At 37.4% G+C, this 143,266-nt stretch overlaps 11 protein-coding genes and 2 non-coding genes across 14 annotated transcripts; 5 read left to right on the top strand and 8 right to left on the bottom strand.

Annotated features, from left to right (window-relative positions):
• The first annotated feature begins 41,642 nt into the window (after positions 1–41,642).
• Positions 41,643–43,337, top strand: LOC121997330 (transcription factor MYB106-like). The gene is made up of 3 exons (XM_042551683.1): positions 41,643–41,952; positions 42,030–42,159; positions 42,235–43,337. The coding sequence occupies exons 1-3, from the start codon at positions 41,820–41,822 to the stop codon at positions 43,073–43,075; spliced, it is 1,104 nt and encodes a 367-aa protein (XP_042407617.1). The 5' UTR covers positions 41,643–41,819; the 3' UTR covers positions 43,076–43,337.
• An 8,778-nt stretch (positions 43,338–52,115) lies between these two features.
• Positions 52,116–53,153, bottom strand: LOC121994287. The gene is made up of 4 exons (XM_042548377.1): positions 52,977–53,153; positions 52,789–52,903; positions 52,626–52,698; positions 52,116–52,534 (listed from the first exon to the last, which is right to left on the bottom strand). The coding sequence occupies exons 1-4, from the start codon at positions 52,996–52,998 to the stop codon at positions 52,277–52,279; spliced, it is 468 nt and encodes a 155-aa protein (XP_042404311.1). The 5' UTR covers positions 52,999–53,153; the 3' UTR covers positions 52,116–52,276.
• A 3,371-nt stretch (positions 53,154–56,524) lies between these two features.
• LOC121997328 lies at positions 56,525–58,773 on the bottom strand. The gene is made up of 6 exons (XM_042551681.1): positions 58,635–58,773; positions 58,498–58,561; positions 58,089–58,424; positions 57,286–57,394; positions 57,118–57,190; positions 56,525–56,922 (listed from the first exon to the last, which is right to left on the bottom strand). Exons 2-6 carry the CDS (start codon positions 58,523–58,525, stop codon positions 56,659–56,661), a joined length of 810 nt encoding a protein of 269 aa, XP_042407615.1. The 5' UTR covers positions 58,526–58,561; positions 58,635–58,773; the 3' UTR covers positions 56,525–56,658.
• A 3-nt stretch (positions 58,774–58,776) lies between these two features.
• On the bottom strand, positions 58,777–60,409 carry LOC121997329. Its single transcript, XM_042551682.1, has 2 exons — positions 60,252–60,409; positions 58,777–59,531 (listed from the first exon to the last, which is right to left on the bottom strand). The coding sequence occupies exons 1-2, from the start codon at positions 60,337–60,339 to the stop codon at positions 58,954–58,956; spliced, it is 666 nt and encodes a 221-aa protein (XP_042407616.1). The 5' UTR covers positions 60,340–60,409; the 3' UTR covers positions 58,777–58,953.
• A 10,227-nt stretch (positions 60,410–70,636) lies between these two features.
• On the top strand, positions 70,637–73,546 carry LOC121997327 (probable small nuclear ribonucleoprotein G). Its single transcript, XM_042551680.1, has 4 exons — positions 70,637–70,773; positions 70,859–70,881; positions 73,066–73,187; positions 73,274–73,546. The coding sequence occupies exons 1-4, from the start codon at positions 70,739–70,741 to the stop codon at positions 73,331–73,333; spliced, it is 240 nt and encodes a 79-aa protein (XP_042407614.1). The 5' UTR covers positions 70,637–70,738; the 3' UTR covers positions 73,334–73,546.
• A 5,399-nt stretch (positions 73,547–78,945) lies between these two features.
• LOC121997326 (40S ribosomal protein S3-3-like) lies at positions 78,946–82,944 on the top strand. Its single transcript, XM_042551679.1, has 6 exons — positions 78,946–79,081; positions 79,188–79,335; positions 79,422–79,593; positions 80,968–81,022; positions 81,096–81,227; positions 82,618–82,944. The coding sequence occupies exons 1-6, from the start codon at positions 79,052–79,054 to the stop codon at positions 82,780–82,782; spliced, it is 702 nt and encodes a 233-aa protein (XP_042407613.1). The 5' UTR covers positions 78,946–79,051; the 3' UTR covers positions 82,783–82,944.
• A 1,128-nt stretch (positions 82,945–84,072) lies between these two features.
• Positions 84,073–84,154, bottom strand: TRNAS-GCU. The gene has a single exon. It is a non-coding gene; the product is annotated as a tRNA-Ser (tRNA).
• Positions 84,155–84,652: 498 nt separating this feature from the next.
• Positions 84,653–107,534, bottom strand: LOC121997323 (probable cyclic nucleotide-gated ion channel 20, chloroplastic). Of its 2 annotated transcripts, XM_042551674.1 has the most exons (13): positions 107,373–107,534; positions 107,110–107,292; positions 106,476–106,664; positions 100,069–100,167; positions 99,335–99,472; positions 92,095–92,343; positions 90,599–90,850; positions 87,603–87,748; positions 86,935–87,012; positions 86,560–86,689; positions 85,786–86,032; positions 85,416–85,578; positions 84,653–85,051 (listed from the first exon to the last, which is right to left on the bottom strand). In XM_042551674.1, the coding sequence occupies exons 1-13, from the start codon at positions 107,391–107,393 to the stop codon at positions 84,949–84,951; spliced, it is 1,998 nt and encodes a 665-aa protein (XP_042407608.1). In that variant the 5' UTR covers positions 107,394–107,534; the 3' UTR covers positions 84,653–84,948. The 2 variants fall into 2 exon arrangements, with proteins under 2 accessions (XP_042407608.1, XP_042407609.1); XM_042551675.1 differs by lacking the exon at positions 106,476–106,664 and having other exon boundaries at positions 84,654–85,051.
• A 1,609-nt stretch (positions 107,535–109,143) lies between these two features.
• LOC121997325 (actin-like) lies at positions 109,144–112,460 on the bottom strand. The gene is made up of 5 exons (XM_042551677.1): positions 112,188–112,460; positions 111,709–111,777; positions 111,089–111,482; positions 109,613–110,226; positions 109,144–109,515 (listed from the first exon to the last, which is right to left on the bottom strand). Exons 2-5 carry the CDS (start codon positions 111,766–111,768, stop codon positions 109,450–109,452), a joined length of 1,134 nt encoding a protein of 377 aa, XP_042407611.1. The 5' UTR covers positions 111,769–111,777; positions 112,188–112,460; the 3' UTR covers positions 109,144–109,449.
• Positions 112,461–113,842: 1,382 nt separating this feature from the next.
• On the top strand, positions 113,843–115,320 carry LOC121997324 (U-box domain-containing protein 21-like). The gene has a single exon (XM_042551676.1). The coding sequence runs from the start codon at positions 113,858–113,860 to the stop codon at positions 115,199–115,201; it is 1,344 nt and encodes a 447-aa protein (XP_042407610.1). The 5' UTR covers positions 113,843–113,857; the 3' UTR covers positions 115,202–115,320.
• Positions 115,321–117,172: 1,852 nt separating this feature from the next.
• TRNAG-CCC lies at positions 117,173–117,243 on the bottom strand. The gene has a single exon. It is a non-coding gene; the product is annotated as a tRNA-Gly (tRNA).
• A 1,285-nt stretch (positions 117,244–118,528) lies between these two features.
• Positions 118,529–132,229, bottom strand: LOC121997321 (mitochondrial metalloendopeptidase OMA1-like). Its single transcript, XM_042551673.1, has 4 exons — positions 131,173–132,229; positions 130,943–131,094; positions 118,990–119,254; positions 118,529–118,885 (listed from the first exon to the last, which is right to left on the bottom strand). The coding sequence occupies exons 1-3, from the start codon at positions 132,052–132,054 to the stop codon at positions 119,005–119,007; spliced, it is 1,284 nt and encodes a 427-aa protein (XP_042407607.1). The 5' UTR covers positions 132,055–132,229; the 3' UTR covers positions 118,529–118,885; positions 118,990–119,004.
• A 526-nt stretch (positions 132,230–132,755) lies between these two features.
• Positions 132,756–133,938, top strand: LOC121997320 (transcription factor MYB20-like). The gene is made up of 3 exons (XM_042551672.1): positions 132,756–133,148; positions 133,222–133,351; positions 133,414–133,938. Exons 1-3 carry the CDS (start codon positions 133,016–133,018, stop codon positions 133,721–133,723), a joined length of 573 nt encoding a protein of 190 aa, XP_042407606.1. The 5' UTR covers positions 132,756–133,015; the 3' UTR covers positions 133,724–133,938.
• The last annotated feature ends 9,328 nt before the right edge of the window (positions 133,939–143,266 follow it).

Below are 143,266 nucleotides of genomic sequence, written 5' to 3'. Positions count from 1 at the left end.
AGGCAATAATTTTGCTTACTGGAAGAGCCACATGGAGCACTATATCATTGTTAGAGTTTATACTAAAAGTCTAGCTTTTGTAAACATTTATTTGTTAAAGTAAAAGAATCACATTGGTCAATATCTGCATTTATTTATTAAATGTAAATGTTCAATTAATTTATATAGCAGATAACATGGAGTGTGGTGTCACACTCAGAAGATCATGTTGTCGGTTCTCTATAAATTATAAACAGTTGCTCACGACTAAGATAGAAAGGAACAAACTATCAGTATAGTCGTAGTGTAATTAAGTATTAGTTTATCTTAACTAATAAATTACACTAATACACTTTAAGTGTATTGAGTAGGATCATTTAGGTATGTTCTTTTTATACTGACTTAGTAAAAGAACTAAACCTTAGTTATTATGGAAGTGCGTGCTCTTAATCCTAATATAATAACAAGCACATATATTTAATATTTATTTCTTTGATTTATCAAAGGGTGAGGTTTAGCTCGATAAATCAATATGCCCGATAAGTTGGGAAATGATATTACTTATAGTGTGTGTTGTTAATTATAGAAGGAATCTGTGTCCTAGTTATCTAGGTTGAGAATGTCCCCAAGAGGAGCTCATAAGGATTGCCATGTTAAACCCTGCAGGTGGACCTAGTCCGACATGACAATAAAGTTGAGTGGTACTATTAATTAAGTGAGTTGTCAGTAACTTACTTAATTAGTGGACATTCATAATCTTAAACACAGGGAGACTAATACACTCATGATAAGAAGGAGCCCATAATGTAATTTGGGATTGGTGCGGTAGTGCGATAATAACTCTCTAGTGGAATGAGTTATTATCGATGAACTTGAGTTGTGTGTTCGGGGTGAACACGGGATACTCAAGCTCATCGGAAGGCCAAAACCAATTTCTCCTCTAGGTCACTGTCGTAGCCTCATTATAGCCTCAAGTCAATCCAAATGTAAGACTCTTCTTGGTGTCCAAGAAGGGGGCCGGACCATTGCTTGGTGACCAAGCAATGGCCGGCCACATCCTCTTGAAAGGGGTCGGCCCTATAGCTTGGTGACCAAGCTTGTAGGGGCCGGCCATAATAATTCAAAAAGGGAGGGTTGTTTTGAATTTTTAAAATCTTCTCTTTGTAGAAAACTATAAGTTTTAAAAGAGAGATTTTAATTTTTAAAACTTTCCTTATTTGAATTAGCTCACATGTTTAAATAGAGAGTTTAAAAGATTTTAAAACTTTCCTTTTTTAACCATCCTTATGGTTTAAGGAAAAAAAAAAGGAAAAGAAGTTTTAAAATTTAAATTTTCTATCACCATGTTAAAAAAAGGAAATTTTATAAGAGAGTTTTTAAATTTTAAAACATGGTTTTAATTTTTAGAAACTTTCCTTTTTTAACTCATACTTTAGGAAAGAGAGCTTGTAAATTTTATAAGAGGATTTCTTCTTGTAAAATTTTTAAAAATTATTTTTCCTTTCCTTTTAATTGTGGCCGGCCACCTTGCTTGGTGCCCAAGCAAGGGCCGGCCAATAGTATTAAACCAAATTCAATCCTAAATCAAATAGGATTGATCATAACCATTGATTGGTGATTGATTCAATCAAGAGGAAAGAAAAGGAAAAATAATAAGGGAAAAGGAAAAACTCTTAGATGATTTTATTTTTTGTAAAAGGTTTTTCCTTATTTGCCTTGGGCAAGTAATATAAAAGAAGGGGTGAGGGGGCTTCATGAGACACAACTCTTATTTTTTTGCTTGGGTGATCTCTTGGTGGCCGGCCCTCTCCCTTCTTCCTCTCCCTTTGCTCTCTTCTCCTTGGTGGTGGTGGTGGCCGGATTTTAGAAGAAGAAGGAGGAAGCTTTTGGGTGGTGTTCATCTTAGAGGATCGTCGCCCACACGACGTCCAAGGCGAGGTGAGGAATACGACAGAAGATCTCTGTTGGAATGTATACTGAAAGCCTAAGCTTTGTAAACATTTATTATGAATAAAGAATCACATTTGGTCTAATTATCTACATTTGTTTGTAGTTGTTCATTTAATTTATATTGTAGATAACATAGTATGTGGTGTCACATACAGAAGATGATGTTATCAGTACCTTATAAATTATAAACAGTAGCTCACGACCAAAATGGAAAAGGAACAAACCATTAGAAGGTCGTAGTGTAATTAGATATTAGTTTATCTTGACTATATAATTACACTAGTACACTCAGAGTGTATTGAGTAGGACCATTTGAGGTCGTTTCTTTTATACTGACTTTATAAAGGAACAAAGACCTCAGTTATTATGGAAGTGTGTGCTCTTAATCCTAATATAATAACAAGCACATATGTTTGATATTTATTTCTTTAATTTATCAATGGGTGAGATTTAGTTCGTTGAATTAATAAACCCGATAAGTTGGGAAATGGTATCACTTATAGTGTGTGTTGTTGATTATAGAAGGAAACTGTGTCCTAGAGATACTAGGTTGATAATGTCCTCAAGAGGAGCTCATAAAGATTGTCATGTTAAACCCTGCAGGTGGACTTAGTCCGACATGACGATAAGGTTGAGTGGTACTACTCTTGGACTTAGATATTAATTAAATGAGTTGTCGGTAACTCACTTAATTAGTGGACATTCGATATCTTAAACACAGGGAGACTAACACACTCATAATAAGAAGGAGCCCAAAAATGTAATTTGGGATTGGTGCGGTAGTTCAATGATAGTTCTCTAGTGGAATGAATTATCATTGATAAAATTAAGTTGTGTGTTTGGGGCGACATGGGATGCTTAATTTTATCGGAGACCAAAACCAATTCCTCCTCTCGGTCCCTATCGTAGCCTCTTATTTATAGAGTTCTATACCCACCTATACCCACCTTCTATACCCACGAATAAGGGCCGGCCAAGCTAGCTTGGGAACAAGCTAGGGCCGGCCTAGGTATAATATTGCGGCCCTAGCTTGAACCCAAGCTAGTAGGGCGGCCAAATAAAATTAAAAAGAAATTTAATTTTAATTTTTATTATTATGTGGAAGATATATTTTAAAGAGAATTAAAATTAAAATATCTCTCTTGTAAAAGATCTACAAAGATTAAAGAAAGAGATTAGATCTCTTTCCTTATTTGTAGATTGAGAGATGTTTTATTTTTCTTTAAAATTATTCACATGTTGATAAAATTAAAATTATAGAAATTTCTTTTATCAACCATGAAGAGATTTTAAAGAAATTTTATTTTTAAAATTTCCGGAAACAAATTAGGAAGTTTTAATTGTTGATTAAAACTTGTCTCTTTGTTTCCAATGATGTGACCGGCCATCTCAAGTTAATTGGGAAATTTTGTTTTATTTTTCTCAATTAATTCATGTCAAGGAAAATTAAGGAAATTTTATTGTAATTAAATTTCCTAATTTGCCTAGGCCAAGGAATATAAAAGAAGGGGTAGGGGTGCCTTCATGAGACACAACCTCTATTATTTTCTCTCCCTCTTTTGTTCCTTGGTGTGGCCGGCCATCCTCTCCCTCTCTTCCTCTTGTGGTGGCCGAACCTCTCTCCCTTCCTTGGAGCTCTTGTGGTGGCCGGATACTACTTGGAGAAGAAGAAGAAGAAGGAGAAAGCTAGCATCTCTTGGAGCTTGGTTAGTATTTTGGTTTTCTTCTTTGGTGAAGTTCTTCCTTTGTGGCCGAACCTTGCTTGGAGGAGAAGAAGGTGGTTGGTGGTTTCTCATCTCGGTAGATCGTTGCCCACACAACGTCCGAGGTTAAAAGAGGAATACGGTAGAAGATCAAGAGGTTTTTCTACAAGGTATAACTAGTAATTTTTATTTCCGCATCATGCTAGTTATTTATGGAAATAATACCAAATACAAGAGGCTTACGTTCTAGAATTTCGAATATGTTTTTCGATGTTGTGTTCTTTTGTTTTTTCTTTTCCTTGTGATTTGATTGTTCTCTTTGGTTAACCTAAAGTTATTTTAGGAAATTAAATATTAGCTTTCTATTAAAGGTTTTGTCTAGTCGGTGGTGGTTGCTCCCATATCCAAGAAGGCCATGTGCCTCGCCACGTCAGTACTGGGAACCAATTATGGAAATTAATATTTAATGGAATTAATAACTTAAGGAGACTTGGGTCGAACGTGTAAAGTTCCGCAGGAGATCCAAGTCAAAACCTAAAAGAACAAATAGATTAAGTTTTGGATCAAACGTGTTAAGTTCCGCAGGCGATCCAAAATTTAATTTAAAAGAACACATGGTAGCTAGGAAAAGGTTCAGACCTTTGTACAAAATTTTTGTACAGTGGAACCTATAGGTTTTCCGAGTAGCAACCAACAATTGGTATCAGAGCTAGGGTTTTGCCTCTGTGTATTTGGTATTTAGTTTAATTATGCACATGTCATACATAATTTAGGCAGGTTAATAGTAGGATGTGCTAACTTTGTGGATGTAGGATCCAACTATTATGGCTTTTAGTTATTATGTGTGTGATTGGACCCTTGGACATGTCAAGGGCATTTAATGTGTGTGCATAATTGTATTAAAATACAGCAGGAGTTGTATTTAGTTTTATTAGGATTTTATTTTTGATCTAGATACATGTACATTCCTTTTATGGAATATAGGATCAAAATGTAAAATTTATTTATGTCATGGATCGAATCTTGCAAAGCGTGGAACCTTCTAAGGACCGGAGGCAGCAGAACTAGGAGCAAGATGGATCGACGGCTAGACCCGATGGCGGTGGCCAAATATGGCGGCAACTTGGGATGACAACACACGGAGGATTAGAGATAAAAGCCATAATAGTTGAAAATTAAATTTTCTATTTATTGCTTTTATATTGTCTGTATGTGCATGTTAGTTTACAAGTTTAAGTAGGCTAGCATAGTTAAAATTCCTCATTTATAAATAACTAAGTGGGAGAGGGATTTTAAATAAATCCCATGGTCTCCATTATTTGGTTTGTAAGTGATGCAAACAAGCTTGCGTTGGCTCTGAGTGCCTTCCTCCATAACGGATGAGCTTGTTTGTGGATCACTAGAACAGACTTCTATTTTTGGATGACTATAGGAAGTTAATTAAGAGCGTGTGATCTTCCCCAACGGAAGGGCATAATCTTATTAATGGACTTAGTGTCAAGTAATGGTATACACTTAGACACATCTAATAGTATCCTCCCCAACGGAGTCACTGCTATTATTTGTGTGACCAAATGATACCAACTATTATTTTTATTTGTCAAAAAGTTAGGTTGACAAGATAATAAAATTAATGGATTAAAACCCTCCTTTTACAAATGTTGAATTTGTATACGTCCACACTAACGTGGCATACAAAATTCACGGTGTTATGAGGTGTTGGTTAATTTAAAATAGTATTGTTTGAGGAATCAATATTATTCTAAATTTAGAGTTCTGACCAAAAGTTATTTGTGATTCTTAGGATGACTTTCAACCCACTGTCCATCATACTTCAACAGAATAGACTTACTGGACCAAATTACATAGATTGGAAAAGAAACCTGGATATTGTTCTGACTGCTGAAAGCTATAAATTTGTACTGACTGAACCTTGTCCTGATGCACCCACTGGTGAATCTACCCAAGAGGAGATTGAATATCATAAGAGATGGGTAAAGGCAGATGAGATGGCGCGGTGTTACATTTTGGCTTCAATGGCAAATGTATTGCAACATCAAGATCAAGATTTACCAACTATGATATTATGAATAATCTCAAGGAACTCTTTGGTCATCAAGATAGGGCTTCTAGGCAAGAAGCCATGAGAAAGATAATGACAGCCACCATGCAAGAGGGTACTCCTGTAAGGGATCATATCCTAAAGATGATGGCTTATCTGAACGAGATACAGATCCTTGGAGGAGAAATTGATGGGGAAACCCAGATCGATATGATCCTCCAAACGCTACCTAGAAGTTTTGAGCAGTTTCGCTTGAACTATAATATGAATAAGAGGGTTTATTCATTAGCGGAACTACTGACAGAACTTCAAGCAGCAGAAGGATTATTTCGTCACAATGCTCAAATTCACTATGCTGAAAATGGTTCTACTTCTAAACCGAAAGGAAAGAAGAAGAAGAAACAAGCTGGTTCAGCAAAGAAAGTGAATAAATCTCAGAGTACGGGATTTAAAGCTGGAATGAAGAAGTCGAAGGGCAAGTGCTTCATCTGTAAGCAGGCAGGACATTGGAAGGCGGACTGTCCTCGTAGGAACCAAAACAAAGGTATATCTCATACTCTAGTTGTTGAAACATGTTTAGCGGTGTTATCTACCAGCACCTGGTGTGTAGATACGGGAGCCACTGATCATGTCTGCAATTCCTTGCAGGGGTTCCAGGAAACCCGACGACTATCTGAAGGAGAGATTACCGTCTACATGGGCAATGCTACTAAGGTGGCAGCTGTTGCAGTGGGAGACGTCTACTTATCTTTTAGTAGAAATAGGAATTTGGTTTTAAGAAATTGTCTTTATGTACTCAGTTTTAGAAAGAATTTAATTTCAGTTTCTAAACTGTTTATAGATGGATATTCAGTTTCTTTCAGTAACGATGTAGTTATTAAAAGAAATAAAGTGATTATCTGTTCTGGTGCATTAGTTGGCAATTTGTATATTTTAAATCCAATTTCTTCCACAAAGCAAAACATGGAAATTTATAACTCATCTTCTAATTCTAATAAGAGAAAAGAACCTTCAGAAATGAACCAAGCATATCTTTGGCATCTAAGGCTTGGTCATATTAACTTAAGTAGGATTCAGAGGCTTATAGCCGATGGACTTTGGTTCATTAGAGTTGGAAAATTTTCCAACTTGGAATCCCGCTGAAGGTAAAATGACCAAGAGGTCGCTCAAGGCCAAGGGGTATAGAGCCAAAGAAGTGTTAGAGTCGGTTCACTCGATTTGTGTGGTCCTATGTCTGTCCGGGCAAGAGGAGGTTTTGAATATTTTGTCTCTTTCATAGATGATTATTCAAGATATGGATACATTTACCTAATGCGCCGCAAGTCCGAGTGCTTTGATAAGTTCAAAGAATACAAGGTCGATGTGGAGAAACGACTAGGTAAAAGTATCAAGACACTACGTCCGATCGTGGTGGCGAATACCTCTTAGGAGAGTTTAGGAATTACTTATCGAGGTCGATTCAATCCCAATTGTTCGCACTTGGAACACCCCAATGTAATGGTGTAGCAGAACGAAGGAATAGGACTCTTATGGAAATGGTTAGATCGATGATGAGTTATTGAATTACTAAATTGTTTTGGGGATATGCTCCGAAAAAAGTATGCTCTGAACTTAGTACCTTCTAAATCAGTTTCTTCTACTCCCATAGAATTGTGGAATGGGCGAAAGCCTAGTCTAAGACATATTCGGATTTGGGGTAGTCCAGCACATGTGCTGAAACCAGATGCTGATAAGTTAGAATCTCGTACAGAAGTTTGCGTGTTTGTAGGATATCCCAAAGGAACGAAAGGTGGTTTATTTTATAGTCCTAAAGACCAGAAGGTCATTGTTAGCACCAATGGCCAGTTTTTAGAAGAAGACTATATAATGGATCACAAGCCCAGTAGTAAAGTTGTTTTAGAAGAACTTAGAGAGGACATGTCTACTCAACAGCACAAGATGAAGTACCACAAGAGACGCAACACGTGTCACACATGATACACAACCACGCATAGGCCTCGTCGTAGTGGGAGGGTTGTGAGGCACTGAAGATTCATGTTTTGGGAGAGTCTTCGGACTTGATCCTGGTAAACATGAACCTGATCCCATAATGAAGCACTCCAAGATATAGATGCAGCATCTTGGCAAAAGGCAATGAATTCAAATAGAGTCCATGTACTCTAATAAGGTCCGAGAGCTTGTAGAACCACCGATGGTGTAAAAGCCGTTGGATGCAAGTGGATCTACAAAAGGAAAAGAGGATGATGGGAAGGTTGAAACCTTCAAAGCTAGGCTTGTTGAAAAGGGTACACTCGTAAAGAGGGAATCGATTATGAGGAAACCTTTTCACCGTAGTCATGCTTAAGTCTATCCGGATACTCTTATCCATTGCTCATATGGATTATGAGATTTGGCAAATGGATGTCAAGATGCCTTTCCTTAATGGAAGTCTTGAAGAGAACATCCATATGAAGCAACGGTTTAGTTCATTGAAAAGGCAAAGAGCATCTAGTATGCAAGCTCAATCGGTCCATTTATGGATCAAGCAAGCTTCAAGGTCTTGGAACATCCGGTTTAATGAAGTAATCCAGTATATGGATTTATTCAAAGTCCGGATGAGTCTTGTATATAAAAGTGTAACAGGAACGTGGTGGTATTTCTTGTACTATCGTAGATGATATTTTGTTAATTGGCAACAATGTCAAGGTATTATCGACGTAAGGGTATGGTTGTCCAAACAATTTGATATGAAGGACTTAGGAGAATGTGCACACATTCTTGGGATCAAAGTTATAAGGGATCGCAAGAAAAGAATGTTGTGTCTATCCCAAGCTTCATATATAGATACAATCCTTGCTCGTTTTAGCATGCAAGACTCCAAGAAAAGTTTCTTACCTTTAGACATGGAGTAGCTCTATCTAAAGAGATGTCTCCAAAGACATCAAAAGAGATAGAGGACATGAAAGCAGTTCCTTATGCTTTTTGTAGGAAGCCTAATGTATGCATGCTATGTACGACCCGATATCTGTTTTGCCGTAGGCATGGTCAGCAGACATCGGAGTAACCCTGGACAAGGACATTGGATCGGTAAAGCATATATTAAAGTACCGAGAAGGACTAGAGATTATATGCTAGTTTACCAGCAGACGATCTGCTCCTGGGTTACAGATTGATTTCCAATCGAGATAGGGATAACGATGAAGTCTACATCGGGCTATGTGTTTACTTTAGGAGGTGGAGCCATTTCATGGAGGAGTGTTAAGCATGCGTTTCGGACTCAACCATGGAAGTCGAGTATGTAGCAGCCTCTGAGGCAGCTAAAGAAGCAGTATGGCTCGGGAACTTTCTAATGGACTTAGATGTGATTCCTGGTTTGCCCAAAATCATCACAATTTATTGTGATAATAGCGGTGCAGTTGCAAACTCGAAGGAACCACGAGCTCATAAGGCAAGTAAACATATAGAGCGCAAGTACCACCTGATACGAGATATTGTGAAGCGAGGAGAAGTTGTCATCGCCAAGATTGCATCAGCGGATAACCTGGCAGATCCTTTCACTAAGGCCCTTCCGACGAAAGCTTTCGATCGGCATGTGGAGGGAATGGGAATCAGATGTATGGTAGAAGATATGGCAGCTTAGTCATTAGTATAAGTGGAAGATTGTTGGAATGTATACTGAAAGCCTAAGCTTTGTAAACATTTATTATGAATAAAGAATCACATTTGGTCTAATTATCTACATTTGTTTGTAGTTGTTCATTTAATTTATATTGTAGATAACATAGTATGTGGTGTCACATACAGAAGATGATGTTATCAGTACCTTATAAATTATAAACAGTAGCTCACGACCAAAATGGAAAAGGAACAAACCATTAGAAGGTCGTAGTGTAATTAGATATTAGTTTATCTTGACTATATAATTACACTAGTACACTCAGAGTGTATTGAGTAGGACCATTTGAGGTCGTTTCTTTTATACTGACTTTATAAAGGAACAAAGACCTCAGTTATTATGGAAGTGTGTGCTCTTAATCCTAATATAATAACAAGCACATATGTTTGATATTTATTTCTTTAATTTATCAATGGGTGAGATTTAGTTCGTTGAATTAATAAACCCGATAAGTTGGGAAATGGTATCACTTATAGTGTGTGTTGTTGATTATAGAAGGAAACTGTGTCCTAGAGATACTAGGTTGATAATGTCCTCAAGAGGAGCTCATAAAGATTGTCATGTTAAACCCTGCAGGTGGACTTAGTCCGACATGACGATAAGGTTGAGTGGTACTACTCTTGGACTTAGATATTAATTAAATGAGTTGTCAGTAACTCACTTAATTAGTGGACATTCGATATCTTAAACACAGGGAGACTAACACACTCATAATAAGAAGGAGCCCAAAAAATGTAATTTGGGATTGGTGCGGTAGTTCAATGATAGTTCTCTAGTGGAATGAATTATCATTGATAAAATTAAGTTGTGTGTTCGGGGCGAACATGGGATGCTTAATTTTATCGGGAGACCAAAACCAATTCCTCCTCTCGGTCCCTATCGTAGCCTCTTATTTATAGAGTTCTATACCCACCTATACCCACCTTCATACCCATGATATAGGGGTCGGCCAAGCTAGCTTGAGGACCAAGCTAGGGCCAGGTATAATTGGGTGGCCGGCCCTAGCTTGAACCCAAGCTAGTAGGGCCGGCCAAATAAATTAAAAAGAAATTTAATTTTAATTTTTATTATTATGTGGAAGATATATTTTAAAGAGAATTAAAATTAAAATATCTCTCTTGTAAAAGATCTATAAAGATTAAAGAAAGAGATTAGATCTCTTTCCTTATTTGTAGATTGGAGAGATGTTTTATTTTTCTTTAAAATTATTCACATGTTGATAAAATTAAAATTATAGAAATTTCCTTTTATCAACCATGAAGAGATTTTAAAGAGAAATTTTATTTTTAAAATTTCGAAACAAATTAGGAAGTTTTAATTGTTGATTAAAACTTGTCCTCTTTGTTTCCAATGATGTGGCCGCCATCTCAAGTTAATTGGGAAATTTTGTTTTATTTTTCTCAATTAATTCATGTCAAGAAAAATTAAGGAAATTTTATTGTAATTAAATTTCCTAATTTGCCTAGGCCAAGGAATATAAAAGAAGGGTAGGGGTGCCTTCATGAGATACAACCTCTATTATTTTCTCTCCTCTTTTGTTCCTTGGTGTGGCCGGCCATCCTCTCCCTCTCTTCCTCTTGTGGTGGCCGAACCTCTCCCTTCCTTGGAGCTCTTGTGGTGGCGGATACTACTTGGAGAAGAAGAAGAAGAAGGAGAGAAAGCTAGCATCTCTTGGAGCTTGGTTAGTATGTTGGTTTTCTTCTTTGGTGAAGTTCTTCCTTTGTGGCGGAACCTTGCTTGGAGGAGAAGAAGGTGGTTGGTGGTTTCTCATCTCGGTAGATCGTTGCCCACACAACGTCCGAGGTTAGAAGAGGAATACGGTAGAAGATCAAGAGGTTTTTCTACAAGGTATAACTAGTAATTTCTATTTCCGCATCATGCTAGTTATTTATGGAAATAATACCAAATACAAGAGGCTTACGTTCTAGAATTTCGAATATGTTTTTTCGAAGTTGTGTTCTTTTGTTTTTTCTTTTCCTTGTGATTTGATTGTTCTCTTTGGTTAACCTAAAGTTATTTTAGGAAATTAAATATTAGCTTTCTATTAAAGGTTTTGTCTAGTCGGTGGTGGTTGCTCCCATATCCAAGAAGGCCATGTGCCTCGCCACGTCAGTACTGGGAACCTTTTATGGAAATTAATATTTAATGAAATTAATAACTTAAGGAGACTTGGGTTGAACGTGTTAAGTTCCGCAGGAGATCCAAGTCAAAACCTAAAAGAACAAATAGATTAAGTTTTGGATCAAACGTGTTAAGTTCCGCAGGCGATCCAAAATTTAATTTAAAAGAACACATGGTAGCTAGGAAAAGGTTCAGACCTTTGTACAAAATTTTTGTACAGTGGAACCTATAGGTTTTCCGAGTAGCAACCAACAATTGGTATCAGAGCTAGGGTTTTGCCTCTGTGTATTTGGTATTTAGTTTAATTATGCACATGTCATACATAATTTAGGCAGGATAATAGTAGGATGTGCTAACTTTGTGGATGCAGGATCCAACTATTATGGCTTTTAGTTATTATGTGTGTGATTGGACCCTTGGACATGTCAAGGGCATTTAATGTGTGCATGATTGTATTAAAATACAGCAGATGTATTTAGTTTTATTAGGATTTTATTTTGATCTAGATACATGTACATTCCTTTTATGGAATATAGGATCAAAAATGTAAAATTCTATTTATGTCGTGGATCGAATCTTGCAAAGCGTGGAACCTTCTAAGGACCAGAGGCGCAGCGGAACTAGGAGCAAGATGGATGCGACAGCTAGACCCGGTGGCGGTGGCCAAATATGGCAGCAGCTTGGGATGACAACACACGGAGGACAATTAGAGATAAAAGCCATAATAGTTGAAAATTAAATTTTCTATTTATTGCTTTTATATTGTGCTGTGTGTGCATGTTAGTTTACAAGTTTAAGTAGGCTAGCATAGTTAAAATTCCTCATTTATAAATAACTAAGTGGGAGAGGGATTTTTAAATAAATCCCATGGTCTCCATTACTGGTTTGTAAGTGATGCAAACAAGCTTGCGCGTTGGCTCTGAGTGCCTTCCTCCATAACGGATGAGCTTGTTTGTGGATCACTAGAGCAGACTTCTATTTTTGGATGACTATAGGAAGTTAATTAAGAGCGTGTGATCTTCCCCAACGGAAGGGCATAATCTTATTAATGGACTTAGTGTCAAGTAATGGTATACACTTAGACACATCTAATAGTATCCTCCCAACGGAGTCATCGCTATTATTTGTGTGACCAAATGATACCAACTATTATTTTTATTTGTCAAAAGTTAGGTTGACAAGATAATAAAATTAATGGATTAAAACCCTCCTTTACAAATGTTGAATTTGTATCGTCCACACTAACGTGGCATACAAAATTCACGGTGTTATGAGGTGTTGGTTAATTTAAAATAGTATTGTTTGAGGAATCAATATTATTCTAAATTTAGAGTTCACCAAAAGTTATTTGTGATTCTTAGGATGTCTTTCAACCCACCGTCCATCATACTTCAATAGAATAGACTTACTGGACCAAACTACATAAATTGAAAAGAAACCCGGATATTGTTCTTAACTGAAAGCTATAAATATGTAATGATGAGCAATGCCTGATGCTCCCATTGGTGAATCTACCCAAGAGGAGATTGAATATCATAGGAAATGGGTAAAAGCAGATGAGATGGCGCGGTGTTACATTTTGGCTTCAATGTCAAATGTATTGCAACATCATCATCAAGATTTACCAACAGCCTATGATATTATGAATAATCTCAAGGAACTCTTTGGTCATCAAGATAGGGCTTCTAGGCAAGAAGCCATGAGAAAGATAATGACAGCCACCATGCAAGAGGGTACTCCTGTAAGGGATCATATCCTAAAGATGATGGCTTATCTGAACGAGATACAGATCCTTGGAGGAGAAATTGATGGGGAAACCCAGATCGATATGATCCTCCAAACGCTACCTAGAAGTTTTGAGCAGTTTCGCCTGAACTATAATATGAATAAGAGGGTTAGCGGAACTACTGACAGAACTTCAAGCAGCAGAAGGATTATTTCGTCACAATGCTCAAATTCACTATGCTAAAAATGGTTCTACTTCTAAACCGAAAGGAAAGAAGAAGAAGAAACAAGCTGGTTCAGCAAAGAAAGTGAATAAATCTCAGAGTACGGGATTTAAAGCTGGAATGAAGAAGCCGAAGGGCAAGTGCTTCATCTGTAAGCAAGCAGGACATTGGAAGGCGGACTGTCCTCGTAGGAACCAAAACAAAGGTATATCTCATACTCTAGTTGTTGAAACATGTTTAGCGGTGTTATCTACCAGCACCTGGTGTGTAGATACGGGAGCCACTGATCATGTCTGCAATTCCTTGCAGGGGTTCCAGGAAACCCGACGACTATCTGAAGGAGAAATTACCGTCTACATGGGCAATGCTACTAAGGTGGCAGCTGTTGCAGGGAGACGTCTACTTATCTTTTAGTAGAAATAGGAATTTGGTTTTAAGAAATTGTCTTTATGTACTCGCTTTAGAAAGAATTTAATTTCAGTTTCTAAACTGCTTATAGATGGATATTCGGTTTCTTTCAAAGAACGATGTAGTTATTAAAAGAAATAAAGTGATTATCTGCTCGGTGCATTAGTTGGCAATTTGTATATTTTAAATCCAATTTCTTCCACAAAGCAAAACATGGAAATTTATAACTCATCTTCTAATTCTAATAAGAGAAAAGAACCTTGAAATGAACCAAGCATATCTTTGGCATCTAAGGCTTGGTCATATTAACTTAAGTAGGATTCGAAGGCTTATAGCCGATGGACTTTGGTTCATTAGAGTTGGAAAATTTTCCAACTTGTGAATCCCGCTGAAGGTAAAATGACCAAGAGGTCGTTCAAGGCCAAGGGGTATAGAGCCAAAGAAGTGTTAGAGCCGGTTCACTCGATTTGTGTGGTCCTATGTCCGTCTGGCAAGAGGAGGTTTTGAATATTTTGTCTCTTTCATAGATGATTATTCAAGATATGGATACATTTACCTAATGCTTGCAAGTCCGAGTGCTTTGATAAGTTCAAAGAATACAAGGCGATGTGGAGAAACGACTAGGTAAAGTATCAAGACACTACGGATCCGATCGTGGTGGCGAATACCTCTTAGGAGAGTTTAGGAATTACTTATCGAAGGTCGATTCAATCCCAATTGTTCGCACTGGAACACCCCAGAATGGTGTAGCAGAGCGAAGGAATAGGACTCTTATGGAAATGGTTAGATCGATGATGAGTTATTGAATTACCAAATTCGTTTTGGGGATATGCTCTGAAACAGCAGATATTCCGAACTTAGTACATTCTAAATCAGTTTCTTCTACTCCCATAGAATTGTGGAATGGGCGAAAACCTAGTCTAAGACATATTCGGATTTGGGGTAGTCCAGCACATGTGCTGAAACCAGATGCTGATAAGTTAGAATCTCGTACAGAAGTTTGCGTGTTTGTAGGATATCCCAAAGGAACGAAAGGTGGTTTATTTTATAGTCCTAAAGACCAGAAGGTCATTGTTAGCACCAATGCCCAGCTTTTAGAAGAAGACTATATAATGGATCACAAGCCCAGAGTAAAGTTGTTTTAGAAGAACTTAGAGAGGACATGTCTACTTACCAACAGGACAAGATGAAGTACCACAAGAGACGCAACACGTGTCACACATGATACACAACCACGCATGCCTCGTCGTAGTGGGAGGGTTGTGAGGCACCGAAAGATTCATGTTTTGGGAGAGTCTTGGACTTGATCCCTGTAAACATGAACCCGATCCCCATATGAAAGCACTCCAAGATATAGATGCAGATCTTGGCAAAAGGCAATGAATTCAAATAGAGTCCATGTACTCTAATAAGGTCTGGGAGCTTGTAGAACCACCGATGGTGTAAAAGTCGTTGGATGCAAGTGGATCTACAAAAGGAAAAGAGGGATGATGGGAAGGTTGAAACCTTCAAAGCTAGGCTTATTGCGAAAGGGTACACTCAGAAAGAGAGAATCGATTATGAGGAGACCTTTTCACCAGTAGCCATGCTTAAGTCTATCTGGATACTCTTATCCATTGCTGCTCATATGGATTATGAGATTTGACAAATGGATGTCAAGACAGCTTTCCTTAATGGAAGTCTTGAAGAGAACATCCATATGAAGCAACCAAAAGGGTTCATTGAAAAAGGCAAAGAGTATCTAGTGTGCAAGCTCAATCGGTCCATTTATGGACTGAAATAAGCTTCAAGGTCTTGGAACATCCGGTTTAATGAAGTAATCCAGTCATATGGATTTATTCAGTGTCCGGATGAGTCTTGTGTAACGGAAACATGGTGGTATTTCTTGTACTATACGTAGATGATATTTTGTTAATTGGCAGCAATGTCAAGGTATTATCGGACGTAAGGGTATGATTGTCCAAACAATTTGATATGAAGGACTTAGGAGATTATGCACACATCCTTGGGATCAAAGTTATAAGGGATCGCAAGAAAAGAATGTTGTGTCTGTCCCCAGCTTCATATATAGTTACAATCCTTGCTCGTTTTAGCATGCAAGATTCCAAGAAAGGTTTCTTACCTTTTAGGCATGGAGTAGCTCTATCTAAAGAGATGTCTCCAAAGACATCAAAAGAGATAGAGGACATGAAAGCGCTTCTGCTTCGGTGTAGGAAGCCTAATGTATGCAATGCTATGTACGAGACCGATATCCGCTTTCTGGTAGGCATGGTCACAGTATATCGAGTAACCTCGACAAGGACATTGGATGCGGTAAAGCATATATTAAAGTACGAGAAGGACTAGAGATTATATGCTAGTTTACCAAGCGAACGATCCGCTTCCTGTGGGTTACACGGATTCATTTCCAATCGATAGGGATAGTAAGTCTACATCAGCTATGTGTTTACTTTAGGAGGTGGAGCCATTTCATGGAGGAGTGTTAGCGAATGCGTTTCGGACTCAACCATGGAAGCGAGTATGTAGCACCTCGAGGCAGCTAAAGAAGCGATATGGCTCGAACTTTCTAATGGACTTAGATGTGATTCTGGTTTGCCCAAGATCATCACAATTTATTGTGATAATAGCGATTGCAAACTCGAAGGAACCACGAGCTCATAAGGCAAGTAAACATATAGAGCGCAAGTACCACGATACGAGATATCGTGAAGCGAGGAGAAGTTGTCATCGCCAAGATTACATCAGGATAACCTGGCATCCTTTCACTAAGGCCCTTCAAAGCTTTCGATCGGCATGTGGAAGGAATGGGAATCGATGTATGGTAGAAGATATGGCAGCTTAGTCATTAGTATAAGTGGAGATTGTTGGAATGTATACTGAAAGCCTAAGCTTTGTAAACATTTCTTATGAATAAAGAATCACATTTGGTCTCATTATCTACATTTGTTTGTCGTTGTTCATTTAATTTATATTGTAGATAACATAGTATGTGGTGTCACATATAGAAGATGATGTTATAAATTATAAATAGTAGCTCACGACCAAAATGGAAAAGGAACAAACCATTAGAAGGTCGTAGTGTAATTAGATATTAGTTTATCTTGACTATATAATTACACTAGTACACCCAGAGTGTATTGAGTAGGACCATTTGAGGTCGTTTCTTTTATACTGACTTTATAAAGGAACAAAGACCTCGCTTATTATGGAAGTGTGCTCTTAATCCTAATATAATAACAAGCACATATGTTTGATATTTATTTCTTTAATTTATCAATGGGTGAGATTTAGTTCGTTGAATTAATAAACCCGATAAGTTGGGAAATGGTATCACTTATAGTGTGTGTTGTTGATTATAGAAGGAAACTGTGTCCTAGAGATACTAGGTTGATAATGTCCTCAAGAGGAGCTCATAAAGATTGTCATGTTAAACCCTGCAGGTGGACTTAGTCCGACATGACGATAAGGTTGAGTGGTACTACTCTTGGACTTAGATATTAATTAAATGAGTTGTCAGTAACTCACTTAATTAGTGGACATTCGATATCTTAAACACAGGGAGACTAACACACTCATAATAAGAAGGAGCCCAAAAATGTAATTTGGGATTGGTGCGGTAGTTCAATGATAGTTCTCTAGTGGAATGAATTATCATTGATAAAATTAAGTTGTGTGTTCGGGGCGAACACGGGATGCTTAATTTTATCGGGAGACCAAAACCAATTCCTCCTCTCGGTCCCTATCGTAGCCTCTTATTTATAGAGTTCTATACCCACCTATACCCACCTTCTATACCCACCAATAAGGGGCCGGCCAAGCTAGCTTGGGAACCAAGCTAGGGCCGGCCTAGGTATATTATTGGGTGGCCGGCCCTAGCTTGAACCCAAGCTAGTAGGGCCGGCCAAATAAAATTAAAAAGAAATTTAATTTTAATTTTTATTATTATGTGGAAGATATATTTTAAAGAGAATTAAAATTAAAATATCTCTCTTGTAAAAGATCTACAAAAGATTAAAGAAAGAGATTAGATCTCTTTCCTTATTTGTAGATTGGAGAGATGTTTTATTTTTTCTTTAAAAATTATTCACATGTTGATAAAATTAAAATTATAGAAATTTCCTTTTATCAACCATGAAGAGATTTTAAAGAGAAATTTTATTTTTTAAAATTTCCGGAAACAAATTAGGAAGTTTTAATTGTTGATTAAAACTTGTCCTCCTTGTTTCCAATGATGACCATCTCAAGTTAATTGGGAAATTTTGTTTTATTTTTCTCAATTAATTCATGTCAAGAAAAATTAAGGAAATTTTATTGTAATTAAATTTCCTAATTTGCCTAGGCCAAGGAATATAAAAGAAGGGTAGGGTGCCTTCATGAGATACAACCTCTATTATTTTCTCTCCCTCTTTTGTTCCTTGGTGTGGCCGGCCATCCTCTCCCTCTCTTCCTCTTGTGGTGGCCGAACCTCTCCCTTCCCTTGGAGCTCTTGTGATGGCCGGATACTACTTGGAGAAGAAGAAGAAGAAGGAGAGAAAGCTAGCATCTCTTGGAGCTTGGTTAGTATTTTGGTTTTCTTCTTTGGTGAAGTTCTTCCTTTGTGGCGAACCTTGCTTGGAGGAGAAGAAGGTGGTTGGTGGTTTCTCATCTCGGTAGATCGCTGCCCACACAACGCCTGAGGTTAGAAGAGGAATACGGTGGAAGATCAAGAGGTTTTTTTACAAGGTATAACTAGTAATTTCTATTTCCGCATCATGCGCGTTAGTTATGGAAATAATACCAAATACAAGAGGCTTACGTTCTAGAATTTGAATATGTTTTTCGAAGTTGTGTTCTTTTGTTTTTCTTTTCCTTGTGATTTGATTGTTCTCTTTGGTTAACCTAAAGTTATTTTAGGAAATTAAATATTAGCTTTCTATTAAAGGTTTTGTCTAGTCGGTGGTGGTTGCTCCCATATCCAAGAAGGCCATGTGCCTCGCCACGTCAGTACTGGGAACCTTTTATGGAAATTAATATTTAATGAAATTAATAACTTAAGGAGACTTGGGTTGAACGTGTTAAGTTCCGCAGGAGATCCAAGTCAAAACCTAAAAGAACAAATAGATTAAGTTTTGGATCAAACGTGTTAAGTTCCGCAGGCGATCCAAAATTTAATTTAAAAGAACACATGGTAGCTAGGAAAAGGTTCAGACCTTTGTACAAAATTTTTGTACAGTGGAACCTATAGGTTTTCCGAGTAGCAACCAACAATCTCGAGGTCATTAGCTTACAAAGAGAAGGTATAACTAGTATTTTTCTTCCGCATCATACTAGTTATTTTTCTTTGTATGAATTCTAAATACAAGAAGCAATTAAATCTAGTTTATCGAATTTATTTTTTGATTTTGTGTTTTCTTCTTTTTCGAATTTGTGATTCGATTGTTCCTTTTGGTTAACCTAGAGTTATTTAAGGAAATAAATATTAGCTTTCCTTAAAAGGCTTTGCCTAGGCGGTGGTGGTTGCTCTCATATCCAAGAAGGTCATGTGCCTCGCCATGCAGTCCTGGAAGCCAATTTTGGAAATTAATATTTATGGAATTAATAACCTAGGTAGATTTGAATCAATAGTGTTAAGTTCCGCTTGCGATTCAAATCTAAACCATTAAGAACAGATAAGTTAAATTTAGAATCAATGATGTTAAGTTCCGTCTGCGATTCCTTATTTAACTTCTAAAGAACACAATAGGTTATTTAAGGAAAGGTTCGACACTTGTACAAAATTTTTTGTACAGTAAAACCGGTACATTTTCCTAGGTTTAACCAACAATCATAACCAAAATTGACATGTAGTTCTCAATCATGGAAGGATTCATGGGGCCAATCGAGGATGGAAAAATATTTGAATCCTCAAAATGGACTATTGAACAAAAAATGAATACTCAAGCTAATGCCAAGGCGATTGTTACTCTTCAATGTGGATTGAGCTTAGAACAACTCAACAAGATTGAACCTTTCAAGAGAGCCAAAGATATATGGGACAAGCTTATTGAGCTAAATCAAGGCACCAAGAATTCAAGAATTGCAAAGAGAGATATTCTAATAAACCAACTGTAGAATTTCATAATGAAGGATGGAGAAACGGTAAGTTCACTATATGGGAGATTCAAGAAACTCCTAAATGGTCTCCATTCAGTTGGTGAAAGTGTGGAGAGCCAAAACCTCATAAAGTATGCACTAAAATCTTTCCCAAGAAACTTATTATGGTCATCAATGGTGGATGCCTATAAGATTTCGAGGGATTCGTCGGTGGTAAAGTTAGATGAATTATTTTGTGAACTTGAATTGTATGAGCAAGCTAATGCAAGTCATAAAGAGAAAGGTAAAACATTGATTGCAGGTGAAAAGAGCAAAAAGAAGCACAAATAAAAGAAGAAGGAGAAGAAAGAAGAGTCCTCTTTCGAATTCGAGCAAGATAGTGATAGTGATAGTGATGAGGAGCTATCTTCAAGTGAAATGATAAATATTATCCAAAAGATGATGAGACGCTCAAGGAAGTTTGACAAGATGAACGTTAAGAAGATCTTCAAAGATGACAAAAGAAAAGGTAAACCTCTTGTGGATTCAAAGTATAAAACTGATGTAATTTGATATAAATGTAAGAAAAAGAGGCACTACAAAATGAAGTATCCAAAATTGAAGAAGCAAGAAGAAAAGATTAAGAAGAAGAAGGCCTTGAAAGCCACATGTGATGAATTATCTTCGAGCTTATCGGAAGAAGATGAAAGGAAGAGCTCAAGGCACATGGCACTCATGGGCTTAAGCCATATGAAAGATAGTAAAGGTGAAGATAGTTATGTTGGTTGCTACTCGGAAAACCTAATGGTTCCACTGTACAAAAATTTTGTACAAAGGTTTGAACCTATTCCTAGCTACCATGTATTCTTTTAAATTAAACTTGGATCGCCTGCGGAACTTAACACATTTGATCCAAAGTTTAATCTATTTGTTCTTTTAGATTAAGACTTGGATCTCCTGCGGAACTTAACACGTTCGATCCAAATCACCTAGGCTATTAATTTCATTAAATATTAGTTTCCAAAATTGGCTTCCAGGACTGCATGGCGAGGCACATGGCCTTCTTGGATATGGGAACAACCATCACTGCCTAGACAAAGCCTTTTAAGAAAAGTTAATATTTAATTTCCTTAAATAACTTTAGGTCAACCGAAAAGAACAATCAAATCACAAGGAAAGAAAACAAAAAAAACACATCATCGAAAACAAATTCGAAATACTAGAATCACATGCCTCTTGTATTTGGTATTTTTACATGAAGATAAAACTAGTATGTAACGCCCGAAAATTCTCAAATTATTTTTAGAAATATTCTATGATTTTTCTGGAATTTTTAGATATTTTTCCGGAATTTTCCGAGTAGCGGAAGCAGCAAAAAATAATTAGAACCGCAAAATAGCTTAGGCGAGAATCGAACCCGAGACCTATGGTTTACGGATAAGTTTAGTAACCGGTGAACCCAGCAGGGCCGTGCTGAAAGAAAGAGGAACCAATTATATTTATATTGGAGTTGGGTTCAATAATCCACTTAATATAAATTACGAACTTAAGATGGGTTTGGTTTAATTTGGTTCGGCAGCCCTATCCTCACAAACCTCACACCACTTTTCTCCAAACCCTCACCAACGCCAACCTCTCTTCCTCCTCTCTCTCTCTCGGCGCCCTAGCCCAAGGTCCATAGGTTCATCTTCCGACGACGACTCCAACACGAAAAAGGTTCTTCTCCGCGAGAGGAACGCGAAGACGCAAGTGCATCGTCGAGAGGATCGTTTCCTACGGAAAACTAGCGATCCAAGTCGTAAGAAACTACGCGCAAGATGTAAGAAACCCCTCACCTGCAGTATAATAGCTTCCGTTTGAGTTTTTATGCTTAGTTAGGATGTATGCAGATTTTTATCGATATCTAGGGTGTATTTAACTCTCTTCGCAGATTAGGGATTTAGTTGAGCACCTCTAGAAGGGCCAGGCATGTTTTCCTTCTTCAGATAGGAGGTTAGACGTTGTCGGGTGCCTAGAGGTGGTCTCCCTAATAGGGAGAGAAGTTAGAGCATCCTAGGTGCTCGATTAAAGGTCTAACTCAGTAGTAGACAGTTTAAATTAACTTATTAAATGCACTAGAAGCATTTAAAACAGCAAATCAGATTTACTTCGACTTATGTAGGACTACGGTCCAATGGGTGGGCTCCCACAGTCGCCTCTAGGTTCAGACAACCTAGCTCTAGGTTCAGATAACCTAGAAAGAGCAATTTAGAACAGTTTAGCTATACTCAGTATTTTACTTTTCAGTTGGCACTGTACTGGATTAGATATCCATTGGGCTGGGCTCCCATAGTCGGTCCCTAGGTTTAGATAACCTAGTAGCTCTACTAAATTCGGGACTTGCAACCCCGAGTCTAGTTAGAGATGCGCGCATAGCACGTACAGTTGCCGGGCCCCTCAGCAGCATGTTTAGTATTTTCACTTATTATTTGTATACGGTTTTCAACCTTTCACAAATTAGTTCGTGAACTCAGTACAGCTCTAGCAGTAGCTCAGTATTCGCGTAGCTCAGTTTCAGTATCATGCGCCAGTTTAGTTTTTCCCTGTGAATATGCATGATGACTTTATGTTCAGCTCTTGATATGCCATGATTGTATGCTTATATGCCATGCCATGCTTAGTTTATTCAGTATATTCAGCATATGTTTTAAACAGCATGATTTTAAATCATATTTGCATCGTTGCATGTTTTTGTGAGGTAGATGGTTTCTTACTAAGCTTTAAGCTTACAGATACTATTTTTCCTTATACTGCAGATAAAGGTAAAGGAAAGATGGACTAGCAGAGGGAGCTGGAGGACAATGCAAAGGATGGTGTGTGTGGCAGGAACTGGAATAAAAGACCTTGGAGAGTTTAGCAAATTAGAAACTAGTTCTTCCTTAAGACATTTTCTTATACTTTGCTTTTTATGCATTCCTAGTAGTTAAAGGTTATGAGTTGATGAACCTTGCTTTAGCTTAAGTTTAGAATTGTTACTACATGTTGTTAGAATAGTTATTATGCATTAGGTAGTTGTTGTATGAGGTTTTGGCACGAAGCCATGCTGAAATCAGAGTTTCTGATTCGAAATCAGAAACCCCTGATCGGTCAGCAGACCGATCAGGGAGTCTCTGATCGGTCGGTAGACCGATCAGGGATCTGGTTTCTGCAACAGAACTTTCTGTTCGCTCCCTGATCGATCCGTGGATCGATCAGGAGCTGGATCGCGGCTCACTGATCGGTCAGCAGACCGATCAGTAAGCCACTGATCGGTCTCACTGACCGATCAGGGACCAGCTGGATCGGTCGGCAGACCGATCCAGCAGCATACAGAAGCGATGCAGCTTCTGGATCGGTCAGCTGACCGATCCAGGGTGTTCATCCGTGCCAGTAGCAGCCGGGATCGATCCGTGGATCGATCCAACGGGAAGCAATCGATCCAGTTCAGTTTGGATCGATTGGGAAGCTCAGTTTCGACCAAGAAACTCAGTAGATCAACTTCTAGTCCATGGGGGATGTAGGATACGCTTTGTGTTCCTCAGATTACATCCTTTAGCACATGTAGAACCAAGAACAGTCATCAATTAGTAGAAAAATTTTAATTAGCCCAGCTTTCCACACAGTATAGTTTAGCATAACTGTAGCGACCGGCCTTACAGCCTAGTACCCAGAAGGCGGGTCGTTACATAGTATGATGCGGAAATTAAATACTAGTATACTTTTTCTTTTGCAAGTAAAAACCTCTAGGTCTTCTACCGTATTCCTCTTCTAACTTCGGGTGTTGTGTGGGCAACGATCTTCCGAGATGAGAAACCACCAAAGCACCTTCTTCTCCTCCTTGCAAGGTTCGGCCACAACAAGAGCTTCTCCAAGGATGAAGAGAAAACACTACCAATACTCCAAGGGATACAAGCTTTCTCTCCTTCTTCTCCAAGCTAGAATCCGGCCACCACTTGATCTCCAAGAAGATGTGAGGTTCGGCCACAAGGATGGAGAGAAGAGAAAGGATGAGGCCGGCCACACCAAAGAAGAAAAGAGGGAGAAGAATAATAAAAGTTGTGTGTGATGAGGGCACCCCAACCCCTTCTTTTATAATTCTTAGCTTTGGTAAATAAGGAAATTTAATTACAATAAAATTTCCTTAATTTTCCTTGACATGAATTAATTAAGAAAAATTAAACAAAATTTCCTAAACCTTCATGTCTTGGTCGACCACATCAATAAGAGCAAACAAGACAATCTCAATTAACAATTAAAATTCCTTATTTGTCTTTGGAAATTTAAAATAAAATAAAATTTCCCTTTAAAATCCCTTCATGGTTGATAAAAAGAAAATTCTATAATTTTAATTTTTCTACATGTGAATAATTTATAAAGAATAAAAATAAAATATCTTTCCAATCTACAAATAAGGAAAGAGATCTAATCTCTTTCTTTAATCTTTTGTAGATCCTTTTTAAAGAGATATTTTAATTTTAAATCTCTGCAATAAATTATATCTTTCACATAAGAAAAAATTAAAATTAAAATTCTTTTTAATTTAATGGGGGTCGGCCACCTAAGCTTGGGTTCAAGCTAGGGCCGGCCACCCATGAACCAAGGCTTGGCCGACCCTAGCTTGATCCACAAGCTAGCTTGGCCGGCCCCTATATCATGGGTATGAAGGTGGGTATAGGTGGGTATAGTACTCTATAAATAAGAGGCTACGATAGGGACCGAGAGGAGAAATTGGTTTTGCTCTCCCAATAAAATTAAGCATCCCGTGTTCGCCCGGAACACACAACTTAATTTTATCAATAATAATTCATTCCACTAGAGAACTATTATTGAACTACCGCACCAATCCTAAATTACATTTTTGGGCTCCTTCTTATTATGAGTGTGTTAGTCTCCCTGTGTTTAAGATGTCGAATGTCCACTAATTAAGTGAGTTACTAACAACTCATTTAATTAATATCTTAGTCCAAGAATAGTACCACTCAACCTTATCATCATGTCGGACTAAGTCCACCTGCAGGGTTTAACATGACAATCCTTATGAGCTCATCTTGGGGACATTATCAACCTAGATCACTAGGACACAGTTTCCTTTTATAATCAACAACACACACTATAAGTGATATCATTTCCCAATTTATCGAGCTTATTGATTTATCGAACTAAATTTCACCCATTGATAAATTAAAGAAATAAATATCAAATATATGTGCTTGTTATTATATTAGGATTAAGAGCACACACTTCCACAATAACTGAGGTCTTTGTTCCTTTATAAAGTCAGTATAAAAGAAACGACCTCTAATGGTCCTACTCAATATACTCTAAATGTACTAGTGTAATTATATAGTTAAGATAAACTAATTCCTAATTACACTACGACCTTCCAATGGTTTGTTCCTTTCCATTTTGATCGTGAGCTACTGTTTATAATTTATAAGGTACTGATAACATCATCTTCTGTATGTGACACCACATACTATGTTATCTTCAATATAAATTAATTGAACAACTACAAACAATTGTAGATAATTTGACCAAATGTGATTCTTTATTCAAAATAAATATTTACAGAAGCTTAGACTTTCAGTATACACTCCAACAAGTTATGATGTAGAATCTTCAAGTGAGTCATCATTTAGTGATGATGAAATAATCTCTCCCAAGCTTGATTTAATGTATGTCACTATTGCATGTTTAACTAATGCTCTAGCAAAATCAAAAGATAAGGTTAAAAAGTTACAAAATGAATTGAAATCATTTAAGAATGAAATTGTGTCATGTAAAACTTGCATGCATCATGAAAATGACATGAATGAATTTGATGAGCTTAAGAATGAGAATACATCTTTGAAATTACAAGTTGATGATCTTAGAAGTGCTTTATAAAAGTTTACTTCAAGCTCTAAATATTTGGACATGATTTTAGGAGCTCAAATGAGTGTTTATAACAAAGCGGATTTAGGGTTTAAATCACAACATAAAAAAGTCAAATTCATGTCTTTAGTTAGTAGAAACTATGCTCCAAGTGTTACAATTATGCAAGCTTGGGTGCCCAAGTAATTTATTGTTGATGCTACCGGACACAAAATTTGGGTACCAAAATATTTAGTTTATCATGTTTGAACAGGCATGTGCTGAGAGGGAGCATCTAACAACATGGTGGCAAAAGGTGAATACGCTCACCCATAGCACCCCCGCCAACCCATCCCAGGGCCAACACGGAGGAGGTAAATCACGGGCGGCTACTAGCCTTTGAAATAGTGACTAGCACATAAGGGAGATATTTACCTCGACTTTGCTGAAATTTGAACCCCAGACCTCATGGTGGCAACACCTCATGTGCTAGCCACTAGACCGTCCCGAGGGGACTTGGGAGCATCTAACAACATGATTTAATAGATAGTGAATGCTCTAGGATCATGATGGGAGACTCATCAAAATTTTCATTATTTAGACACAAAAGTAAAGGTACAATTTCTTTTGGTAATAGTGGTGAATTAAAAGCCATAGGAATATAAGATATTAGAATTCCTAAAAAATTTGTGATAAAAAATATTTTATTAGTGAAATGCATAGTCGTTAGTTGTCTAAGTGTTGTTAACTATGTGATTTGAGTTATAGAGTTGAGTTTAATTTATCTCAATGTCTAATCAAGTATAGTAAATGTACCATTTCTTTTAGTAATAGTGATGAATTAAAAGTCACAGGAATAGGAGATATTAGAATTTCTAAAAAATTTATGATAAAAAATATTTTATTAGTAAAATGCATGGTCTTTAATTGTCTAAGTGTTAGTTAACTATGTGATTCAAGTTATAGAGTTGAGTTTAATTTATCTCAATGTCTAATCAAGTATAGTGAACTAAATATCATTATGCTCATAAGCCATTGAAAAGAAAATATTTATCAAGTTGAATTATTTGGTGCATTAATGTGTTTGTTAAGTATTTCATGTCTAAAGAAGAGGAGACTTAACTTTAGCACCGGAGACTTGCTCACACCAACATGAGAAACATCAAAAGGCTTTCAAAGAAAGAGTTGGTGCAAGGATTACAAAAGTTGAAGTTTTAAAAGAACAAAATGTGTAATGCATGTCAAATGGATAAGCAAACCAACGCTATCCATAAAGGTAAAAATGTTATAAGTACTTCAAATGTATTAGATCTCATTCACATGGATTTGTTTGATAGTAGTAAATATATTTCTTTAAATGGTAGTAGATATTGCTGTGTAATTGTAGATGATTACACTAGATATACATGAGTATTTTTATTAAAACACAAAGATCAACTTTAGATACCTTGATTGCTCTTTGTAAAAGGGTAGAAATAAAAAGAATCACAAGATAAACAAAATAAGAAGTGATCATGAAGGTGAATTTAAAAATGATAGGTTCATAAGTTTTTACATGAAAAAATGTTATAAACATGAATTTTCTACCTCTAGGACTCCTCAATAAAATAGAGTTGTTGAGAGAAAAATAGGGTTTTGCAAGAAGCCGCTAGGAGCATGTTGAATGTGTTGGATCGTGAGGGGGGGTCAATTATGTTCATCGAAAATCGTGAGTTAAATAGAGTTACACAGTAGAAAGATTAAAGAAAAAACAATACACAAGAAAAACTCAATCGATTTTACTTGGTTCAGAGCCTTCATCGAGTCCTACTCCAAGATTCAAGTTCCGCGGATATATCGATGGACAATCTACTAAATGTCTTTTTTGAAATTGCCGAAAGAGGTAATCATATACAAGATAGGGATAGTGTAACAACCTACACTTCCCTTTAAAAATAGTAGTATGAGAAATTTGTAACACAATTAAAGTTACCAATAATTTGGACGCATTCGTGCATTGTTGTCGGTCTGCCAGAGATGATCGATTGAATAGGAAGCATAGCTCGGTGGCGTATAGACTTCTTTGAAGCAGCAGCGGGAAGCTGGAGTAATCTGAAGCCCAATCGAACTTTATTATCATGTCGGTACAAATTAACAATGTCTATAAGTGATGGATATGATGGCTTGGGTGAGCACTCCTTTTATTGAGCATGGAAGGCGCCTTCCAAAGTTTTGAAGGTGTCTCTAATGAGACAAATCTGATCCCGAATAGCCTGGTCCTTATCTGCGATGAAGTTTGAATTTTATCCTGCAGAAGGCATCTTCTATAGCCTTGAAGGCGACTTCCATTGCTTGAAGGCACCTCAGATACTATTCACCTAAGGCCTTTTGTGCTCCTTTTACCCTGCAATAAGTGTTAGTCCAATAGCTTGCAAGACAAGTGTTAGCACAATAATAATAAGTAGTAATTAGACCTTGTCTCCCCGATACTAGGATCTAGTCAAGGTCTCAGTTTAGAGATTCAAAATGGACCTAAATTGGATCTACGTCTACTATCCCTCAGGTGGGGCACACCCTCACCGAGTCACTCTTCTCCAGTGACTTACCTTCACTTACCAACTTGCAGCCAGTTGACTAGCCTCTCGACCCACCAGGTCTTCATGCCAATTGTCAGGTCCGCATACCCAATTGGACTTTTGCCAGCTTTTAGGCCCCACGGACCCAGTTGGACTTCCTCCCAGATATCATGTCGTCTCTTTGACCTATCTAGATTTTGCACCAGCTATCGGGTCCCGCCGACCTAGTTGGATTTCAACTTGGTGTCAAATTCTCTAGACCCGTCAACTCCTGCACACTTGGTAAAGTAATTGGATCACAAAAAATATCTAACTTAACTTATTTGTCATTTATCAAAATCTAAGTTAGATTGTTAGTGCAAACTGCACCAACAGAATGAATATTCATTTCATAGCTACCTATGGACTGAAGCAATTAATACAACATGTTATGTACAAAATCGAATATTAATGCATAGGTTTCTAGGAAAAACACTTCATGAATTGTAGTTTGGTAAACCATCTATAATTAAACATCTTAGTGTGTTTAGATGTAAGGTTTACATTCTAAACACCAAAGGTCAATTAGGAAAATTCTTCGCTAAGGCGAATGAGGGTATTCTTGTAGGTTACTCAAGTCATAATAAAGTATATCAAATTTACAATAAAAGATCTAAAGTAGTTAAAAAATTATTAAATGTTGTGTTTAAAGAAAATCCTCCCTCAAATCCTACTAGAGCAAATGATGAAGAGTTATAATTTGAGTTAGAGAGAATAACATTAAGTAAGAAAAATAATCAAGGGGGAGAAAACCAAGAGAGTGATAGTGAAAAAATTAAAACGCTACCACTTGAACTCGAATTACAATAAATCAAGAATCAAGACATACTAGGATCTATGTTAATCATCCCTTAGATCAAGTAGTAGGAGATATCACATAAGGGGTGAGAACTCGATCTTACGTTAGAAATAAAGGAAGTCAAGTTGCCCTAATTTCTCAAATTGAACCAAAAATCATTGATGATGTCTTGCTTGATCTAGATTGGATTTTAGCAATGCAAGATGAATTATCTCAATTTAAGAGAAGGCAAGTTTGGAATTTGATTCCTAGGTTCAAAGAAAACTCAATTATTAATACAAAATGAGTTTTTAGGAACAAGCTTGATGATAATGGAATGATTGTAAGAAATTAAGCTAGATTAGTCGCTAGAGGCTTCAATCAAGTAGAAGGGCTGGATTATGATTAAACTTATGTACGCATAGCTAGATTAGAGTCTATTAGGATGATGCTCACATTTTTCGCTCATAAGAGATTAAAATTGTATCAAATGGATGTAAAATTAGTATTTTTAAATACTTGTATAAAGGAAGAGGTATATGTTGAGCAGCCACTAGGATTTGAAAATTTAGACTTTCTAGACCACGTGTATAAGCTTAAAAAGGTCTTATATGGGCTAAAATAAGCTCCACGTGCTTGGTATAAACGGTTGTCAACATTTTTAGTGTCAAAAAGATTCCATAGAGGGCAAATTGATCTCATCTTATTTCTTAAAAATAGTGATAATGATATTTTTATGGCCAAAATATATATGCAGACAATATTATTTGTAGTTCCACAAATAAATATTTTTTAAATGAGTTCATCAATCATATGAAGAGTGAGTTTGAAATGAGTTTGGTTGGTGAGTTGACATTTTTCTTAGGTTTACAAATTAAACAAATAAAAGAGAGAATTTACATTCATCAATCTATATATACTAAAGAGTTATTTAAGATATTTAGAATGGAGAATGCCAAAGATATATCTACTTTCATGGCCACTAGCATGAAATTAGATAGTGATCTTGAAGGATAGTAATCTTAAAGGAAAAGAAGTTGACCCTAAGTTGTATCATAGTATTCTAGGTAGTCTCCTTTATCTCACGACTAGTTGACCCAATATATAGTTTGCAGTGGGTATGTGCGCAAGATATCAATCTTATGTTAAGGAGTCACACTTGAGTGTCGTCAAGTGAATTCTTCGATATCTCAAGGGAACTCAAAATGTAGGCCTTGATATCCTCAAATCGAAACCTTTGATCTAGTGGGATATACTGATTCTGATAATGCTGGATGCAAATTAGATCACAAAAATACTAGTAGTGGATGTCAATTTCTAGGGTCCTCTCTAGTAAGTTGGTTAAGTAGGAAATAATATTGTGCAGCTCTCTTCACAATCGAAGCGAAATATATCGCTATGGAAGAGTGTGTATCACAATTATTGTGGATGATCCATACTTCAGACGATTATAAACTCACTTACAAAAATGCCCTAGTTCTTTATGATAATGTGAGTACCATAAACTTAACTAAAAATCCAGTCCACCATTCAAGAACAAAACATAGAGGTTAAACATCATTTTATTCGTAATCATGTGACTCGAGGTGATATTGTCCTTAATTATATTGAGTCAAAATTCAACTTAGTCGATATTTTCACTAACCTCTTCCCTAAGTTAAATTTAGTTTTTTCGAAGGGAATTGAGAATGTGTTATGATGACTAAACCACAACCCTAGCTTCATGATCACTTCAAAGATAAAAATTCTTAAAGTCTACTTAACCTTTAATTTGCATCTCACAAAAGCATAGGATTTCCCTTGGGTGTTCCTTTGATATATTTAGATGTGAGTGAGATGTTAGGGCAATTCTCTTGGTCATAATGCTTGTTATGATACATTACTTTGGTTAAGAAGATTGAATTTTTCATGGATCATACATTTGACCAACTATGGGGAAGATTAATATATAATTAATGTGTATTTAATTCAAAGATTATGATTGGAAATTTTAAACTTTACCAATAATTTTAATCCACTTAAATCTCTTTGCCCATCTTAGTCATACCTTTGAAATGTCTGAATCCAAGTGCGTGTATAAATTTGAATGAATTTGATGTAAATTAGATGTTTCAGGAGTTATCAGAGACTTCTCAAGGTTCTAAGCAATTGATATCAGTTATCAATAGCTTAGGAACCCAAAATTTTATCATAAATTGGGACATAATCACTTACCCAATGATTGGGCAAAGATAAATTGACTGGATCAATTGATTTAGGAATAAAATCCCATGGCAAAACTGTGCCAAATCGATTACAGTAATCAAGTTGGCTAATTTATTGCGCCCACATAAGCTTTCTGGATCGATCGTTGAGCCTCCAAATGGATTATAGTGATTGTTATGTTAGACCAGTCGATTGGTCTAATCGATTAGGAGTCATTTTGTCACGCGAATAGAAACTTATTGAATCGATCAACCGATCGATTACAAACATACCAATCGATTGCATCCAAATTCAATCGGAATCGATCATACAATCGATTAAACCTCATTTAATGGATTGGTGTAACTCGTTAATCGATTAAGAAGCTTGATTTAAACCCCGTGCCCTAATTGAGAGATTCATTCACTCGTTTTATTTTTTCTCTTTCTCTTGAGCTCTAAAACCTTTGAAGCTTTTGCCTGTGCTGTGCTCGCTATTTTTCATCTTCAATATCTTCCTGACAATGCCTACACGATTGAGGTCACTCTGGTAAGTCCTAGACTTCTCTCATTTTCTTGTTTCTCCCTTTCAATCTCCTGGTTATAACTTTTCCCTGCCCTCAAATATAGGTTTCTTTTGGTATCGATGCGGTTTCAGTGACTATTTTCTCCGGTGTGGTGTCGGCTAGTCCTTCTCTCTTTGCCATTCACCCCGCTAGGCAAACAATGCTGCCATGGTAAAACCCTAATCCCTAGTTTTCTTTTGATTGTCTAAGTCTTCATGTCAAATTTGCTAATCGGTTTGCTTGGCATCTCATTCATGCATCATTTTATCATATTGCTATTATTTCTCATGCATTGTTGGTGCATTCTTTCTTCACCATTAGGAAGAAACAAAAGCAAGTTGAGTCCGGTGAGGGTTCATCCCGCCACCATCCACAGACTCGTGCTTTCCAAATGCTTTTCTTCAGCATGCATTCAACTTGAAAAAGTTCAAACTCATTCCAGCTCGGTCAATTGACCTTGCATTTTTTCATCATCATTGTAACGATGTAGTTTGGATCATTGCCCATTATCAGTTGCAAAAGCTTGTTTATTGTGAACATCATATCAATAAAACATTACTAGTCGAATTCCACAATAATTTGTGTACTGGTGTTGACTCAACATATCGTACTCGCGTTGCTAATCAAAATATCAACTTTTCTCCTGCAATTCTTTAAGAGTTTCTACATTGTCGTCCATCCATGGATACTCTTGTTTTCTATCCCACACTATCAAATCTATTGCCTCCACCTTCTGACCATCTCTCTTTATCTTCTATGTATAAACACTTCTACCGACGATCTCGTCCAGACAGCCTTAGTGTCGCAATCACCAATTTTTTAGTACTTAAGATATCAACGTCGGACATTGCTTTGTTCAAAGTTATTGTCAATTACCTTTTACCTATTGTGACTCATGCATTAGCTGTTATTCGACCTTCTCACATTTTCATACTATATGCTTTCCGTCATTCTCTTGGCATAAACATAACATTGAACATTTTCCACTACATCACTCATTTTGTCACGCCTGTCCATGGTACTATTCATATGCCATTTGGACATATTACTGAGTGGTTAACATCTTTTGACATAGATCTCTCGCGTGGCAGGCTGCAGCAGATGACAAAGAAGTATTCAAGGGTCTCGGCTTGATCTTTCTCATTGGTTGGCATTGAGATCGAGGGGGATACCGCGAGATGGATTGACGGTTGTCGCGTGGGTGAGGGGTCGTGACTATGAGAAGCGGGCTAGATATTAGTTGGGGCTCCGGCGACAGTAGAGCAGGACGATGATGCTGCTGACGACGTATATAGCGATGATGACGATCTTCGATCTCATGTTCTGGAGCTCGAGAAGACTATGGACACACACTTCGAGGAGATGCTCATGGGCCACGCTGTTGATATGACTGAGGTGTGCACCGAGCTTGCGACCATTGAGCGCCGACATATTAATCTGCAAAACAGCATTGATTCTTTGGTTGATCTAGTACGCTAGTGGATGTCAGGTCATCCTCCTCCTCTAGTGAGTATTATCTCTTCTGTTATCGTCGCTCCTCGGAGTGTTGTTGATCCCCTAATGGATATTGACCTTGTTGATAATGATATTGTTGAGTTCTATGCCCCTCTTTGACATATGCAGTCCACACTCTTTGTATGGATGTTTGTTTTGTGTTTAGATATTTTTTTTTTTGTATTGCAGCTACTCTTTACATGTGATATATCATATATGTCAGGTTTATGGTTTTTTGGTTGTTACGAAGGTGTACTTTGTCTTGTTATTCCATTACTGATTGTTTGCTTGCATGATACATAGGGGTGTATCCTATCATTCATTGGTTTAGGGGAGTACCCTTATCTTAATTATGTCTATGTTTCTATATGTTTTAGGGGTGTGCCGATTTCCTTTGAATGCATATATTGAGGGAGAGTTCTTTATCATTAGTGTCTTCTTTTGTATTAACTTCATTTTGATATTTTCCAAAATGGGAGATTTAATGTATTTAAGTTCATGGTTCTTATGACAAGATCTTTTCATGCTTGTTGATTAATTCATGTTGATTGCAATTCTTATGCCTATTATACATCTTGATAATATTATGACTGTTGGTTGCTACTCGGAAAACCTAGAGATTCCACTGTACAAAAATTTTGTACAAAGGTCTGAACCTTTTCCTAGCTACCATGTGTTCTTTTAAATTAAATTTTGGATCGTCTGCGGAACTTAACACGTTTGATCCAAAACTTAATCTATATGTTCTTTTAGGTTTTAACTTGGATCTCCTGCGGAACTTAACACGTTCTACCCAAATCACCTTAAGTTATTAATTCCATTAAATATTAATTTCCATAATTGGTTTCTAGTACTGACGTGGCGAGGCACATGGCCTTCTTGGATATGGGAGTAACCACCACCGACTAGACAAAATATTTTATAGAAATCTAATATTTAATTTCCTAAAATAACTTTAGGTTAACCGAAAAGAACAATCAAATCACAAGGGGAAAAAAAATAAAAGAACACAACTTCGAAAAACATATTCGAAATACTAGAACGTAAGCCTCTTGTATTTGGTATTATTTCCATAAATAACTAGTATGATGCGGAAAAGGAAAAACTACTAGTTATACCTTCTAGAAAGACCTCTTGATCTTCTACCGTATTCCTCTTCTAACCTCGGACGTTGTGTGGGCAACGATCTTCCAAGATGAGAAACCACCAACCACCTTCTCCTCCTAGCTAGGTTCGGCTACAAAGAAGCTTTACCAAGGATGAAGAACGAAACACCAACCAATCTCCAAGAGATGCAAGCTTTCTCTCCTTCTTCTTCTTCTTCTCCAAGTAGTATCCGGCCACCGCAAGAGCTCCAAGGGAGAGAGAGGTTCGGCCACCACAAGAGGAAGAGAGGGAGATGATGATGATGGCCGGCCACACCAAGGAACAAAAGAGGGAGAGAAATAATAGAGGTTGTCTCTCATGAAGGCACCCTCACTCCTTCTTTTATATTCCTTGGCCTAGGCAAATTAGGAAATTTAATTACAATAAAATTTCCTTAATTCCCTTAACATGATTTAATTGAGAAAAATAAAATAAAATTTCCCAATTAATCTCTAATGGCCGGCCACATCAAAAGAGATAAATTAGACAAGTTTTAATCAACAATTAAAACTTCCTAATTTGTTTCCGGAAATTTTAAAATTAAAATTTCTCTTTAAAAATATCTTCATGGTTGATAAAAAGAAATTTCTATAATTTTAATTTTATCAACATGTGAATAATTTTAAAGAGAAAATAAAATATCTCACCAATCTACAAATAAGGAAAGAGATCTAATCTCTTTCTTTAATCTTTTGTAGATCTTTTGCAAGAGAGATATTTTAATTTTAATTCTCTCTAATAAATTATTTCTTCCACATAATAAAAATTAAAATTAAAATTCTTTTTTAATTTAATTTGGCCGGCCCCCACTAGCTTGGGTTTAAGCTAGGGCCGCATACCTAGGCCGGCCCTAGCTTGGTTCCCAAGCTAGCTTGGCCGGCCCCCTATTGGTGGGTATAGAAGGTGGGTATAGGTGGGTATAGTACTCTATAAATAAGAGGCTACGATAGGGACCGAGAGGAGAAATTGGTTTTGGTCTCCCGATAAAATTAAGCATCGCCCCTAACACACAACTTAATTTTATCAATAATAATTCATTCCACTAGAGAACTATTATTGAACTACCGCATCAATCCCAAATTACATTTTTGGGCTCCTTCTTATTATGAGTGTGTTAGTCTCCCTGTGTTTAAGATATCGAATGTCCACTAATTAAGTGAGCTACTGACAACTCATTTAATTAATATCTAAGTCCAAGAGTAGTACCACTCAACCTTATCGTCATGTCGGACTAAGTCCACCTGCAGGGTTTAACATGACAATCCTTATGAGCTCCTCTTGGGGACATTATCAACCTAGTATCTCTAGGACACAGTTTCCTTCTATAATCAACAACACACACTATAAGTGATATCATTTCCCAACTTATCGGGCTTATTGATTCATCAAACTAAATCTCACCCATTGATAAATTAAAAAAATAAATATCAAATATATGTGCTTGTTATTATATTAGGATTAAGAGCACACACTTCCATAATAACTGAGGTCTTTGTTCCTTTATAAAGTCAGTATAAAAGAAACGACCTCAAATGGTTCTACTCAATACACTCTAAGTGTACTAGTGTAATTATACAGTCAAGATAAACTGATACCTAATTACACTACGACCTTCTAATGGTTTGTTTCTTTCCATTTTGGTCGTGAGCTACTGTTTATAATTTATAAGGTACTGATAACATCATCTTCTGCATGTAGCACCACATACTATGTTATCTACAGTATAAATTAATTGAACAACTACAACTAAATGTAGACAATTTGACCAAATGTGATTCTTTATTCATAATGAATGTTTACAAAGCTTAGGCTTTCAGTATACACTCCAACAATGACATGCTAAAAATTAACCTAAACTTAAATAGATCATTGTCAAATATCAAAAGAAGAAAGTGCTTAAAAAGAAAATATGTAATCGATTGAGAATTCTTTCTAATGATTAGCGGCGATGAAAAGTTCAGAAATGGCTAGATTTCGAAGCGTTCAAAAGGGGAGATTTGGGCATAAAGAAAAATAATTGTTCCATTGCTCACAAGTGCTCAAGCACTTATCCTTATTACATCTTCAAGCTACTCAAAGAAGGAGAAGTTGCACCAAAACTGTAATTTCTTCTCTTTTTCTTCCTTGTGAGCTATTTCATTTGAGAGAGAGAGTTGTAAACTATGTAAGGTTTCTGCACCTTTGGTGTTGTTCTGAGAAGAAGAAGTTTCATAATGGATGTTGTGACCGTGGTGTGGATCCTTGGATTAGTCACCTCTAGGAGGTGGATACCAAGTAAACACAAGGAGTTAGCATTGTTTCTAAGTTTCTATTGTGCAACCAAGAAGATCAAGAAATCGAAGCGAGCTATTCACCCCCCTCTCCTAACTCAACCCATCTTTAACAATAAGTTGTTAGAAGTCACACCAATCTTTACACTAACTTGATTGCCTTTTGATATAGTGCAAGCATTATGATGCATATGTAAATCATACCCTTTCTTCCTAATTATGACAAGCACTAAGCAAGTTGCTTTTAAAATCAAGAACAAAATAAACTTAAGATATTTTCTTAATATTTTCAAACTTAGTTTTAAAGAAAATCTCATCCATTTCTTCAATTTTGTAAGTACTAGCATCACCAATCGTCACTTGACCATGATCAATTTTAGATAAATTGAAAAATAATTTTTTGTTATCTATCGTGTTTGCTAGCTTCACTATTTAGGTATCACATTTCATCAACTTTATTATCATTAGAAGCAAGCAATTAAGTTTCTTCATTCTTACTTTGATGAATAAGGTCACTTTCAGTTTGCTTATCATCTTCTTGCTTAAACCAACAATGTATAGTTTGTGGCAGTGGTTACACTTGATATAACCATTTTTTTTATCATCTATTTGTTTGTGCCAACAATCTTTAGTTTTATGTCCTGATTTTTTATAATAACTACATTCAATATAACCATGTCCTCGGCCTCTTTGACAACTACCATCTCTTGTTCCTCTTTGAAACTTGAAGCTTGGATTTTTATTGTTATCATTTTGATGATGTTGTTGATTATTTCTTTCTCTTCTGTGAGAACTTGAATCACCACATCCTCTGAAAATTTTGCCCCTGTCGTGTTAGGATGAACCACGATCTCTAATAGAAACTTGGGATTTAAGAGCTTAATCAAATTGTTGTGATGGGAAAAATAATAAATTAACTTTCACTTCATGAGATTTGAGAATGCCTTGTACATTCTCTAAAGTCATGCTCTTTAAATATCTTGTTTGCTCAATAACAGTAATAAGATAAATATTTTTCAGGAGAGAATGAAGTACATTTTGTACAATTCTGAGATCATCCAAAGATTTAGCATTCGAAGATTTGATATTGTTGCTTTGTGGATGTTCTTGTACACCCTTTGCCTATTGCGAGATTGATCTGATTGAGAGTACGAGTGTCCTTCTTTTGATTATCCACCAAAACTTTCTTTCAATATCACTCAAGGCTTCTTCATCTTCAAGCTCAATAAACTCTTTATTGACTATATTTTATAAGTCGAATACTTTCAGCCAAATTTCAAATCTACTGCTCTAATAATTATAATATTGTCTGTTAAAAGTATGCGAAAATGGAGTAGTAACATTTCTAGATGTCATTTTTCTTGAGCTTCATCTCACTTTGATACCAATTGAAAGGTAGAAGATATGATATTTAAGGATAGAAGAGGACTCTAACAATTTACAGAAGGAATATAGTTAAGGAAGAAAAGTAATTTTTTTCTCTCAATATATATAATTTTTCATATCACAACGTGGTTTATATAACCATGACAAAGAAAGTACAAAGAACAATTTGGATTTTCCTACATTAAACAAATCATTATATTTTTCTAATTAAATATATGTACTTGACAATTTAATTCAACATAATAACTTAATTAGTCACTACATAATTCAATCAAATTTGACTTGATGAAGATTCACGGTGCAATTTAATTTAATCTTCCAAGCATGCAATTTGATTTACACTTCTAGTCCACCACGATAATTCTTCTAAACCTGAGCCATAGAGTTGAAAAGGCTTCTGAGCCTCAGGACCATGATGCAGTGGCAAAGTACTTTTTCAATTTTTTAGGTATCTAAGGATTGAGTCTTAATTTCGGTGAATTAACTGATTAATTTCTTTTAATGAGCGGTTGATCTAAGAACGCTGGGTTGATGAACCGTTTTATTACGAGCGCTTCCCGATTTATTCTGGTAGTTGTGGGACGAGCCGATTGCTTATAGAATATTAAAAAAAATATTTAAAAAAATATTACGCAACTTCACTTTCATCTTAATATCTGATATCAACTTAAAAAATATTATAAAAAAAATTAGGAGTATGAGAAGAAGTAGAAGAAACTATATTATATAAACATTATTAATCACAATAAATAAAATTAATGACACGCAGTTACGCAGCTTCCCTTTCATCTTCTTCCTCCCGCAGCGCCCCCTGAAACAGGGCACTTCTCTTCGTCATCGTCATTAGCTGATCACTTCAAGGCAGGAGGAAATTTCTGAACAAGATGGAAGTAGCTAGATTCGCAGCTAAAGGTTGCATGCTCCTATCTGTTATCAAGATTTCATCTTTGGTCCAGCAGGAGAAGGAGGAGGTGAACTCGTAGCCAAAAACGACTTGCCGGGTTCCTCAAAATTAGCATTTGTATGCCGGCAAGTCATCCTTGGCTGCGAACGCTGCCCTCATCCTCCCATGCAAGACCTCACATGATCCAACACACAAACAGAGAGAGAGAGAGAGATGAGAATGGTGAAGAATCTTTGTGTTGTTTATTGTGGCACAAGGAATCATTCCTGGAAAGGGGAAGGAGAAGATGGCATTGGCGAAGAGGGGGGAAGGTTTCGTGACATAGAAAAGGAGGATGTAGAATGGAGTTATGGAGCAGTGGAGAAAGAAAACAGCAGGGGGGATCTACTTGTTCATGGTGCAGTGCTCTGGGCGCCCTAGGATTTGACATGGCAGAAGCAGGAGAAACCTATGAACAGTGGAAAGCTTGGCCCGGGTCCTGAGTCCTGCTCTATCTGATTGACACGTCCATGTCCTGTTCATCACCGAGGAGAAGATGGATGCAGAGGACTGCTGAATTCATGCCCAATTAATTTCCTTAGACTTGTCATTGTACTGTTTTATTCAGTTTTTTTTTTCTTCTTCCTTCCAGCAATTTAACAAACTAATAAACAATGTAGTTTTCTTGCTGAATAAAAATAAAAATAAAAACTTAATTATTGTGGCATTGCTGATTTTTTTTCTATTTTTTTCTTCAAAATTTTGAATTATTAAGGTTCGTTAATAACTTTAGGGTTGCCATCTTTTATCTTTTTAATCTCCATAGTACGGATTGACAAGGTGTAAATGTTTTAGGGTGAAGTGAAATGGTGTTCAATTATCACTAAAATATTTATTCTTAACTATGAAGCATTTGTAAAAAAAAAAATTTCAAATAAGACTCGCAACTAAAGGATGTTGGACTTCTGGATTATCCATCGATTATTATTATTATTTTACTATGATTTTATCCATTCCATGGTGTGATTCTCAACTATAGCATATTAAAGGATTTTTTTTTTTTTAAGAATAATAAACCTGAAATGTAGGACGGTTGGCTGCTTACTAAAAAAAAATACACAAATTAAAGGAGAAGATTATTTATTATTTAATTAAATACAATTATTAATTTAATAATAATTAATCATCATTATCTAAAGTGACCAATGACCAAATCAATCTTTTTGTCTTTCATATTCTAATGTTTTTCACTTTATGTAATTCTTTTTTGTTTTTTTTATACTCCCTAATATAATATGGGATAAGTGGTGTTTTCTCCCCTCTCTCTCTCTCTCTCTCTCTCTCTCTCTTATTTAAGATATCGCTTTAATTTGGATGATATTATGAATTTATTATGAATATTGGAGGCAATGTCTTCGACCTAAAAATTAAATTCAAGGGATGGCTTAAACCTAGGCGAGTTTATAACAAATAATCTATGCAAAATTATAGAAAATCTTGATTATTTCATAAGCAATGAAATTTGGACAAAATGTGGCACTTAAATTTGTGCTACCAAAACTATTCATCAAGGGAAACTCACATATTTGAAGGACCATACACAATTAACTTCTACTTTTCCGACCTTTTTATTTTGCCCCACAATTGAGTGATTGACTATGGAGGGGCACCCTAATAAAGAGGGCTATCCCAATGTCTCATTCGTTAATATTTGGCTTCTTCCATACACTATTACCTTTTTTTTCTTTTCTTTCTTTCAATTCAATGGGGACTTCAACTACCCATAGGAATTACAAAGATTAATCGATTGTCAAGAAGACATTTTGATGTGTGTGTGTGTTTTTTTTTTTGATAAATTTATAGTTTAATCTCACGCGAGTGTGCGGTAAAGTATTTAAAAGAATAAATAAGAGAATCAGAATTTGAATATTTTAGAAATCAACCTCTAAATATGTATAAGTTGCGTCTATCTGCAGGATTAATCGGACCATCCACCTACATAATGTTTTCCTTTACTTTGGTAATTTGCCTCAACCTTCCTGTTAGATGGAAAAAGATAATGACATTTGTGATTTGGGAATCGTTTGGTCCACTTTGCTATGAAGTGTAGCCATAACTATGAGCTTGAAGCTTAAGCAGAGAAACAAGCCAAATTATTCACGATCCATAAATACATTAGACAAAGGTTGTCACACTGGCCATGGCTCCACCCAAATCCACCACCTTCCATTAATCTCATGGGGGACCATGATTTCTTTTCAGTCACCATAATGCGTGCCATCAGCATGAAGATTTATGAACCTTACCATATAACATTACTACAAGAGTCAAAAGGAAAAGAACGAGTAGAGTTTGTGTACTGACCTATATGTTCGATTGAGTTATATGTAAGCTCTGGGCAAAATTCAGACTGGAAAAGAGAACTGCAAGCGAAGCTTTCAGCTGATCGCACTGATGTGGATGAATGCGCTTTAATTTCTTCCATTGTTAATGAAAAAGCTTCAGTAAAAGAGAGCTCCGAGGACAAGTTGAGGTTATAAACAAGGATTAATGTGTGATGCTAACCACCATTAGGGTTATTTATGTCAGTGCTATTTTCTGTCTGCATTGCATGCTGCTCTCTCTTCTCTCTCCCTCTCTCTCAGCAATAAAGACCACGGTCTTTTGGTGTAGCATAATACTAAAGCTCGAGCGGGGCATGAGATGGACAGGTCGATGGGAATGAGAGCTTGAGCGTTTGGCAGACTGCAGGTTGAGTCTCAGTCGCGCGATGGGCCGGTCGCCGTGCTGCGAGAAGGTGGGGCTGAAGAAAGGGCCGTGGACGCCGGAGGAGGACCAGAAGCTGCTGGCCTACATCGACAAGCATGGACATGGAAGCTGGAGGGCTTTGCCGGCGAAAGCCGGTGAGCTGAATTCCCTACTTGTTTGGGTGGCTGCCAAAATGTGAGGGATGAAGTGTGACTCTTTGCTATGTTTGCAGGACTCCAGAGGTGCGGGAAGAGTTGCAGGTTGAGGTGGACCAACTACCTGAGACCGGACATCAAGAGGGGGGAATTCAGCATGCAGGAGGAGCAGACCATCATCCAACTCCATGCTTTGCTTGGCAACAGGTCCGCTCTGTTTCTTGTTTGAACAGAAGGTGATTTTGTTGAAAGAATTCTCATTGGTCTTCTTCTCTGTTCCAGATGGTCTGCAATTGCCACCCATCTGCCTAAGAGAACGGACAATGAGATCAAGAACTACTGGAATACGCACCTGAAGAAGCGGCTGGCGAAGATGGGCATCGATCCCTGCACGCACAAGGCTAAAAGTGACGCCCTCAGCTCCGCCGACGGCGACTCCCGGAGCTCCACCAACCTCAGCCACATGGCGCAGTGGGAGAGCGCGCGCCTAGAGGCAGAGGCGCGACTTGTGAGGGAGTCCAAGCTCCGTGCAGTTTCCAACCCCGCCGCCATTCTTCAGCACCCAATGGGCACGGCGGCAGCATCACCTTCCGCAGCCAAGCCCAGCCTCGACGTGATCCGTGCGTGGCTGGTGAAGCACCAGCCCGCGGAGCATGGCGAAAGGTCAGACCTCGAGTCACCCACCTCCACGTTGAACTTCACGGAAAGTCGGCTGCTGATGGCGGCCGCGGCTGGCAGAGTGCCCGGCAATGCGACGGCCGGCGGCTACCAAGGAGGTGAGAACATGGAGCCAGAGATTAGGATCGACAGCTTTGCGGGATTCTCTACGGAGCATTTCCTCGCCAGCAGCGGCGATGGAGAAGCGCCGTGGCTAGCGGAGGCATGCGGATGGGGCCAATTCGGAGCAGGATTCACCGGAATGCTTCTAGGCGATAAGAATTCCGATTGCTGTGGTGATTCTTACGCGAACAATGGCTGCGTTCCAGAGGAAGAGGAAGAAGAAGAGCCGGTGGATAAGGAAGAACTAGTGGAAGGAGGAGAGAACAAGAGCTACTGGAACACCATTTTCAACTCCATCAACTCTTCGTCGTCTTCCACCTCCCCGCGGGCGTTCTACAATTGAACTCCATAGCTATGACTGCGATTAAGTTCCTGCTTGCTTGTTTCAAGAACTTCACTGCAGTGCTTCCCTCCAACTGAATCTACAAGAAACAGAAAATAATAATAATAATAATAATAATAATAATAATAATAATAATATAAAATTAAGTGCTTGAATGGTTCTAGATTATGATTTCTGTTTGTTTGAAGCTAGCTATAATGTATCACTTTGCTCATACTTTTATGTATCATGCTATCGATAAAGAAATTCAATGTTAGAGAGACATGGTTGAGATCCAGAAATACAATCCTCAAAGAACTGAATAAGCATAAAAGAACAATTTAAATTCTCCTCAAAACTCTGGATTTTCAAAAATTCAAAAATTGAAACAAAGCATATTCCTCAGCTACAAGGCTTTCTGTGCTCCTTAAATTGTAGCTGTAACACAGTTTGGCCATGACAGTAATTAATTGATGCTACAGTGTTCATAACCTAATGAGATATAAAACATTACAGTAAGATGGGGTAGTCCCAGCCAATCTGGGCCTACCCCACAGAGATGAGTGTGGTGTACTAGGGCAATCAAGAGAGACAAAACCCACATGGTCATAACTGTCTTTGTTTACATAAAAAGAGTGAGAAGAAAGAAACAACTTTTCAGTGAAGAGCTTTTTCCCTGTAAAAGTTTGTCTGATCCAATTAGCTCAAAAGAATTAGAAACAAGCGATAACTGCTAATTTTAATATACACATATACTTTTAACTTCACAACAAACCAGATACATGTTCTAAATATTTTTAACTTCACTACCTTTTGCATCATCCACTTTCCATATGTTGATAGAGGATGGGCATGGCCCACTTTGAGCTTATTTATGCATGAAAACACAAACCAGCAGTGCAATCTTCAAACTGAAGTTATTCGAAGTTACAACATGGTTTCTTTTCTGGTAGAGCTTCTCGCTGCAGAAACATTCAGAAAAGAAATATCAAAAGAGGAGCTATAGACCAATTTAGAGGTTTTATAGACCCAAATTAGGGTCTTAGTCAAAGTACAAATATTAATGTAGTCCACGCTATCAAACACCATTAACTAAATTTAAATTTGTTTTTGGCAAGTATAATTTAACAGTTGAAGATGTAAGAACACACAGTCCAGGATAAATTTGCATGAATTACAGTTGTTGGGCAAAATTATCCTTCATCTCAGACCAGAATTAACATTTCTTTTCGCCCAAACAATCAAACAGTTTCAGAACATGAGCAGGTCAAAAAGCATTTATGACAAGATTGCATCTACGTAGTTTATTGCAAGGTAGATCTGAGCAATGTACTGAGTTCCCTAGGCGGTATACCAACACTGACTGTGTCCTGCAATAGATCATGTAGATGATAGTCAAGAGTATGCGGTCCACCAGTGAGCAAATCAACCTCAGTAAAATGTAATAAGTTTCTTTCTACTTTCTACTTTCTACTTCTTCTTTTGCTTTTGCTTTTGCTTTTGCTTTGCTAAGTTCAGTTCGACAGTCAAACAAAATAAATCATCCAAGCAAGATGAGATATGAAAGCATATCCTAATCTATTGCCCTGCATCAGATAAATTGTTATAAGTCACTTTCGCCTCATTTAAGACTGTTGCTGTTAACACCACAAATTAAAGGCTAGTTGAATCATCATAGATGGTCTTACCATATGTATGAACCATAAGGAAGATTTTAGCATAAACAGTTGCTGAATTCTAGATTATCCGTCCCCAGCTTGAACAATAGAACTTATCAGTGTATGCTAATCGTACCCAGTCACCCAGGTTCTTCTTTCATACTCAAAAACTTATAGCAGAGTTTGCTAATCGCTATCTAGTAGGTCATTATCATTCAACGGGAAAAAAAAATGATATGCAGACTTATAAAATACATATTTTGGCGACCTGTCTAAAAGAGGTTTTGATAGGTTAACATTCTACTGCAGAAACAGACACCAATTTTTGCCGCTATACTAACAGCAAGAAACAGGTACGGGGAGACAAATTAAGAAAAGGAAAATGAAAGTGGAACCAAGGTTTCAAGCAAAAGAGCAATATATTAGCAAATCGGAATTTCAAAAGCATGCAAATCTAAACAAAGTAAGATATGATGAAATATCACCTTATACAGCAAAGAATTATGTTTTACAGACAAATGTAAGAACAAGATCACTCTCTGCCAATCCAACCAACCATTATCATAGGTACAAGCATTCCAAAAGCCATTTCCATAGAAAGCTTAAAAAAACCAACGGCAGAATATATAGCCTTCAGGTGAAGGCATTACAGATTAACGATATTGCAAAAACAAATGAGGAGTCTCAAATTGGAGGTGATCCAAAATTTTGATAAACTCATGCATGTGTATCTCAACAGGTAATTATTTTCTTTTTATTTATAATAGCCATGTTGATTCTGCTCAAGCCAAAAAAAAAAAAAAAAAACAACCGGAAAATGCAATCAGTGACATTCTAGTTGTCGTAGAGCATGAATCATATCTAATTAGCTAACATATGTAGACAGAGCATGCAAACAGTGATCAAATAATCAATTTGAACACATTCTGTACATTACTGCCTATATGTGGCCATTAATTTTGATGCTGTTTCTGTTTCTCTGTACATTTGCAGGTGTTTATTGAAATGAATGTTCCTAATAACTTTACTTAAAACTCAATGGAGAGAGAAAATTCATGTAGCTGGTCCTAAAATAGTTGGGACAAGCGTAGCTTGCTTATGATTATGAATCATAGTACTTAGGTAAATGGAAAATCTTTCAAAGGCATCATCTTTTTGAGGAGCAACAATCTTAAGCAACCTTACTCTCATAAAGAGCAGAAAATAGTACCAAACACAGATTTTTTTCATGGTGATATAATTATCAAATGGTCAATTGTCATTAGTCATTGAACTTACAAGTGTCAACAGGACATTACACAAGTGCATTCCACGAACCAACAAACCAGCAAATAGAATAAGACTAGTGAATTGAGGATGATCTCATAAATTACAAATATGTGGTTGGCAGTTTAAGCCCTGGAAAACAGAAGGTGACTGCTCCTTGTGACTTATCCTTGCGCAGCCAAAGAAATATTACCATTGGGTTCTTGATAGAGGATCCTAGTTACTCGACAGGAAGGACCTGAAGCTCAGCAATTGATTTTGATCTTTGGTCAACAGAATATCAAATACCATTTGCGCACAACACATTGCAAAGAAGACTGCGCTTTCTTAATAACTTTCAATTTGCATAAGAAACAAGATTTAAAAGATTAACTTACTAAAAAGATTTGACGAGAGATCTTTAACCAGTTTAGCCATGTAAAAATTATTTCTTGCAACACGAATTGAAGGATCAGAATACAGGTTTGACAAATGCTGCACTCTTCATACTGTTTATTGAATTTACTTTGAGAAAATCAAAATGCTCTCGAAAATTGAATTTTGGGGGTAACAATCCCTTGGATTACAGACCCCACAGCTGTTTATACCTTGGCAGCATTCTAGACTCCAGGCTAAACCGCAGTAGCCATGGGTTTGACAATAGGCCCGTCTTCAAACCCAAGGTTCAAACGAGAAAATCCAGTTTCTTCCATAGGTGCTCATTTTCCAGATGCATCCAGTTTCTTACGTATGTGCTCATCTGTCATATGGCATCTTTGGAGCATTGTAGACGAGTGTAGACGAGGTTGAAGAAACGCGAAAGGATTTTAGGGTTTAGACGATTTTTGGTTTAACAGAACCAAACCGCTTTCCGTTGAAATTAACCCGGATTTTTTGAATTTTTGAATTAAAATTGTCAGTTCCATTTCGCTAAAAAAAAAATTTAAAAAAATATGTCATTTATTCTCTCTCCCTTTTCATCTTCTATTCAAAACTTCTATGTAAAAAATTTTCTAAATTAAAATTTCTCTCATCGGACCTCGCGCTTCCGTCGAAAAAGTTTCACCGATGTCTTCAATCTTACAGCTACTGTGAGAGCTTACTACCTCTCTCCGTTCCCAATGATAATTCGTTTCATTTTAATTTGTTATTCTTCACCGTTATAGCATACATACATTAGAAGGATTAATGCTATAACGTGCAAGGACGATGCCAGCTACAAATACTTGCAGGCTTCAACCACGTCTGCGCGTTAGCTGCTACACATTGTAATAGTTACAAACGTGAAGCAACCACTTGGTAAGTCATTTTTTTGTAACTACATTTTCTAGCAGATATTACCCCTACAAATATTTAAGTTCGTGTATTTCAACTTGGTAAAAAATGTTTGAAATTATTTTTTACTGATGCAGTGCCTTTGCTTCGCTTCTAAACGTTGCAGCAACTACTTCGCAGTAAACTGTCCTTGTAGTTGTTACAACTTGTAGCAGCTAACTTGGAATGATGATCGTAGAAGGAATGAAGGATTTATACTATGACGTGCAAGGTCGACGCCTGCTACAAATGCCTGCAGCCACTTGGACTTTCCGTTGCTGCTACAAGTTATAACAGCTATTTCGATAGTTAACTGCTACATCTTGTAGCAGCGTGTAGTGGCAGCTACTTCAACAGTTAACTGCTACACCTTGTAGTAGCTAATTCTCCATGTAGCTGCTACGACTTGGTAAGTCATTTTTTTAGTAGCTATATTTTCTAGCAGATATTAACCCTAAAAATATTTTTATAGCTGTATATCAACTCCCTAAAAAGTTATTTATAATTATTTATGTTGTTGCAGTGCCTTTGCGTTGACGCTACACGTTGTAGCAACTACTTCGACAAATAATTGTTACACCTTGTAGCATCTAACTTTCCATATAGCTGCTATAACTTGTAGTAGCTAACTTGGAATGTTAGCTGTTACAACGATGTAACAGCTCTTTCTTCATTTACGCTCAACAAAATGTTACTCTGCATTTTCAACCAATAATAGATCATAGCTAATATCAGTTTTTTATTTAGATCAATTAAATGAGGTTGTACACATTGTGGAAGCAACTAGTCGTCAGAAGCTGCTACACATTGTAGCAGCTTGTCAAGAGTGGCTGCCACATTGTGTAGCAGTTACTTTTGATTAGCTGCTACACTTTGTAGCAGCTACTCCAGAATAGCTGCTACAACGCGTAGTAGGTACTGTTGATCTTCAAATAACCTTTTCTTATCAATTATCTTTTTGCAATTAATGTGCAAATATATATACTGTGCAATTATATTTTTACCCTCATTGGCCAAAGGTTTAACCCCTAAACTCGCCGTGTGAAAAATATTTTTTGAAAGAATATCAATCATAGTAGATCAGTGCTCACACGGTGTCTTTGTCAATCAATCTTATCGCGACGACTTGTTTTGACTTACATTCGGTCTTTTGATCTACAAGAGCTTCTCCTGTTCTAAAGATCTGGTCCCCTGATCTCCTTGGAATTCTCTTGCCTTACATCTGATCTTCCGACCTGCAAGGGCTTTTCTTGTCAGGAATCCGGTCCTCAACCTTTTTGGTTCTGCAAACTCGAACTCATATTAGATCCAATGTATTAGCCTAAACTTAAACAATTGTCAACCATCGAAATTTCTTCCTTAGGGCATGATTGCACCAACACAATGTACCAATGGTTATAAATTTGACTGTGATATATGAGATAAAGGGACCGGACTGTACGTTAACCATAATAGACTAGTTCTTACCGGCACTATTCAATGATACCTAGGGAATCATGGGGCAGTATTGTTAGATGCTCTTATCATGATTCGTTGAGTACTAATCAGAATTAGTTTTGACATCCTATAATTAAGCAGTTGATTATAAAATGAGCTATTAAAGGTATGCCCGAATAAAGGACGAGCATCATCCTGAATCAGAAAGAGTAGTGAATTCATGGCTAGTTGTATCTCTGAACCATTGAGGATTACACAAGTATTGGTTTTCTTATTTTCCGTTGAGAAAGTCAAATTCAATTAGTTGAATTTGGTGAATAAAATTTGATATGATCAAATGTTATGAGTGATTTCCAATCAATGAAAATAAGAAAAATGAAAGAATTCTACACAAAGTCTACAAAACGAATTTGTGTTGTGATAATAGTACGCAAGTGTGCTCATGACACCAGTGATTTTGGATCATTGATATGATTTTGATGAATCACATCATTGGGTTACACCCTAATGGGTTTAGATGGAAGAGATATAATGGGCCTAGAAAGCCAAGCCCATTATAATCACATTAATTTTATCTAAAATGATGAGAAGCAAAAATAAGGAAGATAAAAAAAAAATTAAGACTTGATTCAAAGTATCACGAGGAATTGTTCTCTTCACGACCACTTTCTCCACTCTTTCACTAACTCCACTCCTCCATGAATATTTGGATAGCTACCTCTTCATTTTTCTTTGCAGAATTCGGACAGCAAGATTCTTCTTCTGCTTGGTGATTTTCTACAGCCCAAAAAGAGGAAGAAAATGAGAATTTCTTTTGATCAAATTTGCTCCAAGTTGTTGCCCCTCTAAAAAGAAGGAGATAGAGATCTTCTTCCCTTTTCTTCGATCAAGAAATTGTAAGACCATTGCGCTAGAGGGGGTGAATAGCGCTCACGGTTTTTTCATACTTTTCTGAAAACACAGAATAAACGCAGCGGAAATAGAAAGCAAGATAAAATAAACGCTAACAAGTATTGGTTTTACTTAGTTCAGAGCTTGTGGCGACTTTTACTACAAGGCCCGCGATCGTCGATCGCTTTCATTGGACAATTTACTATCAGTTCAAATATTACAAGAATAGTTGAATTACAATATAGATGCAAATATTAAAAGTTATCGACAACTACAGATTTTGAAGATTCTTGACTTTCGTTGTCAAAGCCTCGTTTGGGTGTTGTCGAGTCATTTTTGGAGTAGCGCACAGGAGAGAAACTTTTTTGGAATGTTGTCATTGAGGTGTTGATCGAATTCTCCGTTTATAACCCACTCCGGGCGCCTGGAACCTCCCCCGGCCCCCCCCCCCCCCCCCCCCCCCCCAATAGGGCTAACATAACATGCTCTCGTCGAAACATCCAGCCCCGGGGCCCAAACTGTGATGTAGCTCCGCTAGTCAGTGCGCTCCAGCTATCTGAGCAGATCAAATTTTGACTGTCCGAGTGCCTAGAGCAACTCTGAGCACCCGGACCACTAGGGCGCCTGGCCAAGCACTCTGCTTATCGACGAAGCCAGTCTGGGCACCCGAACCAGCTCCAAGCGCCTGGACCACCATTTTCTACCACTTTGTCTTCCTGCAAAATAAGGTTAGCCCAGGCAAATAATATGTAAAAAATGATAAGATTTGATAGTGTTCGGATTGTCCGGTCCTAACTTTGAGTTTCGCTTAAACTCTAGGTCGGACCAACGCCTACTAGGGAACGCGTCCTTACCTACTCCTCTCAGAAAAAATTACCTTTTTCCAAACCGTCTGGACTTTTGGTCAACGTTCAAGACTTCATGTCTTTATGTTGAACGTTTGATCCATGACCCGTCTAGTCTTCCACCTGGTATCTGCGACCCTTAAGATTTTCACATAGAGTCCTCGACTCTAGGATTTCGCCGAAAGTTCTCGACCCGCCAAGACTTCGCCCAGTCCCCCGGACTAGGATTTCGTTGCTTAACCAACGTTAGGACTTTCCTTCACTTAAGATCACTTGGGACTTTTCTGCACACTTAATCACACTTGTTACAAGACAGCTTAACTTTGAACATCTTTGTCATTATCAAAATATATGTTCGATTGTCTGGTGCTCCTTGCACCAACAGAAATTTGCTCCAAAGACAGCCCCTTCTTCTTCTCCTTGGTGAATTTCGACAACCACCTCTTATCTTGGAGTTTCGATAGCCACCTCTTCTCTTCTCTTTGGAGTTTCGGTAGCCATCTCATTATCATCTCTTTGAAGAATTTCAGTAACACCTCTTAAAGGAGATCTTCTTCCCTCTCTTCCTTTGAAAGAGACCCCTCTCCTTATTGTTGCTTCTCCTCTTCGAGAAGCATTATTACCGCCCATAACTTTGTAGATTTTTCTACGGTCACCGCTCCTTGTTGAGGATTCCTTAGGTAGCCCCTTGTGAAGAGGTAATTGGGTAGCATCTCCCTCATCTTCGAGGAAGATTTTTCTACTATGTCGACAAAAAGGGTACTTGATCTCTAGCACGATCAAGCGTTAGAAAAAGGATTCCGATCGTAGACTGGATTAGGCGGTAAAAGCATGAGTTTGAGACATTACAAAACAAAGGTAGTTCGGGAGGTATAATTTTTCATATATATTTTTTATTCATATGTATAACGATATATGCATTAATAGTTTTATTTAGATTACATTTAAATGATCTAGTATATTAAATTAGGTAGTTTTGCTTGTCTAAATAAAATAATTAAATTAACATTAGATGTTTCAATCGTATGATAGTTTATCTTGGATATCCACTTGCTTGTATGTTTAGATTGTAATGCATGTTTAAATTAAAGATCATACTTATTTTTGTTTTAAAAATCCTTACAAACACCTTTGATTTAATTGTTAAATCATAAAATAAAATTTAAAATTTTCGTTGCACATAGAGGTGTAGAACACAATATACGAATTTTAAATTTGCTTTAACAATACATGCAACTCGCAGCTCAGTGACTGACTTGTTTTGCTAATTGGAGTTCCCCCTACAATTATACGGAACTAGAAAAAGGTTTCCTGATGGCGAAGAACTTTTAGCTGAAAGCTCAAAACAGGTAAGCTTCATCCTTGTGCTAATTTGATTGTTCTAAAACAACTCCTATTTTACGCAATCAAATGAGTTAGATGGTGCTTATATTGCTGTTAGCTGATGACTGGTTTCAGGGAGACGAAATCATTGATGAGCTCCCCACAGAGGGTTACTCGCGTGGCATTGCCCTCCTTCCTGTCCAAGAAAGGTACTTTAACTAGATTTTGCAATGTTATTATTTGATTGCTATTAGTTTGGTTAAGCAAAAGAAAAGAAAAAAAAAAAGCTTATCTAAGGATTCAACCAAGGTAACAAGACAAGAAAGTGGTGTGGTGGTCGGGGAAAACTTCATGTAAAACTAGACTATTGGAATTAAGGTATATAAGATTCTCCAAACAAGTCATATAGCATGGAATTCATAAAGAACTCGAGTTTTATTCTTTAAATACAACATGACAGTAATAATTTAGCAGCCATCCATAAATTAAACAAGTGAATAAATAATTTTCTATAGCCTGTTAGTTTTGGCCAAGAGGAAGACAGTGAGGGAGGTGACTGCAGGGATGAGTATGTCATCAGAAACCGATGCACCTCCAGGGATGAATCTTTTGGCAAAGAGAGCACCGATTGGGGCTCCAAACAAGAAGGCAATGGCGTCGAGGGCTCCCTTTCCCACTGTGAAACTGTCAAACGTGATGATTTCCTTCACAATTCTGCGGAACTCATCCTTTGTCAGTGTTTTACTTTTATTCCCTTTCGTAATGCTCTGCAGCCATCAGTTTACATATTACTCGTAATAAATCAAATATTCATTTTTTTTATAGATTCACAAGAAATATAATTAGAAGTAGACTCACGTCAAACTTTTCCTTCAGTTCATCTCTTTTAGGCAATTTGATCTGTATCGCCCCTTTCTCCTCATTAAGCTTTCTGTCGCCCACATTAATTTAAAAATTAAAATATTCAGAAAAAAACAACAAGTATATGAGTGAATAAGATAAATAATAATGGAGAAGTTACCCGATGATCTCATAAATAATATGACAAAAATCGTCATCGGTGGTCTCTTTGTTGAGAATTTGAGGATAGTTTTCAATTATGCGATCTAGCGATTCCTTTGAAGGAGTTTTATTTCCTGTTCCATCTCATACAAATTAATAAGACTGATTATGAAATCTAATCTTAAGTATATATGCACTACTACCTACCTTTCTTGCCATTGTTTGCCATTTCTGGAGCTCTTGATTTGTTTCAAGTGTGTGTTGCTTCTTCCCTTTTATGATTAATTAATTTTCTTGATGGGAATTGATATACATATATAGAAGGTGAAGAAGGAGAAGGGCACGCAAGTCCATTCGTGACCATGGCATTGCTCTGGGAGGAAGCAAAGTTTAGAATTAAGCAATTAGAGAGAGAGAGAGAGCAAGCAAAGGTTTAAGTTCTTAGCTTAGTGCTTGCGTGCATGCATCTCGCGTGACTTTGAGCAATTATTGAAGCAAGCACAGATTCTCTAATGGCCTTCAAGAAAGTCTGAGATTATTACAGATTAACCGATACTGAATTTTTGCTGCATCACACAGATAGCTTTTATATTTGGTCAAAAGTCACAAGGGCACTCTATGTTTTTTGCTAAATCATCAAAGGGGCGGCATCCTATGTTGACTCTTTGTCAAAAAGATATCCATAAAATAACATAACTGTCCTCTACTACTATTTTTATTATTAGTCTATCTCAATCCTAAATTAATAAATATTTTTGTGGTTTCAAAAATACCACAATATGGAGAAAAAAATTAAGATTAAAATTATTCAAAGCTTTCGAAAAGGATTTAAATAATATTTTTCTAGCATGAAATTGGATCGTTACGAGTTTCACCCTGTAACCAGTTGTAGATATATGAACAAGTATTGATTTGATATATTATGTGGCATGTGGTTTAACTCGAGTCAAAAGTTATAACCTCTCAAGGTTTATGATTTAACTTTTTATTATAACATTTACGGTTTCGTAGTTGCTATAACTGAGATATCACGTAGCAGTTACAGTTTTATAACTATTATAATGCAAATGGTAAATCTTAAATTTTGAGATGTCATAACTTTTGATTCGGGTTGAATAAGGCTGAGGCATGTCACCGGGGCTGACGGCCTAGGACCCCCGATTTTTAGGGACCCCAAATTGACATGCATATACAATATATATTATATATAATTAGATCATTTTAATAAAAATCTAAAAAAATATATTTTATTAGATTATTTTAATAAAGGCCCAAATATATATATACACTTTGTTGGATTGTTTTAATAGTCTAAAAAATATATATTATTGGATTATTTTAATAAAGACCCAAAACAAATATATTTTTCATTAAAAAATCTAAAAAGGAAAAGAAATTAAAAAAAAATGTAAATGATCCTTTTTTTCTTCCTTTCCAAAATTTTATTTCTTGTACAACTTTTTCTTTATTAATTCGTTTACCGAAATCGGAATACTCTGACAAGTAAAGTTTGAATTATGAACGCTAAATTTCCTCCCTTATTTTCTTTTGAATTTTTTCTAATTAAATAAAAAAATCTATTCTTCAATTAAAATTTTAGTTTCATCAATATATAAACTTACAACATAAGTTATCTACTTATCTATATTTTTTTCTTATTATCAATATTCAATATTAATTTTTAATATTGTATTGGAGTCTAATATTTTATGATTTTTCTTGCAGATTTGAAAGAGTTAAAATAAATCATTCCAATTTTAATCATTGTAGAATAGATTATGTCGATTGCTTCAAGCACAAACCAGACTTTATTGCTCTTTCACTATAATTTTTACTGCTTGTGTTTGTTTCATTGCTAGTTTTGTGTGTTTTATTTTTGCATTTGAAATTTGTATTACAACCATATTTTCAAAGAAATATCAATCTGGAAATTAGAAAAAAAAAAAAAAAAAGTGGAACAGATTATTAAAATTCATAAAGGTGTTCATAAGTTTTTTAAAGCTGGCTCTTCAATTGAAGATTCAATTGATGAATTATAAGAAGAAAGTCAAGAAGAATTAAATGATCATGCAACAAATGAACAACAATCGAGTAATCAAGAAGAACTAGATGATTATGCAATCAATGAACGGGAAGAATTGAGAGAAAACGATGATCATAATTATGCAATGAATGAGCACGAAGAATTGAGGAAAAATGATAATAATAATTTGAATGCAAATGACTTACAATTTTATGCATCGAAAATTAGGTATTAAAAAAGCTTGATTTTGAAGACCTTATTGTTGATTTTGCTTCTCAAAATGCTAAAGATCTAGATTTTTTCAATGATTAGTTTATACTTATTTTATTTTATTTTATTTTTGTATTAGTAGGTATTGCATTTTTTGGAGAAATTTGAGAAATGTATTTTGTATGGTGTTACACTTTTAAAAAATCTTGAGAAATATATTTTATATGGAGTTTATTATATTTTAAATAAAATATATTGATTTTTAAGTTTTCTATTAAACTCTATTCAAATTGTATATTAGTAAAAAAAATTCCTATAGAAGTTCCTTTTATCTTTTCATCAAGGGCCTTTAAAAGTCAGGACTGACCCTAGGGTTGATCCACATGACGTATAATATATTAAATTGAAGCTCTTTCAGATATCTACAACTAATTATTGTGTGGAACCTATAACAACCCAATTTTAGGTAAAAAAAAAATATTATTTAAATTCTTTTCAGATACTCAAAACAATTTTAGTCGTTTACTCGAGCCAAATTCACAGGCCTAAACAACTAACATTGTGACCTCAATTTTTAAAACTGAAACAGTCAGCATTGATGTTAAAATGCATTAGTTGGATGTGGATGCATAGATGATACGGCGGGATAAGGCAATCGACAATGGTCAATGAATGTGAGTATCTAAATCTCCATTCCTCAATCTCATGATATGGCTATGAAGTTGAGAGTCGAGGGCTCAAATTGTTGCTAACGTTTTATTGCATAAATTTTAACTTTTGACGCGATGAATTTACGACATTTTATTAAACCGCATGAGCAAGATTCAATAATATTCATTTCAAGAATTCAAGTTTTAAAATTTTAAGATTAAGAGAATTATGAATTACTTCAAATTAAAATTAAACTTCAAATGTCTTTAATGTATATGCTCTCATATCTCAATTTGATAGTATAAATTAAAAGCAATGAATTTTTAAATTTGCAAAAGTTTGATAAAAAAATTTGTCACAAATTTATTATAAGACATAAGAGAATGGTGCTCACTAACCAACACCATCAATAAATTTGTAGGACTCCTCTGATTCGAAAAATATCAAACTTGAATTTTTGAATGGTATAGATTTATCAATTTTGTCTAAAATCGACTAATGGATATAGAAAATTTTAAATTATTTCAAATCAAAACCAATATATTCCTATAAATTTCTTAATGTATTTATGTTCTTATATCTAAATTTGACAACGTAAATTAAGAATAGTGAAATTTCAAACGAATTGGAAAAAAAAACTTGATTGCGGAAAGAAGATATTTGAATGTGGAAAAGAAGGAAGAGAAAAAAAAATTGAATTGGAAAGAAAGGAGTATAAAGGGAAAGGGTGATGTGAAATTTAAAATTTTGAATAGGTAAAATGGATAATACTGAATTAAGAGCCTTTTATCAAAGAGTTGTTTGTTTTGTGGAGATTTGGTTCGATTATTTTGCTATGACAATTTCATTTGCTTATTATATAAACCCTAAATCAACACCTAATTGTAAGTTCAGTTTCTATCGTAACAACTTAAACTTTAACACTAAGATTTATCAACAATAACGATTTATGTTGATTTTTCAATCACAGCTAAGTCAATTAACTTAACTTCAACAATTTTACATTTAAATCCTATTAGCTTTGGCCAAGACGATGGCAGTTAAGGAAGTGACTGCAGGGGCCAATATGTCATCGAGGACTAATGAGGTCCCTCCAGGAATGAGTCTTGTTGCTACAACAGCGCCGATTGGAGCCCCAAACATGAAGAAGATGGTTTCGAGGGCTAGTTTTCTCCATGTAATTTTGTCGATTTTCAGGGTGTCCTTTGCAATTTTGTCGAACTCCTCTCTCGTCAATTTCTCGCCTTCTTTGCGGGCTCCACGGTGTTCCTGCAAACCATTGGTTGATTTTTTTTTTTATTAATATGTAAAAAAACTAATGCTTAATTGCCATTATCACCACTCCACGCAAATAAGACAATATATAAAGATCATGTTGATTAGTATTTTTTATTAATTCGACGAATATATATTCTGTAAGTATAAATTCAAACAAAGTAAAAAAAAAAAAAAAAAAAATCTTACCTCATATTTGTTCTTCAACTCTTCTTTGCTTGGCAATCTGAATTGTATTGCTCTCTTCCTTTCATTAAGCTTTCTATTAAGACTTAAAATCTGTGACTTCTACTTACCAACTAAAAAATAGAGAAAATGTAGAATTGTCTTACATTTAACTGATATTTGATATCTTACTCTATGATCTCATGAATGGCATGATAGAAATCATGATCACTGCCCACCGTTTTCACATATGTAGTATGATATTGGTCATTTATAATCTCTCCCAGTTCCTTCTCAAGAGCTGTAAAAAGCTCAAAATTATTTAGATAAAAAAGTGAATGAAAAGGAAATTAACTTCAATATAAATGAGAAAACAGTCCTAAATGACATATAAATCAATTAGGTTCAATGCAAATCAACCCTAAATTTGTATCCCTATAGACACGCACGAAAAAGAGTCTCTCATCAATAATATTCAAAATATTTTTAAATTGTGATTAAATATAAATCAAATTTGTCAATATAAAATTTCTAATACAAGTTGTTCTCCATTCAAATTGGAGTCAATTTCATCAATTTTTTATTTTTTTTTCAACATGCCCAACCTCTTCGTAATGAATAATAACAACAACTACATTAATAATATATGCATCTCAAAAGCAAGAAATGGCCTTTTATTTCTAATGATCAAAATGATTATGATACAAACTAGTCTATAATCAAGATTAATAATCATATTAAACTTTTGGTGGAAAGTAAACACATTGTGATGTAATTGTGATGTAAACACAATCTAATTTGATTGAAGGATGAGAAACGATAATAAATTATACCAAGAGGGATTCAATAGTAACCATGCTGGTAGAGACTTTTTTTTTTCCCAACCAAAATATCGATCATCAAAGCATATCTTATTTTTGGTTCAAACAATAAATAATAATAATAATAAAAAAAACACTTCACATTCTTCACTGGTTCAGATCATCAAATTGTACCTGGAACTTTTTTAGGCACGAATTTCTTCTCCACTGAAAGCAGAAACTTGCGTGCATTTGTAGATTCAGGAATAGAAGTTCGAATATTCTTTGCTATTTTGCTTTTGATAATCATCAGACTCAAACGATTGGATCGTTCCCATTTCTCATAAAGGAATTTTTCTTCTACCGAGGTTGCATCTGTCGGCTTTGAAGGTTCATCAGCTTGAAGGCAAAAATCCAAATCTAGACACCCCAAGGTGATGAGCACTTGCTCATGCCAATCAGAAAAGTTTGATCCATTCAGCTCTGGAATGTTCGACAGCATGAACCCTGTGAGTGGAGCTGGAGTGAAAACTGCATAAACATATTATTAGGGGCACATAATATTCAGGAAGCTGCTAATTAAGTAACAATGGAATTACTTTACCTTTCCTTCCATTTCTGGCGAAGCTCATTTCCTCTTTTGTTGACTTTCTTGATCGGCTTCTGCCCTGACTTTGCAAATATATAGATAAAAAGAAGAAGAAATAAGTTCTTTGGGTGCAAAAATGGCAATGGCATTACCCTTTAATGAAGCAAGGTCAATTCGAGTGAGCAAGCAAGTAGTTCTTTTCTCATAGAGGAAGGAATAGCTTCCTTTCCAATATCATGAACCTATTCATAATTTCCCCTACATAAGTCTCATGCATAAGGGAAGTCAAATCACTAAAACAAAGACAAGAATCTTGAATAGATACTCAATGGAACAATGAAGAACAAATCATAAGTTTACAATGATGACTAACCAAAACCTCTCTTATAATCCCCAGTTTTTTCATTGAAAAAAAAAAATGAACTAAGAGCAAGAATGGTGTGGTGTTCCTCCTTTTACAATCTACCTCACTCACAACCCAAAAACATAAGCCAAAGTAACCAACATTGTAGCCACCACAACCCCCAATCTCTTGCTCAACCCTTTGGCAGCGCTGCAATCATCGTTATTGCCACTGAAACACCCTGGATGGACATCCTTTGCGACGCCTCCCTCAAGCACAAAGCTATTGTTCCCCTTCCCATTACTGAACAGCACACACCAAAAATATGGTGAGCCCCCATCCGTGCCACTCACTGCAGCTCCTACCGTGGTGTGGTTCCTATTATGGAGAATCTGTAAGCTTCGAGCATCGTCAACCAAAATGTTAAAGGCATCCTGGGGAGAGGCATAGGAGCTCTGGCAGGCAATCAGGCGGCCAGAGATTGGTGCAAGTGTTGCAACCTCAACACCACAATTGGGGGCAAAGGTGTCAGTGAAGCTGGAGTTAGGTGGCCTCATCATTTCACCTACCTTGTTGCATTCACCGTTGTAGCCCTTGATGTACTCCAAGGCAATGCAGCCAAGGCCTGCATTGTCAAAGAGTCTTGGGGAATTGGACGAGGTTCGGTTGGTGTTGATTACTGCCACCAGTTGATCTGCAGGATTGTCTGCACCAAAAGATAAACTCTTAATGAAAATGTAAGTGAATAGGAAAGAGAATGAATTTGAACCCTTTCAAAAGCAAAAAAAAGAAAACTGCATAAGAGTTCCAATTCTCTATCTGCCTTTTAGTACACAAAGTTATAAAAGAGTCTGATCAAAATGAGATAACTAGGACTCTTCATGCTGATCAAAATGAGATAACTTGGATCTTTCATGCACATTTCCCAGAATCTCACTCTTCCAGATCCTTTCATAAGGTGAAGAACTTACTCATGACAGAATAGTATAGAATAACTAAACATTAATTTTTTAATCATCTTTCTCAAAGGAATCTCATAAGATTAAAAATAAAAATTCCTACCAAATATTTTATCAAAAACTCTTCCTTTGAACTCACTCCACCGACAGAGAAGAGTGAGTCAAACGAGCCGGTAGAAAAGAGGCATACAACAGTTCGTCCTCAGACAAAACAGATACTACATTCAAATCCTAGTGAAAGAAAAGGACACAAAAATGAACACTCATGGTGAACAATGCCCTCCATTCTCCATGCCATCAGGTCCTTTCTATGAAAGAGTATTTGCCATAATTCAACTCCGCTAAAAAATAGAACCTTCGAAGATGGATCTACTGAAAACTTTAGAGCAAACCCACAGATCTCAAAAGACATGCATCTCTCGAGCAGATCTATAATGTAAAAGAAATCAAAGAAGTAAAAGACTCACTTGTACTATCAGTAGCTGAAGTGAGGGAGGAGGAGAGGAGAAGGAGGAGGAGAAAGGAAGAGAGAAAGGAGGAGGAGGAGATCTCCATTTTCCTCGAGCAGCTTTGAGTTTGAGCACCCTGTTTTCTTCCCTTCTTGCCCTGGCGGTGTTTATTATACCGATCGATGCGATATTCTAGAATTTCTGGGGAAGTTTCATTTCACCCCTCATATCTTATCCATTTTAAAAATATCATAGTGATTGGGAGTAAAATAATAAATATTTTTACATAATATTTAATCATTTTTAAAATTTCAAAGTAATGAAAATTTTCTAATAGTACTTTTCTTCTATATGATGATAAAAATAAATTCTCGCACTATTATTTATTATAATGTAAATAATTTGATCAAAATTATTTATAATTAAGTTAATGTGATCTTAATTAATGATATAATTTTGACTAGAATATTTTAATATAATATAGTAAATTCAATTAAATATAAATTATTTTATTTTATATTTCTAATGGCTACAGTAAACTGCCGCAATAATTTTAAAAATAAATTTATTTTTAAGTGAAAAATAAGATGTGATTTTTAAAATGTTTTTTAGATTATAATAAAGGTAATATATAAGATTTGTATTTTGATAGAAATATATGGATTAAAATCCCTTTTTAATTCAACATTAAATTGTAAAGTTTAAATCCACCGACACGAGAGAATGCATGACATCTTAACAACCATGTGGCCACTTTTTGAGTGATTCATAAATTTTTCTTTTTCTTATTTTTTTATAGATTATTTTTTTTTTATTTTTAAATTGGTGCTCGAGAGTTTGACAAAAAAAAATAAACAAGATTCTAGACAAATGAACAGTTCGCATTGTCATTAAACGGTGGGAGTAGTTAAAACTGGATCCAAAAATTGCACGTGAGAAAAAAGATAGTCCACTTTGTCTTTATATTATTTTATAGGAGCGGAGAAAACTACATTTCTCCTTAATGACTTTGAGAGCCCAACTAATCGTTTGATTAGGATGTATAAACAGATGATTATACAAAAAAGCTTAAATTAAAAAAGAATTTTTAATCTAATCCTTTTCAGTTCACCACCTAATCAAGCTATTGGGCCAGATCTTGATCCGGGCCAACATATGACCCACTTTTTCCTTTTATATATATATATTAGAAAAATCAAACAACTCCCTCAAATTAAGAATAACATAATAATAAGAGTATCCATTTAAAAATAAAATTAAATGGACGCCCTTTGGAAAATTTTATCCTAAAATTATCCCTTGAACTAGAATTGTTATAGAATCTATATGATAGCTACTATAATTGATCCGATAATAAGGACGAGGGACCCTTGATAGTAGGGGGTTAACAACATGTGGAGGTCAAGGATCAACGACACGGTCGTACCGAGCAGACTGGCGGACCATCCCCGGACATCCGGTTGACCGGGCACCCGGCTCGGGTCTCCTAGGCGGCCGAACGAAAGACAAACCGACCATGGGGCAGGTTTCCGATGCTCAAGGTAAAAGAGTCTCTAAGCAGAGCGGCCGAGCCACAAGGCGAGAAGGCGCAATCCCATCCAAGCACACGAGCATGACTTTCCCCCCGGTCTGAGGTACCGGAGCATTCCCAAAGGCTATGAGCGTCGGGCGGCTGGTCCGCTCGGCCCGGAGATAAGTAATGCCGCAAAGAGACAAAAATGACAACTGGTAGCTTCGTCCTCGAGACACCTGCCGCCGACAAACAGCATGGTTGGTGGCAGGAGTGGACAGAGTATCGTACGGTGGAAGCTTCCACCGTCACATCCAGGATATGCTCGGACGATTGCAGAATGGCGTCAGACATGCTTTTCTGACACGACCTACTGAGGTATGTCTGGGGAAGCGTGCACGCATCGAGAAACGTGTCCGCGCCTCCCCGGGGTCCTATATAAGGACCCCCAGACTTCGACAGAGGTATGCAATCTTGATCACTGTAGCCACAGTAACGTTACTTTGCTTCTTCGTTGCCTAACTTGAGCGTCGGAGGGTCGTCGTCGGGAAACCCCTCCCGGCTCGGCTTCTTTGCAGGTTCGTCGGAGATCTACACCACCAGTCGGAGACAGCGGAGAGTGCCACGTCCCCAGCGTTCGTCGACTTAGCGCTCGGACAGGATCAAATTGGCGCCGTCTGTGGGAACACACCTGAATCCGAGCCTAGAAGATGGAAGAAGCTGGACATCAACTCCTGGTAACGCTCTCTCCTGAGGAGCTCGAAGCACTCATTCAAGCGCGAGCCGCAAAGATGGTTGAGCAACAGCAGAAGGCTCAAGCAGAAAGGATAACGCAGCAGGCCGCATCCGTCTCTGGAGGCCGAGCGGCAATGGAGGACCGACCGGAACAATATTCTACGTGGGCTCAGAACAAGGGGCAGACCGGCACACCAGGAGACGTGTCGGCCGCCCCTATTCCATTCCATCGAGCACTATTCCAAACGCCATCAGAATTGGCCCTAGCCAACCAGGGATCGTCCGACGAGGCGCCTATCCGTGACGCTAGGAAGGGCAAGGCGCCCCGGACGGATTCATCCCCCGAGTGGATCAATCGGCAGTTCTCCGACGCCATCCTGAGAGACCCACTACCAAAGCATTATGCGCCTCCGGTGATCGGAGAATACAACGGGACCACCGACCCGGATGACCATCTGGGTAAGTTCGACAACACCACTACTTTACATCAATATACAGATGGGGTAAAGTGTCGAGTGTTCCTCACCACCCTTTCTGGGTCGACACAACGGTGGTTCCGGAGGCTGCCGGACAGATCAATAACAAGTTTCAAGGAGTTCCGCACGGCTTTTCTCCACCACTTCGCAAATAGCAGACGCTATCAGAAAACCAGCATCAGCCTATTCGCCATCAAACAAGGACCGAGGGAGTCGCTCCGTGCCTACATCCAACACTTCAACCAGGTGGCCATGGACATCCCGACGGCCACCTCGGAAACTATGATGAACGCATTTACACAGGGGCTTGTGGACGGGGATTTCTTCTGTTCGCTCGTCAGAAAGCCGCCCTGCAGCTACGACCATATGTTGAACAAGACCAATGAGTACATCAACGTGGAGGAAGCTCAGATGGCGAGGAAAAAGGAAGCACCAGCCGAGCCACCAGTCCCCGCCGAGCGGAAGCCGCCTTCCAATTATCAACCGCCAAGAGGACCCCGCGCAGAGATGGCTCATCCCCATCAGCAAGCGAGGTCGCACGCCGTTCAACAAGTAGCGTCCGATCGACCTAAGCCAAGAGGGAAGGTGTGGACTCCCATGTTCTGCTCGCTCCACCAATTCGCCACACACAACATCCGGGATTGTCGGAGTCTCCCTCCGATCGCTCATCCTGCTCCCAGGAGTTATCGTCGCCGATCCCCATCGCCTGATAGGCGACATCGGCACCAAGAGGTTGGGCGGCGGGCAACCAGAGAATCACCCGAGTGGCACCCTCACCAGCCGCACAGAGCTAATCCCCGGGCGTCGCATGAACGACCTAAGCCGTCCGCTCGAGAGGAAGAGAACAGAGGAAATGCCTCGAGGGGCGAAATCAACATCATCGCCGGAGGCCCGACCGGAGGAGATTCCAACAGGGCACGAAAGGCGCATGCAAGGCACCTCACGATCCATACAGTGGGCTGCAGTCAGGAGCGGGCGAACGGGCCCGAGATCAGCTTTGGGCCTAGGGACATCGAAGGAGTCGAAGTCCCGCATGATGACGCCCTCATCATTCGAGCAGTAATAGCTAACTACACTATTCACCGTATTTTTATTGATACAGGTAGCTCGGTCAACATCATCTTCCGGAAGACATTTGACCAATTGCAAATCGACCGAGCCGAGTTGCTGCCGATGACAACCCCCCTCTACGGATTCACCGGTAACAAAGTTTTGCCGGTCGGACAAGTCCGGCTGGCTATCTCGCTGGGGGAGGAGCCACTCAGAAGAACGCGGACAGCCAACTTCATCGTGGTCGACGCTCCCTCCGCGTACAATGTTATCCTGGTGCGACCGGCTCTCAACGAGTTCCGAGTGATCGTCTCCACCTTCTGCAGAAGATCAAATTCCTGGTGGAAGATCAAGTTGGGGAGGTCCGAGGAGATCAGCTTGCAGCTCGGCGATGCTACGTAGAGATGGTCCGAGCCGAGGCTAGATTCGCTCGAAAAGTGCTACAAGTCGAGGTAAACGCTATAATCGAAAAGCCACCTTCTCTAGTTTATGAAGAAAAAAAGGAGGTACAGATCAACCCTTCCTGACAGGAGACCACGACTTTCATAGCAGCCGACCTGGAGGCAAGTCAGAAAGAGAAGCTGATCGGATGCCTCCAGAAAATCTGTGACATTTTCGCTTGGTCTACCCATGAGCTGCCAGGAGTCTCACCGAGTATAGCGCAGCACGAGCTTCACGTCAGACCGGATGCTCGGTCGGTAAAGCAAAGGAAGAGGGACTTCAGTGCCGAACATAATATCATCATCCGGGCGGAGGTGGAGAAGCTCTTGGAGGTCGGCCACATACGGGAGGTGCAGTTCCCGAGCTGGCTCGCAAACGTGGTGCTGGTCTCCAAACCAGGTAACAAGTGGAGAGTCTGCATCGACTTCTGGGATCTGAACAAGGTCTGCCCAAAGGATTTCTACCCCTTGCCCCGAATCGATCAACTAGTAGACTCCACGACCGGATGCGAGCTGATATGCATGTTGGATGCATATCAGGGCTACCATCAAGTGCCGCTCGCCCAAGAAGACCAAGAGAAAGTCAGTTTCGTCACTACAGACGACACTTACTGTTACAACGTAATGCCGTTCGAACTGAAGAACGCGGGAGCTACCTATCAGCGGCTGATGAATAAGGTATTCCGAGAGCAGATCGAGCGCAACTTGGAAGTGTATATGAACGATATACTTATCAAATCCTGTCGACCGGCGACGTTAAACTCTAGAGTCGAACCGGCGACTATAAACCCCCCGGCTTGAAGACCGTCAAGCGACGACGTTAAACTCTAGAGTCGGACCGGTGACTATAAATCCCCCAGCCCGAAGACCGTCGAGCGGCGACGTTAAACTCTAGAGTGGACCGGCGACTATAAACCCCCCGTCTTGAAGACCGTCGAGCGGCGACGTTAAACTCTAGAGTCGGACCGGCGACTATAAACCCCCCGGCCCGAAGATCGTCGAGCGGTGACGTTAAACTCTAGAGTCGGACCGGCGACTATCAACCCCCCGGCCCGAAGACCGTCGAGCAACGACGTTAAACTCTAGAGTCGGACCGACGATTATAAACCCCCCGACCCGAAGACCGTCGAGCGGCGACGTTAAACTCTAGAGTCGGACCGGCGACTATAAACCCCTCGGCCCGAAGACCGTCGAGCGGCGACGTTAAACTCTAGAGTCGGACCGGCGACTATAAACCCATCGGCCCGAAGACCGTCGAGCGGCGAAGTTAAACTCTAGAGTCAGACCGACGACTATAAACCCCCCGGTCCGAAGACCGTAGCGCGGCGACGTTAAACTCTAGAGTCGGGTCGGCAACTATAAACCCCCCGAACGGGACAGCGTCGCGCCGATCAACGAAAAACTAACGAAAGTTCCATTTGGAATGAAGATCGCTTGACCGAGCGGCGCAGTTGAGAAAAATACTTAAACGAAAAACTAACGAAAGTTCCATTTGGAATGAAGATCGCTTGACCAGGCAAGGAAGTTAAAACAGACGGGAAAAAAGGTCGAGCAACCGGTCGGCATAGTTATTAGGAGCACTTGAAATGAAAGACTGACAGAGCAAAAGTTAGCATTCTAAAAATTAAATTTAAAAGTTCGCCGACCGAAGGCAAAGTTACAGATGCCACATTAAAATTAAGGTTTAGCCGATCGGGAGAATTACTGAAAATACTTCATTCAAGGTAGTCAAAAATATGCTTCGGGATGGTGGTGAGAAACGCCGCATGCTCCATAGCAGGGATGACCACGGACTAGGGGAGCTGACCCTTGGACTTTAGATGGTCCGTCGTGACGGTGATGGTCAATTCGAAGGCGATGACCAGCCGGTCGCACACCTTCTCCACAAATTCCGCCGAGCGGATGTAGTTTTGCCTCAAGGCGGCAATGCGACCAGGCTCCGCCTCTTGGTACTCCTTGAAGGCGGCACGAGAAGCATCAAGAGCCTCCTGCAAGTCCTTCAAATTGTCCTTGAGTTTTGTCACCTCCTCCGAGCGGCCTTTCAGCTCTCTTTCTAGCAACTCGGCTAGCTCATTCACACGCTGCTCTAGAGCTCGGGCTTCCACATTCTTTTTATCCAGATCCGCGATAGCGGTGTTCTTCTGAGTGGTGGCGAGCTCAATCTTGCGGTCATAGGTTTTGACCTGCTTGTTAAGCTAGTCCAACATATATGCCTGGTTGGTCGTCTTCTTCCTCTCGGCCTCTAACAGATCCTTGGTTTTGGCAAGCTCCTTCTGTACCTCGGCATAAGAAGGGCCTCGGGAAGAGGACGGGTCACCCTGACTCTTCAGCCTTTTCAGCTCCTCCTCTACCATTGCCAAGCGGTTGGCGATAGCAATGTTTTCCACCCATCGCTGATATACACAGAAATGTTAAAAGGCCGACCGGGAAGGCTACATAAAGAAGAAATAAAGCTTACCCCTGTGGACTGCTGCATGTGGCTGTCAGTCAACTTGTCGAGCAGTATCATGGTCACACGACCCGGGCGTCCGCCCACATCTCAGCAAGGGACCCCCTTCATAGTGATCATATGTTTGGGAGCTATCGGCCGATCGGACTCGGCCATAAACGCCTCAGTAGGGAGGTGCAAGGAGGCCCTAATAGTGCGGCGCCGACCCGGAGTCGTCTGAGTGGACGCCAAAAGATCAGAGGCGGGGCTGGACATTGTGGACAAAATGCCCGAGCGGAGGACTCGGCGTGGTGCAGGAGGAAGGGAGCTAACCGGCACCGCTTCGATGGAGGCCGCAGGCGCATCCAGCAGAGAGGGAGTCCGGTCGGAGGAGAGCGCCTTGACCGATGGTGTTTTGCCGCGTTGAGAGGCGGTGCCCGTTCGCTCGAACGCTTGCACTGCGGAGGTTGCCGAACGGATAGGCTTCTCAACTCGCCGTCTTTTCCTGTCGAGCGGGAGCTCGTCCTCTGGTTCGGAGTCTTCTTCCCGAACGGTCGATTCCTTGCTAGAAGTTGCACCGCCAGCCGCATCTATAGGCGTAGCCTGAGCGGCCGACTCCCCTGCCTGTGCTTCACTCTCGTCCTCGTGAGAGCCGACCGGAGCAATGCCCAATTGCTCCATTTCCTTGGCCGCTGCCGCTTCGAGCGCGGTCGCTTTCTTTTTCAAAATCCCGAACAACACCGACTCCATTACGATGTTTGCTGCATGGAAAGGAGAAAGAAATCAGTTAGAACTCAAGGCAAATGTACAAGTGAAGTTCTTACCAAAGCTGCTCGAGAGAGGGGTCCGGCTCGGACTCAAACCGAATATATACATCACTCTTTCAGGTAGAAGCTTGTTGATGTCGAGCTTCAGACCGGCTAGCAGATTCGTTGCTTGAAGATAGTTCGGTCGGGTCTTAAACTTCTTCAGCTCGGGAGAGGTTGACGGTCCAACCTGCCATAATTGAAGTGCCCGGGTCGGATTGCTTAGAATAGTAGAAATAATAGAAGACTTCCGGGGCGGAGGGGAATGTTGTGTATCTTAAATAATACCACAACTCCGCACAGAAGGCGAAAAGTGTTGGGAACCAACTGGACAAGCGGAATGCCAAAGAAGTTACAAATTTCGACGATGAAGGGGTGGAGAGGAAACCGCAGACTGGCTGTAAACTGTTCGCGGAAAAAACAGATAGTGCCGCGCGGAGGGTTATGTGGTCGAGCGGAAGGAGAAGGTAAGATCAATTCGAAATCAGAAGGGATGTCGAAAGCGTTAATCAGGCTCTCGGCATCGCGCCGATCGAACCGCGACTCCATGGTGGTATACCATGGGCTGAGAGCGAGGTCCACGGGCTGAGAGGAACTTGCCATCGCCGGAACAACAGTGGAGAAGGCGGAAATTGGGAGAAAATGCAAAGGATCGAGGGAGATGAACGGAACAGTAACCAAAAGACGAGAATTCGGCAAAGAACGCAAAGAAAACACAGAAAGAAAGAGTGAAAGACAAAGAACCTTACAAAGAAGATGAGAAGCGAAGGAAGAAGGCAAAGGATCGCCGGAATACCGAGGAGCAGGGTCGCCGGGGCACTGAGCAGGAGGAGGCTTCTGGACGTGAAGGTGAAGGTGCGACGAAGGAGAAGGGCAAAGACTTTATAGGGTTATGCCCGATCGTCTTGAGCCGTCGGATTCAGGTCACGGGAACCTAGGCCCACATCGCACCGTCCATTTCAAACCGACGGACGTCGCATCGGGCGTAAGGTGGCGACCGTACGAAGACGTCAGCCGTGTCACGTGGCACTCGGTCAGAGGAAAGCATTTAATGAGCCCCATCACGAGGCAGAACCCGCGTGCTCAACCATAATGGCGGAGATTTGCACGCATTCCGAGAAGATTCCGAGGACATCATCATCAACCATTGGGACAGCCCTCGGCAACTAGCCGACCGGCTATATTCGACCCCTAGGGCCGAGCGGAGGTATACTTTCGTACTTTCGGTATTGGCGGGTCGGCTGTCGATTGGCCAGACTCATAGTCCAGTCAGTCGGATTTAACGCCTCCTTCGACTAGACTTGAGAGGGAGGCACGTGATCCGGTAAAAAAGACGAGGGACCCTCGGTAGCGGGGGGTCAACGACACGTGGAGGTCAAGGGTCAACGACACGATCGTGCCGAGCGGACTGGCGGACCATCCGTGGACATCCGGCTGACCGGGCACCCGGCACGGGTCTCCCAGGCGGCCGAACGAAAGACAACCCAACCATGGGGCAGGTTTCCGATGCTCAAGGTAAAAGAGTCTCTAAGCCGAGCGGCCGAGCCACAGGGCGAGAAGGCGCAAACCCATCCGAGCACACGAGCATGACATTCCCCCCGGTCTGAGGTACCGGAGCATTCCCAAAGGCTATGAGCGCCGAGCAACTGGTCCGCTCGGCCCGGAGATAAGTAATGGCGCAAAGAGACAAAAATGACAACTGGTAACTTCGTCCTCGAGACACCTGCCACCAACAAACAGCATGGTTGGCGACAGGAGTGGACAGAGTATCGTACGGTGGAAGCTTCCACCGTCACATCCGGGATATGCTCGGACGATTGCGGAATGACGTCAGACATGCTTTTCTGACACGACCTACCGAGGTATGTCTAGGGAAGCGTGCACGCATCGAGAAGCGTACCCGCGCCTCCCCGGGGTCCTATATAAGGACCCCCAAACTTCGACGGAGGTATGCAATCTTGATCACTGTAGCCACAGTAACGTTACTCTGCTTCTTCGTTACCTGACTTGAGCGTCGGAGGGTCGTCGCCGGGAAACTCCTCCCGGCTCGGCTTCTTTGAAGGTTCGTCGGAGATCTACAACACCAGTCGGAGACAGCGAAAAATGCCACGTCCTCAGCGTTCGTCGACTTAGCACTTGGACAGGATCAATAATGTATATAAATTATTTAATAGTTGTTATAATGTATTTATAATGAGTTTAAGAATTATATAGTATATAACTAGTAATTACAATGTATTTAAAGTGAGATTAGAATTTAGGATTTAGAATATCTCTATTATATAAAAAAAATCTTTTATAACTGTATTAACTTCTACAATAATATTGGATTAAGTGATAATTTTAAGATAAAATTATAAGAGGAGCCCTCATTTAATTTTTATGGAAAAAAGTGACTTCTTTTAATGATTTATAAAATCTGCATGCCCTTTTAATTTTGCCCTATACTGTCAGCAAATTTTTTTTCTTTTAAAAACATCCACAACGCTAATTCATTATAACATCCATCATCCCATCAAAAGATATAGGGTTCACTGTCACATACTCATTATAACAATATATTTCTTTCACTCACATCCCTTTTAACATTAATATGGGTCCTACCATCCACTTATTCATCCCTTTTATTAATTTTATAAATAATATTAAAAAATTTATAATTTAAAAAAAAAAAGAAAATATTAAAAAATTAAGAGATCTCTCTCCTCTTTCTTGTGAGTGGACATTATAATACCCACTCATAATGAAAAAGAGGTATTAAATGAGTATTATAATACTCATTTAATATCTCATTATAGATGTTCTAAATCAAATTTCTTTTGAATAAAAAATAAAATATGGATATATTTTTTTCTATGACATCAAATTGATTTTTTTTCCTTTCGATTTTGTCACGTAAAATGTTAAATTTTGTTTTATTGTTTTTAAAAGTCCTGGTTTGGACTAGTGTCTCTGTATTGATAATAAAAAAAGTTACAGGGGAAAACTGTAAATCTGTCTTTATATGTCCACTGCGATCTAGGGTTTAGCCTCGCCGATTCTTTCTCGCTTGTCTTCGTCATGAGCCGATCAGGCCAACCCCCGGATCTCAAGAAGTGTGTTGCTCGTCAATTTCCTTTTTATTTCATCTTTTGAACTGAAGTTTGATTGTTACTCCATCTACTTGCCTTGTTGTTTCAGGTACATGGACAAGCAGCTGCAAAGTGAGTTTTTTTTTTGTTTGTGCCATTGCACTCTGGATCTACTTTTTTCTCTCCTTTTCCTTTTGGAAAATCGTAGAATCTGATTTCATGGCGTTTTGTTTAGATACGAAAACTCGAAACTGATCGTTCTAACACAGTAGGTTTTTCCGTTTTAGGTATTGGCATGCCATTTCTGGACACTGAATTTTTCCTATGTTCACTCAATTTGCTTGTCATTTCTTTTCCGTTGTTGCCCTCATGGTAGTTGTCATCATTTTTCTTTGTTCATACAAGTGTTTAATAATATCAATATTACTTAAGTTTACGTTTATGTACTATGTGCTTCTTGTATACAGTGACAGATCGAACTGTGTTGTCAGCTTTCAGATCATGTTTAGAAAGTAGAACTCTGGTTAGGTTTTTGAAGCTATTATGCACGATAAAGCAAGGCTATGATAATGTTACTGATAATGTCATATGTATCGTACTCCCTTATCGTAGTAGTGTCAACTCTGGTTGTTTGAGATACATCTATGCCACTAGAAGTCAATTAATAAATAGTGATATAAATTAGTTGAAAGGAACTTCTTTTAGTATTGACAATGGAAGCAAACACATATGGTCTCTAGATCAGCACATCTGTAAAGACTAATACCACTAGAAGTAGATTAATAAATAGTGATATAAATTAGTTGAAAGGAACTTCTTTACAATGGAAGCAAACACATATGGTCTCTAGATCAGCACAAATGCCACCCAAGAAAATAGTTTCTTATCTGAATGTAAATGTAAAACTAGCAATAGTGAATGTACTAGGAAATTGAACAAAGACAAGACAGGAAACACAATTAAAGTGATGTTACTTATTCCATTCCTCTTAATTGATCAATGAATTTAATAACAGCAACAAAAAAGAGAGAATAGCATCATTGACAAATAATGTGGTTACATGTTTTGTCAAATGTTCAGATGTTGAAAGGTGTAGGGTTTCTTCATTCCTATACAACAAACAGCTTGAAAAAACTGTTAAATTTTGCTGATAGCTTTCAAAATTGATAGTCACCAACACAAGCAGTCTCTTTATCTAAATAATACAGCACATAAAAAAGTGAACTTTTTCATATATGATGCCTAACTAATAATCGTGTTGTGATAAATTTAAGAATTTACATTCTCTTGGAGTTTATATTAAAGGGAAAAGACGGCCTATCAATTTTATTCAAAGTTGTGAAGTATTGTCTAGGTGATAATGGGATTTTCCTTGCAAGGTTTAAGCATTAGACCTATGCCATATTACATAAAAGTGCTTAAATAGGACCCTTACATAGGTTTATATTTTTTATTCATTTACTCTGAGATTTGTAGCATTTTTCATTGCAAATTTGCACACTTGAATGACTTGTAGTCATCAAATTTTTTTTTATCTGCATACAATTTTGGCACCCTTGTATACGTGGTGCGAGATGGATGTGGGATACAACTTTCATGCCCTATCCTATTTGCTTGCTTCGCTTGAATTTAATTTAATGGATTTATATTACACATATTTGTATATTTTATTATTTTTTATTGCTGGACACTGAACATGACCGACATGAGAAGCGGGTGGGGCAGGACAAGATTGGTGAACAAAAAATTTTTCTCCTGCCCCACCCACCATCTTTAGATATAATCAAGATGTTCTTATCAACTATTGTTTGATGTCATCTATTCCGTTCATATCTTTTATCTATCAAGAGGCAGGCATGCTGATGCTATTTGAATTAAAATATATAAAATCTTGAAGATTTGGATTAGGAAGTTTTTAATTTTATGAGTTTTGAAGTTGTAAGATTTGTTTTGATTCAAGCCATACTAGTACTTTAGTTCTTGTTTTAGAAGAATGTCCAAGCATTTAAAAGAGACCTGAGGGAATAGGTCAATGTTTGGCCATTCAAAAGAAACCTAACTCCCAGGATTAGTCGGTTCAAAGGGCTGGATTTTGTCAACTTAAAAAAAAAAATCTAACTCCTAGTTATAAGATCTGAGTTACTAAAAAAGAGACCTAGCTCCTCTGTTTTGAAAATTTCCAGATTAATAATTTCTTCCCATGAGTTTGTTGTTTGTGCGAGATGATTGATTTATTGTGCTGCATCACTTGCTAAATGAGACAATTGTTAAATTTTATAGATTTCTTCTCATTCAATTTGAAACTTTTGTTTTCAGTAAAACTGAATGCAAACCGGGTCGTGGTCGGCACACTTCGTGGGTTTGACCAATTTATGAACCTTGTCATCGACAACACTGTGGAGGTGAATGGCAATGAGAAGAATGATATTGGCATGGTGGTGAGTTCCTCTTTGCCCAAACAATCTCGTTTATTTCCAGCATTTCCTGTTTAACTGTAACGAACGAATGTTTTCCTCTTCTTTAGGTTATTCGAGGAAACAGCGTGGTGATGATTGAAGCCTTGGAGCCAGTCGCAAGAACATAATTCATCTTCTTTTTTTTTCATTTAGCTCACTCTTCGCTGTAGCAGTTGATGCGAGTTTATGAAGTTTTATAACATCTGTTATTGATGAGAACTATGCTGTGCTTTCCCAGAACCTGGTTTAAAATAGTATTTGTAGGTTGGTAACACTATCACTTGATGTGTCAATCTTAGTGTTTCTTAACATGGTTAGCTCATAGAGCTCTCAATGCTTAATCTTAGTGTTAAATTATTTGTTTGCTGGTGCGGATGCTTAATATTAGTTGTCCATGTGGTTTTCTTTCAAAGTTTAAAGGACGCCAAAATTTCAATATTTTTGCTGAAATATCTTTATCTTAAAAGTTTACTTGTGAGAGTATCATATGATATTCATGAATATTATTGGATAAAAATTAAAAGGATTTTTTTTATTGGAATAATTAAAAAAAATATTATTTATTTATTTATTATCAAAATAATGTTTACTCTATTTCAATTTTTTTTAATGTTGTCTTAGTAATTATTGGATAACGTGCAGCACGTGGGGGGAAATTATTTGTGAAACAATATTATAGGATGACTGCTAATCTGGGAGGTAATATAAAAGGGTTAGGTGGAAAAGGAGATTAGTAGTCTGGTTTAAGCGATCAAACAAAAAGTTGAATCGATCTTGATCTCAGGACGTCTTTCCTTGGTCCCTCCGACTTTAAGGTGCTCTCGTCTTTTTGGCACTCCGTCTCCTTGGAATTCTTGTTTTCTTGACGTTCCGTCTCCTTAGCACCCTCGATTCTAAGGTCCTTTCGTCTCTTTGACGCCTTGTCACATGGACGTCTCGTCTCCATGGCGCCATAACTCTGAGGTGTCCTCGTATGATCGTCTCCACTTCAAGGTGCTCCCATCTCCTTGGTATCCCGTCTCCTTCGACTTGCAATTCAAGATTATTTTAGGAAAAAGATAATGCTAGCGGAAATTTAGGAATTCATGATTATTTCAGGAAAAAGATAACGATAGCGTGAATTTCAGGATCCAAGACTATTTCAGGAAAAAGATAATGCTCACGTGGATTTTAGGATTTTAGAATTTCAAGATTCAAGACTATTTCAGGAAGAAGATAATAATCGTGTGAATTTTAGGATTTTAGAATATTCAAGAAACAAATAATAATTTCATAGGATGAGAGGATACGTGGACATAGGGATTAGCTCTTGTCCAATCAAAGATAGCCCTCTCTGACGATTGTAGGTACATGCACATATGTATCAAAACTTTAATACTCTCCTTCGTTCTTCTTCTTCCATGACTATTGTTGAAAATTAACTTGAGCATCGAAGAGGCGGTGTCAGGAAACCCCTAGCCATAATTCTAACTGGTTTTCTTCGATTTTATTCTATCCATGCTCCAACAGTAGCGTTGTAAATGAACTATACGTTCGTGAACAAACTTAGTATTCGGCCTAGTAAAAACTTGTTTATGTTCGTTCAATATACATAACATTAATTAAACAAACACGCTTGAACAACTCGTTAAACTAAATAAATAAGTTTGAATACATATGTGTTTAACTTGTTAACATTCGTGAACAATGTTTACGAACCATATTTATTAATAAAACTCTTTTCAATATACTTAATAAATAATAAAATTAAATTAAATTAAAAAGTATAAATTATCAAGCTCAATAACCAAGCAAATAACTAAAAGTTTCAAACAATCAAACAACTTTGAATTGAACGCTCAAAAATATCTAAATGAACTAAGCTCGAACAAGCTCGAGTCAAGCTTTAAACAAGTTTAAGTTCATAAAAAATAAACCAAGCCAAGCTTGATAATCATTACAAAAATTTGATTCATTTTAAACTCAGTTTGACTCAATTTGATTATCTTATCAAATAAACTTGAACATTTTAAAACTCAGCTCAACTTATTTAAAGCCTCATCCAACAGATCTCCTTGTCGATTCTGATTGTTGCTAGATTATGGGTGATAAGTTAACATCCACATCAACTCACGAGAGGTGACCTGGTCTCGTAATAATTCGTCGGTGTTCTCAGCAAAATGACATAATTGTACACTCTCATAATAATTGCTAAAATAATAATATAGTTGTACTATCTTATAATTTAAAGGTACCTCGAATGTATAATTTTTGAGAGATTTGTAATAAAAAAAAAAAGTCTAACAAAAAAACTCTAATCAGTAGGGGTGAAGAAGTTTGAAGTTTTTAGTTCAACAATAATAGTAAATTTTAAATTTGTTTTCTCTCAAAATTAGTAATGCAGATGAGACCTTCGAACTAAAGATTACAATTTGATAACATACGACCTATAGAAAAGTTATAAAGATGTTATTTTTTATAGGAAAGAGAATAATATTTTTTTAATGCTTATGACGTGATAGTGATGATATATTAAGATCTAAGAAAAAAGGGAAAAATTATCTTTAACCCCCTCTATTTTAATTATATTTTACCCCTGTATTACCCTCCTTTGACCAAAGTTAAATGTGAAAATAATACTCTCAGGACGTAGTACGACGGTGGACGCATGACATCATTAACGTAATGGACAGGAGTTAATTCTCTATAACTAATGACCTGGAGTTTATCTTACTATGCACTTATGACATGTGTACCTATATATACCTCCCTCCATATCTGTGATACGGTCCTAGAGGACTGCTAAGGTAGCGAATCCATGTTTAAATGTGAAAATAATTGTAAAAAATAATTATGTTATTATGTTTTGGATATTTTTTTTATAATATTAAAAGAAAAAAATATTGAATTGATATGTAAAATAATTATATATATCTTCCATATATCTTTAGAGTCATCTCTTTACTTATTGATTAGTTATATCGATAGTGTAGAGAGGAAGAAAAATATACATAAAATAAAATATATATATATAGAAGCATCCAATGATGGTGTCCTTCATCACTCGTTCAAATTTGTGGTTGATGTCGATTTATCGGTGCGTCCCCTCTTGTTGTCCTACAAAGTAAAATTTTTCAGCTAAGGATTGACATTGTCGGTGTTACCCTCTTTGACGATCAAGTCAGTGATGAACTGAGATGTGAGGTTCGTGTGCATTCATGAGAAAGTAAAAGAGTTGGAAGAAGACGAAAAAAAATTACCTTCGCATAAAAAAAATTATATCTTCACCTATTTTACGAAACCTTATATAATCGTAGATAGGGGCAAATATAAAATTTTAAATTTATGATGAAGTGAAAGGATGACAATGGGTCGGGTTCGGGTCGGATTCTATATCCTCCGTACCCATACCCATCGGGTATAGGATATCCAATGGGTATACCCATACCCATTAAAGGATTGAATATCTTCTATACTTATAATTTTTCTTCTTTCTATCGAACTATTATCATTCAATAAAAACATATTAAAATTAACATCCTCTATATATATATATATATATATATATATATATATATATATATATATATAATAAAAAAATTAGATTAAACATCTATATAGTCTCCTACTAATATCAACAAAATAATAGTAAGTCGATTTAGAAAAAGAAAATTTTCTTTAATATATGTATATATATTATTTAATCGGATATTCGGGTCGGGTATCGGGTATTGATAGTCCCTCCAAACCCTCCTCCATTCGGGTCGGATGTCGAATCCTCCATCGAGTTCGGATGAAATTGTCATCCCTAAGTGAAACAAATAACATGAGGCGACAAAAATATATATTTTAAACTATTTAATTTTATTTTATTCATATAATTAAATATTATTTTTTAATTAGAAAATAAGTAGTGTTGAAAATATCAATTAGAATTTTGAATTATCTATAATTAGTTTAGTCATAAAAAAAATGAACATAAATTATTAATAAATTCAATACTATTTTTTCTTCTTAGATTAGAAAACAATTAAAAATAAAAAATTAATGATATAATATCATGAAAATAAAGATATTTTTAAAAATAAAGTATGGAATTTTTAAACAAATATTCTATTTTATTTTTAATATTTATTCATAAATAATTATAGTTTTTATTTATAAATATTAATAAATTTAACATAATTATGTTTGATTAAGTAATAAGTGATGTGATTTTAATTATTGAAGCATATCCGTCAAATGGGAGATATAATTTGAAATCTAATTATCTTAGAAGTGTAAGATTTTAAGGGAGAGTTTGGTAGAACTTTTACTAAATGCTTCTTAAATTATAGTTATATGAAAGAATTTGAGTGTTTATGAATGTCAATTTTTATTTTAGTTATACATTTTTTTTAAAAAAATATAGAAGTAAAAATTTGATATTTTTCTTGCTTCTGTTTTTTATTTATGATTTAAAATTTAAAATTAATATTTATGTTCTTAATAAATTTATCATTTTACATAATTATTATCATATTTTTTTACTTTAATAAATTTATTGTTTTACATAATTATCACGATATTCATTTAATTCTGAATTAATAATTTTTTTTCTTATTTTTTTTTCATAAAATGAGTATTTTATAAATTTAATTGGACAATATTAAATTATATTTTATTCCTCAAAATTTTGATTATGTGATTACTTAATAATAAATAACTAATATTATACCCCCTCCACTTAATAATGAAATTATTATACTTAAGTTTCTCCACCGTGCTCAACTTCGTGGATGGGTTATAATCGTCATGTGTTGGGAAGCGACTTATGATCTTCATCACGAACCACCCAGAATGGCTTGACGAGGCATTGCTCTGGACAAGGCGGATAGATCACAATATCCACCTCTTGTACTGTAAACTGATAGTGTTCCCGAATCCTAGCGAAGAATTATCTAGAAGCAAGGGAGACTCACCCTGTGGATGCTAAAGGAGGAGGTTCTAGAGATATTCACGAGATATGACGTTGAGGGAGAGAGCACTAATGTTGTAATGAATTAGGTGGTGGAGGAGTGGTGGCAAAGGAATAGATCGTCGACGACAACAGAAATAGAATGCCTTGAAAATTAAAGGCAAAAGGTATTTTCATAAATTATAGTTAATAAAAATTTTACATATAAAAAATTTATACATAAATTTTGTCATTATATTTTAATTTTGATTATGTGATGATTTTTTTTATTTGTATTTGTATGTGGTTTTTTTGCTTTCCTTTCCTTGGGATAAAAATTCTAGATTTGTCCTTTATATGAAATATAAATTATTAGGTTAATTTATAACGAACCGTCAATAATCAGTGATAATTAATCGTTGAAAATTAATTAATATCCCGTTATAAAAAAATCTATCTCTTATATTTATTTATAGCTAAATACTTCTTTTATGTGTTAGTCATTATTCTCAAAGATAGTAGTGGTCTCGTCCGTAATTTACTTCCTACGTAGCCCTGAGATGAATTGACGGGAACACTGGGGACAAATGTATTCACCTTTTTTACCATCATTTATAACCTTATAGCATAGACCTGACAAGATAGATTCGGTCAGGTTTAGCCCGACATGAGTCCAACACCGACCCGGTGAGCCAGGTCCGGATCCGATCAATTGACACTGTGTTTTTCTAATACTGACGGTCCTGATTCTCTCGATCTCTTATCATCCATCTCAATCGTCAATTTTATAAACCAAGCATCCTGACCGTATGATCATTCGACTAAACCCGTATTTAACATCAAAGCACCCCGCCCCGATATCTAGGGTTGCGTCGAAGACGAGTGCACAGCACACCGAGGCGAGTAGGCGGCGGTGGAAGTTCGGTTTGCCATGGCGACGCAGATGAGCAAGAAACGAAAGGTTGCTCCTCCTTTTCCGATCTAAGTTTCTCCTTTTTAGCATATCTTTTTGATCTACCGTTCTCATAAATCATTTGCTTTGGTGGACTCCTTTCGCTCTGCCACAGTTTGTGGCGGATGGAGTTTTCTTCGCCGAGTTGAACGAAGTCCTGACTAGAGAGCTTGCGGAGGATGGCTATTCGGGTGTCGAAGTAAGGGTTACGCCCATGAGAACTGAGATCATTATTCGGGCTACTCGCACTCAGAACGTACTCGGTGAGTTGTTTGTTTTCCTTTTTTTGATTTTTTTTTGCATTGTAATTAATACTTACTGTTTGATTGCTTGTCGAATGGCGGTTTAGGCGAGAAGGGTAGAAGAATCAGGGAGTTAACGTCGGTGGTGCAGAAAAGATTCAAATTTCCTGAGAATGGCGTTGAGCTCTATGCAGAGAAGGTGAACAATAGGGGGCTCTGTGCCATTGCTCAAGCTGAATCGCTGCGCTACAAGCTTCTTGGTGGCCTTGCTGTTCGAAGGTTGGGAGTTGTTTCATTCCCCGTTTCAAATATAAGTTCGATTACTGACACCATCTCTCTGTCGTTGCATGTTTCTAATAAATCTCGATATATGTTTATTGTTTTGTCCCAAGAAGATATTACTTTTTCCTAGATTTTTGTTCAAACTATTCAAATTATTTAACATAATTTTTAATTTAAGTTGTAAGCGAATCATGATCCTACTTCTACTCTGCCATTCTGATGCTTGTCATCTATAAAGCAAATAGGTTAATAAATACCAACTTTGTGTCGGAAGGTGACAATATTGAGATTGCCATTGGTGCAGTTGTGATCATGATATCACTTGATTTCATGTTAATGGCTCCTGGTAACATGTTTTTGCAGCATAGTTAATCAAACGTATTTTTATTTTTCATATTCAAATTATGTTTGCTTTATTGATTTGTTTATTGCCCTGTAGATTCCTACCCTAATTTCAGAATCTACATTATGCAAATTTTGTTAGTTGATTTTATTCCTGATGTCTGTCATCTATAAAGCAAATAGGTTTTCAGTGCCAACTTTGTGTCGGAAGGTGACTATATTGATCTGGCCATGATGTTATGATCATGTTTTCTCTTGATATCATGCTAATAGCTCATGGTGACATGCTAATGCTTTATTACCTACCAAACTTTCTTTATGATTTTTGTTTTTAATTTTATTTTTGCTTTCCAGTTTTTTCTTCTCCTGAAAAATTCTACTTTTTATCCAAGTTATCTTAATTTTACTTTATAGATGTCATTTGCTGTTTATATCAATTATTTTAGATAATTTATGCGACCTCACTTGACTATGCTGATATTATTTGTTTATTGTATTTTATCAACTAGTATAAGGCTTATTTTATATGTTTTCAAATTTCTGTTGAATGATTCTTTTCTATGCGTATGTACTTGTTTTGTTTTCTAAGATTTTATTTTATTTTTAGTTTTTCCTTGTAGTTTATGCCTCTGTTTTGGGATTTTATCTGTAGTTATATATTTGATTAAACCCGATATCCTATATTTATTGCTTCTGTACTCGACATTTTATATTCTATGCTATGTTGTGTCAATATAAGTTGATAGGTTTTGGGTTCTTGCAGTCACATTTTCTAATGTATTTTCTTAATATGTGATTCACAAACTAGTTGAAAGCTCTATTTTTTTTCCCTTTAAGAAAAGTAATATGGTTCTTATATCCTTGATTCAATAAAAAAAATGCTACTTATCAGCTATGGTTAGCTAGGTTCAGAGATACAGTTACTTGTTTATTTTTGTATTTCCTCTTCCTTGTTCTTTCATGTTGTTATTACTTTACTAATTATGTTACAATAGAAATGGTGTCTGATCTGCATAGTGTTTTTTTCAGGGCCTGTTATGGTGTGTTGAGGTTTGTCATGGAGAGTGGTGCAAAAGGATGTGAGGTATCCTTCTTTTACACTTTAGAGCGATTGACAGTTCCATGAAGTGGGATATTGATTTCCATTTTTGTTTCAGGTAATTGTGAGTGGAAAACTTAGGGCCCAGCGAGCTAAATCTATGAAGTTCAAAGATGGGTACATGATTTCTTCTGGTCAGCCAGTCAAGGAATACATTGACTCAGCAGTGAGGCATGTTCTCCTTAGACAGGTATGTATGTGGAATCCATCATGTTGTCCATCTATTCTTCTATCAAAGGAGAAACCAGCTTAGTTTAATTTTATTCCTTGAAATAAATCCAAACCCCATTGAAGGCATGGAGAGTAGGCAAACCTTATACATACCTCAAAGATGACATCCCTGCAAGTGTCTTGGAGGTCATGTATTTCTTAGGTTTAGTGGGAGATGAGTCAATCCTTGTTTCAAGATGGTATAGGAGTAACATGGAATTACTCGAGGTTCTTGGAGAAGTTTGCAGGCTGCTACTGGAGGAAAGGCTATGAATGATTTCTGGGGAGAGATGGAAGAACTTGGAAGTGTAATCATTTTGGAAGGGTAGACCTATGATATTTAGACTGGGTATTGTATCCCATCCCTTGTATGCCGACACAACACAGCATGGGTTTGGATAAAATAATAGTTCGGAGCAGTCACACCCACTTGGGAGAGCAAGAGGGAGAACTTCACAACAAAACCTAGTTGTATAATAAGGTGGGAGTGCCTCACATTGCCATGGAGGAAAAGTAATGCCTTGCATTGTGTCCAAGGAAAGGGAGTGCCTTGCACTTCAAAAGTAGAAGTGCCAATGGGCAATGGCTCTGCAACTAGATTAAGTGCCAGGTGCGACTCTTAAGTTCTCCACGAGGTGACCCTGCCCAAGCTTGCAGTCCACTTGGTGCTAGGTTTAAAATTTTAAATATTATATATATTTTCTACAATTACTAAGAAATTAGTAAAAAATAAAAAAAATTAAATTAAATTCCATTAGAAGTGATACTTTGTATAATTTTTTTTGAAGGTATTTGTATTTATAATTAATACTAATATATTTGAAAAAAAAACAGCAGTACTGCTCGTTTGACACCTAGTTGGGAGGGAGTGGGGTGGCTTGTGTTGGAGGAGTTGGGTTACGTTTCGATGGTGTAAGTCATGGTTGTCTTAGATTATATTTTCAGTTTTAATATTGCCATATCCATATCTGAATTTAAACTCTTTTTGACAAGTGCCATGACCTCATTTTGAATAAAATCTTATGGGCGGGAACGAGGTTGAGATGATGGAACAAGAGTTGTCAAGGTCACTAAATTCTTCCAACAATGGAAGCAGGGAAACAATAAAAAGATGAACAGGCGTGAGTCAGTTGGCAGTAAATTAAGCATTCTGGAGCTGTTGTGAGTGTGCGCCGAAGGATTTTGGGTGTGGGTAGTATCGAGTCAGATTGCGATATCATAACTTTTCACAGCTGCTTTGTTCATTATTCTTAAAAATTTTAGTTTCATACTTTCATTATTGAATGCACCACTGTTTGTCTCTGCACTTGTTTTGGAATGTGTTTAGCCTTCAACTTTTCTGCATCTAACCTTTTCCGTCAACTACATAGGGTGTTCTTGGAATCAAGGTCAAAATTATGTTGGATTGGGATCCGAAAGGGAAGCAAGGCCCCACCACCCCTCTTCCTGATCTCGTCACCATCCATCCAGCAAAGGATGAAGAGGAATACCTTAAGCCAGCACTGCTGGTGCCTGCAGATATTCCCGTTGCCTGATCTCAACTCCTTTCCCCATGCCTTTTACTCTTTAGAGATGTTCACTTCCTCATAACATGTAATGAGAAGGTTGTCTTTGCTTTAGCCTTTATTTTTTTTAAGGATTTCAGACTTATTCTAAATTAATGTTAATTGTGTTTGCTGGTCCTTTTGCTTCTGTAATTTTCTTTTACTGAAAAGTAGGCTCTCAAATAAGCTTATATGGATATTTGTTGTATTTCTCTAGGGTTTAATTATTGGGAAAAGGTGGAACCGCCACTGACTAAAGTAAAGCATGTTATTGGCTTCTGCCTCTGCATCCTGGCTTATTTATTTTAGATTGCCCTTTTATTAATTAAATAAATGTAATTAAAAAAAACATCCATTTCGTAGCACTTAACTTCACATACGTAATCGATCACCCATGCTAATTGGGTTTATCGTTACTTACAATTCATAAATGGCAGGCAGGTAACATAGATCTGTTTTCTTAAGGTGATGCAGTGGTTAAAACATAGAATATTATTACATAAGATTTTAGACATAGAATATTATTACATAAGATTTTAGAGTCAAAATTTGATATATCTGAACATATTTTTTATTTATAATTTATCTTTTCCGTATTGATTTATTTTTTTTATCATATGAGTGATAGATTGTTTCTGAATTGCTACTTTGTCGCAAAGTAGCTTCTTAAATATAACACATTATGGTGTAGCGGTAGGGATTTTTGTCGCCCAATAAATCTAAAAATGTTGATTATTTGAATAGATATTTACTCTTAAATTTAGATTTATTTTGATGGTCGGAAAACTTGTACAGTGCCAAATCATTCATCAGAACTGAATAACACATTCTCCCGCCTTGAGCCTTCATAATTAGTTTTGTTCCATTAGTCCTGTTTCACAGGCCAAAACTATCGCATGGATTTATCTAAATTTACAGTTTTATCAATTTTGCTCCACAAACAAGCATTTTTAAAAAAATCGACAAACAGTTTGTACTAAAGTCGGCAACTTGAGCGATAATATCTAAATCCGACTGGAGCTAGTTGGTACTCTCAAAATTATGCAATTCTCGTTCATAATAATATATACCAAGCTAATTGATGATGAATGACATCCTGTGGGAGAAAAGGACAAGTCGTTTCCCTGCAATTTTTTTTTTTCAAAAACAAAATGATAAAACACAGCTGTTAAGAACGAAAGTGTAGTTTCGAATGAACAATATATATGTACATATTTTAATAAAGTTCTTTTGGATAATTAAAAAAATGGAACTGAAAATAAATGAAAAAAACAAAAATAGCGTCGCCTGAGAGATTCGAACTCTCGCGGGGAAACCCCATGTACTTAGCAGGCACACGCCTTAACCACTCGGCCAAAGCGACTTGTTGTTTACATTGTTCATATTTAATATTTCTTTTAAAATTTACCATAAACTTCAAAATAAATCGAGTATTTTCGACCATTAATTCTTTTTTTATTTATTCGTTATCCTCTCGCATGTATTTTGCATACTCAGCCTTTTCTCCCTTTTTATTCGACGTCATCAATATGTTTGAGTATATTATATTAGTCCACTAAACCTAAGTATCCATTACACCTTTAATTTCTACCCATATAATGACTTCTCAGATCATTTGATCAAGATAAGTGAGTTGTGATCTTAAAAGCTATACACATGTTTTATCACCTTTAAGATTACTTCTTTTTTAATTGCTTGTAATTTTCCAAAAAATCAAATACATATTTTATCACCTTTAAGTTGTTCCATATGTTATGAATAGTTATTCCATTCTTTACCTAACTCCATGAAATCAAATACACTACAGAAGTAGGAGTGTAACTCAATTGAGATTACACAAAGGAATACTATGCGACCACCATGCATAAGTAGGAGTCTAATCAAATCTAACTACAACCACAATGTACTGCACCCAAAAATAAAAATTACTTACCAAAGTGTCGGTACAACAAGTGAAGTTTTTTTGCTCTAAAACTCATCCTCTGCCTCGACCGCTGGATGATTGAATCTATGCGAGACAACAGCATCAAAGACGACCTTCGTCGTATCATGTATAAACTATAAAGAGTCTAGTATGACTATGGACATGAAAGCGCAGCATTTGTTGATGAACATGAATAATGTTTGGTGATGAGGATGAGAACTATAATTATCAGATCAATTATTCGGGGTATTAGTCCGCGTTAGACGCTTCTGCCGATATCTCCAAGCTACTTGAATGCGAGTTACAGCGATGTTGCGCCAATACGGTGATTCGTACCTGGTACACAAATGCCAAGGCAATATTAGATGTTTCAGTTACACAAAATGTAACTATAATGAGCAATTTACAGGAACACTGGAAGCCTTCAAATGATTGCAGTCACGCAATCCAAATGCAAAATGGGTTTCGTTCCTCCGAAACAAGAATAGATAGATGGTATATGCCAATCTACCATGTCGCACCACAAACATCAATGCATTTTTTGTACATTAATACTTGCAAAAAATGTATCAAATGTTGTTTCCATCAATTTGCTGCAATCCAGAAAATTAGCTTTCCTTCAGCAGGTTTTAGTAGGGTCAAATAGCAGCATGATGTCCATTAGCAGAGTGCATTGTGTTCCAAAGAAACTAAAATGTACCTGATAGCACCCTGCACACGTGGGTTTCTCAAGAACCGGGAGAATAAAGCAGTAACTTCTTCTAGATCAGCAGCACGTAGAACAAATGCTTCAACATTTGTTAGGCATCTGACAGTACGAGTAGAAAACAACCGCGATCCATGGAACCGAATTTTTCCTCCCTCTGCAGGGACGTGAAATCCCCAGAAAACAAGATTTTAGCATGCTTCTGTGAATCTATATAGAGTTATGATTCAAGACAGTATATAAGGTATTTCTATACAGGGTACTTGATAATGTCATAGGTAAATTACACCCTCGAGCAGTTAAAACAATCTTAAGACTATCATAATGGCTCACAGACATTGCAAGAATCTTAAGGCGAAACTACCTCTATTTATTGAAGTGTGCTCGAGACACCATGTTAGAAGCTCCTCACCACATACATCTCCCTCTGCAAGGGGAGCTATGTTTCCATCTGCTCCAATACTTTCCAATTTTCCGCGGACAACAAAAACCATCTTCTCGACTGAACCTCCCTTGTAGAAGATGTCACTTCCTCTAATATACAAGTTTTGCTTCAACTTCTCGTACACAGCATCTAACATTGGCTCATCCATTAGGGAGAAAATGCGGACCTTGAAACCAAATCAAATTCTTCATTATTGGATTTTGATGAATATATATAAAGTACAATGAGGACAACATATGGACTTGCATTCAAAAGAAAATTATTAAGACATACTTGAAGATAAAGTCAAAGTAAACTTTGGGTTAATGCTACTAATTGCATCTTTTTCTCTAATTTTGATACAAGATTTGTAAGAGAACAAACAATGCAGAAATCTGTGAGACAAACAAATTACTTGCTGCAAAGCCAATTGACAAACTTGATATGTCCTGAACCGAGTTGGACTGTAGTGCATATTATGCAGATCAATGGCATGGGCATTATACTTTTTGGCCATATTAGTAGATTTACCAAGATGATCATTTTAACCAGGAATAGCATTGTGCCTATCACAATGCGCCATGTGCCTATCATAATGTGCCACTCCATGTTACAACATTGTTCCATTATCCATATTGGACTATTGGAGTAGTGATTTAATTCTAGTTTAACCAAAGGCTGCAATCTAAGATATGCAATGTGTTAGTAACTAACATTGTTGAGAAACCCAAAGAAATGGCGATGTATTTCTCTCTGTACGTCCTCCGGAAAATTTTCTAGTAACTTTTCTTCCTCAATGCCACGGGCAGCAGCCCAAGTAAATCTCTCAGCCTGTCTTACTTTCCTGCAATATCAAAGAACAGATCTGTCAAACCAAAAATTTCAACCAGTGGAATAGAGAAGCAATACAAAAAAATATTAAAAAGAAACAGACAATGATAAAGGCAGAATTCTCAAGCTTCACAATTACTTCAGATGTCAATTATTTTTCTTAATCAGTTTATCATTTATTATAATCAAGTAAAATCTTGCTCAATCAACCATTTATTATCATGATATGTGACAGTATAAGAATTGAAGCAGGCAAACCTTCTTAATGCTTCAGGTAATCTCCGATGGCTCATCCATCTTTCAACATCACGCCGTCGAAGTTGCATTTCTACCCTCCTTGGATAGAAAACAAAAAGAATGAGAAGTTCATGGATCAAAGTCCAGAAACATTATTTCTTGTATCCTTAAACATTCATAATTTTGTAAAACCATTAACCTTTGCTTAACCATTAGATAGTCGAGTATTACAAATCAAAGAAATTACTAAATTAAGTCTTCCATGATATTTATATAAGAGATTAAGAATGTATATTGAAGAAACTGAAGATGTTCGATTGCATAGAGCTCAATGGAGGCTAAACCCCAAATAGTTGGGACTAACAGAGATTGATACTTCAATGCATAAATATAGACTTCTTGATGTGTATCGTTGAGTTCATCATTATGACTTTTAATTCTTAATGATAATGTGGTAGTAACAGATATTTTGAAAAAGAATAAGACATAATAAAGTATCATACAAAATAAGAACGGCTATAATCGTGCAAATAGGATTACTGTATTTTCTGAAAAATGATCTTCAGTAAAATTTACCTTAACAATGCATATTATCATGGGTAAATTCAAAATCTGTTTCCTCCAAAAAATAAAAACCTTAATTATGGACCACATCAAAATTACAGAAGCTACCGTTGGAAGACTTTTACCTTCTTCCAAGAGACTGGAGAAAATTTTGCACATTCCCAATGAGCAGTGCAAAAAGCAGAAGTCCTAATCCAATGATTGCCATACAGAATAAAACTTCCCATGGAAAATAACTCGGAACTTGATTACCAGCAAAGGTACTGATTTGCTAGACAAACAAAAGAGTCTAAAAATTAAACATCGTGAAAACAATGGTGTTTTTCTGCTTATGTTGACAAATATTCAGACTCCAGAAATGAATCATAAATAAAAATGTTACAAGCTGCTCACGCATATAAAAAAAATTAATTGTTGTATAGTTTGCAACAATTGTAGTAGATGAAAGTTCTACAACACTAGCAAGTTAAACAAGACAAATTCCTACTGATCGTACCTTGAATATGCAAACTATAGATGAAGACCTTTGAAGAGACAACTGAATATGGGGAAAATTTGTGTATATGATTATTGAATTACAAAAGGAGAAGACAATGTACATATATATGAGATCGGTTCAAACTAATCTAGGAAACTAAATATATAATCAATCATACAAATTGAAAAACACATTATTTCTAAACATCATCATATCCCTTTCCTCGATTATGAGATCTTTCAATTCTTTCCCATAATAACCTTGGGCATTTAGAATGGATTTACTAACCAAATTAAAAAGCAAAAAAAATTTCCATAGAAGCTGAATGTTTGACATTTTATTTTATTTTTATATATTTGCAATTTTGAAGAACTTATAAAGTATGAAAAAGGTTTATATTTCATGTCTAACATTAAAGGTAAATCAAGACAAGCAAATAATCCCCTAAAATTCTCATTTCTCACATCAGGATTTTTAATGTACCAATGTTCGTTTACGTCAACACTACTGTACGTGTGATAGGAAGAAAAAATAATAATAATTTATTCACATGTGCAAAAAGAAAGAACAATTGCTAGCCACAGTTTTGACGTATGGTACTAGTGGAATTGGGTTGGGAAGGAAAAGGACAAAAAAGAAGAATAAGAAGATAACACATGTATTTCTAACTCCCATACGGAATCATACAATTTTCACATTGTATTGCACAAACAAAAAGGCAACCCGATGCACAAAGCTTTTGCAAATGTGGGGTCACGGGGAAGGGTCTATTGTACGCAACTTTATCTTGCTTTGCAAGAGATTGTTTCTGATACTTGAACCCGTGACCCTAGGTCACACGATAATAATTTTACCGTTGCGGCAAGATTCCCCTTTATTGTATTGCATGAACAAAAGCTAACAAAATAATAAACATTATTTCAACACCTTGACGCATTTTGTAGCATGTTAAGGGAAGTCGAATGTTAGTATGACACGAGATTTAGGGCATGATTGACACAACACAAGATAGATTACTTGTGTCAAGTAGTTTTGGGTAGTTTCGAGTTCTGATAATTTATTGAAATGATGCATTTCGACTGTGCCACCCAACACAATAAGAGATTTCAAACTATGATGCCAAGTGACCAGATCAAAAGTACTTGTCACCTCAAAAATAGATTTTGCTAAATTAAATTTCTTTATCATTTGTGATTTATAAGGTTTCATTTTACTTTAATCATAGGATGGATAGCTTTAGATTACTATACATTGTAAATGCTATTTAAATTGATTCTGCAACACATTACGATGAACATGTTTGTCCCAACTATATAGTGTTGGAGTGATGGAATTCATCTCTCCATTAAATTCTAAACAAAGTTATATTACTTGTAGTATTCAAAACAATTAAATTATTTTTTATTATATGAACTAAAGTTTGCTTTTGTCTCCAACTAACTCTTTCACCTTCTACTCTAATTGATTCAACTAATTTTAAATATGTCAACAAAATGACATAGGACAATTTTTATAATGTATACAAAAAACATATATATAACATTATAAAAACGATTTAATTCCAAACATGGGAAAAGTGCATGGATTATTTCAATTAAAACATTTTTCTATTTTTTTTTATCAAATATAAGCTTTTGAACACTTTTCAATTATAACCTCTTGTTAGCCTTATTTAAATTCATTATTATCACATGCCACATGGCCTAAATAAACTATTGACATGATTTGTATACCCTTGGAAAACATGACAATCCACATTAGATTTACATTGTTTAGGCATAGTATAGATTTCAGATAATAAACTTTAGCAGTCACAACGAATGACTTCAATTTCACTCCAATTTTCCTATAATAACCTTTTGAACTTATTTCAAGCATAACCCATTGTTAGCCCTAATTAAGCAAACTATTGTTCTTTTTGACATATATTAAACACATGTCAGTTAGGTGCAATTAAATATTATCTCTCTGACACACTGGTTATTTAAATTAATCAAACTCATTGCAAAGAAGCGATATTCAATGATACACTAGTATAAGTGGCATATCATTGAATGTAATAGCGGACCTTAATATTAGGGTTAAAATATCATTTAGCATCATATGACACTAGATTAGTGTTGACATGTATCCCACATCAGTTAAAGAGAGCTATCTTCTATTGATAAATGCTCCCAACTGATTAAAGGTCATTTTTGGAGAAACATAGCAAAAACCCTTGCAATCAAGGTAAATTTTAAAATTTGATACATGACCATAAATCCCAAAAGCCTATGGTTGTAGAAAAAACTAAGTTTAGATGTTCATAATTTAACATATTCCTATCATCAGACAACCCAAACTAACCACACACAAACAGGTGCAGGATGGATAAATTCTTCTAGACGCTACCCAATAAAAAAAAATCAAGGTCACGAAAAACAAAATAGAAGCTTAGCCAGTAATAAACTCCTTTGCCTGTCCTTTGAATCATTAAATGACTGGATTGAAAACTAATTCCAAAAACATAACCTAGTATTGATCTATGATTTAGCAAGGCATCACAATTAAATAAAATTCCAACAGATAACTACTAGAAACCGGATGGATTATTTGAGGAAGAAAGATAATGTTGATTTTGGTAAAAGGTGTATATCAATATACCTGAAAACCCCAAAATAAAGAGTATACATATCTTTTTGCAGCACTAGGTTCTGTGGACAGCAGAACTAAATTTTGGTAAATTCCATAATTAAAGCCTCCATTAGCAGAATCAAAGCAAGAAGTAGAAGTGCTTTCATTTTTCCAACTATCCCTATCTTCTTGTGCATCAACTCCACGACCACAATCTATCATAATTCTACAACTTGTAACATTTGATGAAGCACAAGCATTTTGTAGACATTGATTTACTCTCTGGAAAAAAAAAGAAGGATTTTTAATAATAGTTATGATGATGGCATCTAGGACAGATTTAAACATGCACAAAAGTGCAGAAACTCACACTGATTTTATCAAGAAGATAGTGTTCAAGTATGCAACAATTATGTAGTGAACAAGCTTCTAAATGATAATAGTATTACTATTTCAAAGCAAGTGAACAACGATTGTAATATAAGTATTTACTATTAAATTAGTTCATCCGAGAAATTATACCCTAGAACCCATTATGTAATTGTCAAAAAGAAGGAAAAAGTTGCACATGATTTTTTTACTCAATAAAAAATCTCTAATAGAGTTCACAGAGATCTAATGATTTGGCAATACTAGAAAAAGAAGGATCCTATAGATATTAATAGCGACAAATCACTTGACCTTGCTTTAGCATTATTAGAATAGAATATCCAAAAAGTTCAAATGTTCAATTTGCACAAATTATTGGGAAATAAATCACTTAATTGTTTTCTAAAACTGGAAGTGAGAAAAAGTAATAAATTGAAGATTATGATTTCACAATCAACTTTTCTCTACAAGTCAAATTCCTTCATAGAAGTCTTAAAAGTAAGACCCGCTAGTAATCAATTCTGTTTTATACCAACAACAAAGAAACTATTTCTCATGCTGATTACTAAGAGTTAGAAGAAGAGAGGTCATACACAAGGTTTTATCTATTCAAAAGGCACCAATAGAGTTCCACTGAAACTGAATGGCTTCTAACAGTTGTTGGGGAACAACACATTTTAGATAAAAGAATATACATAGTTTGTGTATCAATGTCATCAAAAGTCTAAGGGAAAATATCAAGGCATAAAAATGCTGCAAATAATGATACTTCTACTTGCATCATTTTCTAAAGTGCATAATCTGTTTTGAAATTATCGCTACGTCTAATTTGTCATAATGTTCCTGAAACTATATAATTTTATCACTTTCTGATATTTCCCATAAGTCCGTATTAGTGTACCCATGCAAGCCAGAAAAGAGCAAGGCTTGTTTTCAAAGGATAAGCATAAAATATCATTCAGTAGGTGTTAATATGAAGTTGGACCAGGACTAGCAATTCATGATAAAATCTCACCATAAAATTATCAGTCTACAAAAATAGAGAGAAAAATTTTAAAAAAAATGAAATAATCATATTTACAAGGAATGTTGATAGTCTCCTATAGAAAAAAAGAATTATAAATCCCTTAAAAAAGCAATATTCAAGACCTAACAACCTGCAAACCAAAAAGGTACCAACATGAACCCACTACATGCCCAGCCAACACAAACATAAGAAGATTAATGACAAAGTTTGCCCATGCTGATTCAAAGATGAAACCACTTGCAGACTGCCCGCCGAGCAATGGAATAAATCTAATTAGTCGTGGGATATATTGAAGGAGGACTGTGACACGTAAAAGATTTTTGGCATAATTTGCTTCTGAAGATCCCATATAACTTGGTAGCACTGCTAATATCATTACCTTCATAACATGGAAGACAAAATGAGTGTACATGAATAGCCAATAAATTTGAAGCATTAGACATCAAGACATATTTACATCATTCTGTGTAAGAGTTTAAACTGAAGTTCCATAAATAGTCTGAAAGAAGCTTATCAAAAGTCTCATTGAGCTTAATTCAGTTGGAGCATGAAAACTGGTGTACCATATTTTTTTTTAAAGATGGTCAAGTTAAGCTCTTACCAAGTTAGCTAACCTTGAATTTACAAGCCTCTTAACCATATTAGAAACAAGCTCCAAAAAAGAGTAAGCTTATTATGGTCTGCTATTCAAAAACTTATCTGCATGTTTGTTTTCGGTAATGTCAAAAGACTCAAACACTAATTTATACATCTATTATTAGAGTAACATACACAAAAGAGATTGTGAGTGCCAGAGACCTAATTGTAAATACTACTACTATGACCTACTTGTACATACTATATAACAAGGTGTAAAGTAAAATTATTGATGAATAATAAACATAGGTAAAGGTACCAGAGTATCAAATCTTAACAATTTCACTTCCCATTGCAATATGGTATCTAAGCCTTTCTTGTCGTTGTGATACCTGAGCCTTTCTCTTCCCAATGATTCCATATAATACAAGTATAAAGCGTAAGTTTTCGTTGATGAATAATAAATATAGGTAGAAGAGACTACTTGGGATATCAAGTCTTAATAATCTCCCCATCATAATATGGTATTGGAGACATTCTCATAGTTTTCAAATGAAATCTTCATTAGTCAAATGCTAGCAGTCCTGACACACACTTCTCCTTCTTGCAATTCAATTGTTCACAGCGAGCAGCTTCTGCTTGCAAACCAATCAAGCATCTATCCATTGGTAGCAAAAGTGACCCCTATTGAGCAACATTATCAGACGCTCAGCTTCCTCCAACTATCTTGAGGGCATCACACCATCTTGATTCATCAGTAATAGTAGTGATCCATAACATTAGCTCTCAACTCTGACGTCTCCTCCTTTCCATGCAGAAGCAAAAAGATAGTAACCCGGTTGCATAGAGTAAAACATCTGCCAGGACCGTCATTCACTCAGCTTCCATATACCCCCCAACACTCGTCATAGTCGGATGCTACTGAGGCCACTAGATCACAGAGAGGCCCTTAGCTCCATGTGATTAGCACAAGCATCCTACCATACCATCTAAAAAGTGAACTGGATATGAGACACCTGTCTACTGGATTAATCTAGACCTGAATATTCTTCCATAGTGAAGAAAGATCTCCCACATTAGCTATTTTTTCTTCACAACTTCACCTGCTCGTGTATGGGGAATTCTTCAAGAACTACGTTCGATCCCAAGTCTGGTAATCCTCAACTACTTCTCAATTACCATTCACCATCAGCCTTTTTGGCCTTTCGGTCTCTATGATAATTACCACAAAGAAGTTGAAGGAGAAGTTGAATGAGAAAAAGTACGCTTAATGAGCTACAACTATTCATGTTTAGTTCATGGGCCAAGGTCAAGTAGAGCATCACACCACCTGAGCATCGAGATTCTTGAGTCAACCAAAGCCTCTCAGTAGTGTATTGATGCACAACTGTTCGACCTCCTTTAGCAGTTCATTGATTTTGATATCATGAGCATATTCTAGTGCATCTCATACTATGAGACTTGGATATAGTCTCACGATCAATACATGAGCACTATATCTCAAGCCTACAATGTGATTGATAGTCTCGACTCTCTTCTAACTTCAGTAGTTAGACACAATAATGATTTCAAGATATCTTCTCAATCACATCTGATGTTAAAGTTATACAAGATCATTTTTGCAAGCTTCTCATTGTTATATTTTTTCATATGGTTCACTCTAGTTGGGGTCTCTGAAGACTCAAATTTTGGAGGCACCTCAAGTTCCACTATGTTTATATGAGGATGTCAAGGATGACATCACATCTATACTATCATTTTACTCCTCAACACATTTTACTCCTCAACGTGTTAATCTTGTAATTTGTAACTATGAGGTAGTTCCCTAACCCATATTCTATACCTCATGATCATTTGAAGACAACCTTAAGAATTTTATGGTACATAAAGAACACTAAGGAAAGGACATTTATATGAGGATTGAGGTCACCTTTAGATTGTAAGATATATTGACATTTTCAGGATGCCCCTAATAACCAACGAATGACAAGTGTTTTCCTTGTGTAGATCCTATTTCAATAGGAACTTGATGGATCGATCCGCCTACACATCTTGCTTTTACCGCCATATCAGGAGTTACTCTACATATTTCTTAACATAAAATAGATAGTCGATTTATTTTTGTCTTTTGTTGAATCTTTTTCATGTCTCCATAGAAAATTCGATAGCAAATGATTTTTTTTCCATGTATATATTGGTAGGTTCACCTATGGATAAAAGGCCCATATAGGGATATGCCGTTCTTCTTAGAGGTAATTTGATTTCATGGAAAAGCAAAAAGCACTAGGAAGTGTAAAGGCATAATATAGGAGTATTACCCCTAGCTACATGTGAGTTTACGCAGAATATTAATCAATTGATGACTAAGCTATAAAATGTTTCTAACAGATCATGTAGTTGTACTATGAATCTATGACAATCAAGTTTTTTATGTACAGAGCCCCTAATCTAGTATTGCATGTGGAACAAACCATATAGATTAATTGCCACTTTATGAGAGGAAAAGTACAATATTTGCTACAAAATTTGTCAGTTTTAGTGATTGGTTAACAAATTCATGGACCAAACACTTAAAAGATCATACAATTGAGTACATATGTAATAAATTGAATGAGCCAATTTGAGGGGAAGTGTTAGGGACCAAATTATACACATAGTTTAAAATCTTGTATAGTGGCGAGTGATACAGTCAAAGCTTATGATTTTGATAACTTACCAAAAGTCGATATTAATCGACACTGAGATAATATCTCCTATGTTGTGTCAATCATGTCGACAAGAATCATTTCATACCAAAACTTAACACACCTTGGCATACTAAAATTGAGATAACTTTTTTTTTTGGTAATTTGTCTCCATATAAAATAATATCAAAATCATAGCATTCCAGATGGAAGGCAACCATTGAATTAATTATATAGTTGTCTTATCTTTTTCTTCCTTATTTGTTTCCTCCTTCCACCACCAATTTGCTACCGACACCATACATCAGAACGTCAACATGATACTGAAAACATGTCTATTAAATCAAAGACCAAAACATTGATACAACTCAAGATTTCAAACCTTGATTATCCATATGAGAATCCTACTTATAAATAGTTAAATACCATGTAATACTAACAATCATAGTTGAGTGGATTACTTGGGTACTAAAGCCTAATAATTTTCCCATGACAAGAATAAATAATAGATTAAAGAACAAAAATAATAACAACAACTATATATCCCACCTATTCAATGTTGGAGATACTATATCATTGAGACCTATCTAAGTCATGTTATTAGTAATATATTGGTCATTGATCTCTTTTAATTATATTAAGTCAATTTCTCTTTTACCTTCTTTTATGTAATGGAGAGAAGAAAATGGATAGCGTAAAAGTAACAAAGTTAAAGAAATAAATTGAAGAATAATTTGAGATTTATGCATCTATAATTAAAGAAAATACATTAGAGAATAATTTGAGATTGGCGCATTTGCAATTAAATTTTAAATTCAATTTTTATTATTTGGTAATTTACAATTGCAACATTTTACTTTTTGATAAATAATTAAGGATTATGTATTTTCCATGCATGTTCTTCTAATTTGGACTACTTATTTTCTCATTTGCTTTAGGATTGCATCTATAAAAGAAGTTTAGAGTCTGTGTAACTAACATCTTGCGGTCAATAATAATTTGGAATTATTTTTCTCAATGAGAGAGAGTTTACTCTGTGTGGGATTCATTCGCTTATTCGTCTATCGTACTACATCATTATCCAACACATTTTAAATGATAAACATATTTAAATTCAATAGTGACAAACATTATTTATCGTACATTAACGTCTTCATACTAGCTTAACCAAAATTCTCTCATTTTATCAACTACTTTGGCTACACCTACTTGTTCAATATCAAGAACATTTCTTTACATCTCCTATAGTAACCTATTACGACCAACTCAATATCTTCACCTCTAGTACATAAATACGTATCTTGGCAAAAATAAATATAAAAACTTTTTAAGTGTATTATTTCTGTTATGAGCAACACGTGACCCTCAAAACATCAGCTAAAATGCAGTTTTATTAATTTTTCATACAGATTAAGGGGCATAGAATGATTAAGTCAATATAACAAACACATTGTCAACTTCATTTGAACACTTAAGATATTGGCCAAAATCAAGATAGTTTTAAGTCTACATTTTTAGGAGCTGATCACGCATCCAAGCACATTGTCCTTCCAACTTCAATTCATTCTTAAACCTGCTCCAGTCTCCTATTTGTTGTAATTTCTCCTTGTTTTTTCAACCCTTCTCCACTATAAAGCTTCCTATTTTACTTTGTGTCAATTCTCTTCTCAATCTGAAATCATTATAATAAAAATATAAAATCATGTAGATTGTCATAAGAAACCAACAAAGAAGTCTTTAAGAAGGTCATCCAATGGATACCACATGCTGTGGGATGACAATGACAAATATTTAGTAGAGCCCAATCTCTTGAAAAATGTCTAATCATTAGGGTGTGCTGAAATTGTCTAATCATTAGGGTGTGCTACCTTTTACTCGTAAGCACACCACACAATCCTTATTGGCATGTGATGAAGGATTAAGTCCACGTGGGTGGGCTTAATCCGATTAAGTCCACATGGGTGGGCTTACACAACTAATTATCATTAAGGAACTAAACCCCAATTAAGTGATCTAATGCTTTTAGCATGAAGGGGGTTTAGATTATTGGATGTGGATTCAATGTGTAGATTCGTTAACCCGGTTCATTAACATTAATGGGTTGTTAATGATTATGGGCTTTTATGTGGATGATCCCTATAGGATGGGCTTGGTATATAAGGGAAGAAGCTACCAATTAGGGTATAATCTGGAACCTTGGAATTCAAGAGAGAGCTTCTTCTTCCTCCTCTCTTCCCCATCAAGGACAATGGCTAATGTGATGGATTTAGGTTAGACCATTCGTTTTCCATTGCTTTCGATTTCTATCCAATGTAGCTCTTATGGATGATGATAACTAGATCCGTAGATGCATCCTTTAGTTTGTTTTGATGTATCTACATTGCTTTCATGTGAGACTATGCATTCCATGAATTTGAATAATGACAAACAGTAATCATCATAAATGAACATATTCATACAAGCTTGACCATATTTCTCTCATTTTAAAACATTTCTTTTCAGCTTCCCTAATAACCTCGTATGGCCAACTCAATATTTTCACCTCTAGATCATAAACTTTGGTATGCACTCGTGCAAAATAAATAAAAAATAACTTTTATATGTATTATTTCTGTTATGCGCACCGCATGACCTTCCAAACATTAGTTATAATAAAAGTTGATTAATTTTTCTTCTACATTAAGGGGCATAGAACGACCAAATCAATATGGCAAACACATTGCCAACTTCATTTGAACACTCTAAATAGTGAAGAAATTGAGATAGTTTTAAGTCTACACTTTTAGGAGCTAAGCAGCCACCCAAGCATTTTGTCCTTCCAACTTCAATTGTTAAAATACTGAATTTTTTCATGTATTAATTTATTTATTTTTGACGAATTGGGGATAATTTTCTCTCCACTCTTTCTCTCCCTCGTGTTTTCTCTTCAACTACTGCATGCCAAGAATGCATCCACCCTTCCATGGGCCAATCTCTCCCCTATCTTCTTCTTCTTTCTGTTGATCCTCCCGTTTTTCTTCTTCTTCCAGCATCAATCCAAAATCACCCATCACCAGCACTTCTCCTGCAGCCCTCCCTCTTCCTCCTTCCTCTATTTTCTTCTTCTTCCTCATTTTTCCGGCTGACAACAGCAACAACAACAACAACAACAACATCTCCTCTTCTTCCAGCATCATTCTAGCTGCCATCCCAGCACCAGAAAACCTATAGCCACTCCCTCTTCTTCTCCTTCCTTCTTCGTGTTTTTTCAGTGACAGGCCAACACCAGTAGACTTCTTCCTCTCTTCCAACCAAAAACAGCTAGCAACCTGATCGGCTGCAGCTCCTCTCTTCGCACTCTCCATGCCATTGCTCCTCTCTTAAACAAATTAAATTCAAGTATATATTTCCTATTACCCACTTAGCAAATTTGTGCTTGCTTTTTATTTTTCTTAGCCTCTAGTTTTGCAGGCAAAGACATCCTTTTGATATCATAAATTGGTTTCAATTAGTTCATAGAATTGCTTAAAGATCTTAAGCTGTTGATTCCTGATTTGATTTTATTCCAATGTTTTCCATTCTATTCATATGATCTTTTATTTTATACAATTTTATTGTATTTGTAGTAAAATATAGGCAAATAAATATTTAAAATTTATTGAATTTCTTGATTATTATGAGTTAGTAATTGTTCATATGGTTCGGTTCCTTTTTATTACGCTGTCAACAAGTGAGGTACTTCTTAGTAAGTGGAAATTATACCTTCGGGCATGAAATCAATTCATTCTTAAACCTGCTCTAGTCTCCTATTCGTTGTAGTTTCTCTTGCAACATCCTTGATTTTTCCACCCTTCTGCACTACAAAACTTTCGGTATTTACTTTGTTTGAATTCTCTTCTTCTGAAATCATTACAATAAAAATTGAAAAACATGTAGATACCCTCCCCCACTCTAGAAATCACACTAAGCCCTTAATCAACGCATAATCCCACATACAACTTTTTCTCTTCTACTTTCCTACATTATTACTGAATCCACAATACCAACTCTTAAAACAACAAATTACTAAAGATTTTCTTAATATTGCGTCAAATAAAGAAAACCTGAGGAATAGCCAAAAAAAATTCATACCTGAGGAAGTGGTAATAATATAAAAAAATCCAAGAAAAAGTATCCATATAGATAATTAAGAGCAATTTTCTTCGGCTGATCCACTAGATCCCCAGCACCCACCACTCTAGATTCAGGAGCAACATATGCCAGTCTAAACTGCACAGATGGGTCACATAAATGCCATTTACACATATTGAGGTATGGTATAAGTACAAGAAAAAGAAAAAATTGATACTTTTTCACACATTTACACTAAGGGATGTTGATTTTGTTGCATGGATCAACAAAAGGAAAAATGCATGTAAACATGAGAAGTTGCTTTCAGTTGTAACACTATTACACATATTCAGGTAAGTCTAATTATAAATTAGCAATTTAACATCATTGGTTAACAATCAGAGTAAAAAGAAGAATATTGTGACAATCAGAATTTTTTACTAACACATGCTTGTAGGTCTAACATTTGCAGATGATAGAGGAACATAGGAGTGCACAAGCTGGGTTTGTTTAGCTACTAAAACTCATTGAGATCAACATCAAATTTGGTTAGTTCTGACCTCTCTATAATGTTGCTTCACTACTAAAAAATTTCATGTTTATAAGTGGTGAATTGGTCACTAAAGTAGCTAATTGATGTACACTTTAAACAAGATGCTCAGTTAATAATGTATTAGGAAAAAGCTAACTAATAATCCTATCTAAAAAATTTCCGTTTATGATGGGAAAATAATGGCATTTTGTTCATATTTTACCTGAAGAACCATGTTCAACAAGTAAGTGAAATCAGTCATACTCCTTACGACTGCAATCGTAATTGCCAAAGACCAATTAAAAACTATACATTTGTTCTCCTGCATAAAATGAAAATGGTAAGTGATCTACATTCTGAAAGTTTCAAAAAAAAAAAAAACATAAATGCACCTAATTTCAGAAAAGTTAACATTGTCGAGAATATAGATTATTTAGGAAAGCTCTAAGGTGTAAATTATGCTAGCTAGCTGTCTTGATTATTTTTAGCAAGCTTTAATTAGCTTTAATTAGCATTAATTAGCATTAATTATTCTTAATTGCTGTAAATCATTAAGCTGTAATTATATTGTAAATTATTATAAATACAATCTCAATAGGAGAGATCATTATGCCCTCAAGTCTTCTCTTTCAAGTTGGTATCAGAGCCATCCTTCCCTGTCCAGAAATTTCTTAAGCCAAAGCCATGTCTGAACACTCCAGCGAATCCACCACCATTCCTCAGTCCTCCTCACATCCCACCCAGATAACCACCATCAAGCTGAACGGCGACAACTTCTTACGGTGGTCGCAATCAGTGAAGATGTATATTCGGGGCCGAGGAATGATGGGCTATTTAACGGGTGAAAAGAAAACTCCATCGGAAAAAGACCCAATGTATGCTACATGGGATGCCGAAAATTCCATGGTAATGACATGGCTCGTAAATTCCATGGAAGAGGAGATTGGCGCAAATTATATGTGTTTCCCTACGGCATATGAATTATGGGAAAACATAAATCAGATGTACTCTGATTTGGGGAATCAGTCCCAAATCTTTGAGTTGACTCTCAAACTTGGTGAATTGCGGCAAGGAGAAGAACCGGCCATCAAGTATTTCAACTCCTTGAAGAGGATCTGGCAGGACCTTGATCTTTTTGATGCATATGAGTGGAAGAATGTTGAAGATGGACAGTACCACAAGAAAACAGTGGAAGGCAGTCGTATCTTCAAATTCTTGGCTGGCCTCAATGTTGAGTTCGATGAGGTAAGAGGAAGAATCATTGGTAGGAGACCACTACCATCCCTCGGTGAAGTCTTCTCCGAAGTTAGAAGGGAGGAGAGCCGGAGGAATGTTATGCTTGGCAAAAAAGGACCTACGACTATCATTGAAGGTTCAGCCCTTACCTCTACAGGCTCAAACATACGCAGAGGCACTGCCAATCTACGTAAACCAGAAGAAAAGTCAGTTCGGTGCGACTTTTGCAACAAGCCACGTCACACCCGAGAAACTTGCTGGAAAATTCATGGCAAACCTGCCAACTTTAAAAGCAAATCAGGTGAGAAAAATGGACGTATCTTTCCCACTGCGAATGAGGCAATGACTACTGCCAGCACCATCACAAAAGAGCATCTGGAGCAACTTCTAGCACTGTTAACTTCAAACCCATCATCCAGTACTCCTAATGTTTATGTGGCGCATACAGGTAACGAAATAATTGCCTTTCCATGTGGTTTCGGAATTTCTGCTCCATGGATAATTGATTCTGGAGCATCTGATCATATGACCAATTCCTTGAAATTGTTAAAACTATACTCACCCTGTCTTGAAAATAAAAAGGTTAAGATTGCAGATGGAAGTTTTTCACCTATTGCCGGAAAAGGTTCAGTCCAAATTTCTGAGAATATAGATCTTAAGTCTGTTCTCTATGTACCTAAACTTACATGCAATCTTCTTTCAGTCAGTAAATTATCCAAAGACTCTAACTGTCGTGTAGTTTTTTGTGACTCTCATTGTACCTTTCAGGACCGGAGCTCGGGGAAGACGATTGGCAGTGCTAAAATGGTGAATGGTCTTTACTACTTTGAGGACATTTTACCTAGTAAGGAAATTGTGCAAGGACTTAGTAGTATTAGTTCTCTTTCTGTTTATGATCAAATAATGGTTTGGCATTGCCGTTTAGGTCACCCTAGTTTTTCATATATGAAACATTTATTCCCTGATTTGTTTAAAAATATGAACCCCTTAGATTTTCAATGCGAAAGTTGTACTCTTGCAAAAAGTCCTCGTAAAACATATGTCTCTAGACCTTACCTTGAATCAAAGCCTTTTTACTTATTCCACAGTGATGTGTGGGGACCCTCAAAGGTAACTACATCATCAGGACAAAAATGGTTTGTAAGCTTTACCGATGACCATACTCGACTCTGTTGGGTTTTTTTGATGAGAAACAAGAATGAGGTTGAGAAAATTTTTAAAGAATTCTACAATTTGATTGAAAACCAATTTCAAACAAAAATAAGTATTTTGAGAACAGATAATGGTACAGGATATTTCAATCAATCTGTAGAAATATTTTTGAGGGAAAAAGGCATCTTACATCAATCAACATGTCCTGATACTCCAGAACAAAATGGAGTTTCTGAAAGAAAAAATAGGCACTTACTTGAAGTTGCTAGGGCCATAATGTTTTACATGAATATTCCAAAGTACTTGTGGGGAGATGCAATTCTAACAGCAACTTATTTAATTAATAGGATGCCTACTAGAGTTTTAAACTACATCACGCCGTTGCAATGTCTGAAAAAATACTTCCCTGAATCTCGCATCAATTCTGATTTACCCCTTAAAGTATTTGGTTGCACCGCTTATGTACACATACCTAAGAGATCACGGTCAAAATTAGATCCTAGGGCAGAAAAATGTGTTTTTATAGGCTATGCTGCAAATCGCAAAGGCTACAAATTTTTTTGTCCTCTAAAAAAACGGTTCTTTATAACAATGGATGCCACTTTCATGGAAACCAAACCATATTTTACGAAAAATTTGATTCAGGGGGAGAATCTAAGGGAACCAAATTTTTGGGAGATAACTAGAACTCTTCCAAATTTGGTTATTGACCAACCTCAAAAATCTCAAAATGAAAATAATGGGGAGTCCGAACCCATAATTGTCAACCATGAAATTGGTCTATCAGAAAAGGAAATACTTCGAATGGAAAAAAACCGAAATATCCTTGAACCTTTGGTTTATTCTAGGAGAAATGTCCTTGGAAGAAGTAGAGATGAATTAACCATTCCAGCACAAGCCTCTTTGGAAGCCCCGGGCGAAGGAACACTGAATACTCCAGGTACCTCTTTTTCCCCTAACTCACATGAAAACTCCACTTTACCTATTATTCTTGAGTCTACTAGTCCAACCTCAATTGTTCCACAAGAAAATGACCCTGACAATCTTGACCTCCCCATTGCTTTTCGAAAAGGTACCCGAACCTGTACCAAACATCCCATTGCCAGATACATAACCCATGATCATTTATCCGAATCACATAAGGCATTTACTATTAATATTTCAAAACTTGTTGTACCTAGAAATATTCAGGAAGCACTGGAGGACAAGGATTGGAGATTAGCAGTGTTTGAAGAAATGAATGCCTTACAGAAAAATGGTACTTGGGAAATTGTTGAAGCACCTAAGGATCAAAAGATAGTAGGGTGCAGATGGCTCTTCACTATAAAGAGTAAACCAGATGGAAGTGTAGAGAGATATAAGGCAAGGCTTGTAGCAAAAGGCTTTACACAGACATATGGAATAGATTACCAGGAAACATTTGCTCCTGTCGCAAAAATTAACTCAATTCGAGTTCTTCTGTCACTTGCGGTCAATCTCAAATGGCCCTTATATCAGCTGGATGTTAAAAATGCCTTCCTAAATGGAGATCTAGATGAAGAAGTACTTATGAGCCTCCCTCTAGGTTTTGAAAGAAAGTTCGGAGTCGGAAAGGTGTGTAAACTGAAGAGGGCCTTGTATGGTCTAAAGCAATCCCCAAGGGCATGGTTTGAACGCTTTGGCAAAGCTGTGAAGCGACTTGGTTATGTTCAAAGTTAAGCTGATCACACCATGTTTTACAAACACTCAAAGGAAGGTAAAACAGCTGTGCTTATTGTATATGTTGATGATATTATCCTAACAGGGAGTGACTACAAGGAACTTGAGGAACTTAAAGGAAAGCTTGCAAAAGAATTTGAAATCAAGGACTTGGGAGTGTTAAAATACTTTCTTGGCATGGAGTTTGCAAGGTCCAAAGAAGGTATATTTGTCAACCAACGAAAATATGTCCTTGACTTGCTGACCGAAACTGGTATGCTGGGATGTAAGCCAGCTGAGACGCCTATGGAGCCTTACGTCAAACTACAACCAGCAGCGATAGAATCAGTAAAGGAAAGGGAGCGCTATCAAAGACTTGTCGGGAGACTGATTTATCTATCACACACTCGGCCTGATATAGCATTTCCAGTAAGTGTAGTTAGCCAATTCATGCACTCGCCTGGGTCTGAACACTTCGATGCTGTGTATCGGATCCTAAGGTATCTAAAGAGAACACCCGGTAAAGGACTTCTGTTTAAAACCCGGGGACATCTACAAGTTGAAGCTTACACTGATGCTGACTGGGCAGGAAGTCTAACTGATAGAAGGTCTACTTCGGGATATTGCTCGTTTGTGGGTGGTAATTTGGTCACTTGGCGTAGCAAGAAACAAAATGTGGTAGCTCGAAGCAGCGCAGAGGCTGAGTTTAGAGCCTTAGCTCATGGAATATGTGAAGTTTTGTGGATCAAGAGACTATTATTGGAATTGAAGATATCAGAGTTGGCGCCAATAAAGATGCACTGTGACAACAGAGCAGCAATTTCAATTGCACACAATCCAGTACTTCATGATCGCACAAAGCATGTGGAAGTCGACAAGCACTTCATCAAAGAAAAAATAGACAATCATGTGATTAGTGTGGACTATATTCCCACCATTGAACAGGTTGCTGATCTACTTACAAAAGGGCTACACAAAAAACAGTTTGAATGTCTAGTAAGCAAGCTGGGTATGGAAGATATCTTTAAACCAGCTTGAGGGGGAGTGTCGAGAATATAGATTATTTAGGAAAGCTCTGAGGTGTAAATTATGCTAGCTAGCTGTCTTGATTATTTTTAGCAAGCTTTAATTAGCTTTAATTAGCATTAATTAGCATTAATTATTCTTAATTGCTGTAAATCATTAAGCTGTAATTATATTGTAAATTATTATAAATACAATCTCAATAGGAGAGATCATTATGCCCTCAAGTCTTCTCTTTCAAGTAACATATAAATGGAATCTTTAGAAAATTCATTTTCAAGTAAATGATAAAGAAACATTAACAAAAATACGAAGTTATGTGATAAAGGCATCCATCATCTACTTTGTTGCAGGTTCGACTCAAAGTCAATCCAATTAAAATTACCAAGAGTTTGAGATTCTAGAAGGCTTCATTTAAGAGAGATCCAAGGTTGCTTGACCCTTATAAGCCTAGGAGAATCATTACCCCTATAAAATAAGGGGACTTAGCTATGTTTTAGGCATCTCTCTGTAGGTGCCCCAGACAGGATATGAAAGGGCTTAACACTTAGAACCATCATTGTATTATTATAATTAATTAAAGTGCTATAGAACACTATTGCTTAGAAGTGTGGATCACCCACAGAGCCTTTCATGTGCGTAAGTCTTGTTCATGACCTGTTAACCAAACTAATGTTAAGTTGGGTGCGGCGCCTTACTAATATTTTTTATCTTCTCTTATTCTCTATTCTGTGATGTTTATGATCCTCAGAAATTTAGAAACTCTTTTGATTCATCGATGCAATGGTCTTTCTACAATGAATAATGTCCATCAAAAGCAATAACATAATGCCTTCTGAAGTCTAATTGAGTATCTAGACAATGAAAACTTATCACACTACAACAAAAGTAGATTCACCTTTGTAGTATAGAAAGGCACAAGGTACAAAGTGGAACTTTGGAGAAATATAACTTGTTTAATGGGTATTAAATTGAATTATAGAGATTTTCATAGATTTTAACTCAATGCTTGAACAAATACACACTAGCTTTCAAAATTTTAATGAGGAGGACAAGGACAACATTAATTTATCAAAAGTATTGCTGTTAGATAAACTCAAACGAATTGCACCTAGATCAGGTATCCTAAAAGCAAATGAAATTATACATCTATGCATAATTGGGATTCTTGTGCACAAAGACCAAATCTAGGGGGAATAATCTAGCATCATTTTCCCAGATTGAGCTAGCCTACTCTTGCTGATTCTTTATTTCCCCAAAACATTACAGTGTGAGATAGAAACTTCTTGGCTTCCTATAATGGCAGTCAGTTAAAGGTGATTTCAGCTTCTTTGAAGAGTCTGAAAAATGGAAGTTGTAGTTTTTTATGTAAATTGGACATAATGTAATACTCTGAAGAAAAAGAATCGTCCAACATCTAATAATGCTCACTTGAGAAAATCGAGATAACTATATCAGACAAATATTTTCCACTTCAAGAGTGTAAAACTACATGATAAAACCAAATATAAAGATTAGAGGTCAAAATAGGTAATAGTGTACCCCCTCTACTGACAGCAGAAAGAAAAACAGTGGGTCGATGAAGATTGCAACAAAGCAAGAAATGAGGTAAAATTTGTTCCATCGTTGCACAACTTTAGTGTGAGGATTCATGATGGGGAAATATGTATCAAGACAAGAAGCCCATTTTTTGGTCCAGCTATCATTATTCCCATATAGAATGTCACGGAGCTGCATGACACAAGAACAAAGGCAGGAGAATGTAAAAAGTGAGACTTTAAAAGCATTATCAATAATGGGGGCATTTGGAGATGAAGTATTTCTGAAAAACAACTAGTTTGTTAAATCATGCCATATACATGGAAAACCAAGAGGGACAGATGCACTGGAATTTCTAAATAAACAAATGAGAAGTTAATCATAGAAATAACGGTGTCAACTACATAAATCCACCCAAATGGGAGAACTAGGCCATCAACTTGATAGGTCAACCATTAGCATAAAGTGCTTAAGATCAAATTGATGGTAGTTCAGTTGTCTAAATTCTTCACTCCCCTTATCAGGTCACAACTTTTGATGTGGGGCTAAACTAAAATGTCAGAACCACACCCACCTAGGACTTAAGGTCCTCTTCAGATTTGAAATCTCTTTGAGCAAAAGGGAGGAAAAGTTGCACCTTTTTATCCATAGACATGGAGCCCCTTTGAAGTCCTCTTTTGGTTTTATAAGCTGAGGGACACTCAGTGCAGTCAGGGTCATTGCATGATCCCAAAGGCCCAGACATCATCAGATGTTCACTTCTCTTGACATCAGTGCCATAGCGCGGATAGTCTCGATCAGCAAGATGTTTTCTATCCATCTACTTTACAACTATTACATTAAGCAACATAAACAACAAGGAAATCGAGAAGGGCAAGCTCTGGCGATCCCGATACAAACCTCGCGGCGACCTAGCAGCATAGGATGTGAGAATACCGATGGACCTACCGAGGGTACAGATACATTCGATCGCGGAGCTGCGTAGCGCAGGCGAGACTCCGGGGCGTCTCCTACCAAAGGAGGCGCCTCTCCATTGACTTGAGGCGGGCAGGGACTAAGGAAGCTCCCTCCCGTGGGAGACGAAGAGTTTATATATTCCAAATTTTAATTTTTACTAAATTTCATTTTAGTACCCAACTGAAGGTAGTTTTCTAAATATACTCTCGCCAAAGTTTAGCGACGGTTTCAAAATGCCTTCTTAAAATACTATTTTTTTCAAACTACTCCAAAATAGTTTATTAAATTGACCCTCCCCGATGATGAACGAGGGATTTGAATGATACTATTTTTTTTTTTTTGCTGAAATAAAGTATTTAATAGTAAAATAAAATTCACATAAAAAACATTTCGATAATCTTTTTTAAAAACTTACTTGAAGAGTTTTTAATGTTTGCATGATATGATTTTAAAGATTTCTATGAGAACCATTCAATTCAATTCTAGTATGATTATTGTGATAAGTCCTCGTGACTTATTCTCTTCAAAAATATGGGCGACGTAGTAACGATGTTACTTGTTTTTACCATCAAAGTATTTACTAACTGTAGTATACTTTATATTTTATCAAAATTTATCAAAATAATATATTCGTTGTCTAAAATGTCATTCTAAGTAAGAAAAGAAAAGAAAACGAACGGGTCACTGTTAACTCGGTCAACGTCTTGACTTCGGGCACGTGTTCTCGTGAAGACTTTGGTGAATATTTTTAGGTAAAATCAAAATCATTTTTATGAAATAAATATTAGCTGAATTGGTATTTAGTTGTGTGGTAGATTTGAGGGGGCGGGATTTTCTAATCCGCAAAAATTGAATTAATTCATGATCCAACTTTTATATTGGTGGGGAAATGAACTCATACTTATTAACAAATGGGGATCATTATCTCTCACTAATCCCCTTATCTCGATCCAAGAACGGATCAGGATAAGGGGATCAAAGGATCCGGACCTAGATTTGAGGATAATTTACTTCCCTTCCATGTGACTTTAAGGCTCTGTTTACTTGGGAGAGTGGAAAATAAAATTAAGGAAAAATTTCTACGGTGGAAAAGTTTCCGTCGTTTACTTCATTAAAATTTTTCGAAGGAAAAGTAACGCAATCCATCAGCGGATAATTTTGGAGCCAAAATCGATCATCTCAAAATCGGACGGAAAACAGCAGATGAAAAAAAAATGACGCATGTACCCCTTTTGCATTCACAAAATTACACCATATATCAAAAAAAATAACGCATGTAACCTTTTTTATTTACAAAATTACATCACAAGTATTCTCCTTCCTCTATCAAGGTAAACAAGTGTGCAAAGGAAAAGATTTCTTCACCCTTTCTTTTCTCTTTCTCCAACGATAATTTTCTATCATTAATTCCTTTCTTTTCCTCATCCACACTCTAGAGTAAACATAGGATAGCAAATTTATTTGAGATAAAGATTAATTTTTGATTGTTGTATATCTTTGGAAAAAAATTCCTTAGGAAAAGTTTTATTATCATATAAATTTACTTTATAATTTATTTTTTTTCATATAATTTGAAAATGAACTGTAAATAATATTCGAGTTTAATGAAATCATCTTTTATTATAATTGAGCGGACACGAGAGCTTGGGGCGGACATGATGTATAGCATAAGTCTTACTATCAATGTGTTACTTCGATCAACAAGCAAGAGAAGGAAACGCAAAAGAAGAAAATTTGAAAAATTAATAGTTTAATACAAAAATTAATTTCCCGTGGCACATTACAAAATATAGAGCAGAAAATAATAAGATTACAAGTTCCTCAACAATAATGTTTAATTCAGGATTATTGAAAATATCCAATTAATCACTGGGAATAGAATTTAAAAAAAAATAAATATATAATAATAATTGCAGATCACCATTAAGTAGACCTATCCAAGTGAGTAATTTGAACTGATCTCTTCGATGCGTTCTGCTGCGAACCATCTTATTGTTCTGGTAGTTGATAGGAAGATGGTTTAGAAACATTTCCTGTGCACAATCGATGGACCGGACTCATCGTACTCTGCCTTTGCAATCCACATCTGCAATGCCAACGTTGTTTTTACGATTTCTGGAGGATATAATTTTAACAGTCTAAAAATTCCGAAGACGTCAATCTTTCAGTTGAAGAAGACATACCTGTTGGAACGTGCTGAGGGAAGCTAAAATGGAGCCTCCGATCCACACACTGTACTTCCTCTCCGGCGGCGCCACCACCTTAATCTTCATGCTGCTCGGCGCCAGCGCCGTGATCTCCTTGCTCATCCTGTCCGCGATCCCCGTGAACATGGTCGTCCCCCCGCTGAGCACGATGTTCCCGTACAAGTCCTTCCTTATGTCCACGTCGCACTTCATGATGGAATTATACGTGGTCTCGTGGATGCCGGCGGCTTCCATTCCGATCATCGACGGCTGGAAGAGCACCTCCGGGCAGCGGAACCGCTCGGCGCCGATGGTGATCACTTGGCCGTCGGGCAGCTCGTAGTTCTTCTCCACGGAGGAGCTGGTCTTGGCCATCTCCAGCTCCTGCTCGAAGTCGAGGGCGATGTAGGCGAGCTTCTCCTTGATGTCGCGCACGATTTCGCGTTCGGCCGTGGTGGTGAAGGAGTACCCGCGCTCCGTCAGGATCTTCATCAGCGCGTCGGTGAGGTCACGGCCGGCAAGGTCGAGACGGAGGATGGCGTGGGGGAGCGCGTAGCCCTCGTAGATGGGAACGGTGTGGCTGACACCGTCACCGGAGTCCAGCACAATGCCTGAGATACATGGCAACAGAGGTGAGTGCTAAATCTTTACACATTTTCTATTGGGCTGAGGAGAAATTGATAACTAAGATTCTGCATGATTACTGTCACTTATGAATTATGATTAAGTACCCATTGCGTTACTAGAGAATTGACAATCCATTGACGTGAGGTATTAGCTCAGATAATACAAGGATCTTGTGCGTACTCTAATAAATTAAGGATCACATTAATGAACAGGATCATATGGTTACTGAAGATGCAAAGGCACACTGTTTAACTATTCAAACTTAGTAGAGATGCTTATAGAATATAACTCGATCTTCCTGGCATCAACTCCACACTAAACTAATCTTTTATCTCATTCAATCAAAGTCTTCAAGGGATCAGTTAATTTAGTCAGCCGTTATGAATAGATATCTACAAGTACATACAAAGAAAAGCTTGTTTGAAATGCAAAAGCAAGTGCAAGATTATATATTGATACATTGGCATAAAGTACTTAATTTTCAATTGATTGTAACAACATTTGGAGAAATCCAATGAGGAATCCGATGTCACTTCATCTATGTAACACCTCAAAGTACTCCTCCAACTATATAGATTGATGGAGGAGATGAAATTCCATTAGCCTCTTGCATATTTTTTCTACCATATTCTCATCTGATTAGGCATATTCTTTCTTCCGTCTTACCATGCTACTGATGGAGAGGGGCATCTCTTACATTTGGAGCAGTGCCTAGCATGCTTCGAAGTTTATTTTTATTTTGTGCATTTTTCTCAAAACTTTTGTGTTAAATCTTATTAGCTATAGATCTAGCTCATAATCTGTTATATCTCAGCATAACATTGAAATATTGACAGCATAATTTACCTGTTGTTCGACCACTGGCATAGAGAGAAAGAACAGCTTGGATGGCCACATACATTGCTGGAGCATTGAATGTCTCAAACATGATCTGAGTCATCTTCTCACGATTAGCTTTGGGATTCAATGGGGCTTCGGTGAGAAGGATAGGATGCTCTTCAGGTGCCACACGGAGCTCATTGTAGAAAGTGTGATGCCAAATCTTCTCCATGTCATCCCAATTGTTAACAATGCCGTGCTCAATTGGATATTTCAGTGTTAGGATACCCCTTTTCGATTGAGCCTCATCACCTACATATGCATCTTTCTGGCCCATCCCTACCATCACACCAGTGTGACGAGGTCGACCCACAATGCTAGGGAACACGGCTCTTGGGGCATCATCTCCCGCAAATCCAGCCTAAAGAATAAGCAATCAAGTATACGTTATTCAGTTCAAAGGCAGTGTGAAATCAAACAAGTGTTATACGCTGACCGAATCATAGATTGGTTTCTTTGATTTATTCAAATACTTTGTTAAATTACAAAACAAAAACCAGCTACTAGTGAACGCTAGCTCCTAATGCATTCATGGAAACATGACACGGAATATATCAATCTTAAAAGATATAAAGGTGAAATTGTACCTTAACCATTCCAGTTCCATTGTCACAGACGAGGGGCTGGATATCCTCAGATTCTGCCATCTTCTATATCTGACACGAAAGAAGATGCGAGCTTGAGATTGAAAGTAATTTGTCAGTTGTAGAAGGATGAACACAGAATTATCTGCGAAGCTATCAAACGAGATTCAAGATAAACCAAATTATGCAAACTAGTAACCCAGCAACAAGCACCAATATATTGCAACTCCAACCTAAACTCTAGGAGAGACAGAAAAGGCAATAACAAAAAATCAGATCAAGCGAATCATTGATTTTCCTGGAAATAAATGGGCATTAAGATTGAGTCGCGCAAGCATTCAAGAGAACATACAGCCCGAGTTATGAGTCAAGACATCAGCCACATTGATCAAAAAGGAAGGGAAAACATGATGAACAAGGACTAAATATTGGATTTTGGAACGAGAAGCAACAGAGAAACGACAGGAGGATTGCGAGATTACCAGCAAACAAGAAACGGGGAGCCGGGGCGATACTGGAATCGGTCGATCGAGAACTCGCCTGTCGAATCTCCCACTATATGCCCGAGCGCTTGACGCCGAGGCGCCAAAAGAGGGCAAGAGGAAGATGTGGCGCGAAATGGGATCGCAGGTTGCCCGAATCCCTCGCCGCCGAGAGGGCACGTAAAGTTGGGTCCGCCCGCATCCGCCGGCCCGCTACTCGGATTCAAGTCAATTCTCCCTCAGCGCCCCGATCCGTCGCGACCGTTCGCTGGCGGTTCAATTCTCGGTGCCGGCCTGAGCCAACCCTCGAGTAATTAATTTTCTTTAAAGGCCATTAATGTGTATATATACATATATTTCGAGAGCTACTAAATATCAACTTGTATACTTATTACAAACTAAATGCATCTTCCTAAATTATAATTGCTTTTTTGAATGCTTATTAATTGCTAAATTAAATTTACAAAAAAATTTTGAATGCGGGGACGGTGCACAGTTTGACTGTAACGTGATGGACGTGCACGGCCATTAATATGGTACGACCGTGCGATGAATATTCCTAACGCCCACTTAATTATTATGAATTGGAATGAGCATAAATCAAAAGGCACCTAAATTATATAAATCATCAAAAACATCTTTTTTCTCAAAGAAAAAAAAAAGCAAACAACATTCTACCATATATTTTATTTTTGAGAATACCCTTACTTTCAAAGTTATTATAACAACTGTGACAAACTACTGTAACATATAAAAACTACTCAATAATTATTACAATATGTAACATTTAATATAATATTGTTGTAATAACTATGTGATAGTTTGTAATTGTTATAGTAGTTACTATTTATTTTCAAATGATGTTAACCAATTTAAATTATTTCTGATGATAATGAAATTTAAATAATTTTGACTAAATTTGCAAAGCATATTTTGATATAATAGTGCACATAATTTTTATAATTTAGATTTAACATTTAATTATAATTATTTTAAAGTGATTTGACTAATTTAAAATAATTTTGATAAAATTTAAATAATTTTGATCATAACAAATATTTTGATACAATAAAGATCTTGTGTGTAATAATTTTGACTAAAGTAAAATAATTAATTTTTTACATTGTAACAATTACTACCGATAGCTACTATACAATTGTACTTAAATATTAAATGCTAAATATCATTATATCAAAACACTCTTATCAAAATTGATGAAGTTTAAAATTAATTAAAATTACTTTAAAACAATTGAAATAATTATAACATTTTAAACATTATAGTAGCGGGTAGTAACTGCTATAAAATCATTAGAAGTAAGCAACAACCTTTTAATATCTTTTCAAATAGATTAGTTCGATTAGATTAGAACTTAGGGGTACTATTTTGATATTAATGAAGCTTTAGGAGGCAAGTTGTAAAGCCGTTAAAGCGTGCGGGGGCGTTTTGAAAAAATAACCAAATTCACGCAACCCGCGTTTACTGCATGCATGCAAGAAGAGCCTGGCAGTTGACCGACTCATTCCCAACTGACTGGAGTTGGTCAACCTTCGGAAAAGTGAGACGTGAGTCTCTTTTTTGCTATTGGTCTCCGTCGGTTTAGCACGTTCAACCTTCCACGGTCAACGTTCAAATTAATCCGCGAGGTTTCTATATAAAAGCACGCATCGATGGCGAGTCTCTTCCAAGTTCGATTCCTCCTCACTCTTCGGTCACAAATCGAAGGCAAGATTTGTAACTCGATTGCTTCCGCCATGGCTTCGCCCAAGCTCAGCTCAAGACTCGCCTTCAGCGCCCCCCTGCCGCCGCCGGATCTGCCGGTGCCCGCCGCCTTTCGCTGCCCTATCTCGCTCGACCTCATGAAGGACCCAGTCACGCTGCACACCGGCATTACCTACGACCGCCACGGCATCGAGACGTGGCTCGACGCCGGGCACCGCAACTGCCCCGTCACCAACCAGCCCCTCCTCTCCGACGACCTCGTCCCCAACCACGCGCTCCGCCGGATGATCCAGGCCTGGTGCGTCGCCCACCGGTCGCTGGGCATGGAGCGGATCCCGACGCCAAGGATCCCGGTGACCCCCGCCCAAGCCTCCGATTTGCTGGCGGACGTCGCCTTCGCCGGCCGCCGAGGAGACCGCGCCCGCCTCCGCGAATCTGTCGGGAAAATCAAAGCTTTGGCGAAGGAAAGCGAGCGCAACCGGAGATGCTTGGCAGAGGGCGGCGCCGGCCGCGTCCTCTCTGCCCTCTTGGGCGAATGGGGCGACGAGGAGATCCTTTCCGCATTAGCTTTATTTCTGCCCTTGGATCAAGATACGTGTCGGCAGATCGGATCGAACAAGTCGCTCGATTTCGTGGTCTCCTTCCTCAAATCTGGCGATTTCGATGCGGGGCTCAACGCGGCGCTAGTCCTCAAAAACCTAACCTCTTCTCTTCCGCCGGAGCGGATCGAGGTCCTCGCGAGGACGGACGGGCTAATCGAGGCACTGGTGAAGCTAATCGAGAAGCCGATCTCGCCGCGGACCACCAAGGCGGCCCTGGCGGCGGCATTCTACCTGGTCTCGACCCACGAGAGGATCGCTGCTAGGGTTTCGGAATCGGGGATCGTCCCCCTACTACTCGAGATCCTCGTCGACGCCGACAGGAGCACCGCCGAGAAAGCTCTAGCGGTGCTGGACGGCGCTCTGGGCTGCGGCCGCGGCAGGGAGGCGGCGCGCGGCCACGCCCTGGCGGTGCCGGTGCTGGTGAAGAACATGCTGCGGGTGTCGGAGACGGCGACGCAGTTCGCCGTGTCGGCGCTGTGGAAGCTCTGCAAGAGCGAGAGGCAAGGCGAGCGCGCCGCGGACGCCATCAAAGTCGGGGCCTTCCAGAAGCTTCTCATTCTGCTCCAGGTCGGGTGCTCTGCGCCGACCAAGGAGAAGGTGAGCGAGCTGCTCAGGCTGCTGAACGCGCACAGGGGAGGCTCGGAGTGCTCAGAGAGGATGGATTTTGGGGGATTGAAGAAGTCCTTCTAATCGCTAACCCTAGATTGTAGATTGATGATTACACAACATACATTTTGTAGAGAAAAGATAGAACATTGATTGGATTTTTTTTATATAAAAAAAAAATACACACTTGATTCTTCAGTGAATGCAAGCACATTGATCTCAAAACTAAGCTTGTTTGTTCTTGATTGCTCACTAACTTTGCTCCTTGAAATCTTTGAAGATTTTCAGTAAATCTGCATCCATTCTTTTGATTCGCAATTATGCTGAAAAATTTTGTGAGTTTTGACTTGTCAATCATGGAGTTCTTGGGTTGACCTACCTAATCTCATTTTTCAATGACCAAAAATTAAAAGGGCCATTTTTTTCTTCTAAATTATCGAACATTTTGATTTTTTTTATAAAGGGACATTCTTGTTCAATTGTGAATAATTCCTCAATTGCACTCTAGTATTATTCAATTGTGTATATAGGTGTTCAAGTTTGTTTGATAAAATAACCGAGCCGAGTTTAAAATGAACCAAGCTTTTGAAATGAGTGTTCAAGCTTAGCTTGGTTTATTTTTTATGAGCTTGAGCTTGTTTGAAACTTTGCTTGAGCTTGGTTCGTTTAAATGTTATCAAACACTCAATTCAAGCTTGACTTGAGCTTGGTTCGAGCTTGACTTGAGCTTGGTTCGTTTAGATGTTATTAAGTTCTCAATTCAAGTTTGTTTGATTGTTTAAAATTTTTAATTGTTTGATTGATTATTAAAATTGATAATTTAAATTTATTTATTTTATTTTATTTTTTATTATTTATTTAGCATATTGAAAACAGTTTTATTAATAAATATAGTTCGTAAACGTTGTTCACGAATATTGTTCATGAATGTTATTCATGAACGTTGTTCACGAACATTGTTTACGATTCACGAACGTTGTTCACGAACGTTAACGAGCTGAACACATATGTGTTCAAGCTTGTTTGTTTAATTAATCTAATGTATATTGAACGACCATAAACAAGCTCTTACTAAGTCGAACATCAAGCTTGTTCACGAACGCTTGGTTCATTTACAACCATATGTGTATAAAAACTCTTGAGTATTGTTCAATATTATTCTCCAATCTAAATCACCTCACCAGTGTTTCACTTTGATTTTTTTCGGGCATCCCACTCCACTATTCATTTGGATATAATTACTCAACTATCTTCTAATATTATTCAATATTATTCTTATTATTTTTCCATCTAAATTTTGAATCGATTAGACACGTTGTAACAGTTATGAAATGTTATAGCAACTATAATTTTGTAATTGTTTCAACATGAATGCTATATAAGTATATTGAATTCGTATTTTAACAGTTACGTCATAGTTGTTACAACTTGAATGGTAAATTAACAGGTTGAATCTACTTTGTAGCGATTATAAAATCGTAATTGTTACAACATGAATATTTTTACACATGTTAAATATGTATTGTAGTTTTGAAAGTATCGCTATTACATGTACAACTCGCTTGACTGACTGAAAATAATAATGCAAACAGTATTAGAAGACAAGCTAGTCAAGTAATTATACATTGTTAAATAATAAAATAGGATTTTTTTATTAAAAAATAGTAAATAAAAGTAGGGTGCCCTGTGATTTGGGAAAAAAACTTCGTTTTTTTTTTAAAAAACTTTTATAGGATTTAGGTCTTTTTGTCTAATTTAAATGATGTTTGGTTGGGTGCAGCTTTCCACCAGGATTTGTTCTCGTTGATGGATGTTTGGTTTGGTGTCTAACTTCATTTTTAGCAAAAAAACGTTGTTTTTGATAAAAATAATAATAATAAATAAAAGTAGGGTGCTCTTTGGTTTGTGTAAAAAAAAACTTTTACAGGATTTAGGTGTTAATGTCTAATTTAAATGCTGTTTGGTTAGTGTAGCTTTCCACGAGGATTTGTTCCCGTTGATTAATGTTTGGTTTGGTGTCTAACTTCATTTTTATTTTTAGCAAAAACAAAAAATTGCGCATCCGGGGAATCGAACCCCGGTCAGTACCGTGGGAGGGTACTATGATACCACTACACCAGATGCGCTCTTGTTAGGTCTGCCTATCCATAATCTATCTGATATATAGAATCAACCAAGTTAAGATATTACTTTCTAGTGACTTAGAACTTGCTAAATAAAGGACAATATTTTTTTAACCGCTCATTTAGTGTTCTATTAAAAAATTCCTTAAATTAACTAATTCAAATATTCAGTTTTTTGAATTGTCTAATTTGACCATAGAATAAATCTAGAAATATAAACGAAAACGATCCAACCTCTCAAAGTCTTAAAATATTTATTCCATTCAAGAAAAATATCTATAAATACTTTTGAAATATTGTGATAAAAATTGAATATGTTCGCCCCGCACCCCTATCAACTCGTCTCAAGGTCAACATAGAAAAATACATAAGGAAGGTATTTATCTCGATTTTATCAAAATTCAAACTCAAATTTCATTATGATAACACCTCATGCGCTTTTGAAACATGAACCGAGAATTGTGACCGCTCCCATGATCGTTGATGCACCATCATTCTACTAGTGCAGAGCTGCTTTTGTTCATGGCTTGTTGTAGCGTTACTAACGTATTTGGATACGTTTCTTTGCTTTGAAACGTTGACTCCTTGTAGTTATCTCTTAGTTGACCGGACAGGAATGGCAGTAACCGATGTAGGAGATTATGATATGATCTATAATGAAAAGCAAAACGTTGACTTATTCAAATTAGGGTTAGGGGCGGCTACGAATCATATATTAGGCTTTTAGAAACGTTAACTTAAAGGTGCCGGTCCAAAATACATCGGGAATCCATCTAAGATCGAGGAGAATGCAACAGCTGGTCCTAGTCTACTTGCAAGTTCAATATTCTAATCGAATTCAAACTCAAACTCAAGTTGAGTATGATTAGTAGCATGATAAAGTATTCAAATCCTATTGAAAATTACTTTTATTATTTCATTGAGCTTTGTATATATTTTATTTTTTAAGTTATATCATATATCTAACTTAGACAAATTAATTTTAAGGAGATCAATCTGACTATAAAAATTTTCAAATGACTATCAAGATGAATCAAGAAATGCTCATAATGGACGGCTAATCAATTCAACATTCTTAGATCAATTACTCAATAAGAAAAATTTATTCATTAATTCATTAAAACTAGGACTTACTACGTAGATGATTGAGAAATTTAAAAAAACTACACCATCATCCCGAAGGCTACAACTAGATTGTTGAAATAATGAGATATCGATAATTGGAGGTTATCAGTGGTATGCATCAAAAAAATTAGGCAGACCAAAACAAAATTAAAGATATTAAAAATCACCAAAGAAATTTAACGCATTTATTTATTCTTAATATTGTCAGCTAACTAATTAAGGAAACTAACTAATTACAAATGCAAGTTTTTAGTATGAAATCCACACTTTGTACTAAATTTGCAAGTTTTAAAGGTAGTACAAGAAATAAACAAAAAACACAGGCTGTGTTAGATTTATTTGTTTCCCTTGAACATTTATTTCACAACAGGATTCACAGCTTATTTCATCTCTCTCTCAACAAAATCAGCTGACTCGCTGCTTGCCAACTAATAATTTGACCATCCAAATATTCATGTAGATTTAACTCCAGGAAAATGGCATGAGCTGAAACTTCACACAAGGAAACCTGTGGCAGATGCTAAAGGTGTTTTTATCAAGGAGGCGACCTTGACCTTTACAAATATTCTAAATACTAGGTGGATCTCAATGGAACTAAGAGTAATTTCTTTGTGGTATTTGTACCTGGAAAGAGCAGAGCTACAAGAAACCTTCAATTCCACGGCCGGCCATGGTTTCTCTGTAGATAGAAAGTGCTTCCTCCATCACATTAGCTTGAGACAGCAATTGTGCCCTCTTTTTGCTGGATGGATGGGTTGAGAGGTAATCTTTCCATGCAGAGTCGCCAGTGAGTTTGCCCAGTTTCTCGTAAACTTGTGGTGCAATGCGTGGATCACATCCAGCAGAGGCAAGCAGCAATAGTCCAATGTAATCTGCCTCCATTTCCATCCTAGTGAACAGATCATTTATTACACAACTACAGCATTGCTTTGCTTATGGCCATGATAACTAGAAAGAGAAGGGGAATTCATGAACTTTCAGAAGACAATTAACTGGATAGGTAACTTTGGGATAACCTATTTTTTGTTTTTAAGTCTGTCTAACTCTAAATGATTTTGTTATCCTATCATCTATGTGTAAGCGTATCAATATAGAAACCCAAATTACAATTTCTCTTAGAAGCAAAATCCATCAAGCAATCATACTTCAGGGGAAACTAAGCAAGTAATTGAATTGTAAGTGTTGAACTATGCAAAACAAGCAGCATAAGACACAACACTACTTGAAGGAAACAACTTTTGTGAATGAACCAGGAATTGCTGGATTATCCAGAATTTTCTGTCTTCACTTAAATCAGTTAGTCTCAACTAAGTTTCTCGTGCACTATTTCTAATGGATCTCAACAAAGGTGGTTTCACCTAGAAGTGAGCAAAAGTTCGGTTAAACCGAATTAATTGACTGAACTGACCAAATTTAAAAGTTCAGTTCGGTTATTTTGAAAATTCAATTTTCTTTAATATTGTTTATTTCAGTTAATTCGATTCGATTTCGGTTTTAAAACTCCTAATTTGATTAAACCAAATAAGCTAAACCTTAAATCCCTAAACCGGGAAAATGTAAGTTCCTAATTCCGAATAGAAAGTTAAAATCGAATAGAAATGTATAATTGTTGAAAAGTTCAATTAATTCGGTCAAAAATCAAATTAACCGATATTTTATTGGTTTGATTTATTTGGTTTTTGTTGAAAAGTTTGGTCGGTTCGAAGAAAGTTCGGTTTGTTCAGTTGTGGTTAAATCGGCTCAGTTAGTTCAGTTTTAAACCGATTCCTCAGCCCAAGTTTCACCAACTCAGCTAGATTCCAAATATATCTCAATATATATTCAAAGGATTATAACAATTCAAATTAGTTATCACCAAATTTCAGTAAACATTTTCCTTTAATCTTTTGCCAAAGTATTAGAGTTACTAGGTGTTAGAAGCAGTGGATTCAGTTCCGTCCACACTAATTCTTTTAGGTTTAGAGGTTTATCTATGAGTCCTATATATACTATGAAATAGTATATCTTGGGAGTAACATAATATAATATTTCTCCTCCCCAAACTTAACACCTTTCTTTTAATCCAAAATGGTATCATACACACACAATTTAGGTGATCTAATAAAATCCCTGTCTTTGTATCTGTAATGTCAAGTCCACTCCCAAGCTCAATAGCCTTCAAAAATCTATTTACTTTTTAGTACTAATCCTTGTTGGCCGGCATCTTCAAGGTAAGTATATATGGTCAATTAGAACACTGGCATCAAATGATAGCACAGTTTGAGCTCTATGTTCAGCTTGGGTAATCAGCAAAGGAAACTTCCTAGATGCACGGACTATGGTAGTAAAAGGTGGAATCCGCCACGTAGCAGCCCTACATGATCGACCCCGCGACAATCTGTGAGGAGGTAAATCCAGTACGGGGAGGGCTTTTTTTCTTCGATTTTGCTGAGATTCAAACTCTTGCCTTATGATAGCAACTTTGCCCTGTACTAGCCAACTCAACCCTACCCCGGGGGCCTTGAATGCACGGACTAGCTACTAAATGAAGTTGACAAAAAATGGAGATAATTGACAATGCAAAACTAGCCACCATTGCAGCACATGTAGAAACCAAACCCTAGTCCTGAATGGAATCAGATTCAAAATGAAGATGTTGTTCCAAAGTAGCGGTAATTGTAGTGGTAATATGGAAAAGAATTTTGTGAGAAAATAAAATAATTCAAGGAAATAGAAAAAATGAATAATGCACAAAAAGAAAATAGTTGAAGAAAATAAATTGAGATTAATTTAAGATTAACGAGTTCGCAATAAAAGAAAACTAATTGAAAAATATTCAAGATAAGCACAATCATAACAACTTTTGAATTTGAGTTTTCTCATTTGATAATTTGAAGTCAATTAGCATATTCGATTTTGATAATACTTAGAGAATAATTATAATCTCAATTAGAGTCAAGTTTATGAAAGAAGTCATCCTGATTACTATAATAGACATCTTTGAATTAATATAAATTTTAATTGTATTCTTTGTATGAGAGTTGTTCCTCCTGAGTGAAATTCCAGTCCTTGTTTGTCTTGTGTCACATCAAATGGTCACTAGTATTTCTAAGAAGGAGAAAACTATGTAATCAATTTCTCTTATTGAGGGTAGCTATTTTGTTTTTAAAAAATCTAATGTGTATAGCCTCTTTGGAGTTATTCAAATTTCTACCTAGGCTTTATTTGTCTGCTGAAAAATAATTTATTTGTAGAAAATATTTTTAGATCAACTTTTCATGAAAAATAATAGATAATTTTTCTATTATTTGCATGTGATAATAACATATGTTGAAAAAGATTTTTTTTTTGTTATTTGGAAGTTAAAGGATACAACAACAACAACCAACCAAGCCTTTTCCTACTAGGTGGGGTCGGCTGTATGAATCTATATTTAAATAAATTTTATCTTGTTTTATTGTTACTAACCAAGTCTTTTTTGGTCTTCCTCTTCCTCGTTTAATATGTATGTTTATCATAGTTTCACATCGCCTAACTGACGCATTTATTGGTCGTCTAAGTACATGTCCGTATCATCTTAAACGTGTCTCTCGAAATTTTTCCTCAATAGATATAACTCCGACTTTCTCTCTAATGCTCTCATTTCTTATTTTGTCCATCCTCGTATATCCACACATCCACATTAACATCCTCATCTCTGCAACTCTCATCTTCTGCTCATGTGCTCGAGTTATAGCCCAACATTCAACTCCATATAACATAGTAGGTCTAACTGCGATTTTATAGAATTTACCTTTAAGTTTAAGAGGTACTTTACGGTCACATAAAACACTCGACGCTCCCCTCCATTTCACTTATCCTGCTTGTATTCTATGTAAGACATCTCTCTTAATCCTTCCATCATTTTGCAAAAATGATCCTAAATATTTAAATCTCTCGGTTCCAAACAACTCGTTCTCTCCTATCTTAACAATTGTTTCATTACTTCTAATATTGCTAAACTTAAATTCCATATATTCTGTCTTTAATCTACTAAGCTTAAACCTTTCCCTTCTAGTGTTTCCCTCCAAGATTCTAGTTTAGCATTTACTCCTTCACGTGTCTCATCTACCAAAATAATATCATCTGCAAACAACATGCACCACGGTACTATGTCTCGAATATCCGCAGTGAGTTCGTCCATAATTAATATAAAAAGATAGGGACTTAGAGCTGATCCTTGATATAACCCTATCTTTATTGGAAATGCTTCAGTTACTCCGTCTGAAGTCTTTACTCTGGTTGTTACATTTGTTGGAACCCCAAGGTTGTTTTGGTATGATCAACAAGTTAAGTCCTGTGTGTTTCTAACCTTGTGTCTAAGTGTGCAGGAGCTTAGGAGCACAGGTAGTCGAGCGGAAGACGCAGCTAGCGAGAAGGACGACATGCGGTGCGTCCGAGGGACGAGGCACTGCGGAAGAGTACGTCGACGGACGAGAAGGAAGCGTGCGGTGGTTCCAAGGGACGAGAAGCCGAAGCGAAAGACTGCTCGGGGAGTAAGAGACGCAGCTAGCGAGAAGGTCAGCACGGGGTTCGACCGAGGGACGAAGACTGCGGATGAGTACGCTGGCGGATGAGAAGGAAACACGCGGCAATTCCGAGGGACGAGAAGCCGGAGCGGAAGCCTGCTCGAGAAGACCGGAACTTGGGTTTGGGTGAGCCCTATTCTGGATGGCAGAGATCACCCAAGTGAGCGGAAGACTCGGTCTGAGGCGAACGGAGCCGGAGCAGAAGACCCAGGCGGAAAAAAGTCAACGGGGTTGATTTTTCCCTCCGGGGCGCCCGGAACCCTTCCGAGCGCCCGGAGTTAACTTTTTCACAGGATCGAGTTTTGACTCGATCTGAACGTTGGGGTATAAAATGTATCCCTCCCGGGCGTTCGAAACCATTCGGGACGTCCCGACCAAGGCTATAATATAGCCTTGGTCTAGAAGCTTTTCAACAACTCAAGCAATTCATTCTTTCTACACTTGTACGCTTTATTAGTAGTTGAGCTTATGTTTTTTGCGCTTCATCGTTGTAAGAGGCTTCTCCGCCTGAAGGAGTTTTTAGTGCGACATCTTCCTTGGATTAACAACCTCCCCAGTTGTAACCAAGTTAAATCTTGTGAGCCTCGTCTTTCTGTTTTATTTATTTACTCTTTATATGCAAGTGTCAGTTTAAGAAGTCGAGAAAGGTTTGTGCTTTATTTTTGCAGGCTATTTAACCCCCTTCTAGTCGGCCGCCGCGATCCTACAAGTGGTATCAGAGCCAAGACGCTTTAAGAAGACTAACCGCCAATAGAAGCAAAGTTAATGGCTGGACCAAGCATCTACCCGCCGAAATTCGAAAGGGAATTCGCTAGCTGGAAAAAGCGAATGCAGGTATTCTTTAAAATTGATTTCAATTTAATGTTAATTATGGAATTCGATTTTACAGCACCGGAAGGTAAGGAAAAACACCACTGGACGAAAAAGGAGCAGACCGACTACGTGGCAAACGACAAAGCTGAGTATCATCTACTAACCATTCTTCCGCCACAAGAAGTCAACCTGATCGGCAACTACGACTCCGCGAAGGAACTTTGGGAGAAGTTCCTTGAACTGCACGAAGGAACGTTCGAAGCAAAACTCGCAAAACGAGATCTACTCCGCAACCAGCTCACCAGCCTGCGACTTGGGGAAGACGAGACAGTTGCGTATCTGCACTCGAGAATCAAAGAGATCATCACCGGACTGTCGAATCTTGGAGAAAAGGTAAGTAACCGAGATTCGCTAAGGTACGCGTTAAATTCTTTTCCAAGAAATTCAAAATGGGCGTCACTAGTAGATGCCTTTTATATTTCAAAAGACTTAGAAAAAATTTCATTAGAAGAATTCTTTTTTACATTTGAAGTGCACGAATCAAGATGTGCAGGTATGAAGGAGCCCAAGAACAACGTCACCCTCAAAGCATCGAGAGACGAACCTGAGTCGGAGTCTTCTCTCGACGACAAGGAAATGGTAATGATGGTAAGACGGTTTAAAAAACTTTGTAAATCTAGAACCTCTAACCATCCGCAGGGTAAAAAGAAAAGGATGATCCGCTGCTACCACTGCGACGAAGAAGGGCACGTCAAGGACAAGGAAAAAAGCAAGAAGTCTATCCAAAAGCGCAAGGCATTAAAAGCGACGTGGGACGATATGTCGTCCGAATCGGAAGTTGAAGCCTTCTCCGGACTTGCACTAATGGCAAGTCATCAAGATGACGACTGCGAGTCAAGCTCTTTCGAAATGAACATCGAGAGTATCAATGAAGGGGAAGCCACGTCGGAAGAAAGCAGCAGTTCAGGGGAAGACATGAATAACGAGATCGACAAGGTAAGTGAGGTACGATCTCTTCCTCCCGATAAACTTTTTGAGTTTGTTAAGTTGCTAACTGCAAGTTAGAAAAAGAAATTAAGAATTTAAAAATAATATTAGTTAAATCTTGCCCTTTAGAAGAATTAGATAAAGTTAAATTAGAAAATGAGAAATTGAAATCAGAAAATGAAAATATGAAAATTCAAGTAGATAACTTGAAAAATCGTGCATGCTTATCTAATACAAATTTTAGAAAGTTTAATAATTTAAATTGGTATTATAGATATCACAAGGGATAAATTAGGAATATTTCAAGAAAATATGTCCCTAAGAAATTTTTGATTAATCCAGTAGGCTGGAACATATATTGGGTTCCCAAATCTTGCTTAACCTTAATTTTAATCAAAATTAGCGCTTTCAGCGAAAAAATTAAACAGTAAATTTCTTTATGAGGCTTTGTCTAAGGAAGTGGTTGTTGCTCCAATAATCAAGAAGGTCTAGTGCCTCGCCACGACCTGGAAGCCAAAATACCGAAATTAAATGTTTAATTAACTTTCTGGTAAAGTATTAAAATTAGAATTTAATAATGCTTTAAAAAGTCTATTAAACATTTTTCAAAAATATTTTTTTTACTTAGATTTTTTTTTTTAAAAAATCTGAAATTAAAATTTTTTTTCGATTGAATTTTTACTTAGAAATTTTTGTTGCAAAATTTCGTAAGTCAGAATTTCTTAATTTTTTTTTTTTTGAGTTTTTTCTTAAGATAAAATTTTCTTACCTAAAGTTTTTCAAACTTAGAATATTTTTGCTGAAAATTATTGCAAAATCTTTAACTTAGAATTTTTTTTAGAAAATTAGAATTTTTTTTTTTAAAAACCCTTAGATTTTTTTTCGGACCCCAATTTTTTATGTGATCAAAGGAGGAGAAGGAAAAGTATAAGTCTAGAGGGAGGTAGACCCAACAAATTAAATTTTCTATATTTTTGCACTTTATTGCAAAATTAGTTAGTTTAATTTTTATATCTATTTTTACCTTAGCTTAACTTGGGTTGCTCACATAAAAAAAGGGGAGATTGTTGGAACCCCAAGGTTGTTTTGGTGTGATCAACAAGTTAAGTTAGGTCCTGTGTATTTCTAACCTTGTGTCTAAGTGTGCAGGAGCTTAGGAGCACAGGTAGTCGAGTGGAAGACGCAGCTAGCGAGAAGGACGGCACGCGGTGCGTCCGAGGGACGAGGCGCTGTGGAAGAGTACGCCGACGGACGAGAAGGAAGCGTGTGGTGGTTCCGAGGGACGAGAAGCCGAAACGGAAGACTACTCGGGGAGGAAGAGACGCAGCTAGCGAGAAGGTCGGCACGGGGTGCGACTGAGGGACAAAGACTGCGGATGAGTACGCTGGCGGACGAGAAGGAAACACGCGGCGATTTCGAGGGACGAGAAGCTGGAGCGGAAGCCTGCTCGAGAAGACCGGAACTTGGGTTCGAGTGAGCCCTATTCTGGATGGCAGAGATCACCCAAGCGAGTGGAAGACTCGGTCTAAGGCGAACGGAGACGGAGGAGAAGACCTAGGCGGAAAAAAGTCAACGGGGTTGGCTTTTCCCTCCAGGGCGCCCAGAGCCCTCCGAGGCGCACGGAGCTCTCCGGGGCACCCGGAACCCTTCCGGGCGCCCAGAGTTGACTTTTTCACAGGATCGAGTTTTGACTCGATCTGAACGTTGGGGGATAAAATTTATCCCCTCAGGGCGCCCGGAACCTTCGGGGCGCCCCGACCAAGGCTATAAATATAGCCTTGGTCCAGAAGCTTTTCAACAACTCAAGCAATTCATTCTTTCTACACTTGTACGCTTTATTAGTAGTTGAGCTTCTGTTTTTTTGTGCTTCATCGTTGTAAGAGGCTTCTCCGCCTGTAGGAGTTTTTAGTGCAACATCTTCCTTGGATTAACAACCTCCCTGGTTGTAACCAAGTCAAATCTTGTGAGCCTCGTCTTTCTGTTTTATTTATTTACTCTTTATATGCAAGTGTCAGTTTAAGAAGTCGAGAAAGGTTTGTGATTTATTTTTGCAGGCTATTCAACCCCCCTTCTAGCCGGCCGCCGCGATTCTACAACATCCTCATACATATCCTTAATTAGTTTAATATATGTTACGCTTACACCTCTCTTTTATAAAATTCTCCATATAATTTCTCTTGAGACTCTATCATAAGCTTTTTCTAAGTCAATGAATACCATCAATAGATCTTGTTTTTGCTCCCGATATTTTTCAATTAATTGTCTAAGAAGATGTGTAGCGACCTTCCAGGAACCCAAATTGATTTTCTGTCACTGTAGTCTCCTTATTTAATTTTTTTCTATTACTTTTTCCCAAAGTTTCATAGTATGACTCATTAGTTTAATACCTCTATAGTTTGCATAATTTTGTATGTCTCCCTTGTCCTTATATAAGGGAACTAGAGTACTTATCCTCCATTGATCAGACATTTTTTTCGTTTTCAATATCATATTAAATAATTTTGTAAATCATTCAATACCTTATTTCCCTAAGCACTTCCATACCTCTATCGGAATATCATCTGGTCCAATGGCTTTTCCATTGTGCATCTCATTTAAAGTTTGTTTTACTTCTGAAATTTGAATTCTACGATAAAAATTAAAATTTCTATGCTCATTTGACTTATTTAAATTACCTAAGTTAAGTTGGCCACCTAAACCTTCATTAAAAAGTTGATGAAAATACTTCTTCCCCCGCTCTTTTATTTCTCCATCATTTACTAATACCCTATTACATTCATCTTTAATATATTTTATTTGGCTAAGATCTCTTGTTTTCCTTTCTCTCACTTTAGCTATTTTATAAATGTCTCTTTCTCCTTTTGTATCCAATTTTTGATATAACCGTTCAAAAGTTTCATTTTTTGCTTCACTCACTACTTTCTTAGCTTCTTTCTTGACTATTGTATATTTTTTTAAGTTTTCCTCATTCTTACAAATATATAATTCCTTATAAGTTATTCGTTTTTCCTTCACTTTCTCTTGTACTTTTTCATTCCACCACCAAGATTCTTTACTTAGTGGTGCATGCCGAGTACACTCTTAGCTACTATTTTCAACTTTGATATCATCTTATCCCATGTTGTATTAGAGTCATCGTATATTTCACCTAATGCTTGTACTTCTACCTTCTCCTTAAATATATTTTGCTTCACATCCTTTAACTTCCACCACTTAATTCTAGGAATTGTATATATTTTCTTTCTATTGATACTATGTTTGAGGCGTATATCCAACACTACTACCCTATGTTGGGTAGTTAAGCTTTCTCCAGGGATGATTTTGCAATCTTTACAAATCTTTCTATCTTTCTTCCTAACCATAAGAAAGTCAATTTGCGATTTATTATTCCCACTTTTGACTATGACTAAGTGTTCTTCTCTTTTCTTAAAAAATGTATTAGCTAATATAAGGTCATATGTTATCGCAAAATCTAATATAGTTTTCCCTTCCTCATTCCTCGTTCCAAACCCATAACTCTTATGTACTTTCTCATATTCCTCATTTTTCACTCCGACATGCCCATTTAGATCACCTCCTATTAAAATCATTTCATTGGTGGAATATTTTGTAATATTTCATCTAAGTCCTCTCAAAACCTTGATTTGGTAGCTTCATCTAATCCTACTTGTGGTGCATATACGCTAATTATGTTCATAGTTTCTTTCGCCACTATTATCTTAAGGGCTATAATTCTATCATCTTTTCTAACTACTCCTACAACTTCATCCTTTAACAAACTATCGACAATAATACCCACTCTATTTCTTGCTTTACTCTTTCCAGTATACCATAACTTAAAACCCGAGTTCTCCATCATCTTTGCCTTCTCGTCTGTCCATTTTGTCTCTTGTACACACAAAATACTTATTCTTCTCCTAATCATCATATCTACTACCTCCATTGATTTATCAATGAAAGTTCCTATGTTTCATGTTCCAAATCTTAGATTATTAGTTTTCTTATCATATTTGTTCTTATCCAACCTATGATGTGAGAACTCTTGCTTATTTAACACTACACCCAAGTTCTCATGGAGATGTGGCGGTCCTTGCTAAGACGTTACAGTCGAACCCCGTAACGCAAACTCTTGCATATTTAGCACTACACCCGAGTTCTGGAGATGTAACGGTCCTTGCCGAGACGTTACAGTCGGACTCTGCAATGCGTTCCTTCCGGGGAACAACCTAGCATTAGCACAATAGTTTAATGGATTCATTCATTGAGGTTAAAGGATGAGAAACAAAATATATTCAAGGAGAAGGTAGGAGTACAAGCATTGGGTGAAATATACGGTGATTCTAATATAACATGGGATAAGATTGTATCAAAGTTGAAAATAGTAGCTAAGAGTGTACTCGGTGAGTCAAAGAGACATGCACCACTAAGGAAGGAATTTTGATAGTGGAATGAGAAAGTACAAAAGAAAGTAAAGGACAACGAATAGTTTATAAGGAATTATATATTTGTAAGAACGAGGAAAACCTAAAAAAATATACAATAGCCAAGAAATAAGCTAAGAGAGTAGTGAATGAAGCAAAGAATGAAACTTTTGAATGATTATATCAAAAATTGGATACAAAAGATGGAGAAAAAGACATTTATAGAATAGTTAAAGTGAGAGAAAGGAAGACAAGAGATCTTATCCAAATTAAATGTATTAAAGATGAATGTAATAGGATACTAGTAAACGAGGGAGAAATAAAAGAGCGGTGGAAGAGATATTTTCATCAACTTTTTAATTAATGTTTAGGTGATCAACTTAACTTAGGTAATTTAAATAGGTCAAATGAGCATAGATATAATGAGACAATTGTTAAGATAGGAGACGACAAGTTGCCTGGAATCGAGAGGTTTAGATATTTAGGATTATTTTTGTAAAATGATGGAGGGATTGAGAGAGATGTCTTACATAGAATATAAGCAAAATGGTTGAAATAGAAAAAAACGTCGAGTGTTTTATGTAACCGTAAAGTACCTTTAAAACTTAAAGTAAAATTCTACAAAGTCGCAATTAGACCTGCTATGTAATATGGAGCTGAATGTTGAGCTATGACTCGAGCACATAAACAGAAGATGAGAGTTGCAGAGATGAGGATGTTAAGGTGGATATGTGAACAAACGAGAATGAACAGAATAAGAAATGAGAGCTAGAAAGAAAGTCGGAGTTGCATCTATTGAGGGAAAACTCCGAAAGATACGTTTAGGATGATACAAGCATATACTTAGACGACTACTAGATGCTCCAATTAGACGAAACTATGACAAACACGCATATCAAACGAGAAAGAGGAGGAAGACCAAAAAGGACTTGGTTAGCCACGATAAACCAAGATAAACTTTATTTAAATATAGATGATGGTATGGTTAGAGATAGAGCTTAATGGCGTAAAAGGATCCATATAGCCGACCCCACCTAGTGGATAAGGCTTGGTTGTTGTTGTTTGGTATTTGGTGTATACAGAGGTAGGGTAGGTCAGGTGAGTCGTCAGACCTACCTGACCCACTCATCTAGCTTGATCAATCTATCCGCCTAAGTCGCACACGTGAGCTCCAACATTTAACAGTCTTTTCCCTAAATGAAAAGCTCAGTTTTTCATTGTTTAACAGAACCCTAAACGTTATCTAGGCAATCAAAAGGCCACCATAAGGAACAGCTGAGCTTGGGTTTAAATGAAGATTTTTGTATCCATTAACTATCATACAGTCTTTTCCCTAAATGAAAAGCTCAGTTTTTCATTGTTTAACAGAACCCTAAACGTTATCTAGGCAATCAAAAGGCCACCATAAGGAACAGCTGAGCTTGGGTTTAAATGAAGATTTTTGTATCCATTAACTATCATACCATCAGTGTTAAGCCCCATCTAGTTTGGCATCCAGGTATTATTACCTTTTTCCTTTCTTTTTTTATGCATATCATTAACACTCAACATGATTACAATCCTAGATGTTCCCTCATGGTATATCCCTTCAAGAAACCTTTCAATTTGATATACATTATTCGACAGTGACCCAATCAGTATAGGCAATAACTTCATTCTGACAGTAGATCGCTATTCTCTCTATAAGCATTCAGCTTGAAGCAGAATCAATCCTAAGCTAGTTGTCCCAAGTGAAAACACATCTTGCAGATTAATCAAGTAGACATATGTAAACACCATTCATGTAGTAATTGAGATGAGATCACATACCTGCGTGAGAAAGGTAATCTAAGGAGAAGATTTGACATTGCATTGACAAGGTCAGGCATTGCAAAGAATTGAAGAATGATCAACTGCAATATGGCAAACCACAGGTTTTTCGTGATCATTTCAGCAGAGTGCCGAGCAACAGCGTGGCCAACCTACAATTAAATCGGCTTATGAAAAATATCAACTTGGATCCCAAATGGCACTCAATTCCAAAATCAAGAGAGGAAGACCTCATGCCCAATGACGGTAGCAATCTCGGCATCGCTCTTGAAATGATCAAGCAATCCAGTGAAAACAACAATCTTTCCACCCGGAAGGCAGAAGGCGTTAATGGCATTGTCTCTGACCACCAGAACCTCCCAATTGAGCCCCTCCAAGTGTTTGGTTGCTGACTGAGCTCCTGTGTCCTCGCCCTTCTTCCTGCTATGGTGGATCCATTGGTCATCAAGAATCTCATCCTCGTGGCTCCACTTGCCCTCTTCCCTCTCGCTCAGGGCCCAGATAGACTCCTGTGTCTTTCCCGGCGTATCAAACTCCGGCCGGGTGCTCACCGCGGCATACTCAGGGTCGCTATAATGTTGCTCGTCGTGGCGCAGCCCCCGTTTGAGCGCCTGGATGATGTCCTTCGAGACGAGCCGCACGCGGACACTGTCCGGGTGGAGGGCGGGCAGGATCTTACCGCGGAACCCCAACTTGAGCTTCTCGAACTCCGACTCGCCGAGCTGGCGCTCGAGGGAGGGGGAGATGAGCACGAAGTGACGCCGCTTTGTGTAGGGAACGGTCTCGAGGTTGCCGTAGTAGATCGAGACGACGGAGACTCCGCCGACAACAACAACGACGAGAATGGCGCGCGGGTTTTGGTACCACCGGGGCTTTCGGCGGAAGTGCTGAACCTGGGGGGTGGAGACGTAGTAGTACGACCGTCTGACGATGGCGGAGAAGGGGGGAGGCGACGAGAAGGGTTTCGCCGGGGAGAGAAAAGACGAGGAGGGAGCACAGGATGAGGAGGATCGGGGAGGAAACGGGTTCGAGAATTTGGATCTGATCTTGGAGGAGACGCGGTATACGAAAGAGGGAACAAGCGAGGACTTCGCCCGCCGGAAAAAACTCATGGCGGAGGTTGCAGCGGATGCAGCAGAAGAAAAAAAAAAGGCGGAGGAGCGACCGCACAGGCCCGATGGCTGGTGAAGTGGAAGAAGCGGATCGGCGACCGCCGCCGCGAGGTGGGAGTAGAAAGCAGAAGCCCGTGGACGAGTCTGGAATCTGCTGACGTCATCAGTGATTAATTTTTATCTAATTGAAATCTCCGCCGTTGATGTAATTAATTATTGCTATAATAAAAATAGTTTCGAAAATAAAAATTAAAAAATTCTAATAAAAAACGCTTGCCGTACCCTCTTTAATATTAAAAGAATGGCCATATAATATTTGATAATAATATCAAACAGTAGTGATGTTATTTTACGGATGAAATGGAACTCTCTTTTCACAAAATAAGCTTTTTATTTTTACTCAAAAATAATTGAATCTGGACGGGCAACTCAAAAGGAACTCTACTACCAACCCAGTGATTTAACGGCACTCAATGTAGCACATCAAATGGCTAGTGGATATGATGCAATTTAGTATAAATTCAATTTTTGGTGGAGTCAGCTACACGTCGTATCGCCATCTTCTTTTCTTTTGCACAAGGTAACTGCACATTCAGCGAAAAACTAATCGGCAGTACTTTCTTTTGCTCAAGTTATACTTACAAGTCGATTCTTAATTTTCTTCAGCCTTTATCCTCTGCTCTCCAGCTTGCCATCGAAGCATGCATATCGATCCATCACTCCCTCTCCAAATGCTAAATCCTCATCGACAGAATTAACCTTTATTCCGCAATTGTTAAAAGTAGTTAGCGAATTAGGTACGACACGTGTGCATGAGATCCCGAATTGAAACCGTGGCCCATGGAGTCATCATCATCGCTATAAAAGGAAAGGCGAAGGCGATCGGTAATGGCCTCTTCTTCTTCTTCCCCCTTCCTCTGCTCTCTCATCTCCTCGCTCGGCCGGCTCTAACCGGCAAGACATGGGAAGGCAGCCTTGCTGTGACAAAGTAGGACTGAAGAAGGGGCCATGGACGGCGGAAGAAGACAGGAAGCTCGTCAATTTCATCCTCACCAATGGCCATTGCTGCTGGAGGACTGTCCCCAAGCTCGCAGGTCCTCCTGGTCGATCTTCTCTAAAGATTTGTCTTTTGATTTCATGTTTTTGTTTACAATTAAAATCGTCCAGGGCTTCTGAGGTGTGGAAAGAGTTGCAGGCTCAGGTGGACCAATTACCTCAGGCCTGACCTCAAGCGAGGACTGCTTTCCGAAGCAGAGGAAAAATTGGTCATCGACCTCCACTCTCAGCTGGGAAACAGGTTGGCCGTATATATAATCGTTGTGGATTACTTAAAATTTGCTTGATTGGATTCCTCGTCAGGTGGTCCAAGATCGCGTCGAATCTTCCCGGGAGGACGGACAACGAGATCAAGAACCACTGGAACACCCACATCAAGAAGAAGCTGGGGAAGCTGGGGATCGACCCCTCGACTCATAGGCCTTTGACAGCCGCCGCCGCCGCCGCAGCCGCGAGTAATGAAAGCGATGAGGCTGGTTCCGACGTAGCGTCGCCTGGCTTCTGCATTGACGAGGTGCCCATGGTTCGTGAAGACGAGATCGTACAGTTTCCGTGCATGGAGTGGCCGGAGGAGGATGAGCTGAGTGGGTGGGACTGCACCATATATCCCTGATCAGGAAGCAGCTGCAGCAGTGTCGAGGATCTTCGGATCGGGAATTCATGGAGATTTCAGCTTTTTCTAGTTAGCTTTGTGATTGCGTATAGAAATAAAGAGGAAGCAGATTGAAGGAGAGATCTTGTTTTTTTTTTTTTAAAATTATTATTGTGCAGGAGGTTTTGGAGTGTCCAGGTCATGCATGACGTAATCTGTTATGACTTCAGGGTTTCTCTTCTGACTCTTCTAGTTTCGTTGACCGCGCTTCGTTTTTACGTTGCTGTAAAAGCAAACGGCCAAACAGCTAGGTCAGTTAAGAAAATAAAATCATATATACAACTTTTTTTTTTAAAAAAAAATATGGATATAATTTATTTTTTTGTAATTAAGATATCATCTAAGTAATCTCGAGGTGATAGTCCAGTCCTATGAAAATTTTTCATCAACTATGTAAATCGAAAAATGTAGATAGAGCCTATGCCACAAGTAATTTGAAATTTTCAGATATAATATATTATGTGTTAGATTCGAATCCTTATTATTTTAAGAGGTGTCTTGTAGTTTATTATCATACCAAAGCCCCGAGAGAAAAATGTTAGTTTGATGCGTTAGGTCATCTCCAATGGAGCGTGAGGTTTCTAATTTTCTCCTTTTTAATTTTTTATTGACAAAAATAAAGAGGTGGGTTCAAAATTTCAAATGTTCCTCTAGTTAACTGACAAGGGATTAGAGGATGAAAAGAAATTTTTTTTCCGTGTCCTCAAATTAAAAGATAAAATCCACTTGTAGGTCCATGAGTGAACATCAATAATTGTGAAACAATATAAACTCACAAAAGTACTTTCAAATTTTTAATATGGTACTAAAATCATATTTACAATTCATTCCCTTATATATGCTATTGCTCCTCCCCTTCAAATAGGGGAGACCCGCCCTGAAAAAGCTGCTATATCCAACAGAAGATTCCACCGAACGTCGGAAGAACGACCTCCAAATTGCATGCCATTCTTGTGCATACATGATTTAATTTTCAACAGGGCAGTAAGCACAAATTCTAAGAAAATGACTTCAGACTCACATCATCAATCAATCACCAAACAAAGTCAAAGTAATTAAGCAGATCGATCGCAGACTCTATACGTCGTCAGTGCAAATCAGTATCACTACATTAATGGCATTCAAAGAGAAGGCAAAAGCCTCTTTATTTATGAGCTAGCTTAATTGTTCCGAGCAGTTGGACTACGTACGTCATGGTTGAGTCAGCGATGACAGAGGCAGCTAGCCAAGGGAAGTGAAGGGAAGGGAAGGGAGGAGGACCAGTGAGGCACCCAAACGACACTGCAGAGGCCACTGCACGCCGAGCCATCCACTTAACCAGTGCTGCTCGAATGAGATTAGTGAAAACTGAAAAAGGCCGCAGCGCATGCAGCACACATTCCGCTGCCCCCCACAAACTAACTGGCAACGATGACCTGCTTTACTTCTTATCTGGGTCTTAACTTTGGAACTCCAAGGAAGGAAGGAAGGAAGGAGGAGAAAAAGATAAAGGATAAATTTATCTGAAAATGGCTGGTGAAGGGGCAATGATTGCCGACCTACTTAGTGAAATGGATGATGAGGAAGGGAGACTTTTGGGAGTTAACGTACAGTGAAGGATTTGAAGCTGATGCATTGATGATGAGGTTATGAAGCTAGCTAGCTTTCGGCTTGAAAATAATTTTTTAATTGTTTCTTAAATATAAATAATTTAACTATTTCAAGCAAAAATGAATGTATAACTTGTATCCAAACTATATGTAAGATATGAACGACTAGCTAGTAAAATAAATCCACTCGATAGAAAAGCCTTGACATAAATAATTTATTGAGTACACTAAAATCACATACAAGAATTAATGCAACAAGATAACTCCTAATGAATCACAATATGTTTGATTATAATTTATGTAATATATATATATAAAGGAAATTTTTTTGTTATTTTTACATCAATGATAAAATTGGGCAATTTTTTTCAACTTCAATCAATAAACAGGACTTATGGATCCTGGATCCTGATACAAGGATGACGATGAGCTCCCTAAAAGTAAAAGTAGGTTAAGACACTAAAAATCGATTAATGTGATAGTTAAAATTAATAGGAGGTCAAAGGTACTCATAATATTATGAATAGCCCGATCAAATTATGCGGTTGGTTGGACATGAAGGCCCGGCCGACATCCGGCCTACTATCTTTTCAGCTTTCGGATATGATTATATTCATTGTGGATCAAGCAAGATATACTTAATTCATCAACATGAACATATTTTTTTTTTTTTACATATTTATAATGAGCTAACTCCACTCATGATGAACAAGTCATGGTCGATCCTAAGTCCAGATAAAGAAGGAGGACTGCGTTCGGTTGTCAACCAACTTTAAAACTATAACAAATGTTCAATGCATAGATCCATTAAATTATTTTACTAATGTTGTTGATGCAGTTTGTATTAATGCAACAACATATATATATATATAGGAAATTTTTTTGTTATTTTTACATCAATGATAAAATTGGACAATTTTTTTCAACTTCAATCAATAAACAGGACTTATGGATCCTCATACAGCGATGAAGATGAACTCCCTAAAAGTAAAAGTAGGTCAAGATAGTAAAAATCGATTAATGTGGTAGTCAAAATTAATAGGAGGTCAAAGGTACTCATAATATTATGAATAGCCCGATCAAATTACACGGTTGGTCGGACATGAAGGCCCGGTCGACATTCGGCCTGCTATCTTTTCAGCTTTCGGATATGATCATATTCATTGTGGATCAAGCAGGATGTACTTAATGTTAGGATTGTCGTACTCGGCTAGAGAGGGGGGGTGTGAATAGCCGACCCCAAATTGCTCGTTTCTTCCTACGATTAGGGTTAGCGCAGCGGAAATAACTAAATAGAAACGCAAAAAGGAAAGATCAAACCTCAAACTCGAATTCGACGATGTAACGAGGTTCGGAGATGAAACTCCTACTCCTCGGCGTGTCCGTAAGGTGGACAAAGCCTATCAATCCGTCGGTGGATGAGTCCCCGGAAAATCGGCTAATAAGAACTCCTTCTGGGTGGAGAAACCTCACCACAAACTCTTGCAACAGCAAGATCAGAGTACAAGTACAAGAAGCACAGCAAGATACAAATATAAAGATGAATGTAACAACTCTTGCTTGCCTTCTCGTCCGAATCCGTCAGATGAAGCACCAACTTCACGGACGAAACCAACCGAAGAAGTCGAGGAAGCTCACGCGAAGCTTGGAAGCGAGCTTAACAAAGCTCTAGAACAGCAGAAGCAATAACTTCGTAAGAAGAAGATCAAGAAGAAGCGTAAGGGAGAGAAAAAAAAGTAGCCCCTCGATCTCCTTTTATAACCTCTCGATATCCCGAGCCAACTGCGAACTCGCAAGCAAAAAGGCGAATACGGCGAATAACCTAGCCGTTGAGTCACGCGGCAGTCCCGACCGATCAGCTCCACCGATCGGTCCAGGTTCTTCCGATCGGTCCATGGAGATCGATCAGGGCTCTGATCGGTCCCGCATCGATCGAATGCTTCACAGAGTTGCCCAACTCTCTGTGCGTACCCTGATCGGTCCCGAGGACCGATCAGGCTTCCTGCTGATCGGTCCCCAGACCAATCAGTAAGCTCACAGAGGCACACTGATCGCTTTCTGATCGGTCTCCAGACCGATCAGGAAACCACAGTATTAGTGGATCGGTCACCAGACCGATCCAGGTCTTGGTTTTTGCCCAAACCAAGTCCAAACCAATATCCGGTCAACCTTGACCTCTTGGTACATCATGCTTAGCATCCGGTCACTCCCTTGACCTGCTAAGACTCCCCACCAAGTGTCCGGTCAATCCCTTTGACCCACTTGGACTTTTCTCTTCGTGTCAAGTATCCGGTCACTCCCTTGACCTACTTGACCTTCTCAACATCAGATGTCCGATCACCCTTGATACATCTGGATTTTCCCTTGCCCGGCTTCACTCACCAGGACTTTCACCTAGCTTCACTCACTAGGATTTTCACCTGGCTTCACTCACCAGGATTTCCAAGCTACCCGGCTTCACTCACCAGGACTTTCCAACTGCCTGGCTTCACTCACCAGGACTTCCAATCTGCCCGGCTTCACTCACCAGGACTTTCCAACTGCCTGGCTTCACTCACCAGGACTTTCCCACTGCCTGGCTTCACTCACCAGGACTTTCCCACTGCCTGGCTTCACTCACCAGGACTTTCACCTAGCTTCACTCACTAGGGTTTTCACAACTGCCTGGCTTCACTCACCAGGACTTTCTCACTGCCTGGCTTCACTCACCAGGACTTTCCCACTGCCTGGCTTCACTCACCAGGACTTATCCGTCTGCCTGGCTTCACTCACCAAGACTTTCCACATCCGGTCCAGAGAACGAGCTCCCGAGCCCTCTCTGACCACAGTCCGGAGAACGAGCTACCGAGCCCTCTCCGACTTCCTATGTGCCAAGCTTCCATACTTGGACTTCTCCGTGCCAAGTCTCCATACTTGGACTTTTCACCATGCCAAACTCCCTGCTTGGACTTTTCACCATGCCAAACTCCCTGCTTGGACTTTTCCCATGCCAAGCTTCCTGCTTGGACTTTTCCCGTGCCAAGCTCCCTGCTTGGACTTTTCCGAGTCAGGTCAACTCACCTCGGGTCAACCAGGTCAACCTTGACCACGGGTTGCACCCACAATCTCCCAAGCTTGTATCCTTGTAAAACATCAAGATACAACTTTTCTGTTCACATCAAACATTGTCAAACATAACTCGTCAAACATCAAAACACAACTCGAGTCAAGTCAACTCGAGTCTGGTCAACCAGGTCAACGTTGACCTAAGGTTGCACCAACACTTAATTCATCAACATGAACATAATTTATTTTTTTTTTACATATTTACAATGAGCTAACTCCACCCATGATGAACAAGTCATAGTCGATCCTAAGTCCAGATAAAGAAGAAGGACTGCTTAAGTTGTCAACCAGCTTTAAAACTATAACAAATGTTCAATGCATAGATCCATTAAATTATTTTGCTAATGTTGTTGATGCAGTTTGTATTAACGGTCTAATTCAGGTTTTGATGAATGACAAGTAAGTTAAGTTAGGTGTTGGTGTGATCTAACCACCTTACTATGTGTGCAGGAAATTAACCAGATAGGTCAACGGGCTGACCGGATATTTGACACGAAGTCTAGATAGTCAACAGACCGACCGGATATCTAGTAAAAAGTCCATCTAGGTCAATGGGTCGACCGGATAGCTGGTGCAAAGTCCAGCTATGTCAACAGGCCGACCGGATAGCCGGTGTGAAGTCCAGATAGGTCGACGGGCTGACTGGATATATGGCAGGAAATCCAGTTAGGTCTGCGAATCGAACAGCTGCAAAATGGTAAGTAAAGGTAAGTCACTGGAGGAGAGTGACTAAGTGAGGGCGCGTCCCGGTTAAGGGGATAGTAGGCGTTGGTCCAAGTTAGGTCTATGTCGGATCCCTAATCTAAGACTTTGACTAGTTTCTGGTCCTGGGAGGACAGAAACTAATTACTACCACTTATTATTGTGCTAACTTTATTTTGTAGGGTAGATGTTTTAGTTATTAGACTAACACATTTTGTAGGGCAAAAATGAGGAATCGCAGACGTAGTTATTAGCCTTCGGATGAACAATGCCCGAAGGCGCCTTCAAGCAATGAAGGCCCCTTCATATTGTTCATGGTGTTGGTTAGTCCTAGGAAAACGTACCGGTTCTACTGTACAAAAAAATTTGTACAAGTGTCGAACCTTTCCTTAAATAACATATTGTGTTCTTTAGAAGTTAAATTAGAAATCACAGACAGAACTTAACATCATTGATTCCAAATTTAACTTATCTGTTCTTAATGGTTTAGATTTAAATTGCAAGCGGAACTTAACACTATTGATTCAAATCCACCTATGTTATTAATTCCATTAAATATTAATTTCCAAAATTGGTTTCCAGGACTACATGGCGAGACACATGACCTTCTTAGATATAGGAGCAACCACCACCACCTAGACAAAGCCTTTTAAGGAAAGCTAATATTTAATTCCCTTAAATAACTCTAGGTTAACCAAAAAGAACAGTCGAATCACAAATTCGAAAAGGAAGAAAACACAAACTCGAAAAACTAGATCTAATTGCCTCTTGTGTTTGAAATTCTTGCAAAGAAAATAACTAGTATGATGCGGAAGAAAATTACTAGTTATACCTTCTTTTTGCAAGCTAATGACCTCGAGATCTTCTGCCGTATTCCTCGCCTCGCCTTGGACGTCGTGTGGGCGACGATCTTCCAAGATGAACACCACTCAAAAGCTTCCTTCCTCTTCTTCTAAAAATCGGCCACCACCACCACCAAGGAAAAGAGAGCAAAAGGAAAAAAGAGAGGGGAGAGAGAGGGCCGAGCACTTGAGGTTCTCTAAGCAAGAGAATAATAATTGTGTCTCATGAAGCCTCCTCACCCCTTCTTTTATATTATTTGCCCAAGGTAAATAAGGGAAGAATTTTTACAAAAATTAAAATCTTCCTCTACCTTTTCCTTTTCCTTTTTAATTTTCCTTTCCTTTCCTCTTGATTGAATCAATCACCAAATCAATTAGATGATGATTTTTTTTTTATATAATTGGTCGGCCCTTTGCTTGGGCTCCAAGCAAGGTGGTCGGCCACCACATCAAGAATAAGGAAATATATTTTTTTAAAAAAATTTTACAAGAAGAAATCCTCTTATAAAATTTACAAGCTCTCTTTCCTAAAGTAGGAGTTAAAAAAGAAAAATTCTAAACATTAAAACCATGTTTTAAAATTTAAAACTTCTCTTATAGAATTTCCTTTTTTAACATGATGATAGAAAATTTAAATTTTAAAACTTATCTTCCTTTTTTTCTTAAACCATGAGGATGGTTAAAAAGGAAAGTTTTAAAACTTTTAAAACTCTCTGTTAAAACATGTGGCATAATTCAAATAAGGAAAAATTTTAAAATTAAAATCTTTCTTATAGTTTTCTACAAAGAGAAGATTTTAAAAATTTAAAAACAACCCTCCTTGTTTGAATATTGTGGTCGGCCCCTACATGCTTGGACACCAAGCAATAGGGCTGGCCCCTATAGATGAGGATGTGGCCGACCCTTGCTTGGTCACCAAGCATTGGACCGGCCCCCTTCTTGGACACCAAGATGGGCTTATATTTGGATGGACTTGAGGCTATAATGAGGCTACGACGGGGACCTAGAGGAGAAATTGGTTTTGGCCTTCCGATGAGCTTGAGTATCCCGTGCTCGCCCCGAACACACAACTCAAGTTCATCGATAATAACTCATTCCACTAGAGAGTTATTATCGCACAATCCCAAATTACATTATGGGCTCCTTCTTATCATGAGTGTAGTTCCCAATGTTTAAGATAACAATGTCCACTAATTAAGTAAGTTTGACAACTCACTCAATTAATATCTAGCTCCAAGTAGTACCACTCAACTTCATTGTTATGCCAGATTAAGTCATCCTTATGAGCTCCTCTTGGGGACATTTTCAACCTAGATAACTAGGATATAGATTCCTTCTATAATCAACAACACACACTATAAGTAATATCATTTCCCAACTTATCGGGCATATTGATTTATCGAGCTAAACCTCACCCTTTGATAAATCAAAGAAATAAATATTAAATATATGTACTTGTTATTATATTAGGATTAAGAGAACACACTTCCATAATAACTAAGGTCTAGTTCTTTTACTAAGTCAGTACAAAAAGAACTTACCTAAATGGTCCTACTCAATATACTTAGAGTGTACCAGTGTAATTTATTAATCAAGATAAACTAATACTTAATTACACTATGACTATTCCGATGGTTTGTTCCTTTCCATCTTAGTTGTGAGCAAATATTTATAATTCATAAAGAACCATCAACATGATCTTCTGTGTGTGACACCACACACCATGTTGTCTACTATATAAATTAATTGAATAATTACATTTAACAAATAAATGTAGATATTGACCAATGTGATTCTTTTATTTCAAAAATAAATGTTTACAAAAGCTAGGCTTTTAGTATACACTCCAACACATGGAAGGCGCCTTCCATGGTTATGGAAGGTGCCTTCCAAGGGATAAAGTTTGGCATTCGGAGCACAGAATTTAGGAGATAAAATTTATCCCATTGGAGGCGCCTTCAACACCTATGGAAGGCGTCTTCCATGCTCTTTATTAGGGGTGAGCAGTCAACCCGCCAAACCAACCCACCCACTTATACCGACCCAAACCGAACAAAAAAAAATCTACCGGTTATAGGGCTGGATGTAGGGTCCCGATATTACATTATCCGATCTAGTAGGGTCGAATATTTTTTTATCCCAATAACCAAACCAACCCGATCCGCGATCACCCCTACTTATAGCAACTGTTAGAGTGTATACTGAAAGTCTAAGATTTTGTAAACATTTATTTTGAATAAAGAATCACATTTGGTCAAATTATCTACATTTATTTGTAGTTGTTCAATTAATTTATATAGTAGATAACATAGTATGTGGTGTCACATACAGAAGATAATGTTATCAATACCTTATAAATTATAAACAGTAGCTCACGACCAAAATGGAAAGGAACAAACCATTGGAAGGTCGTAGTGTAATTAGGTATTAGTTTATCTTGACTATATAATTACACTAGTATACTTAGAGTGTATTGAGTAGGATCATTAGAGGTCGTTTCTTTTATACTGACTTTATAAAGGAACAAAGACCTCAGTTATTATGGAAATGTGTGCTCTTAATCCTAATACAATAACAAGCACATATATTTGATATTTATTTCTTTAATTTATCAATGGGTGAGATTTAGTTCGATAAATCAATAAGCTCGATAAGTTGAGAAATGATATTACTTATAGTGTGTGTTGTTGATTATAGAAGGAAACTGTGTCCTAGTAATCTAGGTTGATAATGTCCCCAAGATGAGCTCATAAAGATTGTCATGTTAAACCCTGCAGGTGGACTTAGTCCGACATGACGATAAGGTTGAGTGGTACTATTTTTGGATTAAGATATTAATTAAATGAGTTGTCAGTAACTCACTTAATTAGTGGACATTCGACATCTTAAACACAGGGAGACTAACACACTCATAATAAGAAAGAGCCCAAAAATGTAATTTGGGATTGGTGCGGTAGTTCAATAATAGTTCTCTAGTGGAATGAATTATTATTGATAAAATTAAGTTGTGTGTTCGGGGCAAACACGGGATGCTTAATTTTATTGGGAGATCAAAATCAATTCCTCCTCTCGGTCCCTATCGTAGCCTCTTATTTATAGAGTACTATACTCACCTATATTTATTGAAGAGAATTAAAATTAAAATATCTCTTCTACAAAAGATTAAGAAAAGAGATTAGATCTCTTTCCTTATTTGTAGATAGGAAAGATATTTTATTTTTTCTCTTTGAAAATTATTCACATGTTGAAAAATTAAAATTATAGAA

Source organism: Zingiber officinale, chromosome 6A (assembly GCF_018446385.1).
Source record: "Zingiber officinale cultivar Zhangliang chromosome 6A, Zo_v1.1, whole genome shotgun sequence".
NCBI lineage: Eukaryota > Viridiplantae > Streptophyta > Magnoliopsida > Zingiberales > Zingiberaceae > Zingiber > Zingiber officinale.
The sequence above is the reverse complement of the archived record's forward strand: the minus strand, read 5'-3'. Positions and strand labels throughout refer to the sequence as shown.

What these genes read in the sequence shown, in the direction of transcription:
- LOC121997330 (XM_042551683.1), top strand. Translation starts at nt 41,820, where the DNA reads ATGGGCCGGTCGCCGTGCTGCGAGAAGGTGGGGCTGAAGAAAGGGCCG. An exon ending in GGCTTTGCCGGCGAAAGCCG is followed by an intron (nt 41,953 to 42,029) that starts GTGAGCTGAATT and finishes CTATGTTTGCAG; the next exon opens with GACTCCAGAGGTGCGGGAAG. An exon ending in CATGCTTTGCTTGGCAACAG is followed by an intron (nt 42,160 to 42,234) that starts GTCCGCTCTGTT and finishes TCTCTGTTCCAG; the next exon opens with ATGGTCTGCAATTGCCACCC.
- LOC121994287 (XM_042548377.1), bottom strand. Translation starts at nt 52,998, where the DNA reads ATGGCAAACAATGGCAAGAAAG. An exon ending in GGCAAACAATGGCAAGAAAG is followed by an intron (nt 52,904 to 52,976) that starts GTAGGTAGTAGT and finishes GAGATGGAACAG; the next exon opens with GAAATAAAACTCCTTCAAAG. An exon ending in AACTGAAGGAAAAGTTTGAC is followed by an intron (nt 52,535 to 52,625) that starts GTGAGTCTACTT and finishes TGATGGCTGCAG; the next exon opens with AGCATTACGAAAGGGAATAA.
- LOC121997328 (XM_042551681.1), bottom strand. Translation starts at nt 58,525, where the DNA reads ATGAGCTTCGCCAGAAATGGAAGGAAAG. An exon ending in CGCCAGAAATGGAAGGAAAG is followed by an intron (nt 58,425 to 58,497) that starts GTAAAGTAATTC and finishes ATGTTTATGCAG; the next exon opens with TTTTCACTCCAGCTCCACTC. An exon ending in AGTTGAAGAACAAATATGAG is followed by an intron (nt 56,923 to 57,117) that starts GTAAGATTTTTT and finishes AATGGTTTGCAG; the next exon opens with GAACACCGTGGAGCCCGCAA.
- LOC121997329 (XM_042551682.1), bottom strand. Translation starts at nt 60,339, where the DNA reads ATGGAGATCTCCTCCTCCTCCTTTCTCTCTTCCTTTCTCCTCCTCCTT. An exon ending in TTCAGCTACTGATAGTACAA is followed by an intron (nt 59,532 to 60,251) that starts GTGAGTCTTTTA and finishes CTTTTGGTGCAG; the next exon opens with ACAATCCTGCAGATCAACTG.
- LOC121997327 (XM_042551680.1), top strand. Translation starts at nt 70,739, where the DNA reads ATGAGCCGATCAGGCCAACCCCCGGATCTCAAGAA. An exon ending in CATGGACAAGCAGCTGCAAA is followed by an intron (nt 70,882 to 73,065) that starts GTGAGTTTTTTT and finishes TTTTGTTTTCAG; the next exon opens with TAAAACTGAATGCAAACCGG. An exon ending in AGAATGATATTGGCATGGTG is followed by an intron (nt 73,188 to 73,273) that starts GTGAGTTCCTCT and finishes CCTCTTCTTTAG; the next exon opens with GTTATTCGAGGAAACAGCGT.
- LOC121997326 (XM_042551679.1), top strand. Translation starts at nt 79,052, where the DNA reads ATGGCGACGCAGATGAGCAAGAAACGAAAG. An exon ending in GGTGGCCTTGCTGTTCGAAG is followed by an intron (nt 79,594 to 80,967) that starts GTTGGGAGTTGT and finishes TGTTTTTTTCAG; the next exon opens with GGCCTGTTATGGTGTGTTGA. An exon ending in GGCATGTTCTCCTTAGACAG is followed by an intron (nt 81,228 to 82,617) that starts GTATGTATGTGG and finishes TCAACTACATAG; the next exon opens with GGTGTTCTTGGAATCAAGGT.
- LOC121997323 (XM_042551674.1), bottom strand. Translation starts at nt 107,393, where the DNA reads ATGCTGCTAGGTCGCCGCGAG. An exon ending in GGTACCTTTTTGGTTTGCAG is followed by an intron (nt 90,851 to 92,094) that starts GTTGTTAGGTCT and finishes TTTTTTTTCCAG; the next exon opens with AGAGTAAATCAATGTCTACA. An exon ending in CTTTATTTTGGGGTTTTCAG is followed by an intron (nt 87,749 to 90,598) that starts GTATATTGATAT and finishes TTGTTTGTCTAG; the next exon opens with CAAATCAGTACCTTTGCTGG.
- LOC121997325 (XM_042551677.1), bottom strand. Translation starts at nt 111,768, where the DNA reads ATGGCAGAATCTGAGGATATCCAGCCCCTCGTCTGTGACAATGGAACT. An exon ending in ATGGAACTGGAATGGTTAAG is followed by an intron (nt 111,483 to 111,708) that starts GTACAATTTCAC and finishes CTTATTCTTTAG; the next exon opens with GCTGGATTTGCGGGAGATGA. An exon ending in TGCCAGTGGTCGAACAACAG is followed by an intron (nt 110,227 to 111,088) that starts GTAAATTATGCT and finishes CATGTATCTCAG; the next exon opens with GCATTGTGCTGGACTCCGGT.
- LOC121997324 (XM_042551676.1), top strand. Translation starts at nt 113,858, where the DNA reads ATGGCGAGTCTCTTCCAAGTTCGATTCCTCCTCACTCTTCGGTCACAA.
- LOC121997321 (XM_042551673.1), bottom strand. Translation starts at nt 132,054, where the DNA reads ATGAGTTTTTTCCGGCGGGCGAAGTCCTCGCTTGTTCCCTCTTTCGTA. An exon ending in CTACCGTCATTGGGCATGAG is followed by an intron (nt 131,095 to 131,172) that starts GTCTTCCTCTCT and finishes ATTTAATTGTAG; the next exon opens with GTTGGCCACGCTGTTGCTCG. An exon ending in AGATTACCTTTCTCACGCAG is followed by an intron (nt 119,255 to 130,942) that starts GTATGTGATCTC and finishes TCTGTTCACTAG; the next exon opens with GATGGAAATGGAGGCAGATT.
- LOC121997320 (XM_042551672.1), top strand. Translation starts at nt 133,016, where the DNA reads ATGGGAAGGCAGCCTTGCTGTGACAAAGTAGGACTGAAGAAGGGGCCA. An exon ending in GACTGTCCCCAAGCTCGCAG is followed by an intron (nt 133,149 to 133,221) that starts GTCCTCCTGGTC and finishes AAAATCGTCCAG; the next exon opens with GGCTTCTGAGGTGTGGAAAG. An exon ending in CACTCTCAGCTGGGAAACAG is followed by an intron (nt 133,352 to 133,413) that starts GTTGGCCGTATA and finishes ATTCCTCGTCAG; the next exon opens with GTGGTCCAAGATCGCGTCGA.